The sequence below is a fragment of the Bufo bufo genome, chromosome 3 (assembly GCF_905171765.1).
Source record: "Bufo bufo chromosome 3, aBufBuf1.1, whole genome shotgun sequence".
In the NCBI taxonomy this organism is placed as follows: domain Eukaryota; kingdom Metazoa; phylum Chordata; class Amphibia; order Anura; family Bufonidae; genus Bufo; species Bufo bufo.
In genome coordinates this window covers 248,154,710-248,298,888 of record NC_053391.1, presented here as the reverse complement: position 1 = coordinate 248,298,888, position 144,179 = coordinate 248,154,710, and the positions used below count along the sequence as shown (strand labels likewise).

Below are 144,179 nucleotides of genomic sequence, written 5' to 3'. Positions count from 1 at the left end.
CACTAATTCTTCGCGGATTTTAGTTTACCCTGTAAAAAATATGATTATCAACAATATTAATATTAAATAAGATAATATTGAGCAACAAGATATTCATATGTAAGTTCTAGGGGACAGTCAGAAAAAGCACACCAACAAAAGTGTAAGAATATATATTATATACAGAGTCAATTGTGCAGCATTAAGATTGATAAGACAAACAAACCAATTGCCATAACATAAAAACACTGAAAAACACATAAAAACACTATAAGCAATAAAACATATTTAACAGACCATAACCCAGCCTATATATACAGGGAGTGCAGAATTATTAGGCAAGTTGTATTTTTGAGGATTAATTTTATTATTGAACAACAACCATGTTCTCAATGAACCCAAAAAACTCATTAATATCAAAGCTGAATATTTTTGGAAGTAGTTTTTAGTTTGTTTTTAGTTTTAGCTATTTTAGGGGGATATCTGTGTGTGCAGGTGACTATTACTGTGCATAATTATTAGGCAACTTAACAAAAAACAAATATATACCCATTTCAATTATTTATTTTTACCAGTGAAACCAATATAACATCTCAACATTCACAAATATACATTTCTGACATTCAAAAACAAAACAAAAACAAATCAGTGACCAATATAGCCACCTTTCTTTGCAAGGACACTCAAAAGCCTGCCATCCATGGATTATGTCAGTGTTTTGATCTGTTCACCATCAACATTGCGTGCAGCAGCAACCACAGCTTCCCAGACACTGTTCAGAGAGGTGTACTGTTTTCCCTCCTTGTAAATCTCACATTTGATGATGGACCACAGGTTCTCAATGGGGTTCAGATCAGGTGAACAAGGAGGCCATGTCATTAGATTTTCTTCTTTTATAGCCTTTCTTGCCAGCCACGCTGTGGAGTACTTGGACGCGTGTGATGGAGCATTGTCCTGCATGAAAATCATGTTTTTCTTGAAGGATGCAGACTTCTTCCTGTACCACTGCTTGAAGAAGGTGTCTTCCAGAAACTGGCAGTAGGACTGGGAGTTGAGCTTGACTCCATCCTCAACCCGAAAAGGCCCCACAAGCTCATCTTTGATGATACCAGCCCAAACCAGTACTCCACCTCCACCTTGCTGGCGTCTGAGTCGGACTGGAGCTCTCTGCCCTTTACCAATCCAGCCACGGGCCCATCCATCTGGCCCATCAAGACTCACTCTCATTTCATCAGTCCATAAAACCTTAGAAAAATCAGTCTTGAGATATTTCTTGGCCCAGTCTTGACGTTTCAGCTTGTGTGTCTTGTTCAGTGGTGGTCGTCTTTCAGCCTTTCTTACCTTGGCCATGTCTCTGAGTATTGCACACCTTGTGCTTTTGGGCACTCCAGTGATGTTGCAGCTCTGAAATATGGCCAAACTGGTGGCAAGTGGCATCTTGGCAGCTGCACGCTTGACTTTTCTCAGTTCATGGGCAGTTATTTTGCGCCTTGGTTTTTCCACACGCTTCTTGCGACCCTGTTGACTATTTTGAATGAAACGCTTGATTGTTCGATGATCACGCTTCAGAAGCTTTGCAATTTTAAGAGTGCTGCATCCCTCTGCAAGATATCTCACTATTTTTGACTTTTCTGAGCCTGTCAAGTCCTTCTTTTGACCCATTTTGCCAAAGGAAAGGAAGTTGCCTAATAATTATGCACACCTAATATAGGGTGTTGATGTCATTAGGCCACACCCCTTCTCATTACAGAGATGCACATCACCTAATATGCTTAATTGGTAGTAGGCTTTCGAGCCTATACAGCTTGGAGTAAGACAACATGCATAAAGAGGATGATGTGGTCAAAATACTCATTTGCCTAATAATTCTGCACGCAGTGTATATATATATATATATATATATATATATATATATATATGACAGAAACACCATTAAATCATTAACCAAACAGAACACTATATCACAGATTTCAGAATCCTGAACATAAATCACAACAACAAAACTAGTTAACAAAACAATATTAAACAACCTAATACAAATGCATAATAACCATTTAGTAATGCAGTATCATTCATATAACTACCAGAATCAGATTCCTTTTGGAACGAGTGCTCACAGGCCACCTCCTTCCCATGAGGACTCCCGGGACCTGTCCTCCTGTGCCAAATTCTGCCCAGGTTTGATACAAATTTTTGGATCTTGGAACTCACTCCCCACTCCCATCAGCAAATACTTCCTACTTCAAAGGCTAGTTTTGATCCTTGTGTGTTCCCTCCCAATATACGCCAGTGGAATAAGTGTTGCATTTTCTCACAACTTGCATATTATGCCAACTTCATTCTCCTGTCATTTGCACATTGTGATGAGATCAAATGGACTGGAGATGTCCCTACCAGTTGTTATCCAATCTAGTATTCATATTTGAATGGGAGAGTCCATCTGACCTGAGGATACCTTAGAAATGTAAGTTACTGTAAACACTTCTCTAGACATCCTGATTAGCAATACAGAAGATGTCTCCATGACTAACTGACCCCAAGAATATTAGTTAGAGACCTTCTCATTTTGCTATATCAATGACTCTACAAATCTGATATAGTTCACTCAATGCATTAAATTTTAACCCAGACATTTTAAATGACCATATCTTCATTTTATATGACCGTATCTTACAATCCGGTACAAGTGAGGGTACCTTTCATCTGCCCCTGGTTCTTGTGGCGCCCCATTGATTACCCCCACATTATTTAAGGCCCCTTTTAAAGTTTCATCTTGGAGTTGGGCCATCCCAAAGTTTCCCCAAGATACTTCTAAGTCAGGGACAGTCTCCTCAAGGGCTGACTCCTCCTCATTATCACCTACCATGGCCAAGAATGGAAATTCTGGGAACATCTCAGGGTCAGTGAGCACGGGGCTGTCCTTGCACACAGGGCGTTGTTGCGGTATTGCCCTGGCCCAAAGATCCCAGAATAAAGGACAATGATCATCTCGTGCATCAGTCACAGCATGACCCCCACCTGGTGACACACCGTACCCCCCTCTGTCTTTAAGGTGACCTGGGCTACTGGATAAAACTTGGTATCACCATAAATGCAAGTGACCTCCAAGGTTTTCCCAGGGACCAACCTATGAGGGACATGGGTCGTTAGGAGTGTGACCAGGCTCCCTGAATCCAGAAGTCTAGTTGTGAGGGTGTCATTCACGCTGATTAGACAGAGTGGAAGTCCCTCAGAGTTCAGAACAGTGCTGCATGCTGAATATGCAAACATAGAGCTCCGTCTCCCCATGGAACAATCCATTTAGTCTGAGCTGAGGGGGCACTGGGCCGCCATGTGTCCTGGGGCATGGCATCTCCAGCAGATGATCTCTCTTAGATATGCTCTTGGCTTTAGAACATCCTTCCCAAGGAGTCTTTAGTCCCTTCCTCTGGCCTTCAGAGTCACTCCAGTACGGGGAGGTCAGAGACCCTGGATCAGCCATGATGATCTCCACTGCATATCTCTCTACCAAGTCATCCGCAGTCTGCGGGTTTCCTTGCACAACCCAGCACTGTACTGGCTTGGGGAGAGCGTGCACAAATTGGTTCATTATGACCCGCTCCACTATTTTGACTGTCGAACAGACATCCGGCTGTAGCCATTTCTGGACGAGGTGCAGTAGGTTAAACCTTTAGGACCTCGGGGTATTGTCCCTCCTATAACCCCACTGACGCACCCTCTGAGACTGGACTGTGATGGTTACCCCCAGACCTGCCAAGATCTTAATTTTTAGTTTTAGGTATTCCCAAATATCCTGCATAGGCCTTCTGGGGTTCGCCTGAGATTTCAGCTCATTGCTCAAGCTAGTAGTCTCTCATGCTCGGCGACCCGCTCAAAGACTGTGAGGAAGGCTTCTACGTCATCCTCTGGGGTCATTTTTTGCATGGCTTCTCGTACCGTCCTCCATGCTCGGTGGCCTTCCTCATGACTGTGAGGAGCTGGGGTCTCCTTGACCTGGATGGCTTCTGACATTATTACCATTTGTTTGATGAGGAGCTGGTTGGTCTCCTGTTGCTCCAGTACAGACTCTGCATGAGCTTGCTGCTGTTGGGTGCTAGCCAACATGAGGTCCTCCATTATAACTGCCTGGTCTTTTACTCTAGTAGCAGCCTTAACCCAGGACATCCTGTCCGTCTCATAGCGGGTAGGTGCCCGCATTCTTCACCAATTGTGGGGATCTACCCCAATGGTAGCCTTCAGGTAAGAACACAGCAGCAGCCCTTTAGCGGTGAAAGTAAAGCAATGGTTGTCTTTTATTCTTTACAAAACAACAAGGCAATAAACGTCAGCGATCGGCTTTCTCAAGCCGGGCAAAAAAAACAACAAAGTCCCGTATCTATAGCACAAAATACGTATGGTATTGAACAGTATCGTAAATAAACAAAATGTGAACAACCTACCATCGCTGACACACCTGAAATACTGGCTCCTACTTCACCAAGGCCAGGTACCTCAGTGACACATACCTACCATCAATGATGGTCCCTTGTGCCTTCCTACAGTACTTACCCACCTTCTCTCCAAAGGTAAAGACTTTTGAGAATATAAAATAAATTACCTCTCTCAAAGATTTTTTGTCAGATCCCACTTCTGATGAGTAATAAAGGTTACACTCCACTGATATTTCTTTTTTTTTAATCAAATCGTTTTTTTATTAAACAATTATAATAAACATATCTAAAAGTACATCGTCTCTTCAGTAATCAGACTTGATACAGTAAAATGAACTGTCAGCATCATCCAATAACAGAGCGATCCATCAAAATACCAGTGTACAGTCGTGGCCAAAAGTTTTGAGAATGACAAAAATATTAGTTTTCACAAAGTTTGCTGCTAAACTGCTTTTAGATCTTTGTTTCAGTTGTTTCTGTGATGTAGTGAAATATAATTACACACACTTCATAAGTTTTTAAAGGCTTTTATCGACAATTACATGACATTTATGCAAAGAGTCAGTATTTGCAGTGTTGGCCCTTCTTTTTCAGGACCTCTGCAATTCGACTGGGCATGCTCTCAATCAACTTCTGGGCCAATTCGTGACTGATAGCAACCCATTCTTTCATAATCACTTCTTGGAGTTTGTCAGAATTAGTGGGTTTTTGTTTGTCCACTCGCCTCTTGAGGATTGACCACAAGTTCTTAATGGGATTAAGATCTGGGGAGTTTCCAGGCCATGGACCCAAAATGTCAACGTTTTGGTCCCCGAGCCACTTAGTTATCACTTTTGCCTTATGGCACGGTGCTCCATCGTGCTGGAAAATGCATTGTTCTTCACCAAACTGTTGTTGGATTGTTGGAAGAAGTTGCTGTTGGAGGGTGTTTTGGTACCATTCTTTATTCATGGCTGTGTTTTTGGGCAAAATTGTGAGTGAGCCCACTCCCTTGGATGAGAAGCAACCCCACACATGAATGGTGTCAGGATGCTTTACTGTTGGCATGACACAGGTGGTAGCGCTCACCTTTTCTTCTCGGGACAAGCCTTTTCCCAGATGCCCCAAACAATAGGAAAGAGGCTTCATCAGAGAATATGACTTTGCCCCAGTCCTCAGCAGTCCATTCACCAATATTTCTGCAGAAGATCACTCTGTCCCTGATTTTTTTTTGGAGAGAAGTGGCTTCTTTGCTGCCCTTCTTGACACCAGGCCATCTTCCAGCTGCCATTCCTGAGCAAGCTCTGCACTGGTGGCACTCCGATCCCGCAGCTGAATCCTCTTTAGGAGACGATCCTGGCGCTTGCTGGACTTTCTTGGACCCCCTGAAGCCTTCTTAACAAGAATTGAACCTCTTTCCTTGAAGTTCTTGATGATCCTATAAATTGTTGATTGAGGTGCAATCTTAGTAGCCACAATATCCTTGCCTGCGAAGCCATTTTTATGCAACGAGTTTCTTTGCAGGTCACCATGGTTAACAATGGAAGAACAATGATTTCAAGCATCACCCTCCTTTTAACATGTCAAGTCTGGCATTTTAACCCAATCAGCCTGACATAATGATCTCCAGCCTTGTGCTCGTCAACATTCTCACCTGAGTTAACAAGACGGTTACTGAAATGATCTCAGCAGGTCCTTTAATGACAGCAATGAAATGCAGTGGAAAGGTTTTTTTGGGATTAAGTTAATTTTCATGACAAAGAAGGACTATGCAATTCATCTGATCACTCTTCATAACATTCTGGAGTATATGCAAATTGCTATTATAAAAACTTAAGCAGCAACCTTTCCAATTTCCAATATTTATGTAATTCTCAAAACTTTTGGCCACGACTGTACACGAACAAGAGCAAACAATACATGGTGCAGACAGAAAACATAGGTCTAAACCCCCCCCACTATAATCAGACGCGCAAACACCTCAAAATTATCTTATATCACTATATGAGTATGCGACAACCATTCATTCCACAATGTCTCAAATTTCTGAGGACAGCCTATCTTCACAAACACACTTCTCTCCATAGTCAACATGTCATGCACTTTCCGCGCAAATTCGCCCCCTGTCGGCGGACTCCCCTGGATCCAACGCTGAGCCACCAACTTTCTGGCCACATATAGCAGTCTCCCCAAACGCCACCTTAATGAACTCATTCCCACCAAGTTCTGATACATAGCCCAACATGCATACCTTGGGGTCCTTGCGCAACCCAATCGCCAAATTGTTGTTAATCAGGTTCAGCACCTCATCCCAATATCTCCCTATCACTGGACAAGACCGTAGCATATGCAACAGGTCCGCTCCCTCCTCCGAACATTTCGGACACTTGTCGTCAGACCTAGCACCAACCATACGCAAAAATACAGGCGTTTTGTATACTCTGTGGATGATAAAGAGTTGTGACAATTTACCCTGCTCACTTAGGGACACTTTAGTAACCGCCTCTAATATATCCTCCCACTGATCTCTGGAAATGGTGCCTAAATCGCCTTCCCATTTCATCATCCGCGTCAGCGGGAACCCAGATAAAAACTTGTCTAGCAAAAGAGTATATACCTGAGATATCAATCCTTTCTTTCCCCCTTTCGGCAGAATGAGCTTATATATCACATCCATCTTTGCTATAACAGATCCTTTCCTCACCGTGACATCATAGGCGTGCCTTAGTTGAAGATATTGATAGAACCAAACCTTGGGAACATTGAATTCTTGCTGCAGCCCCTGAAACGATTTAAACACGTTGCCATCCAACAGTTGACCTATCCTCCGCACCCCAAGAGATTCCCAATTCCGAAGCCCTGACAAAGACATAAACTCCGGCAGTAAACTGTTGTTCCATATTGGGGAAAGCTCTCCAATTCCTCCCACACCTCTAAGCTGTTTAACTTTCGCCCATACCTTCTTCATAAGCTCAATAAGCAGGGCCTTCTCCCTCCCCACATGCATGCCCGCCCCCTCCAGTATACACATAGGGTCCTGACTGCCCAACCAGTGCTGCAGCATCTTACCCGTCATATCCGGGAGCTAACAATCCATCCAGCCCTTAAAGTGCTGGCACTGAGAGGCCAAAAAATAAATCCATGCATTGGGAACAGCCAAGCCTCCTTCCGTCTTCGGGTACTGCAACGTTTCCAACTTAATCCTCGCTCGACCACATTTCCAAATAAGGTCCCTGAACATAGAATGTATCCTCCTAAACCTATCCAAGGGTATCCATACTGGGGCGTTGTTGAGTACATAAAGTAGCTGAGGCATCATTACCATTTTCAGGAGATTCACTCTACCCACTACAGACAGAAAGAGCCTACACCAAGTCCTCACCTTAAAGGGAACCTGTCATGTGGATATTTGATTATAATCTAACTAATTATATACAATCATTAACTACTAAAAAGTGCCTTAGATGTATTCACTTACTGGTGTGACAGATGGTTATCTCATAATATACACACACAAAGATGCCACATGCCGCATGCTAATGAGCTGATTGGAGTCCGGCGTGATGTCATTGAGTCCAGCGTATATTTAATAATGAACTATAGCCACTCCCCTGCCCACCTGCTGCTGATTCCTATGGAAACAAACTGTCATTCAGCAGCAGGTGGGCGGGGAGAGTCAGGAGCTCATGAATATTGATGACTCATCTTTATCAGCTGGAGCTTTTCAATACAAGATGTTGGCAGATTGACTGGGTCAATTAAAGAAAGTGACCCAGCATTGTGCTAAGAGAATCAATCACTTATTTATGTTGCCCTTAGTTAGGACACCATAAAACTGGTGACAGGTTCCCTTTAAGTCTGAAGGTGGCGAGTAATGGAGTCAGATTAAACTCCTCAAAATTCGACAACCTAGGTGTTATATAAAGCCCCAAATATTAGAATTTATCCACCCAGGGTACAATACTGCCTACCGGCTCGTCCGACAGAGCCTGGCCATCCACCGGCATCAGAGCAGACTTTTGACAATTAATAGTAAGCCCAGAGTATCTCCCGAACCGATCAATTAGAGACATGGCCGCAGCCAGGGATGTCCCAGTATCACCCAGGAACAGCAAAGTGTTGTCGGCATACATAGCCACTTTGTTCCACACCATGCCGTATCTGAACCCCACAATATGAGGCGACAGGCGTACTAAAGCCGCTAATGGCTCAATAGCTAAGGCAAATAGCAAGGGCGACAGTGGGCATCCCTGCCTGCTGCCCCTTGCCAGAGTAAAACTATCCGACAGCCCCCCGTTAGCTCTAATGCGTGCCTTAGGGTTCGAGTATAACACCTGTATTGAATAAACCGTGGACCGAAGCCCATGGCCCTCAGAGTCCCCCACAGATAACTCCATTCTACACTATCAAACGCCTTAGCGGCGTCAAGCGTTAGCAAGGCCCTGTCTCCACAATTATCTGCTGGAAGATTCAAACTGGCGTACAATCTGCGGATTTTTATAGCAGTTGACTTCCCAGGCATGAAGCCTGTCTGATCCGGGTGCACAATGGTCAGAATCACACTAGACAACCTGCTCGCCAACACCTTTGCTAGGAGCTTTACATCCGCTGTTAAAAGCGAGATCGGTCTATATGAGTCTGGCAATGTTTTCCAGACTTTGGTATGACTACAATTATAGCCTTCTGCATAGAGTGCGGTAGCGAACCCGTCTCCAGTGAATGTTCAAACACCTTAAGCAATTCAGGAAGTAATACCTCCTGCAACTTTTTATATACTTCCACCGGCAGACCATCAGCCCCCGGAGCCTTACCATTTGCCATGTCCCTAAGCGCTGCCTCCAATTCCTCAAGTGAGATCGGCTCTTCCAACTTCTCCCTATCCGCATCTGACAACACCGACAGCTGCGCCTCCGCCAGAAAGGCAGTCAAAGCGTCCTCAGAGCTGGAGACAGTGGATGCGTACAAGGAAACATTAAAATCTATTAAAAAGTATATCTAATATTCCCTTTGTGTCCTGCCTAATAGTCCCAGTCCCATCTCTCAGTTCCTGTATACAGGAAGATCCCCGCTGAGCCTGAGAAACAACTGACAGTAGATGGCCTACCTTTTCACCCTCCTCAAAAGACCGTTGTTTATAGAAACTACGCTTTCGCTCTACGGCTTGCATCAGATGACACCTCAACTGGTCCTGAGCTACCGCCAGAGCTTCACTGTTAACTTCACTGTACGTGCGCTTTCACATCCGCCTCTCTAGACTTGGATTTACGCTTACTAATCTCTTTTATCAATAAGCCCCTTAAGAACGCTTTCATAGCATCCCAGATTCCATGTATTGAAGCCGTCCCCTCATTAATAGCAAAGTATTCCCTAACCGCCATTTAACCAATGCGGGTTACATTTCCATAGCCTCGGTCCCTGCCTGAGCGCCCCAATACTCAAGTCCACCTGTAACAAGGAATGGTCAGACAGCGACCGAGGGTGGTAGGTAACATCCTGAATCAATGGCAACATAACGTCATTGACAAGAGCCAGATCTATGCATGATAATGAATGGTGCGTAGCAGATCTGCACGAATATTCACGCCTATCAGGGTTGCGTATTCTCCACACATCAAGCATACCAGTTTCAGTCATAATATTCTTTAGAGCTACACTCCCCGGTGATCCACCCAACCCCACCACCCGGCATCTATCCAGGCAATCGTCTGGGTGTGCAATTAAAGTCTCCTACTAGTAGCCATGGTAATCCAGGGAAGTCCGCCACAAAGGTCATAATTGACCGCACCAAAGGTGAAGCAAACGGTGGAGGCACATACACCGTCACCAACACCACTTGAATCCCATCAATCTTGCACACAATACAGACAAATCTGCCCTCAGCATCCACACACTGCTGGACATGTTTGTACCTAATACTCTTATGCACTAACACACATACTCCCCTGGAATGTGAGGACAAGACAGCGTGTACCGCATGGCCCACCCAAGTTTTGCTTAGCCACTGTACAGTATCGCTGGTCAAATGTGTTTCCTGCAGGCAACAAATGGCAGGCTGAAAACGCCTCAAGTAGTGAAAAATACACTGTCGTTTCCGTGTATCAGCCATACCTCTCACATTCCAGCTCAGAACTTTAATCACCTGTGTCATGGTAAAACACTGTTACATAACCGCATCGCACACCCCATTCAAGCCACAGCCATCCAGAATTCGCGCCTACCAACCTGCACTCAAATATCACCCTGCAACCCCCCCCCTTCCCTAGCCAGATTACAAAAAAGGAAACACACAATCCCTACAAACCATACTGGGAACCCATAAACGGGGCAATCCCATAGCAACTTGCCCACCAATAAGCAGTAAACATCACTGAACATAGAAACACACTCCCTCCAAGAGAGATTTCTCTCCACTACAGGGAAACACATTGTAACCCCCGAACCACCCACTCCCACTTCAGAATCTACCATGTGGTAGCGTTATAAAATACACATCTTAACTGGTGTAACATGAAATGGCATTCAAGTGCAAACATAGATATAGACTAAACCAAATTGCAGATCTGCTGCCTTCAAGTGTCCAGGGCCCCATCTCTCAGTTGCCGTTCGTGGACGTCCAGCCACTGCGCCGCTTCATCTGGATCCTCAAAAAATCTGGTGGATCCCAATGCCACCACTCGCAACTTGGCAGGAAACAGCATGGCATATGGAACCTGTAGCCCTCTGAGCCTCCTCTTAACATCCATAAAACGTTGCACCTCGTTCGAGTAATCCGGAAAGATGGAAACTTTAACACCATTCAGGACCATCTCTTCATTATCTCTGGACTGATGGAGAATAGTGTCCCGATCTTTAAAGTGTAAAATCTTCGCAAGTATAGGGTGAGGAGGTCTGCCTGGTGGAAGCGGCCGCATGGGCACTCTGTGCGCCCGCTCCACCGCATATAAGGAAGACAGGCCTTTATCCTGAAATATCTGGTACAACCATTTCTCAATAAATTCTGTGGCATTTGCTCCCTCTGTCTTCTCAGGCACTCCTACAATGCGCAAATTATTTCTGCAGGATCTGTTTTCTAGATCATCCGTTTTGGCATACAGAGCAGCTATGTCCTTCGTAGTCGTCTTAGACGCCATTTGCAAAGGCTGCACTCCATCCTCCAGTGATGACACCCTCTTTTCAAGCTCAGAGGTGCGCTCCGATATTTTATGCAAATCATGCCTAATGATGGAAACATCAGATCGCAAACTGCCGATCTGTACTGTGAGTACCTTGAGGGTGCTGTTACAGCTCACCACAGCCGCCATATCTTTCAAAGTGGGCTCCTCTGTAGTCGCGGCCCGAAGGCCCTCCGTTCCCTTTCCAGGGCTTGCAGGAGCAGACATAGGCTGACTAGCCGTCACCAGGCCGTCACCATCTAAGGAACCATCCTCCTGGTCAGAGGAGGTAAGTATATCAGTCCCCTTGTCTTTAGACCAGTCGCCCACTCCACCTTCCACACGAGCGAACTTGCTGAGCCTGGCTGCCGCGCTCTGACTCACCACCTCCTGCTGCACCATCACCTCTCCACCATCAGCGCCATGTTGGCCAGCCTCCACTCTGTCTTGCCTCACAGCTTTACTCGCCTTCTTCGGCATTGTCGTGCACCCCAAATTGGCACAGCGGCTTCCAGACACTCTTGCCACACCAGGTAAGGTCGTATGGCGAACCAAGGTTGCGCTACCCAGAGGTTTTATCAGGATACCGGCAGGAGCAGTGAACGTCGCGTCTCACTCCATGCGATGGCAGGCCACGCCCCCCCCCCCCCCCCCCACTGATATTTCTAGATATTAAAAAAATATATACTTCCAGATATTTAGTCTCTTTAGAAAGGTTGGGAATGTGTTTATTCTATTTTCTGGACCTAACAAAGACCTAAAGGCCAACTGTAGGTAGATGAATTAATGAGGCCATGAAATTATCTTTTCAGTTCCAACACTTGGAACCTACTTCCTTTGTCAGAGTCCATTCTACCCGTGTATTTGCCACCTCTTGGGCAGAGAAAAGTTTGATTTCCTTGGATTAAATTTCTCGAGCAGACTCTACAAGCAATTCCTTTATCAACCATTATAGGTTGAATCTTTTGAATTCAGAAAGGACTGGCTTTTGTCGGCCAGTTTTGAGTTCTGCTATTCAAGAGATCCACCCCTATGGGGTTACTTCTTACTAAATCCTCATTGTGCTGCTGTAAGGATTTATATTTTAATTGATAACTACATACTTTCCTTATAGTGAAGGAAAGAATGTTAATTAATTACTCGTTAAATTTTAATCTCTCCTACCAGTTCACAGGGGCAGAATTACCACATTTTTGTGCTGCTGTTAGAAGAGAAACATATTAACATACAAAATCCAAACTTTTATATTTTGTTGCATCTACAACAGGAGAAAAATAATCCAAGCCTGTCACATTGCAGATACACAGGTGTAACGATCCCCAGACGCTGAAGGGGAATGTGTACACTGGAGCGAGGGAAAGAGCCAGACACATACCCTGCTGCTGAAGAAAATCTATCACTGCTCTGAACCCCGAAACGCGTTGAGCCTGTATCACCAATTAAGAGATTGAATCGAAGCCCTGAGTTATCTGCTGACTGCAATCTCTTATACCTACTAAGCGATCCTGGCCAGGGGGGTACTGTCGCAGGCGTCTTGAGCTTAACCTGTGGACAGCCCCCTAGGGAAGTGAGTGTTATGCTATTCATTATTAGTTGTTACTAAATGAAACACTTAATGGAAGAAATAAAACAAATACATTAATTAAGTTTTACCCTAACATTTTAATTATTTCCAGACTTGGTCGTCTTATACAACTGACGTGATTAACTTCTACTCTCTGACAGAAAATTTATTTTAACCTCGTATATAAACAAAAGAGTCACTTAATAGACAAGCGAGCATTTTTATATCCATGCACTTGCTATTCATTTTGGGGAGTGGCGCTGTGTGTTGATATAGGTAATTTGGAATCCAACAGCTACGTTGGTCCGAATTGAGATCACTGCTGGACTACATATATACACTGCTCAAAAAAACACTTAAACAACACAACGTAACTCCAAGTCAATCACACTTCTGTGAAATCAAACTGTCCACTTAGGAAGCAACACTGAGTGACAATCAATTTCACATGCTGTTGTGCAAATGGGATAGACAACAGGTGGAAATTATAGGCAATTAGCAAGACACCCCCAATAAAGGAGTGGTTCTGCAGGTGGTGACCACCGACCACTTCTCAGTTCCTATGCTTCCTGACTGATGTTTTGGTCACTTTGAATGCTTGCGGTGCTTTCACTCTAGTGGTAGCATGAGACGGAGTCTACAACCCACACAAGTGGCTCAGGTAGTGCAGCTTATCCAGGATGGCACATCAATGCGAGCTGTGGCAAGAAGGCTTGCTGTGTCTGTCAGCGTAGTGTCCAGTGCATGGAGGCGCTACCAGGAGACAGGCCAGTACATCAGGAGACGTGGAGGAGGGTGTAGGAGGGCAACAACCCAGCAGCAGGACCGCTACCTCCGCCTTTGTGCAAGGAGGAACAGGAGGAGCACTGCCAGAGCCCTGCAAAATGACCTCCAACAGGCCACAAATGTGAATGTGTCTGCTCAAACGGTCAGAAACAGACTCCATGAGGGTGATATGAGGGCCCGACGTCCACAGGTGGGGGTTGTGCTTGCAGCCCAACACCGTGCAGGACGTTTGGCATTTGCCAGAGAACACCAAGATTGGCAAATTCGCCACTGGCGCCCTGTGCTCTTCACAGATGAAAGCAGGTTCACACTGAGCACATGTGACAGACGTGACAGAGTCTGGAGACGCTGTGGAGAACGTTCTGCTGCCTGCAACATCCTCCAGCATGACCGGTTTGGCATTGGGTCAGTAATGGTGTGGGGTGGCATTTCTTTGGAGGGCCGCACAGCCCTCCATGTGCTCGCCAGAGGTAGCCTGACTGCCATTAGGTACCGAGATGAGACCCCTTGTGAGACCATATGCTGGTGGGGTTGGCCCTGGGTTCCTCCTAATGCAAGACAATGCTAGACCTCATGTGGCTGGAGTGTGTCAGCAGTTCCTGCAAGACGAAGGCATTGATGCTATGGACTGGCCCCAGACCTGAATCCAATTGAGCACATCTGGGACATCATGTCTCGCTCTATCCACCAACAGATGCACCACAGACTGTCCAGGAGTTGGCAGATTTATTTAGTCCAGGTCTGGGAAGAGATCCCTCAGGAGACCGTCCGCCACCTCATCAGGAGCATGCACAGGCGTTGTAGGGAGGTCATACAGGCACGTGGAGGCCACACACACTACTGAGCCTCATTTTGACTTGTTTTAAGGACATTACATCAAAGTTGGATCAGCCTGTAGTGTGTTTTTCCACTTTAATTTTGAGGGTGACTCCAAATTCAGACCTCCATGGGTTGAAAAATTTGATTTCCATTAATTTATTTTTTTGTGTGATTTTGTTGTCAGCACATTCAACTATGTAAAGAACAAAGTATTTCAGAAGAATATTTAATTAATTCAGATCTAGGATGTGTTATTTTTGTGTTCCCTTTATTTTTTTGAGCAGTGTATATATATATATTAGTACAGACCAAAAGTTTGGACACACCTCATTCAAAGAGTTTTCTTTATTTTCATGAATATGAAAATTGTAGATTCACACTGAAGGCATCAAAACTATGAATTAACACATGTGGAATTATATACATAACAAACAAGTGTGAAACAACTGAAAATATGTCATATTCTAGGTTCTTCAAAGTAGCCACCTTTTGCTTTGATTACTGCTTTGCACACTCTTGGCATTCTCTTGATGAGCTTCAAGAGGTAGTCCCCTGAAATGGTTTTCACTTCACAGGTGTGCCCTGTCAGGTTTAATAAGTGGGATTTCTTGCCTTATAAATGGGGTTGGGACCATCAGTTGCATTGAGGAGAAGTCAGGTGGATACACAGCTGATAGTCCTACTGAATAGACTGTTAGAATTTGTATTATGGCAAGAAAAAAGCAGCGAAGTAAAGAAAAACGAGTGGCCATCATTACTTTAAGAAATGAAGGTCAGTCAGTCAGCCGAAAAATTGGGAAAACTTTGAAAGTAAGGGCTATTTGACCATGAAGGAGAGTGATGGGGTGCTGCGCCAGATGACCTGGCCTCCACAGTCACCGGACCTGAACCCAATCGAGATGGTTTGGGGTGAGCTGGACCGCAGAGTGAAGGCAAAAGGGCCAACAAGTGCTAAGCATCTCTGGGAACTGCTTCAAGACTGTTGGAAGACCATTTCAGGTGACTACCTCTTGAAGCTCGCCAAGAGTAGGCAAAGCAGTAATCAAAGCAAAAGGTGGCTACTTTGAAGAACCTAGAATATGACATATTTTCAGTTGTTTCACACTTGTTTGTTATGTATATAATTCCACATGTGTTAATTCATAGTTTTGATGCCTTCATAGTCATGAAAATAAAGAAAACTCTTTGAATGAGAAGGTGTGTCCAAACTTTTGGTCTGTACTGTGTATATATATATATATATATATATATATATATATATATATATATACATACACACACCCACATGGGCACTGAAGTGCATATATAAATCCTCTAGATTCATATGAAATATACTGACAAATTATATGGTTCTTCCCCTTAACATTAAAGGGGTATGCCCACCTTGGACATTGGGAGCATATATATTTTCAGTAGGCCCATCAAAATGAACGGAATGTGGCTGTGCTGCGTTTTTTGTCCAGCCCCTCTCGGCATGTTTGCCATGCTGCAGCCGCATCTCCAGCTTGTCCCCAGTGATGCCTCCCCTGCAATGCCCAGCCCGCCTTAATTTGAAGCCCAAGAACGCCTCCTGATCCTGAAATAACCTCCCACAGCCCCGGCAAACGGTTCCGCCCCCTCGCCACATCATATTCTACCTTCAAGAAATGCCCCGTTCTTCTTCCTGTTGGCCACCAGAAATCTCGCGCAGGCGCAGTACCACTTGCGCGATCATCAAGCTCCTGAGGTAATAGCGCTCAGATTAGGTCATTGGGCTCGGCGCATGCGGTACAGGAGCTTGATGATCGCGCAGGCGCAGAGATTTCTGGTGGCCAACAAGAAGAAGAACGGGGCATTTCTTGAAGGTAGAATATGACGTGGCGAGGGGGCGGAACAGTTTCTTGGGGCTGTGGGAGGTTATATCAGGATCGGGAGGTGTTCTTGGGCTTCAAATTAAGGCGAGCTGGGCACTACAGGGGGGGGGCGTCACTGGGCTCCAGAGAGGGGGGGAAAAAAGCCCCTCTGGGCACCTTGGAGCTTCATTAGCATATCAGAAAAAGAGCTTTATCAAAATGACAAAACGAAATAAAGTAAGAAGACCACTGCAGGAAATATGGTACTTTATTGAACAGGACAATGTTGAAAGCTTAAAATGCTAAAAGCAGGTGACAGATTCCCTTTAATGTTTCCAGCAGCTTCCCAAGAATCCTCTTAGAGGCCATAGCCTTTCCAGTTCACTAGGTAGTACTTTTTGCCTCTGACATTCTTTATATCTGAGATGGATGCGGACCAGAACAACGGCCGTGTGCATGAGGCCTTAGACTGTTCAAAAAAAATAGCAGTGTTTGTATTCTTCTTTACAAACTCCAACATTCACTATATAAACTGAAAAAGGTTTGAAGATTTTGCTTTCCTTTGAATCACTTAACTAATATTTAGTTGTATAACCACTGTTTCTGAGAACTGCTGTACATCTGTGTTGCATGGAGTCAACCAACTCCTGGCACCTGTGAACAGGTATTCCAGCCCAGGATGATTGGACTACATTCCACAGTTCTTCTTTATTTCTTGGTTTTGCCTCAGAAACTGCATTTTTGATGTCACCCCACAAGTTTTCTATTGGATAAAGATCCGGGGATTGGGCTGGCCACTCAATAACGTCAATCTTGTTGGTCTGGAACCAAGATGTTGCACATTTACTGGTGTGTTTGGGGTCGTTGTCTTGTTGGAACACCCATTTCAAGGGCATTTCTCCTTCAGCATAAGGCAGCATGACCTCTTCTGATGTATTCAAACTGATCCAATGATCCCTGGTATGCGATAAATAGGCCCAACACCGTAGTATGAGAAACATCCCCATATCATGATGCTTGTGCCACCATGTTTTACCGTCTTCACAGTGTACTGTGGCTTGAATTCAGTGTTTGAGGATCTGACAAACTGTCTCGGGCCATTAGGCCCAAAAAGAACAATCTTACTTTCATCAGTCCACAAAATGTCTCTTTAGGCCAGTTAATGTGCTCTTTGGCAAATTGTAACCTCTTCAGCACATATCTTTTTTTTAACAGGGACTTTGCGGGGGCTTCGTGCAAATAACTTGGCTTCACATAGGTGTCTTCTAATTGTAACAATACTCACAGGTAACTTTAGACCTTCTTTGATCTTCTGGAGCTGATTGTTGAGTCCTTGCCATTTGGCTATTCTTCTATCCATTCGAATGGTCGTTTTTTTGCTTTCTACCACGTCTATCAGTTTTTGGTTGCCATTTTAAAGCATTTGCGATCATTTTAGCTGAGCAGCCTATCATTTTCTGCACTTCTTTATGTTTTCCCCTCTCCAATCAACTTTTTAATTAAGGTACGCTGTACTTCTGAACAATGTCTGGAACGACCCAATTTCCTCAGGATTTCAGAGACAAATGCACAGTAACCAACATGTACATTTGCTGCCTTCCTTCCTTAAATAAGAGCAATAATTGACACCTGTTTTTAAAAACTGCTATTATTTTGAACATGCCCCTTTCAATTAGTGATTGAATTACAGAGAATCAGCAGCATGCGTGTCATGACTGTTGGGTTTCTATTACTCTACTACACCTGCTAGTAAATTATTTGCCATGTAGAAATATCATTTCTACCAAAAACAGTGATTGATCAGGTTAGTGATGTCTGACTGCTATTATTTTGAACACAACTGTACACTTGTTAATTTCAGGATGATAGGAGAAATCCAAAACTACATCAAGGAACTTACAATGTATTTCCAGAATTTTGTGGTAAACTGTACCCCCGTTCAGATATAACTTGAGCAGGTGTTCCAAGAAAATATGGTCAATTTATTTGGGCAGCAGGGTACAAGCCAGAGAGAGGTATGAAGTGGGCCATTTTAAAAAACTGGTCTACCATGGGACAAATTACAGTGAACCCAGAGGACAGTGGCAGATCTGTGAGGAAGTCCATGGCACTGGTAAAGGAAGGAGTCGTCTAGAAGGCTTTAGTCTTGGTACCTTGTTTCGTGCACAGCTGGAGCATGCTGAAACAAAATTGTTGTCTTGCAGAAGCCGGGATGGTCAGCGAGTCTACAATGATGTGACCAGGAAAGGACCTGTCACCTCTTGGACACAATGTGCCTGACTAAGATTGAGTCTCTGGGCAGAGTGGTCTGGTTCTTCTGGTCGGTGTAAATGAGAACCTGGCTAACCTTAGGAGTGCTGCTATTTTTTTCTTATAGTCATTTTAAATAGACCACACTAGACTATGCAGGGTCTGATGGATCCATCCTTATTCCTAACAAAGAAAAAAAAAAAAAAAAAGCTCTTGCCGGTGAAGAGGACTTACACATAAAACCCCTCTCCAATTTATGAACACACTACATTGCTTAGGATCTCCTTCAAAGTGTAGGAGATGAGGGCTGGAACCTCCTGTTGGAGTACCTTGGGGAGGTGGCACTGGTGCTATGGCTGCAGACTGTGGTTGCAGTATTGCTTTGGCAGTTGTCAGAACGCTCAAATGGGTGGACATGTCATGCATAAAGTCCAATAGATGATTATGGCTGTGACGATGTAGAGCCAGCTTCTGAATCACTTCAAACCTATTTGGGGTGGGCCTGCAGAATCCATGGCCAGAGCTTACTGTTAAGGACAGTGACCATGGACCCACTGTGCCAACTAATCGGTCTGTCCTCTGGTCTTCACCCTTTAAGCCCTGTACAGTGATTTGGACTTAGCTACAGGGAATCAACCAGGCCACTGCATCCTGGAGGAGTCCCAGTGTAGTTAGCAGCTGAGCCACAGGGGTCAGAGACACCACTGCAAAGCACCAAGTATTAGGCAACACTCAATGTCAGGAAACAGGCCTAGGTTAGGTTAGGCAGAGTTAATGCATAACTGCAAAAGTAATCAGAGGCCAGGGCAGGGCAGCAGAGTATAATAGTTGTTAAACAAGCAGAAGTTCAGTACACAGCAGACAGAATAGCACACCTTTACTGGTTAACTAGGAAGTTAAGCTCTGGCAAGCAGTGAGAGGGCAGAGCAGCATTTAGGCTAGGGCTGCGCGACACATAGGGCACAACTGCACTGCAACATGTGTCGCACGACATTGATGTCACGACAATTTTTATAATGATAGTCTATGGTGTCGTACTACGACATGCGACAGTCGCAGAAAAATTCATCTTGGATGGATTTTTTGCTACTGTCGTGTCGCAGTATGTCGCAGTGCGACACCATAGACTATCATTACAAAAATTGTTGCGCGACACGTCGTCGTGTAGCCCTAGCTTTATAGCAGAAGCTAATTACAATTAGAAGCAGACGTGCAACTGCACACAGCAAGGAGAGGAGCGGTGGCAGCAGAAAGGTTTGCTTAAAATAATGGTTATGAGCAGTCAGGAGTTCAGAGATAAGGGATACACATCCAACTGTCATAACAGCAACAGGAAGGCTCAGTGTAAAACTGAAAGTAACTCTGCAGACAGGCTGAAAGTTAACCATGTAGGACAAACACAATTTTTAAAGGGCTTGTCCTACGAAAAATATTCTACAGTTTTCAAACCAGCACCTGGATTTGAATTCTTTTGTAATAGCATGTAATTAAAGTGTAACTGTCATATTTTTTTATTTGCCAGTTTATTACAGCTAGGAATATATACATGAGTTAGTCTGTCAATGATTGTCAAAAGATCTGTAATTACCTTATAATAACAGCTTTCATTAACCACCTCAACCCCCAGTGCTTAAACACCCTGAAAGACCAGGCCACTTTTTACACTTCTGACCTACACTACTTTCACCGTTTATTGCTCGGTCATGCAACTTCCCACCCAAATGAATTTTACCTCCTTTTCTTCTCACTAATAGAGCTTTCATTTGGTGGTACTTCATTGCTGCTGACATTTTTACTTTTTTTGTTATTAATTGAAATTTAACGATTTTTTTGCAAAAAAATGACATTTTTCACTTTTAGTTGTAAAATTTTGCAAAAAAAACGAGATCCATATATAAATTTTGCTCTAAATTTATTGTTCTACATGTCTTTGATAAAAAAAAAATGTTTGGGTAAAAAAAAAATGCTTTGGGTAAAAGTTATAGCGTTTACAAACTATGGTACAAAAATGTGAATTTCCGCTTTTTGAAGCAGCTCTGACTTTCTGAGCACCTGTCATGTTTCCTGAGGTTCTACAATGGCCAGACAGTACAAACACCCCACAAATGACCCCATTTCGGAAAGTACACACCCTAAGGTATTCGCTGATGGGCATAGTGAGTTCATAGAACTTTTTATTTTTTGTCACAAGTTAGCGGAAAATGATGATTTTTTTTTTTCTTACAAAGTCTCATATTCCACTAACTTGTGACAAAAAATAAAAATTTCTATGAACTCACTATGCCCATCACGAAATACCTTGGGGTCTCTTCTTTCCAAAATGGGGTCACTTGTGGGGTAGTTATACTGCCCTGGCATTCTAGGGGCCCAAATGTGTGGTAAGGAGTTTGAAATCAAATTCTGTAAAAAATGACCAGTGAAATCCGAAAGGTGCTCTTTGGAATATGGGCCCCTTTGCCCACCTAGGCTGCAAAAAAGTGTCACACATCTGGTATCTCTGTATTCAGGAGAAGTTGAGGAATGTGTTTTGGGGTGTCATTTTACATATACCGATGCTGGGTGAGATAAATATCTTGGTCAAATGCCAACTTTGTATAAAAAAATGGGAAAAGTTGTCTTTTGCCAAGATATTTCTCTCACCCAGCATGGGTATATGTAAAATGACACCCCAAAACACATTCCCCAACTTCTCCTGAGTACGGAGATACCAGATGTGTGACACTTTTTTGCAGCCTAGGTGGGCAAAGGGGCCCATATTCCAAAGAGCACCTTTCGGATTTCACTGGTCATTTTTTACAGAATTTGATTTCAAACTCCTTACCACACATTTGGGCCCCTAGAATGCCACGGCAGTATAACTACCCCACAAGTGACCCCATTTTGGAAAGAAGAGACCCCAAGGTATTCGCTGATGGGCATAGTGAGTTCATGGAAGTTTTTATTTTTTGTCACAAGTTAGTGGAATATGAGACTTTGTATGAAAAAAAAAAAAAATAAAAAAATCAGCATTTTCCACTAACTTGTGACAAAAAATAAAAATTTCTAGGAACTCGCCATGCCCCTCACGGAATACCTTGGGGTGTCTTCTTTCCAAAATGGGGTCACTTGTGGGGTAGTTATACTGCCCTGGCATTTTCCAGGGGCCCTAATGTGTGGTAAGTAGGTAAATGACCTGTGAAATCCTAAAGGTGCTCTTTGGAATATGGGCCCCTTTGCCCACCTAGGCTGCAAAAAAGTGTCACACATGTGGTATCGCCGTATTCAGGAGAAGTTGGGGAATGTGTTTTGGGGTGTCATTTTACATATACCCTTGCTGGGTGAGAGAAATATCTTGGCAAAAGACAACTTTTCCCATTTTTTTATACAAAGTTGGCATTTGACCAAGATATTTCTCTCACCCAGCATGGGTATATGTAAAATGACACCCCAAAACACATTCCCCAACTTCTCCTGAGTACAGCGATACCAGATGTGTGACACTTTTTTGCAGCCTAGATGCGCAAAGGTGCCCAAAGTCCTTTTAGGAGGGCATTTTTAGACATTTGGATACCAGACTTCTTCTCACGCTTTGGGGCCCCTAGAATGCCAGGGCAGTATAAATACCCCACATGTGACCCCATTTTGGAAAGAAGACACCCCAAGGTATTCAATGAGGGGCATGGCGAGTTCATAGAAATTGTTTTTTTTTGGCACAAGTTAGCGGAAATTGATATTTTTAATTTTTTTCTCACAAAGTCTCCTGTTCCGCTAACTTGGGACAAAAATTTCAATCTTTCATGGACTCAATATGCCCCTCACGGAATACCTGGGGGCGTCTTCTTTCCGAAATGGGGTCACATGTGGGGTATTTATACTGCCCTGGCATTCTAGGGGCCCTAAAGCGTGAGAAGAAGTCTGGAATATAAATGTCTAAAAAATTTTACGCATTTGGATTCCGTGAGGGGTATGGTGAGTTCATGTGAGATTTTATTTTTTGACACAAGTTAGTGGAATATGAGACTTTGTAAGAAAAAAAAAAATAATTCCGCTAACTTGGGCCAAAAAAATGTCTGAATGGAGCCTTACAGGGGGGTGATCAATGACAGGGGGGGTGATCAATGACAGGGGGGGTGATCAATGACAGGGGGGGGTGATCAATGACAGGGGTGGTGATCAATGACAGGGGGGTGATCAGGGAGTCTATATGGGGTGATCACCACAGTCATTGATCACCCCCCCTGGAAGGCTCCAGGGAGACGCCTGTATGTGTTTTGCAGATCCGATCCATCTATCAGTGGATCCGTAAAAATCATGCGGACATCTGAATGGAGCTTTACAGGGGGTTGATCAATGACAGGGGTGTAATCAATGACAGGGGGGTGATCAGGGAGTCTATATGGGGTGATAACCACAGTCATTGATCACGCCCCTGTAAGGCTTCATTCAGACGTCCGTATGGACATCTGAATGGAGCTTTACAGGGGGTTGATCAATGACAGGGGTGTAATCAATGACAGGGGGGTGATCAGGGAGTCTATGTGGGGTGATAACCACAGTCATTGATCACTCCCCTGTAAGGCTTCATTCAGACGTCCGTATGCGTTTTGCGGATCCGATCCATCTATCAGTGCATCCGTAAAAATCATGCGGACATCTGAATGGAGCTTTACAGGGGGGTAATCAATGACAGGGGGGTGATCAGGGAGTCTATATGGGGTGATAACCACAGTCATTGATCATGCCCCTGTAAGGCTTCATTCAGACGTCCGGATGCGTTTTGCGGATCCGATCCATCTATCAGTGCATCCGTAAAAATCATGCGGACATCTGAATGGAGCTTTACAGGGGGGTAATCAATGACAGGGGGGTGATCAGGGAGTCTATATGGGGTGATCACCACAGTCATTGATCACGCCCCTGTAAGGCTTCATTCAGACGTCCGGATGCGTTTTGCGGATCCGATCCATCTATCAGTGCATCCGAAAAATCATGCGGACATCTGAATGGAGCTTTACAGGGGGGTAATCAATGACAGGGGGGTGATCAGGGCGTCTATATGGGGTGATAACCACAGTCATTGATCATGCCCCTGTAAGGCTTCATTCAGACGTCCGGATGCGTTTTGCGGATCCGATCCATCTATCAGTGGATCCGTAAAAATCATGCGGACGTCTGAATGGAGCTTTACAGGGGGGTAATCAATGACAGGGGTGTAATCAATGACAGGGGGGTGATCAGGGAGTCTATATGGGGTGATAACCACAGTCATTGATCATGCCCCTGTAAGGTTTCATTCAGACGTCCGGATGCGTTTTGCGGATCCGATCCATCTATCAGTGCATCCGTAAAAATCATGCGGACATCTGAATGGAGCTTTACAGGGGGGTAATCAATGACAGGGGGGTGATCAGGGAGTCTATATGGGGTGATAACCACAGTCATTGATCATGCCCCTGTAAGGCTTCATTCAGACGTCCGGATGCGTTTTGCGGATCCGATCCATCTATCAGTGGATCCGTAAAAATCATGCGGACATCTGAATGGAGCTTTACAGGGGGTTGATCAATAACAGGGGTGTAATCAATGACAGGGGGGTGATCAGGGAGTCTATATGGGGTGATAACCACAGTCATTGATCATGCCCCTGTAAGGCTTCATTCAGACGTCCGGATGCGTTTTGCGGATCCGATCCATCTATCAGTGCATCCGTAAAAATCATGCGGACATCTGAATGGAGCTTTACAGGGGGGTAATCAATGACAGGGGGGTGATCAGGGAGTCTATATGGGGTGATAACCACAGTCATTGATCATGCCCCTGTAAGGCTTCATTCAGACGTCCGGATGCGTTTTGCGGATCCGATCCATCTATCAGTGGATCCGTAAAAATCATGCGGACGTCTGAATGGAGCTTTACAGGGGGTTGATCAATGACAGGGGGGTGATCAGGGAGTCTATATGGGGTGATCAGGGGCTAATAAGGGGTTAATAAGTGACGGGGGGGGTGTAGTGTAGTGTAGTGGTGCTTGGTGGGACTTTACTGAGCTACCTGTGTCCTCTGGTGGTCGATCCAAACAAAGGGGACCACCAGAGGACCAGGTAGCAGGTATATTAGACGCTGTTATCAAAACAGCGTCTAATATACCTGTTAGGGGTTAAAAAAAACACATCTCCAGCCTGCCAGCGAACGATCGCCGCTGGCAGGCTGGAACTCTCTTACCTTCCGTTCCTGTGAGCGCGCGTTCACAGGAAATCTCGCGTCTCGCGAGATGACGCATATATGCGTGACTGTGCGCAGGGCTGCCACCTCCGGAACGCGATCCTGCGTTAGGCGGTCCGGAGGTGGTTAACGTACCGTCCCTTTCCACTGCTCCCTTAAATGACAGTTGCTATGGCTTGTCTGTCTCCAGCTAAGAAGACAGGAAGACAGGGGGGGGTCCTTCACACTGCATGGATGCATTAGGCTTCAGAGTGAGGAGGCGTGTCTCTCAGTAATCTAATCTGATTGGCTGGCAGGTAGCTGCTGGCTATAGCAAGTGTGTATGTGAAGTGTGGGAAAGCAGTTTTGGCCTCAGAGAACTGGCAGAGGAGCCATCTTGAGAAGGTCCTCATATTGTAGAGGTTAAAACAGACGTAACTAAGGGAAAAACTCAAATAAAACAGTGGTATGTGAAGAAACAAAATATTGCTTTATGCATAATGCTGCTGCAGCAGCAGTAACATATGCTAAAATAGTTTTTTTTTTAATGAAAACATGGTGGTTACACTTAAAAAATTTAGCATAGCCACTAAATTATTCAATAATTTGCATTTGTATAGCACCACCTGCAGTTTGTTTTTTTATTATTTCCTGCTCACTGAAATGGCCACACATCAGGGGCGTAACTAGAACTGACTGGGCCCCACAGCAAATTTTTTACAGGGCCCCCCTCCCTTAGGGTCCATTCAGACGTCCGCAAGTGTTTTGCGGTCCACAAAATGTCCGCAAAACACGGATACCAGCTGCGTGCGTTTCGCATTTTGATAGTTCCCTATGATAGAAATGCCTATTCTTGTCCACAATTGCAGACAAGAATAGGCCATGTTCCATCTTATTTTGCAGGGGCCGCAGAATGGAACTACGGATGCGGACAGCACACGGTGTGCTGTCCGCATCTTTTGCGGCCCTATTGAAATGAATGGGTTTGCACCTGTTCCGCAAAATTGTGGGATGGATGCGGACCCAGAACAACGGACGTGTGAATGGACCCTTACTTAAAATAAAACCTTTCAAAAAACCTCTTTGTCTTTGTATCACCATTTTTTGACAGCTAAAACTTTTTTTAGATTTCTGCCTAAGGAGCTGAAGCTTTTTTTCAGGTGGATGAATTGTAGTTTTTATTGGTACCCTTTTTGAATTAAAATTATTTATATTTTTTAATAGTGAAGAAATTTTTGGACATGGCAATGCTTTTTTTTTTATGTTTATTTACCTATATTTAAAACACTGTGAAAAGGGGTGATTGGAACTTTCATCCCAACCTCTGCCCACTCCTTCCTCTGCCAGCCTCCTGTACTATAGCATGCGGTACGTGGCAGCCTCCCCTCTCTGCCTCCGCTGCTCTGCCATGTACTAGTGCTTATTATGGCACACATATGCATGCACCCAATGCCAGCCCAGAACCATCCTGGCATCACATTTGTGTATATGTAACTTAAGAGAGTGCCATAATAAGCACTAGTACATGGCAGAGCAGCGGAGGCAGAGAGGGGAGGCTGCCATGTCCCGCATGCTATAGTACAGGAGGCTGGCAGAGGAAGCATGGGCAGAGGTTGTGATCTGGCTACCTGGCAACTACATGCAGCTGCCAGGTGGCGATCCCAGCATCTACCAGCCTCCTGTACTATAACAGAAGCAGATGAATGCATTTTATTATATAGGAGGCTGGTGGGACTGGGATGGCAGCTACATGCTGCAGACTGCCATGGCTGCACACTCAGAACTTTGCCTGCTGCTGTTCCTGGTCTTACCTCCCCTCCTCTCCCAGTCTGTGAACTTGACAGACTGGGAGAGGAGGAAAGGGTTAACTACTTTGACTCTGCCCTGCCCTCCTCTTTCCTCATGCCCAGAGAGGCCCCAGAACCACTGTGCACTAGTGCAGGTGCAGATGCAGCAGGCAAGGGGGGGAGGGGGGGAACATGGGGGCCCAGGCACATACCTGAAAAAACGAGTGCTGTGCATGCCTGCTGTGCCTCCCTCCGCCCTCTGCTGTGCTTCTTCTCCCAGCCTCCCCGCCCCTTGAGGAGGACTTCATTTGGGGGCGGGCTGCCACTGTGCTGCCTGAAGAGATTCATTTGCATAGTGTGCTGCCGACTTGTTCTCTGGCAAGTGTCACGCTATGCAGGCAGAAGAGGCAGCGAGTCAGCAGATAATCATGGACGGAGTCGCCCGCCGAAGCAGGCCCTGTGTTAATGAATGGGGAAGTAGGATGGATGGGAGGGGGGCGGGCCCCGGCCCCTATGTGACCGCACCAAATGTAAAGGGGAGGGGATTTGGAGGTGTTGTTTTCGGGGGTGGGGCCGGCCTGAAAACGTAAAATTATGTACACACAGTAAGTGTGTGTGAGACACTGCTCCCGGGCCCCTTGTCAGCCCGGGCCCCGAAGCAGCCGCTTCCCCTGCTTCCCTGGTAGTTACGCCACTGCCACACATGCTTAGTTTCATCCCTCAACTGCCTCCTGAGTTGTGATAGGGAGAGCATGGCCCCTGAACTCCAGCAGAAAAGACACGCCCCTTAAGCTGTCAGCTAGATCTAAATCTAGCAGAGCAATTAATGGGGAGATATCTGGATCCATGTGAGGTACAGGGCTGGTTCTAGCTGTGTTAGAGACTGTCATGTACTACATGATCTCTGATTTTCATTTTTTATATTAGTCATGGTATAACCCCTTTAATAAAGACCCATTGAAAAAATAATTTTTAGCCCGAAATGAGAAAACTGTCATGAAAACATTGTCCCCAAAGGTGTTTTCCAAGCCTTTTAACTCCAGTGTTGGAATGTTGTTATAGGAAGCAGATGGACTAATTCTTGATCTTCAATAAGACCACATGAAACATTTGTTATTTATTTACACATTCATTAGGAACAAAAAAGTTGAAAACTGTGATCCAGGCACCATTTTATATTTAACAATTATTGACATAAAACAAGAAGTTAATTTATTCTGAATAGGTTCACAGGGCATAATGCAATCAGGGACAATAAATGGAATAAGAACATAGTTAGCCCTCCAAGATGAGAAATTAAATCTTTAAGCACCAAATTATTCGCTTTATAAGACACAATCAGGGAGAAGATTAGGGAGTTGTGAGTATAAGAAAAACGTGCCATCCATAGCAGGAGAGGTAAGTTAATTTATTTTAGGTCTCATGAGGATTGGGGGTCTGATCTGAGGTCTAAAAGATTGGGTATCTGAATGGGGGGTCCGATCTGAGGTCTGAAAGTTTGGGGGTCTGATACAGATTGGGGTTCTGTTCTGAGGTCTGATAAAGATTAGGGTTTTAATGAAGTTTTGGGTCTGATCTGAGGTCTGATGCAAAATATTTTTTATGATTTTTTAGGACTTTCCTCCTCTAAAACCTAGGTGAGTCTTATAATCAGTTGCATCTTATAAAGCAAAAAAATAGACAGATTTTGTCCAAGATAATTATTTGTTTGACCAAAATGCCGTTTTCCCATTAATAGGCGTTTTCTTACAGCGGGGTGTTTTCAAGTATGCAGCTATAGCGGGGAGAGCCTAAAAGAAAAATGCAAAAATGTATTTAAAGTAATAAAAAAACCTTAACTTACTCAAACCACTATTCTAAAATGGAATGTATCATCAGAAAATGCCATACTGTTTAAAAATATGGTTAACATAAAAACACAATTTAAAGAATTTTTGGCGGTTGTTTTTAATTTTCCATGTCAAGATCTATAATAAAGATGCCAAAAACGTAATTCTGCAGTAAGCCTAATAATAGGCGCCATTTCTTTAAAAACTGTTTTAAAATTGCAATCCAAAGTCAGCTTCGGTACTGGTGGGTACCGAGGCAGACTTTGGATTCTTATTTTTAAATGTTTTTAAAATACCAGATAGGAATACTGACGTCCTTTCCCGAAGTCTCGCGCAAAGTCAGCAGAGACAAAGTTTTCCTACACGTAGCACATACATTTTAATGCTGTACATGGAAACAGTATTACAAACTAATGGGGTTATTTATCAAACTGGTGTAATGGAGAACTGGCTTAGTCGCCCATAGCAACCAGATTCCACCTTTCATTCTTCATAGCTCCTTTGGAAAATGAAAGGTGGAATCTGATTGGTTGCTATGGGCAACTAAGCCAGTTCTCCATTACAACAGTTTGATAAATGACCCCATAAGTTTTTTAACAAATCGATTTCAGATATATGATCGCTCGATTCGCTCAACCGTAGTGGCTGCTGTACAGCATATCTCTAAATGCTGTTAAGAACAGCTCAGTAATGTTCAGGAAATAAAAAAAATCTGCAATCATAAAATAAAAACATCCCCTTCAGTATAAAGCCAGTTTTCACCTTACGGATTGAAGCTAATTTAGCAAATCTGACATGTCACTTTAAGTGGTAATGACTTAGAAAAGCTTTTTTACTTATCCAAGCAACTTCACGACACATCGTACTTCATGTTAATGGTAAATTTGGGTCAATAAGTGTTACTATTTCTGGAAAACTCAGCTAGGAAGTTTACGTTTCACAATCATTAAAGGAGTCACAGCTGGAAGAAACGTTGTGATTAAGCTAAAACTTACGATTTATTAGATATACACTAAAACTAGGGAGAAGTGTGAAGATCCCTAAATCTACAAACAAACAAAAAATATATTATTATATACTATATGTTGATGCTAGACGTATACGAGATGCATAATGATCCCACCAGTACATGTGGCTGCACTAGGAGGTGCGGAGCAACTACAGCATCAGCTAGTCATACAACATATGTATAGTTGCTGGATATAAGATGGTAACCTCATGCACTGACAACACCTGTGTAAGAACCACTGTGGCATGCTCAGATCACAGGTAGTCATATGCTATGACACAGGGTTACCCAGTTTAGGTGTATAGGTGACCCTCAAAAATGAACACCAGCTGACGGCTATCTGCCTTGATTAGCATGTGGATGCGCTCTGTCCATGCCCTAAACCTATGTTCAAGCTCAACGTTTCGCCTTGTAGAGGCTCATCAGGAGCTAGGTTAAAAAAGGTATACCAAAAGGGCAATATCGGAGGTTGCGCAGAAATTGCTCCAGGCTTACCGACTATCAGCAAGGGACCTTCATGGTCGTTTTGAAAAGAGAGGATACCCACGTCAGGTCCTGAAGAGTGCATATAAACACTCTTTGGCGGTTAATCGGGATGCAATACTGAAACCACGGGCCAGAGAGGATGAGTCAAATCAAATCCGTATCATTGGCACATTTGATGAAGCACACAAAAGTGTACGAGATGTTCTCACTCAGTTCTGGGGTATTTTAAAATCAGACCCAGATGTGGGACATCTGGTGGGGACCACTTCCACGATTACATTCCACCGTGGCCGTAATTTGAAGGATAGGCTGGTCCACAGTTTTTTGCAAACCCCACAGCCAGGAACGTGGCTCGACCGGCAGCCTAGGGGGACCTTTCGTTGTAGCGGCTGCATTGCCTGTGAGGCGATCCAACGGGGGAAAACTTTACCAGCACAGTGACACAGAGACAATTTACAATTCTATCCTTCATAAATTGCAGGACCAGCGGGGTCATCTATTTAGCCACATGCACGTGTGGTCTGCAATATGTGGGCAAGACGATACGGGAGTTCAGGCGGAGGATTAGTGAGCACCTCAATGATATCCGCAATGGCGCAGACACTCCCATCGCACGCCATGTCTCCACCGAACACGCCGGCAATGTGGGGGCTATTAAGTTCCAGGGTATTGAAGTGGTCAATAGATCTGTAAGAGGTGGGGACCATGATAGGAGACTGTTACAAAGGGAGGCAGAGTGGACGTTCAGGTTGCGCACTGTGCGTCCTGAGGGCCTCAACGAACATATTTCAAATATCCCCAGCATAATACCTTAGGGGTACACACATTATATATATATATATATATAAGAGATGAAAAACGGACAGCACTCCAGATAAAAGATAGTGGTGTTTATTCACCCATCCACATGGGTGAATAAACACCACTATCTTTTATCTGGAGTGCTGTCCGTTTTTCATCTCTTATTGACGGGGTAAGCTGCTACATCCCTGGACTTAGCACCCTCTTTGTGTTTTTTCCGGTGCCGCCACTATTTTCCTTTTCTATATATATATATATATATATATATATATATATATATATATATATATATATATACACACACACACACACACACACATATATATATATATATATACATATATATATACACACATATACATACACACACACATTGCTCAAAAAAATGAAAGGGAACACTTAAACAACACAATGTAACTCCAAGTCAATCCCACTTTTGTGAAATCAAACTGTCCACTTAGGAAGCAACACTGAGTGACAATCAATTTCACATGCTGTTGTGCAAATGGGATAGACAACAGGTGGAAATTATAGGCAATTAGCAAGACACCCCCAATAAAGGAGTGGTTCTGCAGGTGGTGACCACAGACCACTTCTCAGTTCCTATGCTTCCTGGCTGATGTTTTGGTCACTTTTGAATGCTGGCGGTGCTTTCACTCTAGTGGTAGCATGAGACGGAGTCTACAACCCACACAAGTGGTTCAGGTAGTGCAGCTTATCCAGGATGGCACATCAATGCGAGCTGTGGCAAGAAGGTTTGCTGTGTCTGTCAGCGTAGTGTCCAGAGCATGGAGGCGCTACCAGGAGACAGGCCAGTACATCAGGAGACGTGGAGGAGGCCGTAGGAGGGCAACAACCCAGCAGCAGGACCGCTACCTCTGCCTTTGTGCAAGGAGGAACAGGAGGAGCACTGCCAGAGCCCTGCAAAATGACCTCCAGCAGGCCACAAATGTGCATGTGTCTGCTCAAACGGTCAGAAACAGACTCCATGAGGGTGATATGAGGGCCCGACGTCCACAGGTGGGGGTTGTGCTTACAGCCCAATACCGTGCTGGACGTTTGGCATTTGCCACAGAACACCAAGATTGGCAAATTCGCCACTGGCGCCCTGTGCTCTTCACAGATGAAAGCAGGTTCACACTGAGCACATGTGATAGACGTGACAGAGTCTGGAGACGCCGTGGAGAACGTTCTGCTGCCTGCAACATCCTCCAGCATGACCGGTTTGGCATTGGGTCAGTAATGGTGTGGGGTGGCATTTCTTTGGAGGGCTGCACAGCCCTCCATGTGCTTGCCAGAGGTAGCCTGACTGCCATTAGGAACAGAGATGAGATCCTCAGACCCCTTGTGAGACCATATGCTGGTGCGGTTGGCCCTGGGTTCCTCCTAATGCAAGACAATGCTAGACCTCATGTGGCTGGATTGTGTCAGCAGTTCCTGCAAGACAAAGGCATTGATGCTATGGACTGGCCCGCCTGTTCCCCAGACCTGAATCCAATTGAGCACATCTGGGACATCATGTCTCGCTCTATCCACCAACGTCACGTTGCACCACAGACTGTCCAGGAGTTGGCAGATGCTTTAGTCCAGGTCTGGGAGGAGATCCCTCAGGAGACCGTCCGCCACCTCATCAGGAGCATGCACAGGCGTTGTAGGGAGGTCATACAGGCACATGGAGGCCACACACACTACTTAGCCTCATTTTGACTTGTTTTAAGGACATTACATCAAAGTTGGATCCGCCTGTAGTGTGTTTTTCCACTTTAATTTTGAGTGTGACTCCAAATACAGACCTCTATGGGTTGAAAAATTAGATTTCCATTTTTTTATTTTTGTGTGATTTTGTTGTCAGCACATTCAACTATGTAAAGAACAAAGTATTTCAGAAGAATATTTAATTAACTCAGATCTAGGATGTGTTATTTTTGTGTTCCCTTTATTTTTTTGAGCAGTATATATATATATATATATATATATATATATATATATATATAGTGTGTGTGTGTGTGTGTGTGTGTGTCTACATCATGGATCCATACACGTCGGATCCATGGATCCAATAAACTGTCCTTCCTATTGGTCCCTGTCCCAATGAAACTGTCCCAGTTGCAAGAAAAAGTATGTGAACCCTTTGGAATGATATGGATTTCTGCACAAATTGGTCATAACATGTGATCTGATCTTCATCTAAGTCGCATCAATAGACAATCACAGTCTGCTTAAACTAATAACACACAAAGAATTAAATGTTACCATGTTTTTATTGAACACACCATCTAAACATTCACAGTGCAGGTGGAAAAAGTATGTGAACCCCTAGACTAATGATATCTCCAGGAGCTAATTCGAGTGAGGTATCAGCCAACTGGACTCCAATCAATCAATGAGATTGGAGGTGTTGGTTACAGCTGCCCTGCCCTATAAAAAAAACACACACCAGTTCTGGGTTTTCTTTTCACAAGAAGCATTACAAGAAGCATTGCCTAATGTGAATGATGCGTCGCACAAAAGAGCTCTCAGAAGACCTACAATTAAGAATTGTTGACTTGCATAAAGCTGGAAAGGGTTATAAAAGTATCTCCAAAAGCCTTGCTGTTCATCAGTCCGAGGTAAGACAAATTTTCTATAAATGGAGAAAGTTCAGCACTGCTGCTACTCTCCCTAGGAGTGGCCGTCCTGTAAAGATGACTGCAAGAGCACAGCGCAGACTGCTCAATGAGGTGAAGAAAAATCCTAGAGTGTCAGCTAAAGACTTACAAAAGTCTCTGGCATATGCCAACATCCCTGTTAGCGAATCTACGATACGTAAAACACTAAACAAGAATGGATTTCCTGGAAGGATACCACAGAGGAAGCCACTGCTGTCCAAAAAAACATTGCTGCACGTTTACAGTTTGCACAATAGCACCTGGATGTTCCACAGCAGTATTGGCAAAATATTCTGTGGACAGATGAAACCAAAGTTGAGTTGTTTGGAAGAAACACACAACACTATGTGTGGAGAAAAAGAGGCACAGCACACCAACATCAAAACCTCATCCCAACTGTGAAGTATGGTGGTGGGGGCATCATGGTTTGGGGCTGCTTTGCTGCATCAGGGCCTGGACGGATTGCTATCATCGAAGGAAAAATGAATTCCCAAGTTTATCAGGACATTTTGCAGGAGAACTTAAGGCCATCTGTCCACCAGCTGAAGCTCAACAGAAGATGGGTGTTGCAACAGGACAACTACCCAAAGCATAGAAGTAAATCAACAACAGAATGGCTTAAACAGAAGAAAATACGCCTTCTGGAGTGGCCCAGTCAGAGTCCTGACCTCAACCCGATTAAGATGCTGTGGTATGACCTCAAGAAAGCGATTCACACCAGACATCCCAAGAATATTGCTGAACTGAAACAGTTCAGTAAAGAGGAATGGTCAAGAATTACTCCTGACCATTGTGCACGTCTGATCTGCAACTACAGGAAACGTTTGGTTGAAGTTATTGCTGCCAAAGGAGGTTCAACCAGTTATTAAATCCAAGGGTTCACATACTTTTTCCACCTGCACTGTGAATGTTTACATGGTGTGTTCAATAAAAACATGGTAACATTTAATTCTTTGTGTGTTATTAGTTTAAGCAGACTGTGATCGTCTATTGTTGTGACTTAGATGAAGATCAGATCCCATTTTATGACCAATTTGTGCAGAAATCCATATAATTCCAAAGGGTTCGCATACTTTTTCTTGCAACTGTATGAGCTCATGTGTATGTGTGTCTATGACCTCAGCACATATGGGGTTAATGTATCTGATAGTAAATCCAGGTACATGGATGACTGATCGCCGATATGACATACTGCTGCTTCCCTCAGCACTATTTCTATTCTGTCCCAATCTGTGTTCTTTCATGGGCATCATACTGAAATTAATCGCCGATTGTTCCCTGTTAAATATATATTTTTTGAGTGTGTTAACACTCAGTGCAGGATCGCGGCATGAAGAGAGGCGGGTCTCTCACACACCTACCTCATGTGACTCGCCAGCTGCCGCTGGATCGCCCCAGCCGTGGGAGGGGTTTTTCTCCCTATTTAAACTGCAGAGAGCGGCGGCCGTATTACGGCCATCATAGCGCCGGAGCTGTCGCCTTACCATCAGAGGCTGACGGCACCTACATGTTTGTTTGTTTGTCCTACAGTTAACCTAGCTCCTGATGAGCCTCTACAAGGCGAAACGTTGAGCTTGAACATAGGTTTAGGGCATGGACAGAGCGCATCCACATTCTAATTAAGGCAGATAGCCGTCAGCTGGATTAGTTAGGACTGAGTTTTTGCTGAATGGAGGGGTCTGTAGGGAGGATTTTCTCACCTGGTGTTCATTTTTGAGGGTCACCTATACAAAGGTGGTTACTCCCCCTAGCAACTTTTTTAGTCCTAAACTGGGTAACCCTGTGTCATAGCATATGACTACCTGTGATCTGAGCACACCACAGTGGTTCTTACACAGGTGTTGTCAGTGCATGAGGTTACCATCTTATATCCAGCAACTATACATATGTTGTATGACTAGCTGATGCTGTAGTTGCTCCGCACCTCCTAGTGCAGCCACATGTACTGGTGGGATCATTACGCATCTCGTATACGTCTAGCATCAACATATAGTATATAATAATATATTTTTAGTTTGTTTGTAGATTTAGGGATCTTCACACTTCTCCCTAGTTTTAGTGTATATCTAATAAATCGTAAGTTTTAGCTTAATCACGTTTCTTCCAGCTGTGACTCCTTCAATAAGTGTTACCTTTAGGGCTCATGCACACAAACTTATTTTCTTTCCGTGTCCATTCCGTTTTTTTTTTTGCGGACCGTATGTGGAACCATTCACTTCAATGGGTCCGCAAAAAAAAAACCTGAAGTTACTCTGTGTGAATTACGTTTCCGTATTTACGTTCCGCAAAAAAAATAGAACATGTCCTATTATTGTCTGCATTATGGACAAGGATAGTACTGTTCTATCAGGGGCCAGCTGTTCCGTTCCACAAAATACGGAATGCACACGGATGTCATCCGTATTCTTTGCGGAAAATACATACGTTAGTTTTCAGGAGTCCTTATTTATAAAGATAAAATAAATAATTTTCTACATTTTAATTTCTTTTTTTTTTACACAGAGAGATACCTCACAAAATCCAGTAGTTATTAATTAACATTCACCATATGCATGGAGTTTGTATATTCTCCCCGTGTTTGCGTGTGTTTTCTCCAGGTACTACCATTTCCTCCCCCACTCCAAAGACATACTGATAGGGAACTTAGATTGTGAGCCCCTCTGGGGACAGCATTATGCTAATGTCTGTAAAGTGCTGCGGAATATGTCAGTGCTATATAAGTGAGCTGTATGATACAGCCGTCACCCGCCATGCATGTAGCGGTCCCGCTTGAGAGGCTCCATCCATATATCCCCTGAGGCATTATTACGTAACTGTACGTCTTAATGCGCAAAAGGGATTAAAGGGGTTGTTCGAGTTACGTAATTTTTTTTTATAAAGCACTGTAAATCTGATGGTCAGCAATAAATACATAAGCTAAGCAAGTTTTCGTAAAAAAATAAAAATAAAATAATAATAATAATATATATTACACTCACCGGTAATCCGGTTTCCTGGAAGTCTCCATGACAGCACACTCGGAGATTGACTTCCTCCGAGAGGACAGGAAAAAACACAGGTTAAAAACCCCACTAATTCCCCTCATCGCCAGTGTATTTTAACGGAGACCAGGATATAGGGTAGAACCAAAAGAAATTATCGAAAATAAAAGGGCGGGAATATATGTGTTGTCATGAAGACTTCCAGGAAACTGGATTACCGGTGAGTGTAATACTCATTTCCCCAGTCATCTCCATAATAGCACACTCTGAGAACTAACAAAGTGAAACAACTCAGGGAGGGACTACAGCACCCAGGACCTTGCGTCCAAAGGGCATATCCTCATTGGCAAATACATCAAGCCTATAATGTTTGGTAAAAGTATGGGCCCTCTTCCAAGTGGCGCCCTGCAAATCTGCTCTAGGGAGGCAGAGGCCCTTTCGACCCAGGAGGTAGACACTGCTCTTACTGAAAGGGCTCTGAGAGAAGGAGGATGCTCTTTACCAGAGGCTGTATACGCTTCCGTAATAGCACTCCTTATCCACCGGGATATGGAGCTCTTAGCTGCTTTTCTACCTCTATTAGGGCCAAAAAACTGCACAAATAAATTTTTGTCTATCCTCTATTCTCTGGTAGCGTCACTTCCTGCTCATTCCTGGGATTGGCACAGAACAAGGGAATGACAATATTTTGGGACTTGTGAAAGGTGGATATTACCTTTGAGAGGAAATTGGGGTCCAGTTTAAATATTAACTTAACCCTAAGGAAGGTCTCCTAGATGGATAGGGCCTGAAGCTCGCAAACTCTCCTAGCAGAAGATATTGCTACCAGGAAAAACGTCCTAAGAGTAAGCCATTTGATAGACAGAGCATCTATAGGCTCAAACGAGGAATCTGACAAGCCTAAAAGAACTGTATTCAGGTTCCATGGGGCTACCAAATTCTTAATTCTAGGCTTTAGCCTATCCGTAGCTTTCAAAAACCTAGAAACCCAGGGGACGTCATAAAGACTAGTGTTGTAGAGGGCACCCTGGGCGGGCACCTGCACTCTTAGAATGTTTGGGGAGAGACCCATATCCAACACATCCTGGAGGAAATCCAAAATGAGAGGGATATTGGAAGTGGACTGGTTAAACCTGCCAGGCCCCCCCCCCCCCCCAAACATATCCAGACTTGGACTGCCCCACTGAACCTGGATCTTCCGAAAGGCTGTCTGAGAAAGAGACCATTCGCGTGGATGTAGTCTCTGCCAACTGAGAAAATCTGCCATTAGATTGAGGGAGCCCTTTAGGTGTACCGCTGTGAGGAATTTTAGATTCTTTTTTGCCCACGAGAATATCTGTCTCGAGAGACTCTTTAGATGACCGTGCCTTGTTTCCCAATGTCACGGATGGTGTACAGGAAACAAGATAATACAATACAAACAATGACTCACTGGACCCACAACTAAGGAACAAAAGGGAGACCCCTGCAATCGACCTGCCGCTCTCCCTTATTGCTCAGCCTATGCGACCACCCCAAAGGTGGATGGGCGCATATCCACGTACCTCGGCTATCTTAGACCTGAAGGCCCTACAATAGTGAGGGGACACGACCACCGGCTCCCTACACAGACACGGAGGGAGTCAGGGTCATCTGGATCCAGAAAACAGAAAATCATAAATACATAAACAGAACTTATCTTGCAAACGACTGTGGACAGGGAACTGGGACAGCATGCACACACACTCCAGGAAGTTGTATCAGCCACACACTACTGCCTTATGGGTAGGAATTTAAAAGGGAAGTAATCAGTCCAACTGCATGACAGCTGAGATAGACTAACGAGGTGAGGAACAGAAACCAAAACAAAGAAACTCAAGGAGGAGGATCTGGACGGCTCCTGTCAGAGCTTCTCAGCTGTCTGGTTGTGACAGTACCCCTCCCTCTAGGAGTGGACTCCGGACACTCAGGGCCCACCTTCTCAGGATGGGACCTATGGAAAGCCCTGATGAGACGAGAGGCCTTAATGTCCGTCACTGGGACCCACATCCTCTCCTCAGGACCATAACCCTCCCAATGAACGAGGTACTGGAGGGAACCGCGGACAAGATGAGAATCCACAATCCTAGAGACCTGAAATTCAAGATTTCCATCAACAATAATCGGAGGAGGAGGCAAAGGCGAGGGTACAATAGGTTGAACATAAGGTTTCAATAAGGACTTATGGAAAACATTATGGCTCTTCCAAGTCTGAGGAAGATCAAGACGGTAGGCAACAGGATTGATGACAGACAGGATCTTGTAAGGCCCAATAAACCTAGGACCCAACTTCCAGGAGGGAACCTTCAATTTGATATTCTTGGTAGACAGCCACACCAAATCACCAACATTCAGGTCCGGACCAGGCACACGTCTCCTATCCGCCACACGCTTATATCTCTCACTCATGCTCTTTAGATTATCCTGAATCTTTTGCCAAATAGATGACAAAGACGAGGAGAATCTGTCCTCATCAGGCAAACCAGAAGAGCCCTCTCCAGAGAAAGTCCCAAACTGCGGATGAAACCCATATGCACCAAAAAATGGTGACTTATCAGAGGACTCCTGACGACGGTTATTTAAAGCAAACTCAGCAAGGGACAAAAAAGAACACCAATCCACCTGATTCTCCGCCACAAAACAGCGCAGATATGTCTCCAGATTCTGATTGACACGCTCTGTCTGGCCATTCGACTGCGGATGGAAAGCAGAAGAGAATGACAAGCGAACCCCCAAGCGAGAACAGAAGGCCTTCCAGAATCTGGAAACAAACTGCGTGCCCCTATCAGAGACTATGTCTGAAGGAATCCCATGCAATTTGACAATGTGGTCAACAAATGCCTGCGCCAGTGTCTTAGCATTGGGCAAACCAGGAAAAGGGATAAAATGCACCATTTTGCTAAAACGGTCCACCACCACCAGAATCACAGACTTCCCCGAGGAACGAGGCAAGTCCGTTATGAAGTCCATGGACAGATGTGTCCAAGGACGGGAAGGAATGGGCAAAGGAAGGAGAGGACCTGATGGCCGTGAATGAGGGACCTTGGCACGAGCGCAAGTCTCGCAAGCTGCCACAAAACCCTCAACCGACTTACGAAGCGCAGGCCACCAGAATCTCCGGGCAATGAGATCCAGTGTGGCTCTTGTCCCTGGGTGCCCAGCAAGGACCGTATCGTGGTGTTCTTTAAAAATCTTGTGTCTCAAAGCGAGAGGCACAAACAACCTCCCAGGAGGACAAAGATCAGGAGCTTCTGACTGAGCTGCCTGCACCTCTGCCTCCAATTCAGGAAAAAGAGCAGAGACCACCACACCTTCAGCCAAAATGGGACCCGGGTCTTCAAAATTCCCACCTCCCGGGAAACAACGTGATAGGGCATCTGCCTTCACATTCTTAACCCCAGGGCGGAATGTAACAACAAAATTAAACCTTGAAAAGAACAAAGACCATCTGGCCTGTCTCGGGTTCAGACGCTTGGCTGACTCCAAGTAGGCCAGATTTTTATGGTCAGTAAACACGGTAATAGGGTGTCTGGCTCCCTCTAGCCAATGGCGCCATTCCTCAAAAGCCAACTTGATGGCCAACAATTCCCTATCTCCCACATCATAATTTCTCTCTGCGGAGGAGAGCTTCTTTGAGAAAAAGGCACACGGTTGCCATTTGGCAGGAGAGGAACCCTGAGACAAGACCACACCCACCCCTACCTCAGAAGCATCAACCTCAACTATGAAGGGTAACGAAACATCAGGTTGTACTAGGATGGGAGCGGAAGCAAAACTCTCCTTGATATTAGAAAAGGCCTTACGCGCCTCTACCGACCAGGAAGAAAAATCTACCCCCTTTCTGGTCATATCAGTGAGTGGTTTAACAACAGAGGAATAATTCAAAATAAATTTCCTGTAATAATTAGCAAAGCCCAAAAAACGCATCAGCGCCTTCTGATTCTCAGCAAGCTCCCACTCAAGCACAGCGCAAACCTTCTCGGGGTCCATGCGAAAACCAGAAGCGGAGACAAGAAACCCCAGAAATTGGATCTCTGGAACCGCAAACACACATTTTTCCAGTTTCGCGTATAATTTATTCTCCCGCAGGATGAGTAAGACCTGACATAAGTGTTCCTTATGAGTCTTGAAATCAGGAGAAAAAATCAAAATGTCATCCAAATACACTAATACAAATTTTCCCATTAAATGATAAAAAATGCTGTTGACGAAATGCTGAAAAACGGCTGGGGCATTCATCAAACCAAAAGGCATAACTAAATTCTCAAAATGGCCCTCAGGGGTATTGAAAGCCGTCTTCCATTCGTCTCCTTCTCTGACCCTAACCAGGTTGTATGCCCCTCTTAGGTCTAATTTGGAAAAGACTTTAGCCCCAACAACCTGGTTAAACAAGTCCGGGATCAGAGGAAGCGGATAAGGATCACGAATAGTGATACTGTTCAGCTCCCTGAAATCCAGACAAGGTCTTAAAGAACCATCTTTTTTCTTAACAAAGAAAAAACCAGCGGCAACAGGTGACTTCGAGGGTCGTATGTGTCCTTTTCTCAGACTCTCAGAGATATAAGCACGCATAGCGACCCTCTCAGGTTGGGAAAGATTGTATAAACGAGATTTAGGCAGCTTGGCGCCTGGGATGAGATCAATAGGGCAATCATACTCCCTGTGCGGAGGTAAACCCTGAACTCCACTCTCAGAGAAGACATCCAAAAATTCAGAGAGGAAAGGTGGAACAGTTTTAGTAGAAACCTCAGAAATAGATGTTATGAGGCAATTCTCTCTGCAAAAGTTACTCCAACCATGTATTTGCCTCGCTTGCCAATCAATGGTGGGGTTATGTTTAGTGAGCCAGGGTAGCCCCAACACTAGAGGAGTAGGCAAACCGCTAAGGACGAAACATGACACATCCTCAACATGAGCATCATTCACAATTAAACGGATATTGTGAACTATGCCCTTTAATGATTTCTGAGAAAGTGGAGCTGAATCAATAGCAAAAACAGGAATATCTCTTCCCAAAGTGCATACCTGGAAACCATGAGTTATTGCAAATTGATTATCAATGAGATTGACAGCTGCTCCACTATCCACAAAAATCTCACAAAAAATGCTCTTGCTCTCTAGCGCCACCCTAGCAGGCAGGACAAAACGGGAACTACAAGCAAAAGGAAAACCTTCAATTTCCGCCTCAACCCTGCCAATAGTAACAGACAGAACATTCTTAAAAGATTTCTTCCTTTTTGTCTCTTTATTACTCCCAGAAAACTGCCTGAATCTCCTAGAGGGACAAACATTTGCCAGATGATTTATACCTCCACAACAAAAGCAAACCCTCCCCTGCGGGCTGAATCTTCTATTGTCAGAGGCAATCAACCACAGCTGCATGGGCTCCTGCTCAGAAGGGGCTGACAGCGACTGAGACCCCTGTGCACAGAATGAGACCGCTGCACTGTCCCGGGACTGAGTATGACAGGAAGGAGAGATCTCTCCTCTCTCTCTAAGACGCCTGTCAATACGAACAGCCTGAGACATAGCAGAATTCAAGGAGGTAGGTCTTTCATGAAAGGCAAATGCATCTCTCAATCCCTCTGAAAGACCATAGCAAAATTGACTTCGGAGTGCAGCATCATTCCAACCCGTATCTGCTGCCCATCTCCGAAATTCTGAGCAGTAAATCTCTGCGGATTGTTTACCCTGGCATAACAGACGTAGTTTAGACTCAGCCAGAGCAATACGATCCGGATCATCATATATCTGACCCAGGGCTAAAAAGAATTCATCCACTGAACGGAGGGGCCGTGCCCCCTCCGGCAGCGAAAAGGCCCAGGACTGAGCGTTACCCCTGAGCAGCGATATAATGATACCCACTCTTCGTTCTTCATCACCAGAAGAATGGGGAAGAAGGCAAAAATGGAGTTTGCAAGCCTCTCTAAAACGTACAAAATTCTCACTACCCCCGGTAAACGTATCCGGGAGCGAAATCCTAGGCTCAGCACAAACTCCATGAACGCAAGCTGAACCGGTCACTTGAAACTGAGAAAAAGTCTTACGGAGATCAGCTACCTCCAAAGCAAGACCCTGAAAGCGTTCAGCCAAAAGTGTAACCGGATCCATGCTTGAGACGGTTTTGGCGGCTGATAATGTCACGGATGGTGTACAGGAAACAAGATAATACAATACAAACAATGACTCACTGGACCCACAACTAAGGAACAAAAGGGAGACCCCTGCAATCGACCTGTCGCTCTCCCTTATTGCTCAGCCTATGCGACCACCCCAAAGGTGGATGGGCGCATATCCACGTACCTCGGCTATCTTAGACCTGAAGGCCCTACAATAGTGAGGGGACACGACCACCGGCTCCCTACACAGACACGGAGGGAGTCAGGGTCATCTGGATCCAGAAAACAGAAAATCATAAATACATAAACAGAACTTATCTTGCAAACAACTGTGGACAGGGAACTGGGACAGCATGCACACACACTCCAGGAAGTTGTATCAGCCGCACACTACTGCCTTATGGGTAGGAATTTAAAGGGAAGTAATCAGTCCGACTGCATGACAGCTGAGATAGACTAACGAGGTGAGGAACAGAAACCAAAACAAAGAAACTCAAGGAGGAGGATCTGGACGGCTCCTGTCAGAGCTTCTCAGCTGTCTGGTTGTGACACCCCCTTGATGACAGATGAAAGCAACTGCTGTGGAGTTGGACCAATACATGCCGGTTTCTTGACTGGGTCTATGTTGCTTTTAGACCTTCCCATATTGCCCGAAGATCGTTGTAATTGGATGACATCTCCCTCAGAGATTCGGACCAAGTCCCCTGGAAGGAATTTCCAGCTGCAAGGTCGCCCCAGCCCCAGGAGCTTGCATCCGTTGTCAATGAGAAAACTTCCTCCTAATGCCAGCAGACCCCCGTCTGTAGATTCTTGTCTCTGAGCCACCACTGTAAAAAGATTTTTATGTCCCTGGGTAGATATATCTTCTGGTACAGAGTTAGCTGAGACATGTTCCATTTCCTGAGGATCAGATCTTGCAGGGTTATTGAGTATTGAGCCCAGACAACCGCAGGGATGCAGGACGAGAGACGACCCAGCATTTTCATGCCTTCTCTGATGGAGCAAACCGGACCCCTCAGGAATTGCTGGATTCTGACCTTCAGATCCTTGATCTTAGGGGAGGGTAGGAAAGATTTCTGGAGGATGGAATCTAGAAGGATGCCCAGAAAAACTCTCTGATTGGCTGGAAGAAGGCTGGGCTTCTTCCAATTGACTATCCAGCCAAGATCCTGAAGATGAGAAAGGACCACCTGAATATATGACTGAAGCAGATATGGAACTATTAGCATTCCCTTCCGGCTTAAGGAGGCCACTATTTCTGCCATGACTTTGGAGAAGATACGAGGGGCAGAAGATATTCCGAAAGGAAGGCAGTTGAACTGATAATGATGAACCCTTCCTTCCAGCTGTACCGCGAATCTGAGATACTTCCTGGATTGAGGATGGATCGGGATGTGGAAGTAAGCATCCTTGAGGTCTATCGTGGCCATCAGAGCCCCCTTCTTCATCAGTTTCACTGCAGAACTCACCGTTTCTATTTTGAATCTGCGATAAGTGATATGTTTGTTCAGTGGCTTCAAATTTATTACATTCCTGAACTTGCCGCTTGATTTTTGAACTAAAAATAAAAGGGAATACTTCCTACTTCCCAGCTGGGAACACATTCTACTGCGCCTAGGCATAATAACTCTCTTATGCCATCGGACAGAAAGGACATTTGAGGTAAGGGGAGCTGGTTTAAGGTGAATTTTTGAGGTAGAAGAGATTCTAGTTCTATCGCGTAACCTTCTCTTATAATGTTGACAATAAAAGGGTCTGCGATGACACGCTTCCAGGTGTCTATGAAGGAGCGAAGTCTTCCCCCCCCCCCACCCTGGTGGTGTCATTGCTTGGAGGAGGAAGAGGAAGAATCCCTTTTATTGGGATTGAAGAGGACATATGTTCCTTTCCCCCCTTTTGTATAGCTCCACCTCCCTGATTTTCCTCCATCTGTTTTGGTATCCTGAGGTTGTGTTTTGATATGAAAAAACGGCCTCCTGTTTTTAGATCTGTCTTCGGGAAAATTCTATCCAAGTCTGGACCAAATACATACTGGCCATAGAACAGAAGAGAGATCAACTTGTTCTTGGACATCATATCCCCCGAGCAGGCCTTCAGCCAAAGGACTCTTCTGATTGTATTAGACAGAATTGCTGTATGGCCAGATAGGCTTACGGACTCCGCTGAGGCATCTGCTAGGAAGCTAGTGGCCATCTTTAGTAGGGGAAGGCTGTGCAAGATCTGTTCCCTCAGAGTTTTATTAACGAAGTGTAACTCTAACTGCTCCAGCCATACCTTTACCCCCGGTTTTAAAAGGGCTGCCGTGGCTTCCCATGTCTTCTTAAGAAGGATCTTCGCCTTCCTGTCCATAGGGTCCTTCAGCTGTGCAGCATCCTCAAAAGGAAGGACCATGTGTTTCGCGACCTTGGCCACAGGAGCATCGACTCTAGGGATGGACTCCCAGTTTGAGCTATCTGCTTCGTCAAAGGGATACTGCCTCTTAATGCCCCGGGGAATGAAGGAACCCTTTTCAGGTTTATCCAATTCTGCTTTAATCAGCTTCTGTACGTTATCCGGCACCGAAAACACAAACTTCTGTCTTTCCCCCAGACCCCCGAATATCTCCTCCTGAACTGTTCTAGGAGTCTTGGGAATTTCCATCCTGATCGTGGCCCTTATAGCTCTTATTAACTCTTCGATATCTGCAGGGCTAAACAGAAACCTCCTGTATTTATCATCTTCATCGGACTCCTGGGTCATATCCAAAATCTCAGGATCCGAAAGATCAAGATTTACTGAATCGGAATCACTTCCCACACTAATAAGATCTCTAGAGATTCCCGGTCTAGGGGGAGCATCCCTACTTTGTGAGGCCAGGGCAGATTGAACCTCCTCCCTAACCATAGACTTGATGTCTTTCAACAGGCTAGAGGACTAAGATTTCACAACTGATGAAGTACACTCCTTGTACAGTGGTTTAGACCCAGAAGAGGGCAGACGCTTTAAACACAAGCCGCACTTCCTGGCCTTAACTTTAACAGAGGAGGAAGACTCCTTTTCTCCCTGAAAATATATAAAGGAGAGAAGGGTCAACCACTACAGAGTAAGATATCACATGAAGGGTGCCTGACACAGGCTACTCACTGGACCCTGGGTAGTGGGAGGGTCCGATCCTGAGCCAGGTGTGGTAGGGGCACTCATGCTGAACAGGTCCCGTTGTGACGTCACAACGCAAACCACGCCTACCAAGTGTCTGTTGTCATCACCTGGCGGCTGGAGGGAAGCGCGTCCTAGCGTCGATCCAGCTGCCATTACCACTCCGCATCTAGTCCACCTGGACCGCCGCAAGAGCGAACTTCGCCGGGGCCACCATCAATCACCAGGGTACAGACCCCACTGGAGAAGGGGGAGCCGAAACCGCCAGAACCAACCTCCAGTCTGTAAAGAATACATCCTGAAGAACGATACTGCCAGGAACCCCATAGAGCTCCCAGCACCTCTCTGGATCTTCCTTCCCTGTCAAGACAGGAAAAAACACTGGCGATGAGGGGAAGGGGTGGAGTTTTTAACCTCTCTGTGTTTTTTCCTGTCCTATCAGAGAAAGTCAATCTCTGAGTGTGCTGTCATGGAGATGACTGGGGAAATTGACTCATTTCCCTAGTTCTGTTCTGGCCTCTTTGCTAACATGCAGTTGTAGAGCTGTGGGGGCATTTAACAACAATCTCTGACGTTTTCTTCATGAATATTTGTGGGTGTCAAGAAAGAATAAACTTTCCTCTCCCCCTGCTTTGCAAAGGGCATAAATAAAATTGCTGCCCTGCCTGCAGGGATACTCATGTTGTATGTGTGGGACTACAACTCCCAGCTGTACACTGACATTGCTAATACACACAGGATCTGTCCCCTACCTGTACACTTGTGCAATGCTCTGCAGACACTTCCTCGCAGCCAACAGAAGAGTACAGAGGAGAGATCTCCTTCAGTCTGTCACCTGTGTTTGCAGGGTGAGGAGGGAGGAAGGATCCTGTAAACAGTGTTTGTCTACTCAGTGCCTGGAGAAGAGGAAACCCTGCAGCTGCTCAATACCTGGGGCAAACCAGGTGCATATGGAAACTTATTGGCAATGCTCTATAGTACAGAGACTTATTAATAAGACTCCATGGGAAACTAATATGCAAAGCGATATCTCCAAGCCAAACATCCATTCATGGATGGCTGTTTTGGGGTGCTTGCCTTACATCAGTTGGTTGAGTGTGATGCTTTGGATGCAGCTTTAGTCTCTCTCTTAACACCCTTGTTTATATAAAAACACATCCTTTCATTTCCTTTATCCATTTAGATAACCTGTGCATGTGGTAAGTTAGTTCCTGGTCACGTCTGGTGTAATTCTTGATGCCAGCCTGTCTGGTCTTCCGCCAAATGAAGCCAAGCCACAGCTCAGCTAAACCAGTGCACCAGACAAAAAAAAATAAACAGGAGCCATAGGCATCTAAACTGAAAAATTTAGGAGCCAAATTACATTTTTAGTTGCCAAATTGAAAATATATATAAAAGACTTGGAGAAGATGAGATGCAGGTCACAGTAATGAGCCATCACTACATATAGGAGAATACAGCACCACATACTTCTTACATTCAGTGACATCTCCATTCAAGTAGACCTGCTCTTTCTTCTTCTCCTCCATTTGACAGACCTCCATGACAAAGTTTTTCAGCCGCATCTAGTCTCTACAGAGTTTGTTACAGACACGTTATATCTTTCAATTTTTCCATCAACAACCCCCCCCCCCCCCCCATCCCGGTGTCCCAACTAGGGCTGCAGTAAACGATTATTTAACTAATCGAGTATTCTATTGATTTTTTACGATTAATCGAGTAATCTAATAAGAAAAACATTCTTAAAACATATTGCTTTATAAAAATGTCCCCCTTTCCCAATGGCCCCAAGCCATCCACCATGTCCCCCAATCCCCCAGTGTCATCAGATCAGCAGCCCCTCCATGCCATGTACCTCAGTGCCCCCATGATGGCACTGCCATCAGCCCCTCCATGCCAACCAGATTGCCATGATGTCCCCCTTCCCCAGTGCCTCCAATGCCATTCACCATGTACCCCAGTGCCATCAGATCAGCAGCCCCTCCATGCCATGTCCCCCAGTGCCCCCATGATGGCACTGCCATCAGCCCCTCCATGCCATCCAGATTGCCATGTCCTCTATCCCCAGTGCCTCCATGATGGCACTGCCATCAGCTCCTCCATGCCATGATGTCCTCCTTCCCCAGTGCCTCCTATGCCTTCCACCATGTCCCCCAGTGCCATCATATCAGCAGAGGCTCCTCCATGCCATGTCCCTCACTGTCCCCATGATGGCACTGCCATCAGCCCCACCATGCCATCCAGATTGCCATGATGTCCTCTTTCCCCAGTGCCTCCTATGCCATCCATGTCCCCTAGTGCCATCAGATCAGCAGCAGCCCCTCCATGCCATCCAGATTGCCATGATGTCCCCCTTTCCCAGTGCCTCCATTTCCCCCACTCCCCCAGATCAGCCCCTCCATGTGCCAAATCACAGGTGCCCCCATTAACTCCTCTCCCCCCCCAATTAACTTTATACATGCCAAATCACAGGTGCCCCCATTAACCCCTCTCCCCCGCCAATAACTTTATACATGCCAAATCACAGGTGCCCCCATTTCTCCATGCCATCAGCCCCTCCATGCCATCCAGATTGCCATGATGTCCCCCTTCCCCAGTGCCTCCTATGCCATCCACCATGTCCCCCAGTGCCATCAGATCAGCAGCAGCCCCTCCATGCCATGTCCCCCAGTGCCCCCATAGTGCCACCCTTATGTCTCCCAGTGCCCCCCTTCTGGAAAGTAATGTGCTCCCCTTCCAGCCAGTAATGTCCCCCAGTGCCCTTGTTATGGCCAGTAATGTCCCCCCAGTGTCCCCCTTACGGCCAGTAATGTCCCCCACTGCCCCCCCTTATGGCCAGTAATGTCCGCCACTGCCCCCCTTTTAGCTAGTAATGTCCCCCACTGCCCCCCCTTACAGCAAGTAATGTCCCCCTAGTGCCCCTCTTACGGCCAGTAATGCCCCCCAGTGCCCCCTTTATGGCTAGTAAAGTCCCCTCAGTTCCCCCCTTATGGCCAGTAATGTCCCCTCAGTGCCCCCCCTTACGGCCAGTAATGTTGGCACTTAAAAAAAAAATATATATATATATTATACTCACCTGTGTCTTTTCGCTGGCGCTCACTAGCTGCTGGTAAGGCCTAGGATGGTGCGACACAGACGCGCACACCTCACTGCTGTGCGTACTGGTACAGGCTGGCGTGATGATGTAATCATGCCTGCCTGAGCTGGGATTTCACTACCAAATAGGTCTATTTGGTAGTGAAATCCCAGCACAGGCAGGTGTGATGACATCATCACTCCCGCCTGTGCCGGGACGCACAGCAGTGAGGTGTGCGCGTCTGCGTCGCACCATCCCGGGCCGTACAAGCAGCAAGTGAGCGCCAGCGAAAAGACACAGGCGAGTATAATATATATTAGGTGATCGGCGGCGGGGCAAGGAATTATTGGCTCCCATGCCCCGCTGCAATATTCAGCTACAGCGCAGCAGCCTTGTCGCAAATGACGACAAGGCTAAAAAGTCTTGTCGCCATCTGCAAATGTTAAGGTGCATTGGCAACCATGTTGGTCGCCATCTGGAGCACTGTACCCCATAGTGTGTTTCAACCCTGCTTCATCACTGCACATCCACAGCTCAGCATTTTGCAACACTAGTATTGCTCAGCTACTTCAAGTCTCTCCTCTGTACTTGGTATTGATTCTTGGACTATGCTCATAGCTGCTACTTCAAGTGTCATCCACTGCACTATTCCTTTTTAGCTACTTCAAGTGTGTCTTGTCGGAACTTTAAATTCTTGGAGCATGTTATTACTTGCTTGTTGTTCGCTACCGTGTTCACTTAAAAGGCTTTTCTGAGATTTAAATACTGATAACCTATCCTCTAGGTCATCAGTTTCTGATCAGTGGGAGTCTAACACCCGGGAACCGCACCGATCAGCTGTTTAAGGCGGCACTGGCTCTCCTTTGAGCACCACAGTATTCTCAGTGCTCACCAAGCACAGCGCCATACATTGTATAGAGGCTGCGCTTGGTATCGCAGCTGAGCCCCATTCACTTCTATTGGACTGAGCTGCGTCTACACCATGTGACCGATGAATGTTTCTTCACTCGGTCTAGGGAAAGCAGCGAGAAGACCATGACGCTACTGCGAGCACTGCTGTCTTTCACGACAGATCACTATTTTTTTTATTTTCTATGCTGCATTGAAATACACAGTCTGGACTGCTGTGCTGTTCTAACATAATGAAGAAGAATCATGTTCGTATGCATGGCAGTCCTGACTGTATTTCAATGCAGCTTTGCAAGCTGACAGCGGGGGAAGAGGAAGCAATAGGAAAATAAAAAAAATAGTGATTTGGACTCCATATCTGCAGTACTACTTGTGTATTACTGTAGATAGTGGTCAAAAACGGAAGTGACAAATTCCCTTTAAGGATCCACATTCATATCTAATGTGTACCATCAGTTTGCAATGAAGCAACGTTGAACCAAAACATCTTTTGAGACACCCGTGACTATATCCATCAATTTGGCCCTACGTGTCTCCCTGCCGAGGCGTTATCAGAATTGGAAGATGACTTCTCTAAATCGGAACTCATATGTGTTGTGAATAATCTCATGAATGGGAAAAGCCCGGGCCCGGATGGTCTGACAGCCAGGTTCTACAAGCTTCTCCTTGAGGAATTATCCCCTGTCCTACTCCGGGCTTTTAATTCCATCACATCAGATGTTCCGTTCCCGCCCCAATCCCTACAGGCACACATAGCAGTAATACCTAAACCCGACAAAGATCTCTCCCATTGTACCAACTACAGACCAATATCCCTCCTAAATGTGGACTTAAAAATCTACGCTAAGTTAATAGCCTTGCGATTAAACCCCCACATTACGAAATGTATCCACCAAGAGCAGGTGGGTTTTGTCCCCGGCAGGGAGGCAAGAGATAGTACCCTGAAATCTATCGCCATTGTGACCAGAGCCAGGTCTACCGGATCTCCTCTGTGTCTACTTTCAGTGGACGCAGAGAAGGCCTTTGACTCTAGAACACATAGGTCTGGGCCCTAAAATGCTCGACCGCATTATGGCCTTATATTCCTCTCCCTCGGCCCAGGTCCGAGTCAATGGCCTTTTGTCGCAGCCCTTTGTCATAAAAAATGGAACACGCCAGGGGTGCCCTCTCTCCCCCTTCCTTTACATCCTAACCATGGAGTCCCTCGCTAATGCCCTGAGGAATAATCAGTCTATAAAAGGAGTCACTGTTGGGTCAGTAGAACATAAACTTTCCCTTTTTGCGGACGACCTGCTCCTTTATCTCTCCTCCCCGAGGATTGGACTTCCTTCGGTCCTTCGGGAATTCGAGATATTTGGGAAGTTAAGCAACTTCAAAGTAAACATTCAAAAATCCGAAACTTTGAACATATCGCTCACGCAGCGGGAAGTAGTCCACATTCGAGACTCGTTCTCGTTTAAGATTGCAAAAGATTAGATCCGACATTTAGGTATTGCTCTCCCTGCCAACCCTAGTCACCTTTTTAAACTTAATTATACACCGCTCCTTAGGTCTATTGAGTTGGACCTCCAGAAGTGGTCTCATCTCCACATATCCTGGTTCGGCAAGATAAACGCCCTAAAAATGGATACTTAACACAAAATACTTTATCTGTTCCAGACGGCCCCGTGCAATATTCCTAATAGATTTTTCTCTCAACTTCGATCCATAGCATCCCGTTTTATTTGGAACGGCCCCAGAGCCAGGATTAGCTATAAAATTCTCTCTAGGGCAAAACACCTGGGGGGGGGGGGGGTCTTTCCAATTTTCTGTCCTATTACAGGGCGTCTATAGCAAATTGTATACTAGACCTAATCCACAACCGGGCATCAAAGTTGTGGGTTGACATTGAGCATACCCTGACTCCACACCTTCTACCTAGGATCTTTTGGCTCCCTAGCGGCGCGAGTGGTACTGTCACACAGACCCTGCAATCACCATTACTCCAAACATTGGTGAATTCCTGGGGGAGATTTGCTTCTAAAACCGCCCTAGCCACGGTGCCAGGCCCTCTCACGGTTATTGCCATACATCCTGGACTACCTTCTTATATTGGGTCCTTACCGGCCTTCCAGGCTTCCTCCCCTTCACAGATCTTAATTAAAGACATGTTCAGGGATTCTGCCCTTTTACCCCTCGGTGATCTATCGCATATCTCTCCCGACTCCCCAGGCCGCTGGTTGGGATACCTCCAACTCCGCAATTTCATAAGCTCCCTGGCTCCTGGATCGCAACTATCCGCTCCTCTGACTGACTTTGAAAAACTCTGCACAGCAGCGGCAGGCCCTTGTCATGGCATATCCCTGATCTACGGTCTGATTGGTGCCGGGGAGGTAGGGGATGGCACATTAACCGAACAGCTAAGGAACGTGGGGTTTGGATCTGGTTGGGAAAGTGACTTGGCGGTTACCATTTCAGCTGAACAATGGAATCGCTCCCTTCTGTTCACTCATAAGTTGACGGTATCTTGCCGCCTACAAGAGTTGAACTATAAAATCCTTACACAGTGGTATAGGACTCCGGTCAAGCTACATCAGTTTTATCCCTCTGTTCCCAAAACATGCTGGCGATGCCACGCTGCAGTTGGCTCTATGCTCCACATCTGGTGGGACTGTCCTGGGGTTGCCCCCCTGTGGCAGGATGTTTTTGCTCTCTATAACGCTCTGTACCGGACTACTATACCACAATCTCCTCAGATAGCTCTGCTTTCTATCTATTCGGGTAGAATTCAGCATGTCAAGAAAGGAGCCCTTAGGCTATTTGTGCAGGCTGTGATACAGATCATACCGCGCCAGTGGAAATCAGCAGATAGCCTGCGGAGACTCACCTGGGTCCACGCACTGGACACCCTGGTCCGGATGGAAGAGCTGGGAGCTGAGGCCCACAATCAGACGCGTTCCTACCTGCAAACATGGGATCCTTGGCTGCAATTCAGGAGCTCAATCCGATTTCACACTTGACTAGACACTGGTAGTTGTACCTGGTAAAGTTCAGGTTTTTTTTTACATATCCCCCTCCCCCCCCCCCCCCCCCCCCCAGTTTTCCAGTCCCTTGTCTTGGTCTTATATGTTCAGACTCATTACACTTATTTACATGCATATAATAGCCATGTTTCCTTTATAACTGGGCACGTTATATTGTCCTTTTCTTCACTTGCTTTGTGATTATGTATCTCATTTTCATCTTTGCCTCAATAAAATATGATTGAACCACAAAACATCTTTTGACAGATTCTTTCTACATGTGAAGTTCCAATTTATAGCTAACTCATGATTCTAAACATTATAGTTCAACTCAGCAGAAGAAAAAATCCAGAAGATAAAAAAAAAAAAAAAGAAAAGTGCCTTCACTAAGGTCAGCTAGTTTAATTTGGGTATTTCTGGTGACAGAAACTCTTTAAACTGAAAAATGGAATGTCATTGTATTCCGTTGATCATATGTCCTGTAATATTTGTAAACCAGTGAATAACAATGAATTTGATGCGATTGGTTGATCACTATGATGTGATTGGTTGATCAATACACATTTGTGATAGGACAATACACGCTTAAACTATTCCCAACCAGCGCTGTATGATTTTCCGTTTTTGTTTTTCTTTTCCCACCTTTCAACAGCCATAACATTTTTTCCGTTCATATAGCCGTATGAGGGTTTGTTTTTTTGCATAACAATGCAGAGGAAGCTGAAAAAAATCCAAATGGGGTGGAATGGGAAAAAAACTATTCCACAATAGTTTTATGGGTTTTGTTTTTACGGCATTCATTATGCAGTAAAACGGACTTGTGCTCTTCATTCTCCAGGTCAGTATGATTACGGCAATACCACACTTATATATTTTTTTCTTGCGTTTTAATACTGAAAAAAATGAAACTTTTGAAAAAAAATAAAAATTTCTCGTCATTGCTGTATTCTGACGCTCATAACTTTTTATACTTATGTGTACGGAGATGTGTGAGGCATTTTTTTGTGGGACGATCTGTAGTTTTTGCTAATACCATTTTGGGGTGTGTATGACTTTTTGATAACTTTATTCATTTTTTAGGAAGTAAACTGATGAAAAAAAATTGCGAATCAACCATTTGCAATATGGGATCCGTTTTTTTAGATTTTAATAGTACAGCTGGCAATGACCATAATTTTAAATTTTTTTATTGTTTACTTATTTTTATTTTGGGAAAAAGGGGGTGATTTTAATTTTATATTTTTCTAAACTTTTTTTTATTTTTTTAGGTTATTTTTTTAGGTCTCCAAGTGAAGCCCAACTTGCAATCATCAGATTGTAATTTGTATAGAATAATGGAATTTGCTCCATTATCCTATACAGAAATTGCTATATTACAATTCAGTGCTGCTACAGGCTCAGACTCATTACATGCATTGAACACTTTCCCCGATCTCTGCCAGGGGAATGGCGTTCCTATCCCGGAAGCGAGTGCTTCCGGGTATTAGCCCTCTCAGACTCAGTGATCACGTCTGACTACGGCATCTGAGAGATTAAATGTCCGCTGTCGGGGGGCGTGGCCAACTGCCGTTATGGCTGGACGCATCTAAGAGCAGCTCCGGCTCCCATCAGCAATCCTGAGCCATCCTGATCTGTATACTAGCCGAATCTTGACCTGGAAGGTGTCCCTGGGTCTACAGAAGCGCCAGAACAGAATCATGAGCCCCAGCAAAGCGCAGATGGCGGCGCAGCGTCTTAAAGAATTTGCCAGACAGGACGCCCAACATGGCGCTGCAGCTCCCTCACAAACACGTGCGTCTGGCACCAGAAGCCAGGCGGCACAGCAGCCACACTCCGATGCAGTGCCTGAACCTGAGTTTACCCTGCAAACATCACACCAACAACTAATGGCGGCCATAACCGGGTTCCAGGTCTCCCTGACAGGGAAGATAGAAGAAGTCAGGGTGGACCTAAGCCTCCTGCGCCAGGACGTGCAACAACTGAGCGAAAGAGTCAGAATCACAGAGACGCGAGTATCTGACCTGGAGGATCTGACCAGCCCCTTACCGGCAAGGCTTGGCGCCGTGGAGGCGTCTGTGGAACTGTACCGTCAGAAATGCGACGATCTTGAAAACCGCGCACGGCACAACAATGTGCGCATCATCGGCATGCCAGAGCGGGCGGAGGGCCCAGATCCTGCATTTTTTTATACAAACTTGTCATTTTAGAGAGATATTTCTCTCACCCAGCATGGGTATATGTAAAAAGACACCCCAAAACACATTGCCCAACTTCTCCTGAGTACGGCGATACCACATGTGTGACACTTTTTTGCAGCCTAGGTGCGCAAAGGGGCCCAAATTCTAAAGAGCACCTTTAGGATTTCACAGGGCATTTTTTACGCATTTGGATTCCAAACGACTTCTCCCGCTTTAGGTCCCCTAAAATGGCAGGGCAGTATAAATACCCCACAAATGACTCCATTTTGGAAAGAAGACACCCCAAGGTATTCCGTGAGGGACATGGCGAGTTCCTCGAATTATTATTTTTTGGCACAAGTTAGCGGAAAATGATTTATTTTTATTTTTTTTCTTACAAAGTCTCATATTCCACTAACTTGTAAAATTTTACATGAACTCACCATACCCCTCACGGAATACCTTGGGGTGTCTTCTTTCCACAATGGGGTCACTTGTGGGGTATTTATACTGCCCTGGCATTTTAGGGGCCCTAAAGCGTGAGAAGAAGTCTGGAATATAAATGTCTAAAAAATTTTACGCATTTGGATTCCGTGAGGGGTATGGTGAGTTCATGTGAGATTTAATTTTTTGTCACAAGTTAGTGGAATATGAGACTTTGTAAGAAAAAAAATATATATATATTTCCTGCTAACTTGTGACAAAAATAAAAAAAAATCTTCTATGAACTCGTACTGAGTAAAGGTCTCTCCTTTGTACCGACCACTAATTTCTGCCTGTTTACGTGGACAAAGGACCTCAATTTGTTCACTAGACGCCTAAAGTGGCATAAGTTTTTTAAGGATAGCGATAGACAAACATGCGCCAGACTTGGTCTTAGTGAGGGTTATTTGACATCATTGCATTCCCTATGTGAGTTGGGAGAAGAGGGTAGCCGTCGTCCAGGACAGGGACTATTTACAGACCTCAAGCCAAATAGCAGGAAGATGCCCCCACCCATGAATTAGGAGTGTGTGGACATCTTCATGCAGATGGTGACCAATGATCTGGAAAAGCTGGAGGGGATATCTCCCCGTCACTTTAATCTATCTCAGGCAGAGATGTCAGCACTTATTGCCCTTGAAAAGGACAAATCGATTATTATTAAATCATCCGACAAGGGGGGGAAGCTGGTAATCCTCGATCATGCGGCTTATCAGGTCATGTGCTTAGATCTTTTGAAGGACAGGGAGAGTTACAGGGTGCTACCTATGAACCCCTCGGCTCCATATCACGAGGATCTAAAGATCATTCTGACTGATGCCCTTGCAGACAGGGTAATCTCGACGGCGGAGTACGATTTTCTCCTCCCGGCTCACTCTACCATAGCTACCTTCTCTGGACTGCCGAAAGTCCACAATGGCATTACACCTTTAAAAGGTCGCCCAATCGTCTCTGGGGTCAATTCCCTAACACAGAACTGCGGTATTTACATTGATCGCGTGCTGAGACAGTTCGTCGTGTCCCTACCTTCATATACGAGGGACACGATGGACTTTCTCAGCAAGATCGAGGCCATTAGTGTGGACCCGGGATGCATATTGGCTAGTATAGACGTTGAATCCCTTTACAGCTCAATTCCACATAGCAAGGGCCTCTTTGCCGCAGATTATTTTTTGAAGACAAGAGACATCCACTGTAGAACGCATAATACCTTCATCCTCAGACTTCTCGAGTTCACTCTGACCCACAATTTCTTCCTTTTCAACTCACGTTTCTACCATCAGCTCAGGGGGACGGCAATGGGGAGCCCTTGTGCCCCCACATATGCCAATCTCTTCCTGGGCTGGTGGGAGGATACATGCGTGTTTCCAGACGTTGTGACATGGTGGTCCGACAAGATCACCTTCTGGACACGCTATATTGATGACATCTTCGTGATTTGGAAGGGTGGGTCAGAGGAACTCCGAGAGTTTGTCGGGGCCCTTAACAGCAACTATATTGGTCTGCGGTTTACCTTCGAATTCGATCTACATACAATTCCCTTCCTTGATGTACGGATAACCAAGGAGGGAGTAAAACTTATCGCGGGTATGTATAGGAAGGAAACCGCAACCAATTCGCTGTTACATTGGGAAAGCCATCATCCGACACCCCTGAAGCGTGGCATACCCAGGGGCCAATATCTAAGGACCCGGAGAAACTGTTCTGAGGGTGGAGCGTTCTACAGTGAGGCTAAGAAGCTCCAGACGAGATTCAGGGAGAGGGGCTACCCCCAAACGGTTCTTGGGGGCGTTTTTCAGAACGCCCTGGATAGGGAACGTATTGAGCTCCTCGTTCCTAAACCTAAGGCACATAGTGGGCAACAACCAATACGCCTGATATCCATGTTTGACTCAGCAAACACGCAGGTAATGTCAATCTTGAAAAGGTACTGGCCTATCCTACACATGGACCCTGACCTTAGGGATGTACTTACTAAACAACCAAGTGTCACGTATAGGCGAGGGAGGAGTCTGAAAGACCGCCTGGTCCATAGCCACTATACCACACCAAGTGGAGTAGGGACGTGGCTGGACCGCAAGCCTTGCGGCATGTTCAAATGTGGCTCCTGTAAAGCATGTACCTTCATCTCCACTGCAAAGTCAATTACTTGCTCAGTTACTGGGCAAACCTATCAAATCAGGGACTTTTATAACTGTAGGAGTAAGGGCACGGTATATATCTGCCAATGCCCTTGCCCTATGGATTATATAGGTAAGACCATCAGAGAGGTCAGGCGGCAGATTTGTGAACATGTGAACGACGTGGCTAAGAAGAAGATCACACCTGTCGCGTCACATGTTAACGACATCCACGGTGGTGACCCTAACTGCTTGAAATTTTCGGTCCTAGAGACCATCCCATTATCACCAAGGGGTGGCGACTGGGACAGTAAAATTCTCCAGAAGGAGTGCGTCTGGATTCATCGCTTCAAATCCCAGGCACCTCTTGGGATTAATGAAAGACTCACGTTCTCGTGCTTTCTATGATCTGTGGGGGTGGCTATGTGCTTTCCTTTTATCTCTTTGATCCGGAATAGACTCACTCGGTAAATACATCTTAGCCAAGATAAAATAAAAGGATACGTTAAGTATCCAGATGTTGCGCACTAATTATCTTATGTGCGCTTGGTGTCGCCTACTATCTAGGGAGTGCACACAGGTGGAAAACTGTGTAATGGACTCTTGTTTATCATTTTTTCATACTCATCTTTATTTTTACCGCCCTTTGCTAGCCAATTGATTACTGCAATATCACACATACAGAATACTGCTTCTCTGGTCAACCCCCCCCCCCCCCCCTTCTTTTACCAACCATCGCATCAATGTGCTGCGCTAGTAAAATGTGAGATGCAATCTAATAATCACTGCCATGTTGCGTACATAACAGTAGGCGATCGGGATGTATTCACTAGGGTGGACAGGCAATATCATATACACCATAGGGTTCTGTGACTATGGTCTCAGAAATGTCAGCTGATCAGTCACACACTAATGCTTCTAATAACGCCCCCTTAGTATGACCATTGATATATGTTATATATGATAACAATATCTGGCAGATGCGCTGACCAGTATGGGTCTTAGCACCATTCACTCTTATCCCTAAATATTGCCTTCGTTCGCCTCTCAATACATATTAATGTGCGATGTGACCTGGACTGTGGGGCCGCCTCCTATGACAAGGTATCTGATAGATTGTATATGGGACGGCTCACAAACCGGATATGACGCTGCGGTGCGTTCCAAAGGACCGGATGTGGCCGCTCAATGCGTTCCACGATACGGAGGTGGCGCACTGCAGTGTCATCTGGAAGGGGACAGAGGACGGTGAGAACAGCCTGATGACACACTGGACGGAAGTGATGTGTGCCTTTACTACAGAGACCGGAGGTAGTTTACACTTGCGGTTCATGGACCGGTAATGACGCATATGGTGGCGTCTTACTACCGGAAGTGATCCGCTTGGCGTTATACTCAGCGCCAATTTTGAACAGCTGGTAACAGGATATAAAGGGAAACAATAGATGAAGTGTGAGTAGTAGGAGGAACAGGACGATACCGAGACGCAACCTAAACGTGAGTAAGGACCTTATAATGTGAACCGGCAAGTTAGCACCATGGCATCAATTGTGCCTTATATCATGTATATTTCTTACAGCCTATTGGGTAAGGCGTCGGCCCTTATCTGACTGGGCCCTTTAGCCTTCTGACTGCCTAGGACACTAAGTAAGTATTGAGATATAGGGGGCAGAACTATAATCTCATATTAAGCTCCCACTCTGATAGTGTCTCTAATTTTTATTCACAGGTGGGGTATATCTAATGGTCCCCTGGTCCTATGCAAGTTACCGTTTGCGTCTCTGGCCCTGTGTCCTCCACCGTATCATGAGTATATCTATATGTTTATCTATTTGAATATGACGGTTTACCCATGATTGTTAATACCCCCTGATGAACCTAGCAATAGGGGAAACGCGTAGTTTTTTTTTTATGAGAACCAACCTGGGAACGCACCATTTATGATGCCCCTGTGTTATTGGTTTCTCTCAAGACTGTAGGTGATACGTATCCTTGTCCACCTACTTATATACATCTTCACGTTTATCCAGTTCTGTGGGCTGTTGTCCGTGTGGGTATTTGGTTACCTGGGACACAGATTAATATCCGTCAGTTCATGGGGAGCCGTGACATTGACCTTTGAGAGGAGGGTAAACATAGGGCAGTCAGCCCAGGTACGAGGACAGGGAGTCTCCACCATTAGGAGACGTCCCTGGGCTGAGGAATTACTCAGGGTGAGTATAGGGACAGGCTAGTTACATCCCAATACTCCCCATAGCTGCCCTGTGTTCACTCACCTCCAAAAACTGTATCAACAGTTGGCCTCCCTGCAGGAACATATTTTATCCTTTTTTCATTTTTTTGTCTGTTTCACAATTTTCACTGGTGAACCACCACAGTGGTATTATTTTAGTTAGTACTAATAAGTAAAAGTTACGTTTTAAAGGGTCAATATTGCTGGACACCTATGAACTCGCCATGCCCCTCAAAAGTGATCTTTTTATAGCGCCGCAGCGATTTTACGGTGTTTTTGCAGTGATCAGAAAAAAAATTCTGTCACTGCGGTGGGGCGGACTGAACGCAAGTGTGCGCACAAGATCAGGCCTGATAGGGCGAACACTGCGTTTTTTGTAGAGCCTATAGAACATGTCCTATTCTTGTCCGCAATTGCGGACATGAAAAGGCATTTTCTATATAGTTCTGGCAATGTGCGGATCTGCAAAATGCGGAAAGCACATTGCAGGTGTCCGTGTCTTGCGGATCCGCGGTGTCCGTGTTTTGCGGATCCGTGGATCCGCAAAACACATACGGACGTCTGAATAATGCCTTACAGGGGGGTGATCAATGACAGGGGGGTGATCAGGGAGTCTATATGGGGTGATCATCCCCCTGTGAGGCTCCATTCAAACATCTGTATGTGTTTTGCGGATCCGCAAAACACATACGGACGTCTTAATGGAGCCTTACAGGAGGGTGATCACCTCCCTGTCATTGATCACCCCCCTGTAAGGCTCCATTCAGATGTCCGTATGTGTTTTGCGGATCGCAAAACACATACGGACGTCTGAATGGAGCCTTACAGGGGGGTGATAAATGACAGGGGGGTGATCAGGGAGTCTATATGGGGTGATCAGGGGTTAATAAGTGACAGGGGGGGTGTAGTGTAGTGGTGTTTGGTGCTACTTTACAGAGCTGCCTGTGTCCTCTGGTGGTCGATAGAAGCAAAAGGGACCACCAGAGGACCAGGTAGCAGGTATATTAGACGCTGTTATCAAAACAGCGTCTAATATACCTTTTTGGGGTTAAAAAAAATTGCATCTACAGCCTGCCAGCGAACGATCGCTGCTGGCAGGCTGTAGATGTACTCGCTTACCTCCTGTGTGCGCGCGTTCACAGGAAATCTCGCCTCTCGCGAGAGGACGCGCCGGCGCGTCCAGGAGGAATAACAGGGCCGCCGCCAGGACGCAATCCTGCGTACGGCGGTCCTGAGGTGGTTAAAATGGAAAATCTGCCAAAAAAGTGAAATTCTGAAATTTTATCTAGATTTTCCTTCAATTCTTGTGAGACATCTAAAGGGTTAACAAAGTTTGTAAAATCAGTTTTGAATACCTTGCGGGGTGTAGTTTCTAAAATTGAGCCATTTATGGGTGGTTTCTATTATGTAAGCTCCACAGTGACTTCATAACTGAACTGGTCCTTAACCACTTAAGGACCACAGGTTTATACCCCCCTAAAGACCAGGCCCTTTTTTACAAATCGGCACTACACTACTTTCACCGTTTATTGCTCGGTCATGCAACTTACCACCCAAATGAATTTTACCTCCTTTTCTTCTCACTAATAGAGCTTTCATTTGGTGGTATTTCATTGCTGCTGACATTTTTACTTTTTTTGTTATTAATCGAAATTTAACGATTTTTTTTGCAAAAAAATGACATTTTTCACTTTCAGTTGTAAAATTTTGCAAAAAAAACGAGATCCATATAGAAATTTTGCTCTAAATTTATAGTTCTACATGTCTTTGATAAAAAAAAAAATGTTTGGGTAAAAAAAAAAAATGGTTTGGGTAAAAGTTATAGCGTTTACAAACTATGGTACAAAAATGTGAATTTCCGCTTTTTGAAGCAGCTCTGACTTTCTGAGCATCTGTCATGTTTCCTGAGGTTCTACAATGGCCAGACAGTACAAACACCCCACAAATGACCCCATTTCGGAAAGTACACACCCTAAGGTATTCGCTGATGGGCATAGTGAGTTCATAGAACTTTTTATTTTTTGTCACAAGTTAGCGGAAAATGATGATTTTTTATTTTTTTTTTTTTTTTCTTACAAAGTCTCATATTCCACTAACTTGTGACAAAAAATAAAAACTTCTATGAACTCACTATGCCCATCACGAAATACCTTGGGGTCTCTTCTTTCCGAAATGGGGTCACTTGTGGGGTAGTTATACTGCCCTGGCATTCTAGGGGCCCAAATGTGTGGTAAGGAGTTTGAAATCAAATTCTGTAAAAAATGACCTGTGAAATCCGAAAGGTGCTCTTTGGAATATGGGCCCCTTTGCCCACCTAGGCTGCAAAAAAGTGTCACACATCTGGTATCTCTGTATTCAGGAGAAGTTGAGGAATGTGTTTTGGGGTGTCATTTTACATATACCCATGCTGGGTGAGATAAATATCTTGGTCAAATGCCAACTTTGTATAAAAAAATGGGAAAAGTTGTCTTTTGCCAAGATATTTCTCTCACCCAGCATGGGTATATGTAAAATGACACCCCAAAACACATTCCCCACCTTCTCCTGAGTACGGCAATACCAGATGTGTGACACTTTTTTGCAGCCTAGGTGGGCAAAGGGGCCCATATTCCAAAGAGCACCTTTCGGATTTCACAGGTCATTTTTTACAGAATTTGATTTCAAACTCCTTACCACACATTCGGGCCCCTAGAATGCCAGGGCAGTATAACTACCCCACAAGTGACCCCATTTTGGAAAGAAGAGACCCCAAGGTATTCGCTGATGGGCATAGTGAGTTCATGGAAGTTTTTATTTTTTGTCACAAGTTAGTGGAATATGAGACTTTGTATGAAAAAAAAAAAAAAAAAATCAGCATTTTCCACTAACTTGTGACAAAAAATAAAAAATTCTAGGAACTCGCCATGCCCCTCACGGAATACCTTGGGGTGTCTTCTTTCCAAAATGGGGTCACTTGTGGGGTAGTTATACTGCCCTGGCATTTTCCAGGGGCCCTAATGTGTGGTAAGTAGGTAAATGACCTGTGAAATCCTAAAGGTGCTCTTTGGAAAATGGGCCCCTTTGCCCACCTAGGCTGCAAAAAAGTGTCACACATGTGGTATCGCCGTATTCAGGAGAAGTTGGGGAATGTGTTTTGGGGTGTCATTTTACATATACCCTTGCTGGGTGAGAGAAATATCTTGGCAAAAGACAACTTTTCCCATTTTTTTATACAAAGTTGGCATTTGACCAAGATATTTCTCTCACCCAGCATGGGTATATGTAAAATGACACCCCAAAACACATTCCCCAACTTCTCCTGAGTACGGCGATACCAGATGTGTGACACTTTTTTGCAGCCTAGATGCGCAAAGGTGCCCAAATTCCTTTTAGGAGGGCATTTTTAGACATTTGGATACCAGACTTCTTCTCACGCTTTGGGGCCCCTAGAATGCCAGGGCAGTCTAAATACCCCACATGTGACCCCATTTTGGAAAGAAGACACCCCAAGGTATTCAATGAGGGGCATGGCGAGTTCATAGAAATTTTTTTTTTTTGGCACAAGTTAGCGGAAATTGATATTTTTAATTTTTTACTCACAAAGTCTCCCGTTCCGCTAACTTGGGACAAAAATTTCAATCTTTCATGGACTCAATATGCCCCTCACGGAATACCTGGGGGTGTCTTCTTTCCGAAATGGGGTCACATGTGGGGTATTTATACTGCCCTGGCATTCTAGGGGCCCTAAAGCGTGAGAAGAAGTCTGGAATATAAATGTCTAAAAAATTTTACGCATTTGGATTCCGTGAGGGGTATGGTGAGTTCATGTGAGATTTTATTTTTTGACACAAGTTAGTGGAATATGAGACTTTGTAAGAAAAAAATAATAATAATTCCGCTAACTTGGGCCAAAAAAATGTCTGAATGGAGCCTTACAGAGGGGTGATCAATGACAGGGGGGTGATCAATGACAGGGGGGTGATCAATGACAGGGGGGTGATCAGGGAGTCTATATGGGGTGATCACCACAGTCATTGATCACGCCCCTGTAAGGCTTCATTCAGACGTCCGGATGCGTTTTGCGGATCCGATCCATCTATTAGTGGATCCGTAAAAATCATGCGGACGTCTGAATGGAGCTTTACAGGGGGGTAATCAATGACAGGGGGGTAATCAATGACAGGGGGGTGATCAGGGAGTCTATATGGGGTGATCACCACAGTCATTGATCACGCCCCTGTAAGGCTTCATTCAGACGTCCGGATGCGTTTTGCGGATCCGATCCATCTATCAGTGCATCCGTAAAAATCATGCGGACATCTGAATGGAGCTTTACAGGGGGGTGATCAGGGAGTCTATATGGGGTGATCACCACAGTCATTGATCATGCCCCTGTAAGGCTTCATTCAGACGTCCGGATGCGTTTTGCGGATCCGATCCATCTATCAGTGCATCCGTAAAAATCATGCGGACGTCTGAATGGAGCTTTACAGGGGGGTAATCAATGACAGGGGGGTAATCAATGACAGGGGGGTGATCAGGGAGTCTATATGGGGTGATCACCACAGTCATTGATCACGCCCCTGTAAGGCTTCATTCAGACGTCCGGATGCGTTTTGCGGATCCGATCCATCTATCAGTGCATCCGTAAAAATCATGCGGACATCTGAATGGAGCTTTACAGGGGGGTGATCAGGGAGTCTATATGGGGTGATCACCACAGTCATTGATCACGCCCCTGTAAGGCTTCATTCAGACGTCCGGATGCGTTTTGCGGATCCGATCCATCTATTAGTGGATCCGTAAAAATCATGCGGACGTCTGAATGGAGCTTTACAGGGGGGTAATCAATGACAGGGGGGTAATCAATGACAGGGGGGTGATCAGGGAGTCTATATGGGGTGATCACCACAGTCATTGATCACGCCCCTGTAAGGCTTCATTCAGACGTCCGGATGCGTTTTGCGGATCCGATCCATCTATCAGTGCATCCGTAAAAATCATGCGGACATCTGAATGGAGCTTTACAGGGGGGTGATCAGGGAGTCTATATGGGGTGATCACCACAGTCATTGATCATGCCCCTGTAAGGCTTCATTCAGACGTCCGGATGCGTTTTGCGGATCCGATCCATCTATCAGTGCATCCGTAAAAATCATGCGGACGTCTGAATGGAGCTTTACAGGGGGGTAATCAATGACAGGGGGGTAATCAATGACAGGGGGGTGATCAGGGAGTCTATATGGGGTGATCACCACAGTCATTGATCACGCCCCTGTAAGGCTTCATTCAGACGTCCGGATGCGTTTTGCGGATCCGATCCATCTATCAGTGCATCCGTAAAAATCATGCGGACATCTGAATGGAGCTTTACAGGGGGGTGATCAGGGAGTCTATATGGGGTGATCACCACAGTCATTGATCATGCCCCTGTAAGGCTTCATTCAGACGTCCGGATGCGTTTTGCGGATCCGATCCATCTATCAGTGGATCCGTAAAAATCATGCGGACGTCTGAATGGAGCTTTACAGGGGGGTAATCAATGACAGGGGGGTAATCAATGACAGGGGGGTGATCAGGGAGTCTATATGGGGTGATCACCACAGTCATTGATCATGCCCCTGTAAGGCTTCATTCAGACGTCCGGATGCGTTTTGCGGATCCGATCCATCTATCAGTGGATCCGTAAAAATCATGCGGACGTCTGAATGGAGCTTTACAGGGGGGTGATCAATGACAGGGGGGTAATCAATGACAGGGGGGTGATCAGGGAGTCTATATGGGGTGATCAGGGGTGATCAGGGGCTAATAAGGGGTTAATAAGTGACGGGGGGGGGGGTGTAGTGTAGTGTAGTGGTGCTTGGTGCTACTTTACTGAGCTACCTGTGTCCTCTGGTGGTCGATCCAAACAAAGGGGACCACCAGAGGACCAGGTAGCAGGTATATTAGACGCTGTTATCAAAACAGCGTCTAATATACCTGTTAGGGGTTAAAAAAAAACATCTCCAGCCTGCCAGCGAACGATCGCCGCTGGCAGGCTGGAGATCAACTCTCTTACCTTCCGTTCCTGTGAGCGCGCGCGCCTGTGTGCGCGCGTTCACAGGAAATCTCGGCTCACGCGAGATGACGCCTATTGGCGTTAGCGTAGCCTGGGGGAGCCGCCGCAATGACGCCTTTCGGCGTTGCGGGAAGTGGTTAAAAAAGTGGGTTTTGGAAATTTTATGAAAAATTTCAAGATTTCCTTCTAAACTTCTAATGTCCCCAAAAAATAAAATGGCATTTACAAAATGATTCAAACATAAAAGTAGACATATGGGGAATGTAAAGTAATAACTATTATATGAGGTATCACTATCTGTTTTAAAAGCAGAGAAATAGAAATTTGGAAAGGTGCGAATTTTTCGAATTTTTGGGTAAATTTGGGATTTTTTTTTTTATAAATAAAAATGAAAAATATTAACTGAAATTTACCACTATCGTGAAGTACAATGTGTCACGAGAGAACAGTCTCAGAATGGTTTGGATAAGTAAAAGCGTGTCAAATTTCCAAAAAACTGCCTCCTTTGAGGACCATAAGATTACTGTCATCAATATAAAAATAATTATATTTTTTTCCGTTTGAGAATGTATATGAACAATAAATAAAGCTAGATCTATTTGTTGATATGAACTAATATTTTGACTCAAACAAAAAAAAAAAGTATTTTAAGTTCTTAATCAGATGATACAGGACAGGCAATTAAAAACATGGGACAAATACGTCCCTTGGTCGGTCCTCAAAGGGTTAAGGTGAAAAATCAAAGGGTCCTGAAAGGGTTAAGGATATTTTTTAAGACTACTACAAAATTGGTTTACTGTAATACTGGTGCTGGGCACACTACAGCATTTTTGTTTCTTAAAACTTCAAAACAGCAGTTGCATGAATGTCCATGAAAAAAGTTACCTTTCAGTAAAACAAAAAACAAAATGGCTGCACACCGTTATATATACAAACAATAGAGCTAAGAAATGGGGGTCATTCTAGATAAAAGTGGTACAATACCGACTATAAATGAGTAATGGAAGCTCTTAGCGCACATACGTGTCGGGCCCATCTACCAGGCGTCAAGGTGGCTTCCGCAGATGGGTCCCTATCACTAAATATACTGCCTCACTTTGGACTGACTTAGAGGACCTATCACTAGAATAGAAAATCTAAACTAAGTATACAGACATGGAGAGCGGCGCCCAGGGATCTCCCTGAACTTACTGTTATCCCTGGGCGCCGCTCCGTTCTCCCGGTATAGCCTCCGGTATCTTTATATGTTCGGCTCCACCCAGGGGAACCTGACGGCGTCTCTTTCTCCTATGCTGTAGCGCTGGCCAATCGCAGCGCTCAGCTCATAGCTTGAGAGTTTGTTTTTTTTTCTCCGGCTATGAGCTGAGCGCTGCGATTGGCCAGCGCTACAGCCTGGGAGAAAGAGACGCCGGCAGGTTCCACTGGGTGGAGCCGAACATATAAAGATACCGGAGGCTATACCAGGAGAACGGAGCGGCGCCCAGGGATAACAGTAAGTGCAGGGAGATCCCTGGGCGCCGCTCTACATGTCTGTATACTTAGTTTAGATTTTCTATTCTAGTGAAAGGTCCTCTTTAAGTAAGTCCAAAGTGAGGCAGTATATTTAGTGATAGGGACTAGAGTTGAGTGAACACCTGGATGTTCGGGTTCGAGAAGTTCGGCCGAACTTCCCGGAAATGTTCGGGTTCGGGATCCGAACCCGACCCGAACTTCGTCCCAAACCCGAACCCCATTGAAGTCAATGGGGACCCGAACTTTTGGGCACTAAAAAGGCTGTAAAACAGCCTAGGAAAGAGCTAGAGGGCTGCAAAAGGCAGCAACATGTAGGTAAATCCCCTGCAAACAAATGTGGATAGGGAAATGAATTTAAAAAAATTAAAAAATGACCCAATATCAATTGGACAGAGGTCCCATAGCAGAGAATCTGGCTTCACGTCAGCAGAGAATCAGTCTCTTCATGCCATAGCAAAGAATCTGGCTTCATGTCAGCACAGAATCAGTCTCTTCATGCCATAGCAGAGAATCTGGCTTCATGTCAGCACAGAATCAGTCTTCATGTCATAGCAGAGAATCAGGCTTCACGTCACCCACCACTGGAACAGGCCACTGTCACACATTTAGGCCCCGGTACCCAGACAGAGGAGAGCGGTCCCGTAACAGAGAATCTGGCTTCATGTCAGCACAGAATAAGTCTTCATGTCATAGCAGAGAATCAGGCATCACGTCACCCACCACTGGAACAGGCCACTGTCACACATTTAGGCCCAGGCACCCAGGCAGAGGAGAGAGGTCCCGTAACAGAGAATCTGGCCTTATGTCAGCGCAGAATCAGTCTTCATGTCATAGCAGAGAATCAGGCTTCACGTCACCCACCACTGGAACAGGCCACTGTCACACATTTAGGCCCCGGCACCCAGACAGAGGAGAGAGGTCCTGTAACAGATAATCTGGCCTTATGTCAGGACAGAATCTGTCTTCATGTCATAGCAGAGAATCGGGCATCACGTCACCCACCACTGGAACAGGCCACTGTCACATATTTAGGCCCAGGCACCAAGTCAGTGGTGTAGTACAGTCGATATGAACCACATGAAGTTTCACCAAATATCCAGTCTGCAGGTTTGCAATAGGGTCATACCAATATACAGGAGCTGCAGCAATGATCACTTGTTAAATATAGTTCCATATATTCATAAGCTGTTAGCAGAGAGTCAGGACATGCTAAATAAACCTCTTCAAATGTGCTATTAGATAACTGAGGAAAGTTTTAACAGAGTCTTTACAGTGGACTCTTCCAGAAAGCCCCCTGTGTATTCTGCTACTTGGTTTGGTCTCCTCAGTGCAGACATTTACTGTGAAGGAGGTAGGATCTCTGTCTAAGTTCTCTAAAGCTAAAGTTCATTTATCTATTGTAAAAAGTTATAATATATACCCATAATAGTTCTGTAGAATGTAAAGAGGTGACTGTATGTTTTTTAGCAGCCTTTAAACCCTGCAGCACATGCTAGGCTGAGTAGATGATGTACAGTTAGAGAGCCATGTGTTCTTCCTAAAATGGCTGCAAGACATGCTGTATTCCAGGTCACCCTGCTGCAATATCTTTGTAAATGATTTTCTCTTGTTCATTTTTCTGTATGCTTTGTTATATCCTGTAACATGTATGTGGGAATGTAAAATAATGACTGCCTGTTATGATATAGGTGGGCTGGTGACCTGGCTGTATACCACATAGTGGCAGTGTTTCCCTGTTGTATTACAGGCTCCAGCCAAGTGCACTCCACCTCAATAAAGCTTTAAACCACAGAAGACCTGAGTGTCGTCCCTTAGAGTCCACTTAGAGTTTATGCCTGGAGGAGCTGGTGACCGAGTGAGTGTGAAAGCTGGAGGTGTCGCAGATGGTGCAAGGAAAAGAGGGTTACATTTGGTGCCGTGACTCGGATGTCATCATTCTGCTCAAAGTGACCAGTGAAGATACCTAAAGTCACCAGTGTGCGAGTTCTGAGGTGATTGTGCCACGGTGGCGCTGCTAGGCGGCAGATTGACCTTATTAGCGGTTTATATCCTCTCAGGAATAGAAGATGAGTGGACGAGCCAGAGCCCGCGGAAGAGCACGTGCCAGGGGGCAGCCCAGCCAAGGACAGCCTGGACAGGAGCAAGAGGCTCAAGAACCTAGACGCATTGAAAGACCCCAGCAGCCACCAGCCGAGCCTTTGCTTGTGGGAAGAGGGCGGCAGAGAGGCCCGCCAGTAGTGGAGAGACCTCCGACTGATGTTCTGCAGCTTTCAGCTGGATTTCAGGACATATCCCTCGGAGAACGGGGTGGCCGCAGGCGTGACTTCCATGACCTTGGAGTGAACACCCGGCAGACCATTGAATAGAAATGTGAGACCTGTTTTTTTTTTGCACTGTGTGACAGGTTAAGGTTTAATCACAGAATCAGACTTCTATCTGCACGGTAGCGTGTGTCTTAGGTTTTTCTGAATGACACTATCAGTACCTTCAATGTAAGATATCCTTTTTGGGATAGATTTCAAGTAGGCCTCAAATACCAGAAACTAGTTATTTTGAGAATGGCAAATTTCGGAATAGTTTTTCAACCCAGAAAAAAAAAAGGGCTTTTACGGTGGCTACAAATAACTTGACCAGCTAAAACAGTACAGATTTGGTTGAATAGAAATGTCAGGTCTATTTTTTAGGCGCTGGGTGACAGGCTCAACTTGCCCCTGATGTAGTATATGGCCAAAAAATAACCACACTGTTGATGGTTAAATGCACTTGGGTGACACAGGCTCAGCCTGCACCAGATGTAGTATATGGCCAAAAAATAATCAGACTGTTGATGGTTAAATGCACTTGGGTGACACAGGCTCAGCCTGCAGCTGATGTAGGATATAGCACAAAATAACCACACTATTGATGGTTAAATACACTTGGTGATAGCTTGTGCTGGCGCACCACAAGTCACAAAATGGCCGCCGATCACCCCAGAAAAAAAGTGATCTAAAAACGCTCTGGGCAGCCTCAAAAAAGTGAGCAAGTCAATACTAGCACTTCAATGATCCACAGCTGCAGATCGATCACAGAATGAAGTCTTTTGGAGGAGTTAATCACTGCCTAATCTCGCCCTAACGTCGCAGCTGCAACCTCTCCCTATGCTTGAATCAGCAGAGTGACGTGCAGCGCAACGTGACCCAAGCTTATATAGAGGCTGGGTCACATGCTGCACTGGCCAATCACAGCCATGCCAATAGTAGGCAAGGCTGTGATGGCCTCTTGGGGCAAGTAGTATGACGCTTGTTGATTGGCTGCTTTGCAGCCTTTCAAAAAGCGCCAAGAAAGCGCCGAACACCGAACCCGAACACAGACTTTTACGAAAATGTTCGGGTTCGGGTCCGTGTCACGGACACCCCAAAATTCGGTACGAACCCGAACTATACAGTTTGGGTTCGCTCATCCCTAATAGGGACCCATCTGCGGAAGCCACCTTGATGCCTGGTAGATGGGCCCGACACATATGTGCGCTAAGAGCTTCCATTACTCATTTATAGTCGGTATTGTACCACTTTTATCTAGAATGACCCCCATTTCTTAGCTCTATTGTTTGTATATATAACGGTGTGCAGCCATTTTGTTTTTTGTAATTATGTTTGCTTCATGGATATGCACCTGTGATTCTGAAGGTTCTAGTCAAAACTTTCTTGCTTTCAGTAAAACATTTACCTCAAATCTTGCAAGGAAGTCCTGCAAGTTCTTGAAATTCTGCAAGCAGGTAGGATCCAAAATGTTGTGCTGATCCAGTGCATCATATATCAGAAAATCTGCAAGTGTAATCTTTGAAATAGAGGACAAACACAGTTTATTGAAATGTTGTTGTAAAAACTAAATAGAAATGCAAAAATATACATCATACAGACATGCTAGCATCCGTAGTATATAAACATGCCCTACTGCAATATATTTACCTTGTCCCCAACAAACCAATGTCTTTCTCCCAAAAACCGAGCGTATCTTGCCAATATATTCTGTAGCTTTTTAAGGTATGGTCCCTTCAGCTGTTCCTGAAAAATGTAATTTCAAGGCTGATTTTTTACATATTTTATGACGCAGTGAAATCAATAAAAAAAATACATCGGGGTCATATAAAATGTCCAAAAGAATTGGGACACCTACACATTACACCTAAAGGAGCTTTTAGGACATCTTATTCTAAATCCATAGGCATTAATAAGCAGTTGGTCCCCGCCCTTTGCAGCTAAAGCAGCTTCCACTTTTCTGGGAAAATTTTCTACAACTGCCACAAAAAATTATATTCTCTGACCTGCTAGAAAGATACATGATGTAATCTGTAGAGAATGTAATCCTCTCATCAGTGACTGTATTTGTGAGCTATCTCCTCGCTTCTAATGTTTAGCTGTGTAATGTGACCAGCACTCTGATCTCCAACTCCTGTCAGTTACTTCTCTAGTCCTTCCTATGAGACTGAGAGTGAGGCTGCCATAGGAATACATGGAGAAACTGACTTCCTGTCCACACATAAGAATCTGAGGGCTGATAGGGGTTGGCAGGTCTGATCTGAGGTCTGATGAAAAATATTTTAAATTTTTATTTTGGTCCTCTAAATTCTGTGCATCTCATAGTCCAAAAATACTGTAATTGTGCAATTTCTGGGGTGTGCCATTATTTATTTTTATCAGGTATTATTTTTTTGGGTTAGGGCACATTCACACTCCCACGTCATGTTTTGCTGTCTGCAAATTGTGGTTCCGCAAAACACGGATGCCACCCGTGTGCGTTCTGCAATTAGAGATTGCATTCTTCCATTAGAGAAATGCCTGTTTTTGTCCGCAAAACGGACCAGAATAGGACAACGGAGCAATGGATGTGGACCGCACACGGTGTGCTGTCCAAATATTTTTCAGGATTTTATACACATGTGGCAATAGGACTGAATTAACCCCTTAAGGACACATGACGTACCGATACGTCATGTGTTGTTCCGATCACTGCCGCCCGGCCGGCGGTGATCGGAACAAGGTGCCTGCTCAAATCATTGAGCAGGCACCTCGGCTAAATGCGCGGGGGGTCCCGTGACCCCCCCATGTTGGCGATCGCAACAAACCACAGGTCAATTCAGACCTGCGGTTTGCTGCGCTTTCTGCAGTTTCTGATCCCCGCGGTCCCTGACCGCGGGGATCAGAAACTTTAATATGCCTATATATATGTTTCACCCCCCCTGCACCCCTGAATGATTTTATGGCGGCGGGAGGTGCAGGGGGAGGTTGAAAGCTGTGCGGGCGGTGCGGGAGGTGGGGGGTGCGGGAGGCGGGATCGTGATTCCCCGCCCGCCTCCCCTTGAATAATCGTTGGTGGCCAGTGGGTATACCAGGGTGTCAGCACATTGCTGACACCCTGGTATAAACGGCTGACATCTGTGATGCGATGTCAGCCGTTTAACCCTTTCCATACCGCGGTCCATACGGACTACAGGATGGAAAGGCAGAGGTTAACAGTCGGGAGCTCCCTCCCTCTCCCATCGGGGGGCTGCTGTGCCCCTTTGGATCTTCAAGAATCAAGTGGGTCTGGGTCCAAAAAAAAGAAAAAAAAAGTGAAAAAAAAAGTAAAAATCAAAAAACACATTTATCATTGATTAAAAATGAAAACTACTTCAATTACTCTTACCGGTAATATGTTTTCCATGAGCCCATGACAGCACCTGTGAGAGATTCTCCCCCTTCCGGACAGGAAACAGGAACTTCCCAGATCTTTAAATTGGTCCCTTGCTTTTTATTAACCACCTCCGGACCGCCTAACGCAGGATCGCGTTCCGGAGGTGGCAGCGCTGCGCACAGTCACGCATATACGCGTCATCTCGCGAGACGCGAGATTTCCTGTGAACGCGCGCACACAGGCGCGCGCGCTCACAGGAACGGAAGGTAAGAGAGTTGATCTCCAGCCTGCCAGCGGCGATCGTTCGCTGGCAGGCTGGAGATGTGTTTTTTTTAACCCCTAACAGGTATATTAGACGCTGTTTTGATAACAGCGTCTAATATACCTGCTACCTGGTCCTCTGGTGGTCCCCTTTGTTTGGATCGACCACCAGAGGACACAGGTAGCTCAGTAAAGTAGCACCAAGCACCACTACACTACACTACACCCCCCCCCCCCCATCACTTATTAACCCCTTATTAGCCCCTGATCACCCCATATAGACTCCCTGATCACCCCCCTGTCATTGATTACCCCCCTGTCATTGATCAACCCCCTGTAAAGCTCCATTCAGACGTCCGCATGATTTTTACGGATCCACTGATAGATGGATCGGATCCGCAAAACGCATCCGGACGTCTGAATGAAGCCTTACAGGGGCATGATCAATGACTGTGGTGATCACCCCATATAGACTCCCTGATCACCCCCCTGTCATTGATTACCCCCCTGTCATTGATTACCCCCCTGTAAAGCTCCATTCAGATGTCCGCATGATTTTTACGGATGCACTGATACATGGATCGGATCCGCAAAACGCATCCGGTCGTCTGAATGAAGCCTTACAGGGGCATGATCAATGACTGTGGTGATCACCCCCCTGTCATTGATTACCCCCCTGTAAAGCTCCATTCAGATGTCCGCATGATTTTTACGGATGCACTGATAGATGGATCCGATCCGCAAAACGCATCCGGACGTCTGAATGAAGCCTTACAGGGGCATGATCAATGACTGTGGTGATCACCCCATATAGACTCCCTGATCACCCCCCTGTCATTGATCACCCCCCTGTCATTGATTACCCCCCTGTAAAGCTCCATTCAGATGTCCGCATGATTTTTACGGATGCACTGATAGATGGATCGGATCCGCAAAACGCATCCGGACGTCTGAATGAAGCCTTACACGGGCGTGATCAATGACTGTGGTTATCACCCCATATAGACTCCCTGATCACCCCCCTGTCATTGATCACCCCCCTGTCATTGATCACCCCCCTGTCATTGATCACCCCCCTGTCATTGATCACCCCCCTGTCATTGATCACCCCCCTGTCATTGATCACCCCCCTGTCATTTATCACCCCCCTGTCATTTAGCACCCCTCTGTAAGGCTCCATTCAGATATTTTTTTGGCCCAAGTTAGCAGAATTTTTTTTTTTTTTTCTTACAAAGTCTCATATTCCACTAACTTGTGTCAAAAAATAAAATCTCACATGAACTCACCATACCCCTCACGGAATCCAAATGCGTAAAATTTTTTAGACATTTATATTCCAGACTTCTTCTCACGCTTTAGGGCCCCTAGAATGCCAGGGCAGTATAAATACCCCACATGTGACCCCATTTCGGAAAGAAGACACCCCCAGGTATTCCGTGAGGGGCATATTGAGTCCATGAAAGATTGAAATTTTTGTCCCAAGTTAGCGGAACGGGAGACTTTGTGAGAAAAAAATTAAAAATATCAATTTCCGCTAACTTGTGCCAAAAAAAAAAAATTTCTATGAACTCGCCATGCCCCTCATTGAATACCTTGGGGTGTCTTCTTTCCAAAATGGGGTCACATGTGGGGTATTTATACTGCCCTGGCATTCTAGGGGCCCCAAAGCGTGAGAAGAAGTCTGGTATCCAAATGTCTAAAAATGCCCTCCTAAAAGGAATTTGGGCACCTTTGCGCATCTAGGCTGCAAAAAAGTGTCACACATCTGGTATCGCCGTACTCAGGAGAAGTTGGGGAATGTGTTTTGGGGTGTCATTTTACATATACCCATGCTGGGTGAGAGAAATATCTTGGTCAAATGCCAACTTTGTATAAAAAAATGGGAAAAGTTGTCTTTTGCCAAGATATTTCTCTCACCCAGCATGGGTATATGTAAAATGACACCCCAAAACACATTCCCCAACTTCTCCTGAATACGGCGATACCACATGTGTGACACTTTTTTGCAGCCTAGGTGGGCAAAGGGGCCCATATTCCAAAGAGCACCTTTAGGATTTCACAGGTCATTTACCTACTTACCACACATTAGGGCCCCTGGAAAATGCCAGGGCAGTATAACTACCCCACAAGTGACCCCATTTTGGAAAGAAGACACCCCAAGGTATTCCGTGAGGGGCATGGCGAGTTCCTAGAATTTTTTTTTTTTTGTCACAAGTTAGTGGAAAATGCTTATTTTTTTTTTTTTTTTTTTTTTCATACAAAGTCTCATATTCCACTAACTTGTGACAAAAAATAAAAACTTCCATGAACTCACTTTGCCCATCAGCGAATACCTTGGGGTCTCTTCTTTCCAAAATGGGGTCACTTGTGGGGTAGTTATACTGCCCTGGCATTCTAGGGGCCCAAATGTGTGGTAAGGAGTTTGAAATCAAATTCTGTAAAAAATGACCTGTGAAATCCGAAAGGTGCTCTTTTGAATATGGGCCCCTTTGCCCACCTCGGCTGCAAAAAAGTGTCACACATCTGGTATCTCCGTAATCGGGAGAAGTTGGGGAATGTGTTTTGGGGTGTCATTTTACATATACCCATGCTGGGTGAGAGAAATATCTTGGCAAAAGACAACTTTTCCCATTTTTTTATACAAAGTTGGCATTTGACCAAGATATTTATCTCACCCAGCATGGGTATATGTAAAAAGACACCCCAAAACACATTCCTCAACTTCTCCTGAATACAGAGATACCAGATGTGTGACACTTTTTTGCAGCCTAGGTGGGCAAAGGGGCCCACATTCCAAAGAGCACCTTTCGGATTTCACAGGTCATTTACCTACTTACCACACATTTGGGCCCCTAGAATGCCAGGGCAGTATAACTACCCCACAAGTGACCCCATTTTGGAAAGAAGAGACCCCAAGGTATTCGCTGATGGGCATAGTGAGTTCATGGAAGTTTTTATTTTTTGTCACAAGTTTGTGGAATATGAGACTTTGTATGAAAAAAAAAAAAATCATCATTTTCCACTAACTTGTGACAAAAAATAAAAAATTCTAGGAACTCGCCATGCCCCTCACGGAATACCTTGGGGTGTCTTCTTTCCAAAATGGGGTCACTTGTGGGGTAGTTATACTGCCCTGGTATTCTAGGGGCCCAAATGTGTGGTAAGGAGTTTGAAATCAAATTCAGGAAAAAATGAGGAGTGAAATCCGAAAGGTGCTCTTTGGAATATGGGCCCCTTTGCCCACCTAGGCTGCAAAAAAGTGTCACACATCTGGTATCCCCGTACTCAGGAGAAGTTGAGGAATGTGTTTTGGGGTGTCTTTTTACATATACCCATGCTGGGTGAGATAAATATCTTGGTCAAATGACAACTTTGTATAAAAAAATGGGAAAAGTTGTCTTTTGCCAAGATATTTCTCTCACCCAGCATGGGTATATATAAAATGACACCCCAAAACACATTCCCCACCTTCTCCTGAGTACGGAGATACCAGATGTGTGACACTTTTTTGCAGCCTAGGTGGGCAAAGGGGCCCATATTCCAAAGAGCACCTTTCGGATTTCACAGGTCATTTTTTACAGAATTTGATTTCAAACTCCTTACCACACATTTGGGCCCCTAGAATGCCAGGGCAGTATAACTACCCCACAAGTGACCCCATTTTGGAAAGAAGAGACCCCAAGGTATTCGCTGATGGGCATAGTGAGTTCATAGAAGTTTTTATTTTTTGTCACAAGTTAGTGGAATATGAGACTTTGTAAGGAAAAAAAAAAAAAAAAAAAAAAAAATCATCATTTTCCGCTAACTTGTGACAAAAAATAAAAAGTTCTATGAACTCACTATGCCCATCAGCGAATACCTTAGGGTGTGTACTTTCAGAAATGGGGTCATTTGTGGGGTGTTTGTACTGTCTGGGCATTGTAGAACCTCAGGAAACATGACAGGTGCTCAGAAAGTCAGAGCTGCTTCAAAAAGCGGAAATTCACATTTTTGTACCATAGTTTGTAAACGCTATAACTTTTACCCAAACCATTTTTTTTTTACCCAAACATTTTTTTTTTATCAAAGACATGTAGAACTATAAATTTAGAGCAAAATTTCTATATGGATGTCGTTTTTTTTGCAAAATTTTACAACTGAAAGTGAAAAATGTCATTTTTTTGCAAAAAAATCGTTAAATTTCGATTAATAACAAAAAAAGTAAAAATGTCAGCAGCAATGAAATACCACCAAATGAAAGCTCTATTAGTGAGAAGAAAAGGAGGTAAAATTCATTTGGGTGGTAAGTTGCATGACCGAGCAATAAACGGTGAAAGTAGTGTAGGTCAGAAGTGTAAAAAGTGGCCTGGTCTTTCAGGGTGTTTAAGCACTGGGGGCTGAGGTGGTTAATGTGGCAGCAGCCGGGCAGGAGTGGAGATGAGCGCTTCCATTGTGGAAGCGCTCATCTCCATATTCATCTGTATCGCCGTCCTCAGGACAGCGATACAGATGAATGGAGCAGGGGAGAGGCGTCTCCCTTGCCCATTCCTCTGATAGGCTACAGGCACTAGGCCTGTAGCCTATCAGAGGCCGGCGCAGGCGGAGCGATGACGTCATCGCGCGCGCTGCCCGAGCCGTACAGCACGGCACACAGGCCGGAAGAGGCCTGCATCGCATTGCTGACAGCAGCATGGAGGTAAGTATATGAGTTTATTGTTTTTATTATTAAATTTTATACTATACTGTGGCAAGAAGGGGGGTGGGGGCCCTATATACTGGCACAATATAGGGGGGGGGGGGGGGGTTGGCACTATGGAGAAGAGGGGAAGCACTATGGGACCCTATATACTGGCACAATATGGGGGGGGCACTATGCAGAAGAGGGGAAGCACTATGGGGCCCTATATACTGGCACAATATGGGGGGGGGGGTCGGCACTATGGAGAAGAGGGGAAGCACTATGGGGCCATATATACTGGCACAATATGGGGGGACCTATATACTGGCACAACATGGGGGGGCACTATGGAGAAGAGGGGAAGCACTATGGGGCCCTATATACTGGCACAACATGGGGGGGCACTATGGAGAAGATGGGAAGCACTATGGGGCCCTATATACTGGCACAATATGGGGGGGCACTATGGGGCCCTATATACTGGCACAATATGGGGGGGACACTATCCAGAAGAGGGGAAGCACTATGGGGTCCTATATACTGGCACAATATGGGGGGGTCGGCACTATGGAGAAGAGGGGAAGCACTATGGGGCCATATATACTGGCACAATATGGGGGGCCTATATACTGGCACAATACTGGGGCACTATGGAGAAGAGGGGAAGCACTATGGGGGCCCTATATACTGGCACATTATGGGGGGGCACTATGGAGAAAAGGGGAAGGAGCACTATGGGAGCATCTACTGGGGGCCCTATATACTGGCACGCATTATAGGTGGGCACTATGGAGAAGTGGGGGACAAGAGCACTATGAGGGCATTATATAGGGGCATTTAATACTGGTACCCATTTTGATGCCACTATGGGGAAGGGAGGAAAGGAGCATTATGGGGGTATCTATGTGGGGCAGTCTATAGGGGCATTTTATAGTGCCACATTATGGAGGGCACTATGGAGACGGGGAAGGAGCACTATGGGGGCATCTTCTGGGGGGACTATATAGGAGTATTTTATACTGGCACAAATTATAAGGTCACTATGGGCACCTAAGCTCAACACAGTACGGGTCATTGGAACACATGAGGGCACTCTGGGGACATTGGCTCTACTGGGGGCACTAAGAGGAGGTATTTCTTTTTTTACTGCCACACAACGGGGCATTTTTTGTACTGGTGCACATTATAAGGGGAGGGGGGTTCTACTGTCACATTATAAAGAGAATTATTACTATCGGGGCATTATGGTGGGCTTTATTACAACTGGGGGACTATGGGAGCATTATTACTTGTGGGACACAATTACTGTTGGGGGCACTGTAGGAGCAATATTACTACTAAACGCACTCTGGCAAAGAAATAATTACTATTGTTGGGACTTTGGGAGCACCATTACTTTTGGGGCACCCTGGCACAGCATCAGCTTAGCACAGTTCTTTTTGAGGTATAGTTTTGGGGAGCACAGCTTCTCAGTATTGGGGGTGCATGATGGGATGTTAATTGGAGGATGATGGAAAAGTAGGATACTAAGATGTCTGTCAAACTCTGCAGAGACGTGAGATGGCTGAAAGAAATTATCACGGTGGTCTGGTCTGAATGGAGAAGATGAAGAAAGAGAACATCTACATCAGAGGAGACGTCACTGGATATAAGAGGTATGGGGCGCTGTATTAGGCTACTTTCACATCTGCGTTAGTGATCCTGGCAGGCTGTTTCAGCTGAGAATTCACTGGATCCGGCACTGCTGGATGCAGACAGAATGCCCGCCAGCCCTATTAACTATAATCAGAGATCCGGCCACAATCTGGGAACAATGCAGAGAATCAGCGGGACATGAACCACTGCATGCTGTGCTTCATGTCCAGTCGATTCCTTGCATTTTCTGCCGGATTAGGTGGCCGGATCGTACTAACTCCCCTAATGTCACCTGGGGACCCCCAAAGAAGCTTGTGTGTTGGCTGAAGCCTTCCCATCTTACTGGTGGCTGGCCCTGCCTCTCAATTGTGCTTCCGGTTTTGGCTCCGCCCCTAGACTGCAAGGGGGTGGGGCCTGTTGGGGGTCATGTGATTGGGCTGCTCAGTCAAAAATGCCCGGGCCTATTTTTTGTCCCAGTCCGGCCCTGGTAGCGCACCCTTTTTCTGCCCAGGAAGAGGCTACTGCCCTGATGGAATGGGCTGAAAAATCTGAAGGGACCTGACAATCTGATAGTGAATATGCCAGACCTATCGCTCTCTTGATCCATTTGGCTAAGGTACGGCTTGTAACTTTTGAGCCCCTGTTCTGACCCTGAAACTGAACAAAGAGCTGCAGGGTTTTTCTAAAGCCCTTCGTAGACTCTAAATATGCACAGACACACCTTCTAACAGCTAAAGCATGAAAGGATCTTTCTCCTTCATTCTTTGGGTCCTGACAAAAGGAAGGGAGAACTATTTCCTGAGACTTATGGAATACCGACACTACTTTGGGCAGGAATGCAGGATCCGGTTTGAAAACAATTCTATCCTCCAGAATCTGAGAATATGGTGGGGAAGAGGACAAAGCGGATATCTCTCCTACTCGTCTGGCAGATGTAATGGCCACTAAAAATACGGTTTTATAGGACAGCATCTTTAAGGGGATGTCCCCCAGAGGCTCAAACGGAGCCTTGGTTAGATCAGAAAGAAGCAGGTTAAGGTCCCATGGGGCTGACTTAGATTTAACTATAGGACATAGTCTAGAGGATCCTTTAATGAACCTTTGAGTAGCCAAGCGAAAGTCAAACAGGACACTCAGTACCGAGACCTGTACCTTGAGAGTGCTGGGTTTAAGCTTTTTGTTAAGGCCTTCCTGTAAAAAGTTTAAAATTAACAGGATGTTGGGTGAGCTCAAGTCTAAGGCTGGACCTGCAAACCAAAGGAAGGTTTTCCATACCCTCAGATAGATTTCGGAGGTGACTTTTTTCCTACTAGCTAGGAGAGTCCCAATGACTTGTTCTGATAGGCCTCTAGACCTGAAGAATGACCTCTCAAAATCCAAGCTGTCAGGTGGAGGTTCTTGACTTCCGGATGATGTAGAGGGCCCTGATATAATAGGTCCTGTCTTTCTGGAAGCACCCAGGGATCGACTATTGATAATCTCCTCAACCAAGCAAACCAGACTCTTCTTGGCCAGAATGGTGCTATTAGTATCACTGTTGCCTGTTCCCCCCTGATCTTCTGGATCATTCTGGGCAATAGGCTAATGGGAGGGAAAGCATAGACTAGGCCCTTCCCCCATGTCTGTGAGAGCTCATCTGTGCCTATCGACTGATCCTCCCTGCTGAGAGAAAATAACTTTTCGCACTTTTTGTTTTCCACCGAGGCGAATAGATCTATTGTAGGGGATCCCCATAGGGCCTGTATTTGGTGAAACACTTCCTGATTCAGACACCAATTCGCCTGACTGAATCTGTGTCTGCTGAGAAAGTCTGCCTGGTGATTCTCTGAGCCTTTCAAATGAACCGCTGAGAGAGAAAGAGCCTTCCCCTGTATTAACAAGAAAATCCTGGATGCCAGCTGCATTAGTTGATAGGATCTTGTTCCCCCTTGTTTGTTTATATAAGCTACCACCGAGGCGTTGTCTGATAGGATCCGGACATGTTTTTGAGACAAAAATGGGAGACTTTCCTTTAGTGCGCACAGGACTGCTTTTAACTCCCTGGCATTTTGGGACTGAGCACTCTGGTTTCTTGACCAAGGACCTTGGAAAAACCCCAAAACTGAATGGGCCCCCCATCCCCAAGGACTTGCATCGGTGGTTATTATTAAGGGGTCGTGTCTCACCCACTCTACCCCCTGACTGAGGTTCGAAGTTTTTAGCCACCAAGCTAGGGACAGGGTTACTGACCCCGGGACCACAATCTTGTGATCCAGGGATAGCGACCTCCCGTCCCATTTGGACAAAATGAGCCATTGAAGTATTCTGGACCTGAATTGGGCCCACCTCACAGCCGGAATACAAGCCGTCATCAGACCCAGAATAGACATAGCTTTCCTTAGGGAGACTTCCTTGGTTTTGCTGAAAGACCTAATCTTCTGCTGAATACCCTCCTTCTTGTCTGCCGGAAGATAAGATTTCTGTGTCTGAGAATCTAATAGGATGCCTAGAAAAACGCATTTGGATGTTGGAACCAGGGATGATTTGTCCCAATTTATTAACCAGCCCAGGCTCATCAGGATCCCCAGGACCTTCTGTATCTGAGATTTCAACAGCTCTGGGGACTGCCCTACCAAGAGAAGGTCGTCCAGGTATGAGATTATAATGATGTCTGACCTTCTTACTTCTGCCATTACCTCCGCCATCAGCTTTGTGAAGAGCCTCGGCGCCTGTGATACCCCAAAAGGAAGTGCTCTGAACTGCAAATGGATGATTGATTCTCCCATCTTCACTGCTACCCTCAGGTATCTTTGGGACAAAGGATGAATGGGCACGTGATAGTAGGCATCTTTTATGTCTATTGAGGCCATCACGCAGTTGGGGAACAGATGGAGGACCGTGGAGGAGATGGATTCCATCCTGAATTTCTGGTAGGACAGATACTGGTTGAGACCCTTCAGATTTATTATCAGCCTGAACGTGCGGTTGGGCTTGGGGACCAGAAATAGGGTTGAATAAAAACCCTCTCCTTGTTCGTCCTTTGGGACTGGAACAAGGACTGCCTTTTCCAGGAGGTTGTTTATTTCCTCCGAAAGTGCCACCTGTTTTGGAGAATTTTGGTTTAATGAAGTAATTTTGAATGTCCTGGGTGGTAGTCTCTTGAAGTCTAGGCGATAGCCTACCTTTACAATATCCTTTACCCAGGCGCTTGCGGTAATATTTCGCCAGGCCGGAAAAAATAAAGAAAGACGACCGCCTACTTGGAGTCTGGCGTCATTGTTGAGTGGAACTTGATGTTTGAGGTCTGGATTAAGTAACATAGTACATAAGGCCGAAAAAAGACATTTGTCCATCCAGTTCGGCCTGTCATCCTACAAGTTGATCCAGAGGAAGGCAAAAAAAACCCTGTGAGGTAGAAGCCAATTTTCCTCACTTTAGGGGAATAAAAAATTCCTTCCCGACTCCAATCAGGCAATCAGAATAACTCCCTGGATCAACGACCCCTCTCTAGTAGCTATAGCCTGTAATATTATTACACTCCAGAAATACATCCAGGCCCCTCTTGAATTCCTTTATTGTACTCACCATCACCACCTCCTCAGGCAGAGAGTTCCATAGTCTCACTGCTCTTACCGTAAAGAACCCTTTTCTATGTTTGTGTACAAACCTTCTTTCCTCCAAACGCAGAGGATGTCCCCTCGTCACAGTCACAGTCCTGGGGATAAATAGATGATGGGATAGATCTCTGTACTGCCCCCTGATATATTTATACATAGTAATTAGATCTCCCCTCAGTCGTCTTTTTTCTAACGTGAATAACCCTAATTTTGATAATCTTTCAGGGTACTGTAGTTGCCCCATTCCAGTTATTACTTTAGTTGCCCTCCTCTGGACCCTCTCCAGCTCTGCTATGTCTGCCTTGTTTACAGGAGCCCAGAACTGTACACAGTACTCCATGTGTGGTCTGACCAGTGATTTGTAAAGTAGTAGGAATATGTTCTCATCACGGGCATCTATGCCCCTTTTGATGCAACCCATTATCTTATTGGCCTTGGCAGCCGCTGCCTGACACTGTTTTTTGCAGCTTAGTTTGCTGTTTATTAAAATTCCTAGATCCTTTTCCATGTCAGTGTTACCGAGTGTTTTACCATTTAGTATGTACGGGTGACTTGCATTATTCCTTCCCATGTGCATAACTTTACATTTCTCAGTGTTAAACCTCATCTGCCACTTATCTGCCCAAGCCTCCAATCTATCCAGATCCCTCTGTAGTAGTATACTGTCCTCTTCAGTGTTAATTACTTTACACAGTTTAGTGTCATCTGCGAAAATTGATATTTTACTATGCAAGCCTTCTACAAGATCATTAATAAATATATTGAAGAGAATAGGGCCCAATACTGACCCCTGAGGTACTCCACTAGTGACAGTGACCCAATCTGAGTATGTACCGTTAATAACCACCCTCTGTTTTCTATCATTGAGCCAGTTACTTACCCACTTACAGACGTTTTCTCCGAGTCCGAGCATTCTCATTTTATATACTAACCTTTTATGAGGTACAGTGTCAAATGCTTTGGAGAAGTCCAGATACACGACATCCATTGATTTGCCGCTGTCAAGTCTAGTACTTACCTCCTCATAGAAACTGATTAAATTAGTTTGACATGACCGATCCCTCACGAAGCCATGCTGATATGGCGTTATTTGCTTATTTCCCATAAGATGCTCTAACATAGCATCTCTCAGAAAACCTTCAAACAGTTTACCCACAACAGATGTTAAACTTACCGGCCTATAGTTTCCAGGCTCTGTTTTTGGACCCTTTTTGAATATTGGCACCACATTTGCCATGCGCCAATCCTGTGGGACATTCCCTGTCAGTATAGAGTCCGCAAATATCAGAAATAAGGGTCTGGCTATGACATTACTTAATTCCCTTAGGATACGGGGGTGTATGCCATCCGGTCCTGGCGATTTGTCTATTTTGATTTTTTTAAGTCGCTGTTGTACTTCTTCCTGGGTCAGACAGGACACTTTTAATGGCGAATTTATTTCAGCATTCAGCATTTCATCTGACAGTTTATTCAAACAACACACTTTTTGATTTATCAGATCTCCACTCCCTCCTTTTTTTTTGATCCCCAAAACCTTTCCTTCTTTCATTACTCCGAAACGGCTTCCCCTGTTTAGGAAAGGACGGTGCTGGAAATCCTTTTTTCTTATCAGATGCCTAATCTAAAATATAATCTAAGGCTGACCCAAACAGAAAATCTCCTTGGCAAGGGAGGGCACAAAGCTTAGATTTTGAAGCTACATCGCCCTTCCACCCCTTCAACCATAACGACCTTCTGGCTGAATTGGACAGTGCAGCCGAGCTAGCGGAAAGCCTCAATGCGTCAGCGGAGGCATCAGAGATAAAGTCCACCGCACTGGATATAGTTGTATAGCCTCCAGCAGCTGATCCCTATGAGTCTTGTTCTCTATATGAGACTCTAATTCCTCCAACCAGAGCTTTAATGACCTTGCCACCGAGGTAGTCGCTATATTTGGTTTAAAGGCAGAAGTAGAAGCTTCCCAATTCTTCCTTAAGTATGCATCAGCCCTTTTGTCCATGGGATCTTTAAGGGACCCTAAATCCTCAATCGGGAGAGCTGACTTCTTATTTATCTTCGTCCTTGATACAGTCCTGAATGGGGAACACCCTAGACTTTTTAGGCTTTAGGCTCTCAAACATTAGCTCTGGTCTAGACCTGGACTCCTTTTCTTCCTCAAGCTCCATCGTGGATCTAACCGCCTTCAATAATAGATCCGTATCTTCCGCTCTAAATAACGGCTTCCCTGTCAAATCCTCAGAGGAGGAATCTGAGTCTGCAATAGCGCCCTCCTCAGACCCAGAGTCCATGGTATCCTCCACTATCGCCTGGGCCCTCTTATGTCTGGATGAGCTAGGCAGGGATTTTTTAAGCTCCTCCACAGAAGAACGGACTTCATTTTTTACTAAATCTTGGATACTTTGCAACTAACCAGGCATTATCCAGACATGGTTGACAACATGTTTTGGGGTAAGACGGATCCAACTTCCGCTTGCAAATTCCACACTCCTTAGCTCTCGTTTTGTGGGAAGCTTTAGGGTTAACCCCTCTTACCCCCAGGAGTACCATGCTGACATACTTCCCCTTCTTCTTGCATGATAATGCTGCTTCAAGGGGGGCCAATAGAGGGCTGTAGGTGCCGCCTGGCATCCGGTCAGTATCTGCCTGCTGCTGCTCCCTCCACGCTGGCTGGCCGGCGTTCCCTTTTTCAAATGGGCCGCGCAGCGCCCGCCATGTTAAGGTCCTCCCCCTTCCAGCCGGTGGAACGCACGAGTCACTTCCGGTGTGACGCGCACGCCCAGCTCAGCCAGCCTCAATGAGAGGAGAAGACGTACCTCCCCCCTCACGCCGCAACTTCGCCGGCAGGCAGGGTCACAAGGCAGCTACAGGCATCTCCCCATGGCTACCGAAGAAGGGAAAAAAACAGCAGACACCGGGCTTCTCAGCGGCTCCTAGTGGAGACTTACGCCGACAGGTACCTCCACTAGGTTTCTCTTTAACCCTAGAGGTCCTGCAGCCGAAAAATAGACCTGGAAAGAAATCCTCCTGTCCCTGGACAGGAAACAGGAAAGAACTGAGCAGTGGAAGGCAAGGGACCAATTTAAAGATCTTGAAAGTTCCTGTTTCCTGTCCGGAAGGGGGAGGATCTCTCACAGGTACAGCACCTGTGAGAGATCCTCCCCCTTCCGGACAGGAAACAGGAACTTTCATGGGGCGTAATGGAAAAATAAAATTTCCTACACATGTTTGGTATCGCCGCGTCCATAACGACCTGATCTATAAAACGGTCATGTTACTTTACCCGAACGGTGAACGCCATAAAAATAAAAAATAAAAAACTATGATGAAATTGAAATTTTGCCCACCTTACTTCCCAAAAAAGGTAATAAAAGTGATCAAAAAAGTCGCATGTACGCCAAAATTGTAACAATCAAACAGTCATCTCATCCCGCAAAAATCTTGGTATCTACCCAAGATAATCGCCCAAAAACTGAAAAAACTATGGCTTAGACTATGGAAACACTAAAACATGATTTTTTTTTGTTTCAAAAATGAAATCATTGTGTAAAACTTACATAAATAAAAAAAGTATACATATTAGGTATCGACCGGCTCTATAAAAATATCACATGAGCTAACCCCTCAGATGACTACCGTAAAAAAATAAAAATAAAAACGGTGTAAAAAAAGCCATTTTTTGTCATCTTATGTCACAAAAAGTGTAATAGCAAGCGATCAAAAAGTCATATGCACCCCTGAATAGTGCCAAACAGTCATCTCATCCCGCAAAAAATTAGACCCTACTTAAGATAATCGGCCAAAAACTGAAAAAACTATGGCTCTTAGACTATGGAGACCCTAAAACTTTTTTTGGTTTTAAAAATGAAATCATTGTATACATATTAGGTATCGCCGCGTCCGTGACAACCTGCTCTATAAAATTACCACATGATCTAACCTGTCAGATGAATGTTGTAAATAAAAAATTAAAAAACGGTGCCAAAAAAGCTATTTCTTATTACCTTGCCGCACAAAAAGTGTAATATAGAGCAACCAAAAATCATATGTACTCTAAACTAGTACCAACAAAACTGCCACCCTATCCCGTAATTTCTAAAATGGGGTCACTTTTTTGGAGTTTCTACTCTAGGGGTGCATCAGGGGGGCTTCAAATGGCACATGGTGTCAAAAAAAACAGTCCAGCAAAATCTGCCTTCCAAAAACCGTATGGCATTCCTTTCCTTCTGCGCCCTGCCGTGTGCCAGTACAGCAGTTTACGACCACATATGGGGTGTTTCTGTAAACGGCAGAGTCAGGGCAATAAAGATACACAGTCTTGTTTGGCTGTTAACCCTTGCTTTGTTAGTGGAAAAAAATGGGTTAAAATGGAAAATTAGGCAAACAAATGAAATTCTAAAATTTCATCCCCATTTGCCAATAACTCTTGTGCAACACCTAAAAGGTTAACGAAGTTTGTAAAATCTGTTTTGAATACCTTAAGGGGTGTAGTTTATAGAATGGGGTCATTTTTGGGTGGTTTCTATTATGTAAGGCCTCTTTCACACTTGCGTTGTCCGGATCCGTCGTGCACTCCATTTGCGGAAGGTGCCCGCCGGATCCGTAACAACGCAAGTGAACTGAAAGCATTTGAAGACGGATCCGTCTTCAAAATGCGTTCAGTGTTACTATGGCACCCAGGACGCTATTAAAGTCCTGGCTGCCATAGTAGTAGTGGGGAGCGGGGGAGCAGTATACTTACCGTCCGTGCGGCTCCCGGGGCGCTCCAGAATGACGTCAGAGCGCCCCATGCGCATGGATGACGTGATCTATGTGAGCACGTCATCCATGCGCGTGGGGCGCCATAACGTCACTCTGAAGCGCCCCGGGAGCCGCACGGACGGTAAGTATACTGCTCCCCCGCTCCCCACTACACTTTACCATGGCAAACAGGACTTTAGCGTCCTGGAAGCCATGGTAACCATTCAGAAAAGCCGAAACGACGTTTAGCTTAACCCCTTAAGGACCGGGCTCATTTTCACCTTAAGGACCAGGCCATTTTTTGCAAATCTGACCAGTGTCACTTTAAGTGCTCATAACTTTAAAACACTTTGACTTACCCAGGCCGCTCTGAGATTGTTTTTTCGTCACATATTGTACTTCATGACACTGCTAAAATTGGGTCAAAAAAGTTAATTTTTTTGCATAAAAAAATACAATTCTTACCGTAAATTTTGAAAAATTAGCAAATTTCAAATTTTCAGTTTCTCTACCTCTGTAATACATAGTAATACCCCCAAAAATTGTGATGACTTTACATTCCCCATATGTCTACTTCATGCTTGAATTGTTTTGGGAATGATATTTTATTTTTTGGGGATGTTACAAGGCTTAGAAGTTTAGAAGCAAATTTTGAAATTTTCAGAAATCTTCAAAATCCCACTTTTTATGGACCAGTTCAGGTTTGAAGTCATATTGTGAGGCTTAGATAATAGAAACCTCCCAAAAATGACCCCATTCTAGAAACTACACCCCTCAAGGTATTCAAAACTGTTTTTTCAAACTTTGTTAACCCTTTAGGTGTTCCACAAGAGTTAATGGCAGATGGAGAAACAATTTTGAAATTTATATTTTTTGGAAAATTTTCCAATATAATCAATTTTTTCCAGGAGTAAAACAAGGGTTAACTGCCAAACAACACTCAAAATGGGTTGCCCTGATTCTGTAGTTTGCAAAAACACCCCATATGTGGTCGTAAACTACTGTTTGGCCGAACGGTAGCACATAGAAGGAGGGGAACACCATATGGGTTTTGGAAGGCAGATTTGGCAGGACTGGTTTTGTTTATACCATGTCCCATTTGAAGCCCCCTGTTGCACCCCTAGAATAGAAATTTCAAAAAAGTGACTCCATCTAAGAAAGTACACCCCTCAAGGTATTCAAAACTGGGTTTACAAACTTTGTTAACCCTTTAGGTGTTCCACAAGAGTTAATGGCAGATGGAGAAACAATTTTGAAATTTCTATTTTTTGGAAAATTTTCCAATATAATCAATTTTTTCCAGGAGTAAAACAAGGGTTAACTGCCAAACAACACTCAAAATGGGTTGCCCTGATTCTGTAGTTTGCAAAAACACCCCATATGTGGTCGTAAACTACTGTTTGGCCGAACGGTAGCACATAGAAGGAGGGGAACACCATATGGGTTTTGGAAGGCAGATTTGGCAGGACTGGTTTTGTTTATACCATGTCCCATTTGAAGCCCCCTGTTGCACCCCTAGAATAGAAATTTCAAAAAAGTGACTCCATCTAAGAAAGTACACCCCTCAAGGTATTCAAAACTGGGTTTACAAACTTTGTTAACCCTTTAGGTGTTCCACAAGAGTTAATGGCAGATGGAGAAACAATTTTGAAATTTATATTTTTTGGAAAATTTTCCAATATAATCAATTTTTTCCAGGAGTAAAACAAGGGTTAACTGCCAAACAACACTCAAAATGGGTTGCCCTGATTCTGTAGTTTGCAAAAACACCCCATATGTGGTCGTAAACTACTGTTTGGCCGAACGGTAGCACATAGAAGGAGGGGAACACCATATGGGTTTTGGAAGGCAGATTTGGTAGGACTGGTTTTGTTTATACCATGTCCCATTTGAAGCCCCCTGTTGCACCCCTAGAATAGAAATTTCAAAAAAGTGACTCCATCTAAGAAAGTACACCCCTCAAGGTATTCAAAACTGGGTTTACAAACTTTGTTAACCCTTTAGGTGTTCCACAAGAGTTAATGGCAGATGGAGAAACAATTTTGAAATTTATATTTTTTGGAAAATTTTCCAATATAATCAATTTTTTCCAGGAGTAAAACAAGGGTTAACTGCCAAACAACACTCAAAATGGGTTGCCCTGATTCTGTAGTTTGCAAAAACACCCCATATGTGGTCGTAAACTACTGTTTGGCCGAACGGTAGCACATAGAAGGAGGGGAACACCATATGGGTTTTGGAAGGCAGATTTGGCAGGACTGGTTTTGTTTATACCATGTCCCATTTGAAGCCCCCTGTTGCACCCCTAGAATAGAAATTTCAAAAAAGTGACTCCATCTAAGAAAGTACACCCCTCAAGGTATTCAAAACTGGGTTTACAAACTTTGTTAACCCTTTAGGTGTTCCACAAGAGTTAATGGCAGATGGAGAAACAATTTTGAAATTTATATTTTTTGGAAAATTTTCCAATATAATCAATTTTTTCCAGGAGTAAAACAAGGGTTAACTGCCAAACAACACTCAAAATGGGTTGCCCTGATTCTGTAGTTTGCAAAAACACCCCATATGTGGTCGTAAACTACTGTTTGGCCGAACGGTAGCACATAGAAGGAGGGGAACACCATATGGGTTTTGGAAGGCAGATTTGGTAGGACTGGTTTTGTTTATACCATGTCCCATTTGAAGCCCCCTGTTGCACCCCTAGAATAGAAATTTCAAAAAAGTGACTCCATCTAAGAAAGTACACCCCTCAAGGTATTCAAAACTGGGTTTACAAACTTTGTTAACCCTTTAGGTGTTCCACAAGAGTTAATGGCAGATGGAGAAACAATTTAGAAATTTATATTTTTTGGAAAATTTTCCAATATAATCAATTTTTTCCAGGAGTAAAACAAGGGTTAACTGCCAAACAACACTCAAAATGGGTTGCCCTGATTCTGTAGTTTTCATAAACACCCCATATGTGGTTGTAAACTACTGTTTGGCCGAACGGTAGCACATAGAAGGAGGGGAACACCATATGGGTTTTGGAAGGCAGATTTGGTAGGACTGGTTTTGTTTATACCATGTCCCATTTGAAGCCCCCTGTTGCACCCCTAGAATAGAAATTTCAAAAAAGTGACTCCATCTAAGAAAGTACACCCCTCAAGGTATTCAAAACTGGGTTTACAAACTTTGTTAACCCTTTAGGTGTTCCACAAGAGTTAATGGCAGATGGAGAAACAATTTTGAAATTTATATTTTTTGGAAAATTTTCCAATATAATCAATTTTTTCAAGGAGTAAAACAAGGGTTAACTGCCAAACAACACTCAAAATGGGTTGCCCTGATTCTGTAGTTTGCAAAAACACCCCATATGTGGTCGTAAACTACTATTTGGCTAAACGGCAGGACATAGAAGAAGGGGAACGTCATTTTTGGAAGGCAGATTTTGCTGGACTGGTTTATTGACACCATGTACCCTTTCAAGCCCCCTGATGCACCCCTAGAGTAGAAACTCCATAAAAGTGACCCCATCTAGGAAACTACGGGATAAGGTGGTTGTTGTTTTGGGACTATTTTTGGGGTAAAATTGATTTTTGGTTGCTCTATATTACTCTTTTTTGAGGCAATGTAACAAAAAAATGTAATTCTAAAATTGTTTCTACATTCACTATTTGGTTTTGTGGAACACCTAAAGGGTTAACATAGTTTGTAAAGTAACTTTTGAATACCTTGAGGGGTGTAGTTTCTTAGATGGGGTCACTTTTTTGGAGTTTCTAGTCTAGGCTACATCAGGGGGGGCTTCTAATGGGACATGGTGTCAAAAAAAAAACTGTCCATCAAAATCTGCCTTCCAGAAACCATATGGAGTTCCCTTCGTTCTATGCCCTGCCGTGCGGCTATATAACCATTTACGACCACATATGGGGTGTTTCTGCAAACTACAGAATCGGGGCAATAAATATTTAGTTTTGTTTGGCTGTTAACCCTTGCTTTATTACCGGCAAAATGGATTCAAATTGAAATTTTGCCCAAAAATTGGTGTTTTGGCACAGTTTTTATTTTATATTTTTAACACCGTTCATCCGAGGCGTTTGGTCAAAAGTTATTTTTATAGCGACGACTTTTACGCACGCGACGATGCCCAATATGTATGGCTCTCAGACTTTGGAGACACTAAGCAGGCATCCTAAAACTGCGGCCCTCCAGATATTGTAAAACTACAATTCCCACCATGCCCTGCTGATGGCTGTAGGTTGTCTGGGCATGCTGGGAGTTATAGTTTTACAACATCTGGAGGGCCGCAGTTTGAGGATGCCTGCTCTAAAACTAATATTTTTTGGGGAAAGAAAAATTGTTTCCGTGTCTCCAAAGTCTGAGAGCCATAGTGTTTTATGTTCTCTAGTGGACTGTTGAGGATTATAAAAATTTAGTACTCCATGGAAGTGTGATACTCCCTGAAGCAATTGATAATGCAGAGGCCCGGATGATCGGGGCAAGTGTCACATTGAGTAGTGGTGTCCTTCCGTATCCCCCTCCTGCGACACACTCTGCACTTTTTTTGGGTTCGTCCCTTCTTTCCAGTATGGGGGACCACACCTGGAAAGTGTTGGCCAGGGACGATCCGGGCGCCTCCAATTCCCGAGGTACTCCGGCCTGCTCTTTCCCGGTCCGAAAAGATCAGGTCTTTGAGGACTGCCTCATAGAACTGGAGGAATGTCCCTGTGCTGCCAGCGCTTCGGGATAGTACAAAAGAGTTGTACATGGCAACCTGTACCAAGTAGACCGCAACTTTTTTGTACCATGCCCGGGTTTTGCGCATGGCGTTATATGGCGTGAGGACTTGATCAGAGAGATCAACTCCTCCCATATACCGATTGTAGTCGACGATACAATCGGGCTTGAGGACCGTTGCCGCGGTACCTCGCACAGGGACAGGGGTGGTGCCGTTACCGTGGATTGTGGACAGCATAAGGACATCCCTCTTGTCCTTATACCTGACCAGCAACAGGTTTCCACTGGTAAGGGCACGGGTCTCACCCCTGGGGATAGGTACCTGGAGGGGGTAGGCAGGGAGGCCGCGTTGATTTTTCCGCACGGTCCCACAAGCGAACGTGGATCTGGCGGCAAGGGACCTGAACAAGGGAATGCTGGTATAAAAGTTATCCACGTACAAGTGGTAACCATTATCCAGCAGTGGGTACATAAGGTCCCACACGAGTTTCCCGCTAACACCCAGAGTGGGGGGACATTCTGGGGGTTGAATACGGGAATCTCGCCCCTCGTACACACGAAATTTGTAAGTGTACCCTGAGGCACTCTCACAAATTTTGTATAGCTTCACGCCATACCTCGCCCGCTTTGTGGGAATGTATTGGCGGAAACTGAGTCTCCCCTTGAACGCAACGAGAGACTCATCAACCGCGACCTCCCTTCCAGGTACGTAGGCCTCCATGAATTTGGCCCCAAAGTGATCGATGACCGGCCGTATCTTATACAGCCGGTCATAGGCAGGATCACCTCGGGGTGGACATGCTGCATTATCGGAATAATGCAGACATTTCCGGATGGCCTCAAACCGTGTACGTGTCATGACCATACTGTACAGTGGGGTCTGGTATAGGACGTCCCCACTCCAGTATTGCCTGACACTGGGTTTTTGGACTAGACCCATATGCAGCACGAGGCCCCAAAATGTCCTCATCTCGGCTGCACTGACCGGCGTCCAGCCACCGGGTCTAGCCAAAACTGAGCCTGGGTTTTGAGCGACGAACTGTTGGGCGTACAGATTCGTCTGCTCCACCATCAAATTCACCAGTGGGTTACTGAAAAAAAAACTAAAATAGTCTATTTCAGTAAACCCCACTGTGGGAATCTGGATTCCAGGATTGCCAGCAAAATCCGGAATCTCAGGCTCAAAGTCCACTGGGGGACACCAGCTAAGTTCATCGGCAGGGGGCTCCGGTGGACTTATTTGGTGGGCCGGGAAACCAGTACGAACCCCAGGGCGGCTCGTACTAGTGTGGGCCACAGGATCCCTAGCATGTGGGGCCCCTGGCTCCGCCTGGCGGCGTCTCCGCCGCCTTGGTGGCTCATCGTCATCCGATGATGATGAGGAGGATGCGGATGACAAAAGGAATGTGGGGTCATCCTCATCCTCACTGGGGCTCTCAGAGTCGGAGGCAATCTGGGCGTATGCCTCCTCGGCCGAGAACATCCGGCGGGCCATGGGTGTGTGTGCGTGTAGGTGTGCGTGTGTGGAAACCTTTATTCTATGTGCGTGTGTGTGGGGGCAACGGGTGTTCACGTACTAAAAAAGGCAAAAAAAAAAGGGCAAGTGTTAGGAAAAAAAAAAGTTAAAACTTGCTGATCAGTGGTACAACGCTGATCAGCGGTCGGTGGGGTGGTGGGGCGGGCGATGCGCTAACACTGGACGGACGCAAAAAAGTGCCGGCCAGTCAGCGCACGCAAAAAAAAAAAAAGTGGTGGTGAGGAAGGGGGGAGGCTGGTGTGGGGTGGGGGAGGGGGGCTGGTGGGGGGTGGGGGGGGACAAGTGGCAGGGGGGGGTCTGGGTTAGGGTTAGATGGATAGATGGAAGTTTGGAATAAAAGTTTTTTTTTTTTTTTTTTCCTAACTAACTTTTCCCTTCTTTCCCTGCCTAACGGTGCCTCTCCCTCACTGACCCTAACCTACCTGGGTGGCGATGGGTGCAGGAGGGTGATGGATGGCGATTAGGGGGACACAGGAGCTCGTTCTGGACGGTGCTGCACGGTCAGGGTGCTGGACAGGAAGAGGAGGGGAGAGAGGAGCGCAGGAAGTTTGAATCTCGCGCCTCTCTCCCCTGCACCAATCAGCACCCTGGACAGCGGCGTTCAGCACCAGGGCCAGCACCGCCTCTCCAAATCCTCGGACTGCGATAGGTGGTGTAAAATTACGCCACCGATCGCAGTCTTTTTCCGGTTCATCGGGTCACAGGACACCCGAATGGACCGGAAACGCAGAAAACCGCAGGTCTGAATTGACCTGCGGTTTTCTGCGATCGCCGATACGGGGGGGTCAAATGACCCCCCCCTGCGTTGTTACGGGATGCCGGCTGAATGATTTTAGCCGGCGTCCCGTTCCGATTAACCCCTGCGGCGCCGGAATTCCGAATTTAAGTCAGGACGTACCGGTACGCCCTTGGTCCTTAAGGACTCGGGAAATAGGGCGTACCGGTACGCCCTGCGTCCTTAAGGGGTTAAGGCCGGATCCGGATTAATGCCTTTCAATGGGCATTAATTCCGGATCCGGCCTTGCGGCAAGTGTTCAGGATTTTTGGCCGGAGCAAAAAGCGCAGCATGCTGCGGTATTTTCTCCGGCCAAAAAACGTTCCTTTCCGGATTTCTCTCCATTCAGAATGCATGGGGATAATCCTGATCAGGATTCTTCCGGCATAGAACTCTATGCCGGAACACAACAACGCAAGTGTGAAAGAGCCCTAAGCCTCGCAAAGTGACTTCAGAGCTGTAGTGGTCCCTAAAAATTGTGTTTTTGTAAATTTCTGAAAAATTTCAAGATTTGCTTCTAAACTTCTAAGCCTTGTAACAGCCCCAAAAAATAAAATAGCATTCCCAAAATGATTCAAACATGAAGTAGACATATGGGGAATGTACAGTCATCCCAATTTTTGGGGGTATTACTATGTATTACAGAAGTAGAGAAACTGAAACTTTGAAATTTGCTAATTTTTCCAAATTTTTGGTAAATTTGGTATTTTTTTTATGCAAAAAAAATTTTTTTTTTTTACTTCATTTTACCAGTGTCATGAAGTACAATATGTGACAAAAAAACAATCTCAGAATGGCCTGGATAAGTCAAAGCGTTTTAAAGTTATCACCACTTAAAGTGACACTGGTCAGATTTGCAATAAATGGCCTGGTCCTTAAGGTGAAATAAGGCTGTGTCCTTAAGGGGTTAAACACCTGAATTCAATGATTAAGATTGAGTCCAGACTCCCAGTACATTTGTCCCTATATTGTATTGAGGAAAGTTTATTAATCAAGATTCTGAAAATTACTGGTGCTCCATCACAAGCATTGTCTTAGATTTCCAGTGAAGAGAATCCCCAACAGTGAAATGTTGTTTAACAGAGCACCACAGCTGCTGTGCTTCTAAAATCAGACACTTATCATATGGATTCTGATGACAGTGTACATTACAACAATTACTTAATATTATTGAAATAAATCACGACAATTATGTCTATAAAACAAAACAACCTGTGCAATGTTTCTCTGCATAACACTAAAGCTAGGCTTTACTTACAAACTGAGGGTCATATGAAAGAAAAGCAATCTGCATGCGAAAATCCATGGTTTCATTTTCAAACAGTGATACAAAGGTTTTTTCATTTTCAGTGCTTCCACCTGTAAAAGACAGCAAAAGCACAAATAGTTTTCGAAGTTGCCTAACAGCCCACATTTCCATTTTGCAGGGAGCAAGCAGAGGCTTGCCCACACCTGTTAGCCTTCTTAGCAGGAGGAAAAAGATTGGTTAACCAAAATCTTGCCCCACAGGGTATGGCCAAACATGACAGGCCAAATGCAGATATTCCCCCCAAATTTTGTGTAGGATCTGGTTTATATCAGTCTCTACAAATCCAGAGACCCATAACATGGTCACCAATAAGAGCACAACTTTTTAAGGCTTGCCTGTTTTTGTGTAAATAAAGTTTAAAGGGCTTCTACCACCAGATTTGGTCCTATTTAGCTGACTGACACTAGAGATGTGCTAGTGTCAGCAGTCCATAACAGTGTTCTTACTTATCATCTGTCTGCTGCCGTTCACCTGAAAAACGTACTTTTATAGATATGCTAATGAGCCTCTAGGTGCTATGTGGGAATCATTAGCACCTAGAGGGCTCCGTCCACTCACCATCTCAGCCGCCCATCACGTCCCTCCAGCCCGCCCCGCTCCTGTTGATTGACGTGAAACTTCTCAGTATCTCTTACCAATTCCCGCGCCTGCGCCGTGCGCTTCTGTATTCTCCCGGCGCCGGCTTCCTCACTGCGCCTGCGCCAACAACGTTACAGTGAGGAAGCCGGCACCAGGAGCGCGGCATTCACTCACTGCGCCTGCGCCGAATACAGAAGCGCACGGCGCAGGCACGGGAATTGGTACGAGATACTGAGAAGTTTCACGTCAATCAACAGGAGCGGGGCGGGCTGGAGAGACGCGATGGGCGGCTGAGATGGTGAGTGGACGGAGCCCTCTAGGTGCTAATGATTCCCACATAGCACCTAGAGGCTCATTAGCATATCTATAAAAGTACGTTTTTAAGGTGAACGGCAGCAGACAGATGATAAGTAAGAACACTGTTATGGACTGCTGACACTAGCACATCTCTAGTGTCAGTCAGCTAAATAGGACCAAATCTGGTGGTAGAAGCCCTTTAATAGAAAACTTCATCAAGGAAAATAAAAAAAAAATAAGCAAATCGAACAAACACAGTAGGGGAAATTTATCATAGACCAGCATTTTATGCCGGACTATACCTCCACACGCTGCCGAAGGCTACGCCTCGTCATAAATTAGGCGCAGCTCTGGCATTTCGTGCACCTAGGCTGAAATATATGCCAGCCCCTAGTCGGCACAGATTATAATCTTCTTTTAAGACAGAAAACTTGGTGAAGAAATTTAGTGCACATAGGGAGGTGAACATTTAGTGCACATAGGCGCACTGGAGTCTAGGAGAAATTTACTAGTTTCCTATGGAGCCCTGCTACAGACAAGAGCTCCATAGGAAACACTATGCAGCAACCTCCTGTCATTCTCTAGGACAGGGGCTGCTGGATACAAGCTCCAGTTTCTCCGATTGCCACATGGGGGAGCCGGAGCATACCCAGAAGTGCATGCTTTCAGGTTCGCTCTCGCTCAGATGCTGAATGAAACAGACGCACCCATGGCTATTGCGCCCGCTCTGCTCAGGAGTGGGTGCCATCTTTAAAGACCCGGCCAGTGCCATACTAATACGGCATTGGTCGGGAAGGGATTAAAATTTTAATCATTCCCCTTTCCCAATTTTACATTAAAAATGTATAAACAATAAAATAAATAAACAGATCAGGTATCGCCATGTCCGAAAATGTCTGAACTAAATATTAACAAAAATTTCCTGTAACGGAAACAAAATTAAAAACATGATGATTTGTCCTATTTAGGGCTCTTTCACACTTGCGTTGTTGGGTTCCGGCATAGAGTTCCGTCGTCGGGGCTCTATGCTGGAAGAATCCTGATCAGGATTATCCTAATGCATTCTGAATGGAGAGAAATCCGTTCAGGATGTCTTCAGTTCCGGAACGGAACGTTTTTTGGCCGTAGAAAATACCGCAGCATGCTGCGCTTTTTGCTCCGGCCAAAAATCCGGAACACTTGCCGCAAGGCCGGATCCGGAATGAATGCCCATTAAAAGGCATTGATCCGGATCCGGCCTTAAGCTAAACGTTGTTTCGGCGCATTGCCGGATCCCACGTTTAGCTTTTTCTGAATGGTTACCATGGCTGCCAGGACGCTAAAGTCCTGGCAGCCATGGTAAAGTGTAGTGGGGAGCGGGGGAGCAGTATACTTACCGTCCGTGCGGCTCCCCGGGCGCTCCAGAGTGACGTCAGGGCGCCCCACGCTCATGGATGACGTGTCGCATGGATCACGTCATCCATGCGCATGGGGCGCTCTGACGTCATTCTGGAGCGCCCCGGGAGCCGCACGGACTGTAAGTATACTGCTCCCCCGCTCCCCACTACTACTATGGCAACCAGGACTATAATAGCGTCCTGGCTGCCATAGTAACACTGAACGCATTTTCAAGACGGATGCGTCTTCAAATGCTTTCAGTTCACTTGCGTTTTTCCGGATCCGACGTGTAATTCCGGCAAGTGGAGTACACGCCGGATCCGGACAACGCAAGTGTGAAAGAGGCCTTAGTCATCTTTGCCTGCCTCAAAAAACTGAATAACAATGATCAAAAAGTTGTATGTACCACAAAAATAGTACCAATAAAAACTACAGTTCGTCCTGCAAAAAAAGCTCTGTAGATGGAAATATTAAAAAGTTATGGCTGGCAGAAAATGGTGATGAAAGGAACATTTAGATATTTTTTCCAAGTTTTTTTTTTTTTTTAAATAAAAAAAATATACAAGTTTGGTATTGTCGTATTCACACTGAGCCGCAGAATAAGGACGTCAAGTCACTTTTAGGGCACAGTGAACGCCAGGAGGTCAAACACCTTGACGGAATTGTGTTTTGTTTTTTTTCAATTTAACCCCACAAATAATTTTTTTCCTCTTTTCCAAAAACTGATATGTTAAATTAAATGGTGCCCTTAAAAAATACAACTTATCCCGGAAAAAAATAAGCCCTCATATGGCTATATGAACGTAAAATTTAAAAAGCCATTGGAAACGTAGGGAGGAAAAAATGAAAATGCAAAACTAAAAAGGTATTTAAGTGGTTAAAGACCAGGTGATTTTTTTCCATCGCCACCTTCCAAGAGCTATAACATTTTTATTTTTCTGTCTATGTAGCCGTATGATGGCTTGTGTTTTGCGGAACAAGTAGTAGTTTTTAATCATGCCATTTAGGCATGATTAACTTTTATTAGCTCTTTCTGGGAGGTAAATGGGAAAAAACAGCAAATCTGCCACTGAGTTTTTACATTATAAATTTTGCAGCACAAATAACAGGATAACTTTACACTGAGTATGTTTACAGGGATACCAAATACATATAGTTTATTTTATTTTTTTACGTTTTACTACGTTTCTACAATAAAAGCCCTTTTTTTTCTAAAAGAAGAAAAACCCGTAACTTTTTAAATTTTTGCGTGAGGGCTTGATTTGTGCGGGATGACTTGTAGTTTTCAATGGTATCATTTTGGGGTACATAAAACTTTTTGCTGGCTTTTTATTAGTTTTTTTTGTAGTGAATAAGCAGAAAGCAGCAGTTCAGTTTTTTTGTTTTTTTTGCATTCACCATGCAGGATAAATTCCATTATAATTTCATAGTGCAGGTCATTACGGACATGGCAATACGAAATATGTGGATATTTGTATATTTTAAATTTTTCAAAGAAAAAAAAGGGTGTATTTTTTCGTACTTGGAATTATTTTAATACATTTTTAAAACCATTTCATAGTCTCACAAGGGCTCGATAGTAAGCGATCGCTTTAATCGCTTCTAAAATACATTGCATTATTCCTGTGGTCAGAGGTCGCACTACATTTTTTCCGGAAGAGTAAAAATACTCCTCTTACCATTTTTGAGAAGCATTTTTAGTCGGGGAAGAGAACAAAAGTTGCAGTAATTTATATATAATACGTAGAGCTACATAACCTTGCTATTTATGCAGGGAAACCATTACTAGTCTACCCTATAACTGTCTTCCATGCATAAATAGCAAATGTAGACAATTTTAAATTTATCTGCCATCATACACTAAACATAAGACCACTGCTGCCATAACAGTGCCGCCATACACAGGGCTTCCATAACAGTGCCGCCATACACAAGGCTTCCATAACAGTGCCGCCATACACAGGGCTTCCATAACAGTGCCGCCATACACAGGGCTTCCATAACAGTGCCGCCATACACAGGGCTTCCATAACAGTGCCGCCATACACAGGGCTTCCATAACAGTGCAGCCATAACAGAGCCATATACAGGGCTTCAATAACAACGTCATAAAAAAAAAAAAAAAGAGCCACACACGGGGCTTTCATAAAAACACAGACATAACAGAGCAATACACAGGGCTTCCATTACAGTGCCGGTGTTACAGGTGTTAATGCGATCTCTCCCTGTAGTGCAATGTATTATAATGTGCTATACTGACATTCACCACCAGCCTACTAAAAAAACACTGGAGGCAGGCTTGGGGCCTTCACTAGGCCCTGGCCTTCCAGTACTGACACGCCACAATCTCATTTGCAGGGTTCCCGATGGGAGACAGAGGGAGTCCATTCCCTCTGTAACCACTTACATGTGGGAGGTGCTATTGCATGCAGCAGGTAAGGGGTTAACAGGCCCGGAAAGGCACTTCTGCCGCTGTAACTCGCAAATTTCTAAATTACTTCATTTTAAGAATATGCCAGTATATTCATGGTCATGGCCACTAAGTTGCAGTTCACTGCCTGTTATCAGGCAAGATACATCCCTGGTAACAGACTCAGAAGACAGCTGAGAAGAAGCGGGGACGTATCAAAGCTAGTTGAGATTGTGAGTCTGATAAAAAGAACTGAGAAGCTCCTGTGTGCCTGTAAGGCCTCAGGCACACGACCGTTTTTTTTTGCGGTCCGCAAAAACGGGTTCCGTTTTTCCGTGATCCGTGACCGTTTTTTCATCAGTGGGTCTTCCTTGATTTTTGGAGGATCCACGGACATGAAAAAAAAAGTCGTTTTGGTGTCCACCTGGCCGTGCGGAGCCAAACGGATCCGTCCTGAATTACAATGCAAGTCAATGGGGACGGATCAGTTTGACGTTGACACAATATGGTGCAATTTCAAACGGATCCGTCCCCCATTGACTTTCAATGTAAAGTCAGGAGTTAATATATCATAGGATCGGAGTTTTCTCCAATCCGATGGTATATTTTAACTTGAAGCGTCCCCAGCACCATGGGAACGCCTCTATGTTAGAATATACCATCGGATTTGAGTTACATCGTGAAACTCAGATCCGACAGTATATTCTAACACAGAGGCGTTCCCATAGTGATGGGGACGCTTCTAGTTAGAATATACTACGAACTGTGTACATGACTGCCCCCTGCTGCCTGGCAGCACCCGATCTTTTACAGGGGGATGTGATCAGCACAATTAACCCTTCAGGTGCCGTACCTGAAGGGGTTAATTGTGCGTATCATAGCCCCCTGTAAGAGATCAGGGGCTGCCAGGCAGCAGACCCCCCTCCCCAGTTTGAATATCATTGGTGGCCAGTGTGCGCCCCCCCCCGACCCCCCCTCTATTGTAATATCATTGGTGGCCAGTGTGCGGCCTCCATCGGCCCCCCTCCCCCCCTCTATTGTAATATCATTGGTGGCCAGTGTGCGGCCTGCCCTCCCCCCCCCCCCCCCCCGCCCGATCATTGGTGGCAGCGGAGATTCCGATTTGAGTCCCAGTTTAATCGCTCTGGGGCTCCGATCGGTAACCATGGCAACCAGGACGCTACTGCAGGCCTGGTTGCCATGGTTACTTAGCAATATTACAATATTAGAAGCATCATACTTACCTCCTGCTGGCTGCTGCGCTGTCTGTGTCCGGCCGGGAGCTCCTCCTACTGGTAAGGGACAGATCATTAAGCAATGCGCCGCACAGACCTGTCACTTACCAGTAGGAGGAGCTCCCGGCCGGACACAGACAGCGCAGCAGGTAAGTATGATGCTTCTAATATTGTAATATTGCTAAGTAACCATGGCAACCAGGCCTGCAGTGGCGTCCTGGTTGCCATGGTTACCGATCGGAGTCCCAGAGCGATTAAACTGGGACTCCGATCGGAATCTCCGCTGCCACCAATGATCGGGGGGGGGGAGGCCGCACACTGGCCACCAATGATATTAATACAATAGAGGGGGGGCCGCACACTGGCCACCAATGATATTACAATAGGGGGGGGCGCACACTGGCCACCAATGATATTACAATAGAGGGGGGGCCGGGGGAGGCCGCACACTGGCCACCAATGATATTACAATAGGGGGGGGGGCGGGGGAGCCGCACACTGGCCACCAATGATATTCAAACTGGGGAGGGAGGGGGGTCTGCCCCCTGCTGCCTGGCAGCCCCTGATCTCTTATAAGGGGGTATGATATGCACAATTAACCCCTCAGGTGCAGCACCTGAGGGGTTAATTGTGCGGATCACAGCCCCCTGTAAGAGATCGGGTGCTGCCAGGCAGCAGTCATGTACACAGTTCGTAGTATATTCTAACTAGAAGCGTCCCCATCACTATGGGAACTCCTCTGTGTTAGAATATACTGTCGGATATGAGTTTTCACGAAGTGAAAACTCATCTCTGAAAAAGCTTTTATGCAGACGGATCTTCGGATCAGTCTGTATGAAAGTAACCTACAGCCACGGATCACGGACGCGGATGCCAATCTTGTGTGCATCCGTGTTCTTTCACGGACCCATTGACTTGAATGGGTCCGTGAACCGTTGTCCGTCAAAAAAATAGGACAGGTCATATTTTTTTGACAGACAGGAAACACGGATCACGGATGCGGCAGCAAAACGGTGCATTTTCCAATTTTTCCACGGACCCATTGAAAGTCAATGGGTCCGCGAAAAAAAACAAAAAACGGCACAACGGCCACGGATGCACACAACGGTCGTGTGCATGAGGCCTAAGTGTGATATCTCTATCAGCTTTCTGAGCATCCTAGAAGAAAACAAACATACTTGGAAGTAAGGGAAAGGGTGACACAGCAGTACAACGTACAGAAAGTAGACGCCCATGCTTTTGAATGAAATGAATATAGCTGTGCAGCTGGAACAGAGAATAATATGGCGGAAAAAAGCATAAGGCTGGGTTCACACTTGAGCGTTTTACAGCGCGTTCAAACGCACTGTAAAACGCTCAACACATGAAAACCAATGCTTCCCTATGGCCCTGGTTCTCACTTGAGCGTTTTACAGCGCGTTTGAACGCGCTGAAAAACGCCCTACGCTCAAACAAGTTCTTGAGCTTCTTTGGGGCGTTTTGACGCGCGTTTGTGGCCATAGGACACTGCAGTCAATCACACAAACGCGCGTCAAACGCGCGTTTACTATTGCAAAAAAACGCGCGACAAAAACGCGCGTTAAACGCGCATATCAGATACGCTCAGGTCTGAACCCAGCCTTAGGGAAGCCCAAACATAACTGTTACTTCATGGTTATGATGGTACAAATAAGTACAGCCCTTATGCAAACTTTTTTTTTAAAAACTTTAAGGGAAACTGTTTTATCCTGTATTATTTACTAGGCTAGATTTTCTCTTTGATAGAGGTTATCTCATATTAGGTTTTCATACTGCCCACCTACCCCAACCCTGTTCAGCAGTTGCCAAGGCTTAGAGGGAACAATGAACGGCCGCATGGGAGAAAGGAGTGAGAATAACATGATTTTTTTATTTTAGGCACTTGGAGGGCTTGTTCGAGAGTTTTATCTCAGACAATCCATTTAAGGCTACTTTCACACTGGCGTTTTTGGGTCCGCTTGTGAGATCCATTTCAGGGCGCTCACAAGCAGCCCAAAACGGATCAGTTCAGCCCCAATGCATTCTGAATGGATAAGGATCCGTTCAGAATGCATCAGTTTGGCTCCGTTCCGCCTCCATTCCGCTCTAGAGGCTGCTTTCAGTGTTTTGGTGTGGTTTGGTGCGCCTGACGATGTGGAGCCAAATGGGGGATCCGTTTTCACTGACACAATATGGTGCAATTGAAAACGGATCCGTTCCCCATTGACTTTCAATGTAAGTCAAGACGTTTTGACTTAGACTTTTTGTTGAAAGAATAATGCAAACGGATCCGTTCTGAATGTATACAAGCGTTGCAGATACAAGACGGATACGCACCAAACGCAGGTGTGAAAGTAGCCTAAAAAAAAAAAAAAAAAGGCACAACTATTAAAGTTCCCAAATTTGCATTAATGGGGTTGTCTCACTTCAGCAAGTGGCATTTATCATTTAGAGAAAGTTAATACAAGCCACTTTCTAATGTAATGTGATTATCCATATTTGCTTCCTTTGCTGGCTAAGGGCTCTTTCACACTTGCGTTGTTGTGTTCCGGCATAGAGTTCCGTCGTCGGGGCTCTATGCCGGAAGAATCCTGATCAGGATTATCGCCATGCATTCTGAATGGAGAGAAATCCGTTCAGGATGCATCAGGATGCCTTCAGTTCCGGAACGGAACGTTTTTTGGCCGGAGAAAAAAACACAGCATGCTGCGCTTTTTGCTCCGGCCAAAAATCCTGAACACTTGCCGCAAGGCCGGATCCAGAATTAATGCCCATTGAAAGGCATTAATCCGGATCCGGCCTTAAGCTAAACATTGTTTCGGCGCATTACCGGATCCGACGTTTAGCTGTTTCTGAATGGTTACCCTGGCTTCCAGGACGCTAAAGTCCTGGATGCCATGGTAAAGTGTAGTGGGGAGCGGGGGAGCAGTATACCTACCGTCCGTGCGGCTCCCGGGGCGCTTCAGAGTGACGTCAGGGCGCCCCACGCTCATAGATGACGTGTCGCATGGATCACGTCATCCATGCGCATGGGGCGCTCTGACGTCATTCTGGAGCACCCCGGGAGCCGCACGGACTGTAAGTATACTGCTCCCCCGCTCCCCACTACTACTATGGCAGCCAGGACTTTAATAGCGTCCTGGGTGCCATAGTAACACTGAACGCATTTTGAAGACGGATCCGTCTTCAAATGCTTTCAGTTCACTTGCGTTGTTACGGATCCGGCGGGCACCTCCGGACAACGCAAGTGTGAAAGAGCCCTTAATTCATTTTTTCAGCACATTATATAATGTGCAATCCAGATGCGGTGGTCGTGCTTGCACATTATAGGAAAAAACAGAGGCCTCTCTGGTGGCCGGGACCCTAGGATTGCACATAGGCTAGTGCTTTTTCCTAGAGTGTGCAAGCACGACCACCACTGCTGGATTGCAGGGTGGTCGTAACCATGGAAACGAGCAGTGTATAATGAAACCAGCCAGCAAAGGAAGCAATATGAACAATAACAATACATTAGTAAGTGCCTTGTATTAATTTCCTCCACATAATAAATGCTATTTGCTGAAGTGAGACAAACTATTTAAATAAACTTAAAGTTCATACTCACACAAGTCATGTTTGCTGGCAATGTAGCGCAGAATAGTGTTACTCTGCGTCAACTTAACATCTCCATCCAAAAGGTAGGGCAACTGTGTAACACAAAATCTGCATTATTACCAATTTGGCTCAATCCTTAAACAATTAACACGATTAAAATACATAAGCCCTTCTCCAGTATTCCCATGAAACATCAGCTAAAAATAGTACGTTTATTATATTTTAATATATGTACAGGAGTCTAAAGGATCAACAACGGCATTGTCGTTACAACTAGAGGCTCAGCTCTCTCTGCAACCTCCGTGTCCTCTCCATTTTGACAGGTCCAGGCATAATGACGTTTTCACTGCCTGGCCAATCAAAGTTGAGAGAGTGCGCCAGTTAGAGAGAGCAGAGCCTCTAGGAGTAACAGCAATGCCCCTATTTCTCCTAGCGGCTCATTCCCATTTATTAAAACATCATTTTTCTCAGGAATGCAGGCAGATATGAACATGGAACCAACACACATACCTTCAGCTGCCAAGGGCACATCCAACAGGTCAGCCAGTTTCAGAGGTACAAATCTACTGACAGATGACCTTTAACCTGTTCCGGACACATGACGGTACTTAAGAACACATGACGTACCGGTACGTCATGTATAGTTCCGATCACTGCCGCTCGGCGCCTGCACAAATCATTGAGCAGGCACCTTGGCTAAATGCGCCGGCGGGTCCTGTGATTCCCCCCATGTCAGCGATCGCTGCAAACCGCAGGTCAAACCCGAAACAGGATGGTGATCGGTCGTGTGACAATACACCACCAATCACCAATCTTAGATCCTGAGTGGTGATGGCAACATCACCTCTCACGATCGCTCTCATTGGTCGGCTGCAGGGGCGGGAGGTTCAAATTACCGCAGCCTGTCCGTGAGCCAAGGAGAGAGGAGCGCTGCACGTCGGATCGCTGCAAGGATCATCAGAGCCAGCACCCCAACAACTCCATCTGTGCCCCAGCACCCCCATCTGTGCCCCAGCACCCCCAGCACCCAGGTAATTAGGGAAAGGCTAGGGACAAGTTAGATTAGGCAGGGATATTTTAGGTAAAGTTAGTGAGAAGAAAAAAAATTAAAATAAAGTTACTGATTGCATCACCCTAAATCTGGGGGTCTGGGGTCCACAGCACAGCTGTGTGACCCTAGACCCCCCCAGGGGTGCTGCAGCTTGCCACCCTACAACTTTTTTTGTGGGCGCAAGCAGTTTTTTTTTTTTGTGCGTACGCTGACTGTGGCCAGCACTCTTAGCGTCCGGCCACTGTTAGCGTATCGCACACCCCACCGCTGATCAACTTCGGATGGTTGATAAGCAATTTTGAATTTAATTATTTTTTTTCGAAATTTTTGACCTTTTTTTAGTTGGTCGTTTTTTTTTGTTTTTTTTGTCTGTTAGGTTTAGGGTGAGTGTTCGCAAACACCCGTGCCCCCACACACACTCACACCAAATAAAGATTTACACTAGGGACCTGTGGCCCACCCTAGTACTAGCAGCTCTGGGGCTCGTACTAGTTTTCCGGCCCACCAGTTAAATCCACCGGAGCCCCCTGCCGGTGAACTTGTCTGGTATACCCCAGAGCGTTGAGCCCGCGCTTCCTGATTTTGTAGGCCAACCAGGAATCCATATTTCCACAGTGGGCTTCTCTGAATACGACTTTTTTAGTCTTTTTTTCAGTGACTACTTTGTAAAATCTGATGGTGGAGCAGACGAACCTGTACGCCCTACAGTTTGTTGTTCAAGGCTCCTTTTTGGCTAGGCCAGGTGGCAGGACCCCGGACAGTGCAGCCGAGATGAGGACGTTTTGGGGCCTCGTGCTGCACATGGGCCTAGTCAAGAAGCCTAGTGTCAGGCATTACTGGAGTGGGGACGTCCTCTACCAGACCCCTCTTTACAGTACGGCCATGACACGCTCCAGGTTTGAGGCCATCCGGAAAAGCCTGCATTATTCAGATAATGCAGCATGTCCCCTCCCAAGGTGATCCTGCCTATGACCGCCTGTACAAAATCAGGCCGGTCATCGATCACTTTGGGGCCAAATTTGTACAGGTCTATGTACCTGGAAGGGAGGTCGCAGTTGATGAGTCTCTCATTGCGTTCAAGGGGAGACTCCTTTTCCGCCAGTATGTTTCCTCTAAGGGGGCGAGGTATGGCGTGAAGCTATACAAATTTTGTGAGAGTACCTCAGGGTACACTTACAAGTTTCGTGTGTACGAGGGGCGAGATTCCCGTATTCAACCCCCAGAATGTTCCCCCACTCTGGGTGTTAGCGGGAAACTTGTGTGGGACCTTACTGCTAGATAAGGGTTACCAAGTGTACGTGGATAACTTTTATACTAGTATCTCCTTGTTCCAGTCCCTCGCTGCCAGATCCACGTCCGCTTGTGGAACCGTATAGAAAAAACAACGCGGCCTCCCTACCCACCCCCTCCAGGTACCTATCCCAAGGGGTGAGACCCGTGCCCTTACCAGTGGAAACCTGTTGCTGGTCAGATATAAGGACAAGAGGGATGTCCTTGTACTGTCCACAATTCATGGTAACGGCATCACCCCTGTCCCTGTGCGAGGTACCGCGGCAACGGTCCTCAAACCAGATTGTATCGTCGACTACAATCGGTATATGGGAGGAGTTGATCTCTCTGATCAAGTCCTCAAGCCATATAACGTCATGCGTAAAACCCGCGCATGGTACAAAAAAGTTGCGGTCTACTTGGTGAAGGTTGCCTTGTACAACTCTTTTGTGCTGTCCCGGAGCACTGGCAACACAGGGACATTCCTTCAGTTCTCAAGAACCTGATCTTTTCTGACCGGGAAAGAGCAGGCCGGAGTACCTCGGGAATTGGAGGTGCCCGGATCGTCCCTGGCCAAGAAGGGACGGACCCAAAAAAGGTGCAGAGTGTGTCACAGGAGGGGGATACAGAAGGAAACCACTACTCAGTGTGACTCGTGCCCCGATCATCCGGGCCTCTGCATTATTGGTTGCTTCAGTGAGTACCACACTTTTTATGGAGTACTAAATTTATATCCCAATTTAGCCACTGACAATCGGATAAAAAACTGGTTCTCAGACTTGAGACACTAAAACTAAAATAAATAAAAAAAAGTTGACATATTAGGTATCACCGCGTCCATAAGAATCTGCTCTATAAAAATACCCCCCCAACCGCTCAGATGAACACGGTAAAAAAATAAAATAAAAACGGTGCAAAAAAAAGGTTGTTTTTTTTGTCACCTTACATCACAAAAATTGTAATAGCAAGCGATCAAAAAGTCATATGCCCCCCAAAATAGTGCCAATAAAACAGTCCTCTCATCACGCAAAAAATGAGCTCCTACCTAAGATAATCAGCTAAAAAAAAAAAAAATGACTCAGACTATGGAGATACTAAAATGTTTTTTTTTGTTTTTTTTAAAAAAGATAGTATAGTGTAAAACATAAATAAAATTAAAAAAGTAGACATATTAGGTATGGCTACGTCCGTAAGAATCTGCTCTATAAAAATACCCCCTAACCCCTCAGATGAACAGTGTAAGGCTACTTTCACACTAGCGTTCGGAGCGGATCCGCCTGATGTTTCATCAGACGGATCCGCTCCGATAATGCAGACGTTTGCATCCGTTCAGAACGGATCCGTCTGCATTATTACTTAGAAAATTCTCTAAGTCTGAAAGTAGCCTGAGGGGATCCGTTCAGACTTTACATTGTAAGTCAATGGGGAACGGATCCGCTTGAAGATTGAGCCATATAGTGTCATCTTCAAGCGGATCCGTCCCCATTGACTTCCATTATAAGTCTGGACGGATCCGCTCGCCTCCGCACGGCCAGGCGGACACCCGAACGCTGCAAGCAGCGTTCAGGTGTCCGCTCACTGAGCGGAGCGGAGGCTGAGCGCTGGCAGGCGGATGCATTCTCAGCGGATCCGCCTCCACTGAGAATGCATTGGGGCCGGACGGCTGCGTTCAGGACCGCTCGTGAGCCACTTAAAACGGAGTTCACACCTGAACGCAGGTGTAAAAGTAGCCTAAAAAAAAAAAAAAAAAAAACGGTGCCAAAACAGCAATCTTTGGGCAAATTTTCCATTTTAGGCTACTTTCACACTAGCGTTCGGAGCGGGTCCGTCTGATGTTTCATCAGATGGATCCGCTCCTATAATGCAGACGTTTGCATCCGTTCAGAACGGATCCATCTGCATTATAACTTAGAAAAATTTCTAAGTGTGAAAGTTGTCTGAGCGGATCCGTTCAGACTTTACATTGAAAGTCAATGGGGGCGGATCCGTTTGAAGATTGAGACATATAGTGTCATCTTCAAACAGATCCATCCCCATTGACTTACATTGTAAGTCTGGACGGATCCGCTCGCCTCCGCACGGCCAGACGGACACCCGAACGCTGAGCGGAGCGGAGGCTGAACGCTGGCAGACTGATGCATTCTCAGCGGATCCGCCTCCACTGAGAATGCATTAGGGCCGGACGGCTGCGTTCAGGGCCGCTTGTGAGCCCCTTCAAACGGAGCTCACGAGCGGACACCTGAACGCAGGTGTGAAAGTAGCCTTAATCTGTTTTTTTCCAATAACAAAGCAAGGGTTAACAGCCAAACGAAACTTAATATTTATTACCCTCATACTGCAGTTTACAGAAACACCCCATATGTGGTCGTAAACTGCTGTATGACCAAACGGCAGGGCGCAGAATGATTGCTTGTTATAATTCCCTATGGGATTCTAATCATCCCCCTTTCCCAAAAAGTAAAAAAATAAAAAATAAATTAAATACACATCATGGGTATCGCCACGTGCAAAAACAGCCATTGTATAAAAATTATTTTCCCTATATGACAAACAGCGGAATGGAAAAAAACGTCAACATGGCCGATTAAAAGTTTTTGGTCGCTTCATTTCCCTGAACAAGAAAAATAATAAATCGATAGTGTACCCAAATTAAATAAAAAGAATTCACTACTTGTGTGGATACTAAAATAAATAAATAAATAAATCTTTAATTATTAAAACCTTCACATGGGCTGAACGCCCCTTGTATCCCAAGCACTAGCCTCTCACAAAATTGTGTCTCACAGTATTTCCCGGACAGACACTACTTATGTGTATAGTAACCCTGATTAGGGTGTTACTATATTTGGAGACATAGAAAATACTAGACAATCTCCGGTGATGTATATTGTATTGTAGGAGATGTCCACTTGTGAATCAATTTATCAACCACTTGATTTAATACCCACGGGATCAAAAATGAATCGGGCCCCACACCAGATATGATTATAGTATATAATGAATGCCTAAGGTTATCAGTACTATTGTGCCATAGGTCTTGTAGGGGTTATTGACCTAGTGCACCATTCCTATATGGACCCAAATGTTGCCGCGTCTGTCCTATCTGTTGTACTCATACTCAAAGTGTTTCCCAACTGTTTGTTGGATCATCAGGAGTCTAGATGTATTAAACGACCATTTACAACTGATGCAATGGTTGGTCAAATTCCATATCTATTTGTATCATGTTATTGTGGTTACTGTTAATATGAACAGCAACAAAGTATCAGCCACAACAAAATAACAGTGTCAGTGACCCAGCTGTAAATCTGTGTCAATTATGACACAGTTGATGTATTGTGGCTATCGATACAATATGTATCAAATTATTAGCCACCCAGCTGTCTGTGACACAAATCAATTGCGGCTCCGCTGATGGTGTGGAGTCGCACTTAAAGTTATGGCGAACAAGTGCAGCCCCTCTGATGATGGGAGGCTGCAAGTCCGTCTACGGTTATGAAGTCGCACTCAGATTGAAGAAATCATATGGCGAACAAACGCAACCCCCTCTGATACTGGGAGGCTGCGCGTTCGGCTAAACAAAGTCACACGTGTTAAAGCAGAAAGCAGCCCCCTCCAATGATGGGAGGCCGCATGTTCGGCTCTGGTATGGCCGTGGCGCGCGCACTTCTACGTGTGTTTTAAGAGGCTTTTACCCTGCCCATTGAAGATGACCGGACCAGTCAGGCTGCAGGGGCCGGTCAGGGGAGGCAGAGTTGGAATGTGTAGTCCGTTCCCCGACGGCCTGCAGCCATGTGGATAGGTCCTTATGAAACGAATGAGAAGGGGAAGATGTACATAAATATATAGGGACGAGGCATGGAAGTAGAGTGGAGATCATAATTATTATGAATCCCACATTTAGGATTATCATGTAGAACATCATATCTCCTGACTCGCATCTCATAAACCTCTAGTTACCCACCCATCGTTATTAGTAAATAAAAACATTACCTAAATGGGTATCTGGGTACTAGAACGATGGCATAATATATTGTCGACAATCCTGTGTTGGAAAGAAAGATAATTCCAGGGAATATACATATTTGCTAAACGGAATTAAATGAACCAGTGACAGGAAAAGGGAGAAAGAGGCCTGAGAAAATAGAAAGTTATTACCCCTTTCTTGTGACCTGTTTAAATACTGAGCATTACTACTATCCAATAGGGGAGCTCAAGCACATCTATTAACTCCAAAGAAAAAAGAAAAATGTTTTTTTTTTGGGAGTGGTGGAGGGGTGGCAAGTCCATACCTCTAAACCCCCTGATGCATTTGTAGGGATACTCCATACCTACCATTACCACCTCCAATTTGGTATTGAGATATATAAAATATCCATAAATACCGCCTCAATCAATGAAACAGGCGAATGATATCTAGTCATTCAAACCGGTAGGTTTGACTGTACCCAATCTAAACATCCAACCTGGCTCTTTTTTCAGAACTAATTTATCAAAATCGCCTCCTCGTGGTGAACGTTTGATCACTTCAATGCCCTGAAATTTTAGGGCTCTAGGGTTGATGTTTTGTAACAGGGGTATCATTGTCATTCCTCACATCACCCACATGCTCCCCAATACGTCTTCTAAACTCTCGGATGGTTTTGCCCACGTATTGGATTCCACAGCTGTAGGTGATAAGATAAATAAGTCCAGAGGTCTTACAGTTGATAAAAAAGATCGAATATCAAAAATCTTACCAGTTTGTGTGCATGTAAATTGTTTACCTTGTAAAACAAAATTACATGCTACACAAGAGCCACATTTATATGTCTCCATGGTGATATTTCTTAACCACGTCTCTGTTCTCTGTGCTTGAAAAAAGCTGTGGACTAGGCGATTCTCTAGATTGCGGCCACAACGGTATGTAATGGCGGGAGCATTGCCAATATATTGACCTATGTCAGGTAGGGTTGTTGCGGGTATTGAAATTTCGATACCCAATCGATACTTTTGTCCCGGTATCAATACGATTTTTTCGATACTGGGCTGCGCTGCTGCGCAGTCTAGTATCTCTGAACATGAGCGCGCTGCAGTCAGCGCGCTCATGTTCCCTCAGCAGCACAGGGGAGAGGGAAGCAGTCTCTCCCTCCCCCTGTGCTGCTGCCGCTGCCACCAATAAACAGAGAGGGGTGGGCGCACTGCGCCACCAATGATAGGACTTTTCCTGGGTCCAGACTTTAAGTAGCAGGCTACACAGAGCAGAGACCCAGAGATGTCCCAGCACTCACAGGGGTTTTTCTACCTCACAGGGTTTTTTTTTTTGCCTTCCTCTGGATCAACTTGCAGGATGACAGGCCAAACTGCATGGACAAATGACTTTTTTCGGCCTTATGTACTATGTTACTTACTATTATTCCTGGGCGCCGCTCCGTTCGCCCGCTGTGCACCATTACTGTTTCCTGCTCCATATTCTAATTACTGGGCACACAGGGTCCCCTCCCCTTCTCATTGGTGGCAGTGGCCACAGGGTCCCCTCACCTCTTCATTGGTGGCGGTGGCAGTGGCAGCTTCTGATCGGAGCCCCAGCTGTGTAATACTGGGGCTCCGATCAGTTACCATGGCTGCCAGAACGCTACTGAAGCCCTGGCTGCCATAGTCGGCTCCCTGCTGCTGTGTGCACAAAGCACACAAGGGACAAGGGGCAAAGTTAAAAAAAAATAAAAAAAATTAAAGTATAAATCACCCCCTTTCCCAATTTCACATATAAAATACATAAACAATAAATAAACATATCACATATCGCCACGTCAGAAAAGTCAAAACTATTAAAATATTTAAAAAAAAATCTATGCAGTAAACGCCGGAACAGAAAAAAATAAATAAAACAGTTTTAAAATGCGGAAGGCACGTGGCTTTTTTTGTTTATTTTTTTGCGTGGTATCGAATGGTATCGAGTATCGCAATACTTTTTTATGGTATTGAAATCGAATAAAAAAAATTTGGTATCGCAGCAACTCTAATGTCAGGGTCTGACCTGAGAATGCCCCAGTATGTAAGAAGAATCTGTAGTACTTCCGCATGTGCGGTATCAAAAGCCGCAATAATTTGGGGGACATTATCTGTCTAGGGTTCAGCAGGGTATCCCTGTTACTGCTCAAAGAGTGTTGATTAGCCTCATGCAGGATTTTTGCTGGATAACCTCTTCTTGAAAATCTACCCTGAAGGTCCTTTACAGCCACATGGTATTTATCAAGTGAACTGCAATTCCGCCATGCCCTAAGGTATTGGCCTTTTGGTATACCTCTTTTCAATGGATAAGGATGCCAACTGTCCCAGTGCAACAAAGAGTTTGTGGCAGTGGGTTTACAGAAGATGTTACTAACAATATTACTGTCCTGTACCCTAGCAATTTTCAAATCTAGAAATGTGATTTCATCTCTGTGGATCTCCGCCGTAAAAAATAGGCAGAGTTCATTGATGTTCAATGAATTGACAAAAGATTGGAATTGATGTTCACTTCCTTTCCACAAGATGAACACATCATCTATAAAACTGAGCCACAACAAAATGCATTGGGACCAATTTGAGGTACTCTCTCCAAACACCACATAATGTTCCCACCAGCCTAGATAGAGATTAGCAAAACTGGGGCACAAGGGCTCCCCATTGCCACCCCCCTGAGAGGGTGGTAAATCTTTCTGTAAAAGAGATAACAAAAATGTATTGTGTGGATACAGATGTTCTCCCCTTTCTTGCAAAATTTGTGCCACTTTTTCACAGCCTTTTGTTTGAGGTATACTGCTATATAGTGCCTCAACATCGAGGCTTGCAAGAAGAGTATTTGAATCAGTCTGGATGCCGTCCAGGTTTTTGAGTACATCCATTAAATCTCTTGTATAAGATGGTAAAGCAAATACAAAGGGTCTAAGGATGGTGTCGAGTCGATATACACCCCCAAATGATGCAGGAGACTACCTGTACCCGATACAATTGGCCTTCCCTTTAAGGGGGATAGGCCTTTATAAACCTTTGGTAAACAGTAGAAGCAGGCCATTTACGGGTGTGTGGGTAGAAGAAAACTATATTCAGTGCTGCTTAAGAGTTCATGTTGAAGAGCCCCATCCAGCAGTATTTTCATTTCTCTTCATGTTAGGGTTGTTATCCAAAATGTCAGAACACTGTCATCTAGTATCCTGTGACACATCTCATTGTACTTGTTTGTATCCATTAGGACAATGTTGCCCCCTTTGTCTGAGGGTTTGATGACAATCAAAACATCTGATTCGAAAGACAACAGACCTTTTTATTTCCTCAGCTGTTAGATTATTCTTGCCACTCATATTGGAAGTTAATTTACATAATTGGTCGGATACAACTTTCAGAAAGGTGTCGATGGGAGTATTGGCACTCATGGGTGGGTATTTATTGGAAGACAGATGTAGGTTTGTAAAACCTGCTCCCAATCTTTTGTCACCTTCTTCATGGAGGCCTGCCAGTAAACGAACGTCTCACATTCTTCGACCTCTACGCCCAATGTTGTAGCTTCCTGTTTGTTAGGAGTGTCAAATAATTTTTTCCACTTTAATTTTCTGCAAAACACATGTATATCTTTGACCCACTCAAAAAGATTAAATTTATGAGTAGGGAAAAAGGATAATCCTTTACTCAGTAGAGTGTATTCTGCTGCAGAAAGTTTATGGGATAGATTCAAGACCTGTAAGTTGTCAGAGGGGTTGTCACTTGTAGTCAGGGCTGATTCCTGTTCTCTCGATTGCATAGTGGATAATCTGTAGTCGGTGGGGGATTCCCTAAAAAAAAATCCCTCTTGTTCTACCTCAAGAGCGACCCCTCTAATTCGGTTGTCTACCCCTTGTCGGGAAGTGTCTATAGGGGGCACCACTAGATGTCGATGGTCCTTCACCCTTCCCTTCAGAGGTTAACAGTTCTGTCTCAATTTCAAGGGCCTTGGAGGTTTGAGTTCCAAAGTCCAAAATTCGTCCTTCTCTGAAGTCGTTGATATCTCTTATAAATTGGGAGTGTTTTCACTCTTAATTCGCGTTTTGAGTGTAGGACCACGCTGCTTCACTCTCCATCAAGGGGTATCCTCTCACAATGGGATTCTTCCGCACTTTCTAAATGCAGTGACATACGACTCTTCACAACCGCTTTTACCCTTCTGGTAGATGGTATAACCTTTAAAAAGGGATGTGCGTAATAGTGAAGTACCGCCACAAGAGGTTAACCCCTTCACGACTGCAATAAGTTTATATACGTGATATTTGCACATGCCCCGTGCAGCTACCACGTGTATAAACGTCAAGCCAGCTCTTTAATCCAAGCGCTGCAAAACGCTTGGATTAAAGCTTCTGCCCCAGGCACTGCTGCTGTCACGGACAGCATACAGTGCAGTAATGCCGGCAAGGGACCAATCAGAGTGGTCCCTTGCCGGCAATTGATCAGATTGGTTAGTCTGCACAGACTAACCAATCGGATCGCGGCAGTGAAAAAATGCCTGTTCCAGGCTCTGATCTACGCTCTGCAGATCAGAGCCTGAAATCAGGTAGTGTCCTCATGCCCCCCGATCTGTGCACCTCCAACCCCCCCCCCCCCTGTCCGCGCCTGCCCCTGATGCAGTTCCCCCGCCCCCATCCATATTCATGCAGCCTGCCCCTAATGCGGTCCGCCCCCTCCCCGCCCCATACATTCATCCTGCCCCATTTGTGCCGGCCCAATGCTGGCCGTACCTTCCCCCTCCTCCTTTCCATCGCTGCCCCCTGCCCCCGATGCAGTGCGGTCCCCCTGCTGTGTTTGATGGCAGCGGCTCCATTCCTGAGCCGCCGCTATCAGCAGCGAGTGTCAGCTCTATGCCAACACTCTGCTGTAACCCCTTAGATGCCGCGGTATCTATGGGGTTAATAGAGGGAGGGGGCTCCCTCTCTCAACCATCGGGGCTGCCGCGCTGTGATGGCAGCGCCTGATTGTGTAACCTACAGGACATCTGATAGTATTATACTTTGCAATGCAAGAGTACAGCCATCAGTCCCACTGGATCTTCAAGATCCAAGAGGGACTTGATAAAAAAAAAAGAAAGTGAAAATAATAAAAAGTAAAAATAAAAAAATAAATTGCCTTTTCCTATAAAAAATGAAAATGAAAAATACACATATTAGGTGTCACCGCGTCCGTCTCTATAAATATCACGATAGACCCCGTCCGATAAACACCATAAAAAAAAAATATATATAAAAAAAGCCATTTTTGTCACCTCACATCACAAAAAGTGCAACACCAAGCAATCAAAAAGGTGTATAACAAAATGGTACCAATAAAACAGTCACCTCATCCCGCAAAAAATGAGACCCTACGCAAGAAAATCGCTAAAAAAAAATAAAAATAAAATATAGTACTCAGAACATTGAGACACTAAAACATAATTTTTTTATTTCAAATATGCCATTGTGTTAAAGTGAAATATATATAAAAAAATGTATACCTATTAGGTATCGCCGCATCCATAATAACCTGCTCGATAAAAATATCACATGACCTAACCCCTCAGGTGAACACCGTAAAAAATAAAATAAAATAAAAAAACAGTGCCAAAAAAGCTATTTTTGTCACCTTACATCACAAAAAGTGCAACAAACGATCAAAAAGGCTTATGATCCCCAAAATAGTACCAATCAAACCGTCACCTCATCCCGCAAAAAATTATACCCTATTTAAGACAATCGCACAAAAAATAAAAAAGCTATGGCTCTCAGACTATGGAGACACTAAAACAGCATTTCTGAAACCAAAAAAATGATATTGTGTAAAACTTAAATAAATAAGAAAAAGTATACATATTAGGTATAGCCACGTCCATAACGATCTGCTCTATAAAACCGTCACATGACCTAACTCCTCAGATGAACGCTGTAAAAATAAATAAATGAAAACTGTTCCAAAACAGCCAATTTTTTGGTCACCTTGCCCCATAAAGTGTAATAATGAATGAGCAAAAAATCCTATGTACACAAAAATGGTACCAATAAAAACCAACTCTTTCTGCAAAAAACGAGCCCCTGCACAAGACGATCGGCAGAAAAATAAAAAACATATGGCGTTCGGAAAGTGGACACACAAAAACAAATGCTTTATTATGTAAAACTGAAACAAACAAAGTAGACATATTTGATATCATTACGTCCGGAACAACCTGCTCTATAAAAATAGTACATGATCTACCCTGTCAGATAAATCTTGTAAAAAAATGAAACAGAACGGTGCCAAAACAGCCATTTTTACCTTGCCTCACAAAAAACGTAATATATAGCAAATAAAAATCATATGTACCCCAAAATAGTACCAATAAAACTGGCACCTTATCCCCTAGTTTCCAAAATAGGGTCACTTTTGGGGAGTTTCTACTGTATGGGTGCATCAGGGGGGCTTTAAATGGGACAGTCCAGCAAAATCTGCCTTCTAAAAACCGTATGGCATTCCTTTTTTTTTGCGCCCTGTCGTGCGCCCTTACATCTGTTTACGACCACATGTGGGGTGTTTCTGTAAACCGCAGAATTAGGGTAATAAATATTGAGTATTGTTTGGCTGTTAACCCTCAATGTGTTAAAGAAAAAAAATGTAATAAAATGGAAAATCTGCCAAAAAAGTGAAATTTAGAAATTTCATCTCCATTTTCCTTTAATTCTTGTGGAACACCTAAAGGGTTAACAATGTTTGTAAAATCTGTTTTGAGTAACATGAGGGGTGTAGTTTCTACAATGGGGTCATTTATGGGGGTATCAACTATGTAGGCCCCACAAAGTGACTTCAGACCTGAACTGGTCCTTAAAAAGTGGGTTTTGGAAATTTTCTTAAAAATTTTAAGAATTGCTTCTAAACTTCGTAAAGTAATAAATATTTTATTAGGTATCACTTTCCGTTTTAGAAGCAGAAAAATTGAAATTTGGAAAATTGAGAATTTTTCTAAATTTTGGGTAAATTTTGGATTTTTTCATAAATAAAAGGTGAAATATATTCACTCAAATGTATGACTATCATGAAGTACAATGTGTCACGAGAAAACAAACAATCTCAGAATGGCTTGGATAAGTAAAAGTGTTCCAAAGTTATTACCACATAAAGTGACGCATGTCAGATTTGTAAATTTTGACCTGGACACCGGGGCATCAATGACCCTTGGTCATGAAAGGGTTAAAGATGTACAATTTATTATACTCACAAGAGAAATAGTATAAAAAGCCTTAAAACATTGCTGTATAGCCTTATGTTCATACCCGACCCGGGGTTCGCCCCAGACGAAGCGTCAAGCGAAACCCGGGTCGGGTATGAACATAAGGCTATACAGCGATGTTATAAGGCTTTTTATACTATTTCTCTTGTGTGTATAATAAATTGTACATCTTTAACTTCTTGTGGCGGTACTTCACTATTACGCACATCCCTTTAAAGGTTATACCATCTGCCAGGAGCTACCAAAAGCGGTTGTGAAGAGTCGTATGTCACTGCATTTAGAATGTGCGGAAGAATCCTATTGTGAGAGGATACCCCTTGATGGAGAGTGAAGCAGCGCGGTCCTACACTCAAAACGCTATATAATGGGAACTGGCCCATATCACTACAGGACCTGCAGCACATCGAAGGAAGGCAACGTATTTTGAGACATTGTCTTTCTATTTCTGCTCTTTTAATTCAGCTGTGTATCTCTCAACTACCTGGTGTAATAGGGTTTCTCTTTTTACTGTAGTCAGGATTCACACTAAATTGTTTTGTGGCTTTAATACACTCTTCAAGTTCACTCTTACTTTTCGCAAAAATAATTTTTTCCTCCTCTAACAATAAAGACATTAATCGTAGAGAAGCATCCACAGATTATTTTTCCCACTTTCTATTAAATTCAGTGGCTCTGACTCTGATAGCTGGTAAGAGTGGGACGCGAAGACCTCTAGGAACTATCCTATGTTTTAGGTAGTGCTCAAGGGTCTGTAATTCCCACCAGCTTCTGATGTGATTTTTATACAGTTTGGTCAAGACTTTAAAGGAACTTGTGATATTCAGAGTTCTGAGTGATGATGGTAGCTCTAATTCAGAAAACACCTCCTTGGCCTCTATGTCCCAATTTGACAAATTAATATTCCCCGATAGGAAACCCGCCATACTTGTCTGATCGGTCCTTAAGAAGTTCTTATTAATAAATACCACTGAACAAGAAAATTAATAATCGATAGTGTACCCAAACTAAATAAAAATAATTAACTGCTTGTGTGGATATTAAAATAAATAAATACATTTTTATTAGTCAATTATTAAAAACCTTCACATGGGCTGAACGCCCCTTGTATCCCAAGCACTAGCCTCAAATTGTGTCTCTCAGTATTTCCCGGAGAGACACTACTTATGTGTATAGTAACCCTGATTAGGGTGTTACTATATTTGGTGGCATAGAAAATACTGTCCTAAGGTTGAAGACAATCTCTGGTGATGTATATTGTATTGTCGGAGATGTCCACTTGTGACTCAATTTATCAACCACTCAAGGGTCTGTAATTCCCACCAGCTTCTGATGTGATTTTTATACAGTTTGGTCAAGACTTTAAAGGAACTTGTGATATTCAGAGTTCTGAGTGATCACAAGCAGTGAATTCTTTTGCTTCATTTCCCACAAAAAATTGAATGCAAAAAGTAATCAAAAAGTTGTACACAGCCCAGAATAGTATCAATGAAAAGTACAGATTTCCCCACAAACTATTAACGCTCACACATTTCAGTACACATAACAAAAAAAAAGTTATAAGGGTCAGAATATGTAAACGAAAAAATAAAAACAGATTTTTCCAAGATTTTTTTTATTTTATTAGTATCAAAACGCAAGAAAAAGTATACATTTAAAAAGGTATGACTGGATTCGTACTGACCTGTAGAATGAAAGTAACTGGTCATCGAAAGTCATAAATAAAAAAAACTGTAAAACTGTGGCGGAATTACTTTTTTCCAATTACACCCCATTTGGATTTTTTTTCCTGCTTCTAACTACATAATTTGCAATATTAAATGGAGGCATTGAAAAGTACAACTTATCCGGCAAAAAACAAGCCCTCATACGCATTTCTTGCTCCGATGCTCCCCCTTGCCCTGCATAGCGCAGGACAAGGGCTGTTTGTTTACTGCCATTGACGTACCCGGCTTTTTTTTTGTATTCTAGGCGGAGGCTTCTGTCTAGCAATGATCTTTGGTGACGTCACTGGCACTAAAAAACAGCCTAAAGCGGCACTTAGGTCCACACATTTGTGCCAGTGACGTCACTGGGCTCCAGCTAGGTGGAAGTCTCTGCCTAGCATACCCATAAGAAGCCTAATACGTCACCAGTAGAGAAGTAGAAGTCCTTGTCCTGCGCTAGGAAGGGGCTGCATCTGAGCAAGAAATGCTCCATACATGGCAAATGAGTGAGCTTATGTCCGGGTTCAGCTCGAACCCAGACAACCCCTAGAATAATGCCTATTAATGAATGATGTAGAAACACATATATGTGAAATTCTGTTCTTTATAGAATGGCAGAAAACCAAAAAACGTGGGACTCACACAAGCTGGAGATAAAAACCAGGAGCATGTTCATATCAATACATCTCAGACTGGCTTACAGATGCCTTTCAGCTAAAAACAGTGCATAAGTGGTACTGTAAATCGTACTGCTTTTACACAATTTATACCAACAATTAAAGATTATGAAAGCCCTTTGCATTAATAAGTTCTCAATTTTCACGTACATTTGGAAAGTCCAATCCCAGCTTCTCCTTCTCATCCAACCACTGACTCCTGTCATTTTCTGGGCCTGCATGGAAATACAGAATTATTAGTGGCACAGAAAGGTGATTTATGATTTCTGGATCTCAGTAATTGCTTAAAGGAGTTGTGTCATCTGGGACTTTGATGGTATATCGCTTCTCTCCAAAACAGGTTTGTGAAGGAGATCGCTCAGCGGATGTGGGGCATGGTATCTATTGATTTCTAAGGAAGTCCAATATGCCACCAATATCTCAGATGAGAAAACCACTTTAATATCAACACCATTAAACTGCAGATTTGAATATATTTTTCCTAGGTCACATTTTATGGTTTGATTTATAAACGTTTGTTCATCTTTAAAAAAAAAAAAAAAATTCATAGAAAATTTTAAAGGGAAAAAACAAAGGAGCTCTGAAAAATGAAAGGTGGAACCCAATTGGTTGTTATGGGTAACTAAGCCAGTTCTACTTTACATCAGTTTGATAAATCTCCCCCAGTGTTATCAAAGGCAAAGCCTTTATTATTAATGTTCTAGCTGTAGAGTAAGTCATTTCATATCCATTCACAGAAAACCTGCAAGCAAAGAAAGGGGGAATGTAGGAAAAAAGGTGAAGAAGATGCCACACAAATAAGGCTTTCCTGGGGTTTTCTGGGAATACTGAACCGATGTTCACAGCCTCACCTCTCTTGTGGAAAGAAACAAACTCACCTGCTTCCTGCCGATCTGGTCCTGCACGCCAGCTCCCGCGTGTCCATCATCCGGTCTGTGGCTTGTTTACTTCCTCCCCAGCATGGGCATGGTCTTCTGCATCCAACCATTGGCTTCAGTCAGGTGTTCCCAGAAGTCAGACGCCCACTGGTCAGTTAGTTATACCCTATCCTGTAGATAGGGTATAACTTTATCCCCTAAAGTACTAGGTTTGTGTTAAGGCCACAGAAATGTTTTCGTTTTTTCACATTCAGACAGCCGTAAAATGCAGTTTTGCATTTGACATAGCCGTATAAGAACTAGTTTTTGGCAGGATGAATTGTATTTTTAAAGTTATCAGTTGGGATACTGAAAAAGGAAAATATTATTCATATTTTGGATTCATATTAATAAATAGGCATAGTCATCTATTGCTGACTTTGACTATTTCCTTTATTCTACCCGATACTCTAACTTTTCCTGAACTGAGTGTGCCGAATTACAGCGGCAACAAAACACTATATACAGTATTTTAATAAAATTTCTATTAAAACAATAACACGTCTACAGTCAATTTTTTCTACTATATGTATATATATTTATATCAATGGTTATATAAATATATATACTTATATACGGTAATACACTAAGACCAATAATAAACCTAATTACACTAAACACTATACAATCCCAACTTTAATTCCACCCCAAAAATCTAGCTAGACATACACTCACACACGTAACCGCAGCAGCACCCTCCCACCTAACGCTAGACTGTCCCTACAAGGGGTTACACAACACACGGGTTACAGGGTCCAATGCAGGGGTTAAATGCAGTGATAAGGATACTGCAGGGGTAAATCCAGGAACAGGGTAAGGCCTCTTTCACACGGGCATTTGCAGATCCGCAATACACGGGTGCCATTCTGTGGGCATTCTGCATCACGGATGCGGACCATTCACTTTAATGGGTCCGCAAATCCAGAGATGCGGAATGGTGCGGAACGGAACCCTACAGAAGCACTACGGAGTGGGTCCGCGATCCGCTACGGCTGCCCCACGGCCTGAGCTCATGCATTGCGGCCCGCATTTTGTGGGCTGCAGCACGACCAGGAGGCACACACCCATGTGAAAGAGGCCTAATGCAGAGGTTAAAGGGATATGGTGTTATAGGGTACTGCAGGGGTTTGGGAATAAAAGGGTTAATGCAATGGGACAATAATATTGGTCGCAGTGGGATACGAAAGGGTTAATGCAGTGGGTGATATTGTAGGGGTGATTTTGTAGGCATAATGTAGTGGTTAATGCTCGTTGGTCTAGGGGGTAAGGAAAGAGTTACTCAGCCATCCAAGGGTTCTCCAGGGGTTAATGCTCGTTCCTAGGGGAAGATCCTCGCTTGTATGCTCGTTTTCCAGGGGTTAATTCTTGCTTGGGTTGCTGGGCTCCACTCAGGAGCACTCTGCAGCCGGACTATTTAAATCTGGCGGCGCTCGCTCCCGAGAACGCCTGCAGGCATATGCACATGGGCTGGCGCAGTGATATGACATCACCGCACCAGCCCGCGCATCCTGGCGGAGGATCGCTTTGATCCTCCTGCCTTTGAAGAGACCTCGTACCTCTGGCGCTGTAATTACAGCATCGGAGGTACGCAGCATTCAAGGGCAGGGGAGCTCTTTGTTCCCCTGTCACTGTTACGTGTGCATGCGCCTGCAAAAGGATTCAATAGCTGGGGGGGGGGAGGGGCACCCGCGACTGCGGGTCATTACGGGTGAGAGATATATATATATATATATATATATATATATATATATATATATATATATATATATATATATATAAAAAATATACACATATATATAATATACACACACACACAGTATTACCGGGGCATATATACATATCTCTATATCACTGATTTCATGTATTAAATTTTGTGTAGCATAACTAATGAGCTACTTTCACTCTACAGATCACAACAATTGCAACTAGGGATGAGCGAATCGTCTTCGGATGAAACATCCTAAGCTGATTCGCATAAAACTTCGCTAAAATACTGTATGGAGCTGGCGCCAAAGTTAGTTATTTCTTTATTTATATAGATATTTTCAAGTGGTATCGAACCCGAGTTCGGGAAAAGGTTTTTAACAGTAGAAATTAATTTTTGAAGTTCTTACCCAAAGTCTTGCGAGACTTCGCAAAGTAATAACTTTGGCTCATCGGAGCCAATACATTCTAATACTGTACGGAGTGCTTACTCCGTACAGTATTCTAACAAAGTTTTATGCAAATCAACTTCGGAAGTCGATTCGCTCATCCCTAACGATACCAAAAAACTATAGTTGTTTTTACATTTTACACCAGGGTGGATTTGATTTAAATCATAGTTTTCTACATAAAGACTAATTCTTGCTGGTATAACTTATAATATGCAAGTAGATGAAGATTTTTTAGAATAACTTTTCATATTAGTTTGATTAGGTTGATTCTGCATTCATAGGTTTGTAGAAGTTAGGATTAAGGTATTTTTCTCAACTCTGTTCATGTTATAACATTTTTGCTGTGAAGAAGAGGCATGTGATCTCTGCTGAGTCAAATTCAGTTTTGAGAACTGCAAAAGTAAACCAAGCATCTGTGATAATATCTTGTAGGCAGAGAAACTGCACAATAATCTTAAAAAAACCTCTGGAAGAGCATGACATTGTGAATGGATTAATGGAATTTATTTACCAAAAAAATTGCACATATAGAAACATAGAATGTGTCGGCAGATAAGAACCATTCGGCCCATCTAGTCTGCCCAATATACTGAATACTATGGCCCTATTATATATGACGGATGGCCTTATGTCTATCCCATGCATGCTTAAACTCCTTCACTGTATTTGCAGCTACCACTTCTGCAGGAAGGCTATTCCATGCATCCACTACTCTCTCAGTAAAGTAATACTTCCTGATATTACTTTTAAACCTTTGCCCCTCTAATTTAAAACTATGTCCTCTTGTAGCAGTTTTTCTTCTTTTAAATATGCTCTCCTCTTTTACCTTGTTGATTCCCTTTATGTATTTAAAAGTTTCTATCATATCCCCTCTGTCTCGTCTTTCTTCCAAGCTATACATGTTAAGGTCCTTTAATCTTTCCTGGTAAGTTTTATCCTGCAATCCATGTACTAGTTTAGTAGCTCTTCTCTGAACTCTCTCCAAAGTATCAATATCCTTCTGGAGATATGGTCTCCAGTACTGAGCACCATACTCCAAATGAGGTCTCACTAGTGCTCTGTAGAGCGGCATGAGCACCTCCCTCTTTCTACTGGTAATGCCTCTCCCTATACACCCAAGCATTCTGCTAGCATTTCGTGCTGCTCTATGACATTATCTGCCTACCTTTAAGTCTTCTGAAATAATGACCCCTAAATCCCTTTCCTCAGATACTGAGGTTAGGACTGTATCACTGATTTTATATTCTGCTCTTGGGTTTTTACGCCCCAGGTGCATTATCTTGCACTTATCAACATAAAATTTTAGTTGCCAGATTTTTGACCATTCCTCTAGTTTTCCTAAGTCCTTTTCCATTTGGTGTATCCCTCCAGGAACATCAACCCTGTTACAAATCCTTGTGTCATCAGCAAAAAGACACACCTTACCATCGAGGCCTTCTGCAATTTCGCTGATAAAGATATTAAACAATATGGGTCCCAGAACAGATCCCTGAGGTACCCCACTGGTAACAAGACCTTGGTCTGAATATACTCTATTGACTACAACCCTCTGTTGTCTGTCCCTCAGCCACTGCCTAATCCATTCAACAATATGGGAGTCCACGTACAGCCTTATTCTACATAATTAAAAAACTAATCTTTATTTCATGATGGAATAACCTTTGGATGGTAATATTTTTATTATTATTTTTTTTTTTTTTAAATCATTGATTTTTATCCACCCTGTTTTATACAACAATAGCATGTCCTGCCACAGCATTTCAAAAAACATCATTGAATTTTTTAATTTTTCTGTCATTGCAGCCATATGACAGCTTGTTTTTTTGCATGACACCATTTTGAAGTACATTTACGGTAACTTATTGATGCCCTGAGGCTGGAAACTGTAGGCCAGTGTAGGGAAGCACTAGGTATCGAAGATTCAATACTTTTTTCGGTACAATACTGGGATTAAGGCCTCTTTCACACGAGCGTGACTGATTAGGTCCGGATGCGTTCAGGGTGCGTTCAGTGAAACTCGCACTATTTTGCAAGCAAGTTCAGTCAGTTTTGTCTGCGATTGCGTGCAGTTGTTCAGTTTTTTCCGCGCTGGTGCAATGCGTTTTGATGCATTTTTCACGCGCGTGATAAAAAACTGAAGGTTTACAAACAACATCTCTTAGCAACCATCAGTGAAAAACGCATTGCACCCGCACTTGCTTGCGGATGCAATGCGTTTTTCACGCAGCCCCAATCACTTCTATGGGACCAGGGCTGCGTGAAAAAACGCAGAATATAGGACATGCTGCGATTTTCACGCAACGCAGAACTGATGCGTGAAAAACAACGCTCATGTACACAGACCCATTGAAATGAATGGGTCAGGATTCAGTGCGGGTGCTATGCGTTCACGTCACGCATTGCACCCGCGCAGAAAACTTGCTCGTGTGAAAGGGGCCTTAGGGCGAGTATTCCGCGCGGATGCGATGCGTGAGGTGAACACATTGCACCCGCACTGAATCCTGACCCATTCATTTCTATGGGGCTGTGCACACGAGCGGTGATTTTCACGCATCACTTGTGCATTGCGTGAAAATCGCAGCATGCTCCTCTTTGTGCGTTTTTCACGTAACGCAGGCCCCATAGAAATGAATGGGGTTGCGTGAAAATCGCAGGCATCCGGACACTGATGGGGGGGCTCTGTGGATGACACTGATGGGGGGCTCTGTGGATGACACTGATGGGGGGCTCTGTGGATGACACTCATGGGGGGCTCTGTGGATGACACTCATGGGGGGCTCTGTGGATGACACTGATGGGGGGCTCTGTGGATGACACTGATGGGGGGCTCTGTGGATGACACTGATGGGGGGCTCTGTGGATGACACTGATGGGGGGCTCTGTGGATGACACTTATGTCATCCACAGATTCCCATAAGTGTCATCTACAGATCCCCCATCAGATGCATCAGTGTGGAGGGAGGAGGCGGGGACACTCATGGTGGGGCCCGGTGCAGTGACTCTACTCTAATACACCGGGCCCCGCAACTGTTAAACATTCAATCTGATCTATATCTAATTGTATACGCGCTGTACGGTACTTACTGTAGTAACGGAAGTATAACATTAAGACGACGCAGACCGGCATCTCCCTCGGTCATGCGCCGCCTGCTCCAGCTCCCTCCTCATGCGCCGCCTGCCTGCTTATCTCACTTTATGAATGAACAGGCAAGCGGCGCATGACAGAGGAAGCTGGGGCAGGCGCTGCGCCGTCTTAATGCAATACTTCCGGTACTACAGTAAGTACCGTACAGCGCGTATACAATTATATAGATCAGATTGAATGTTTATTAACAGTTGCGGGGCCCGGTGTATTAGAGTAGAGTCACTGCACCGGGCCCCGCCATGAGTGTCCCCGCCTCCTCCCTTCACACTGATACTTCGCTGGCCGCGCTGTGCAGCATAGCGGCCAGCGAAGTATTCACTTTATAAGACGCACAGACATTTTCCCCCCACTTAAATGCATGCTGCAGTTTTTGTCCAGCCGCCTCTCGGCATGTTTGCCATGCTGCGGCCGGGGGGCCAGAGCAGACTTCCGGCGGCACACATGGGCTAATGTGAAAGTATAAAATGACATGTCAGATTTCCTCAAATAGGCTCTGTCAGGAAGGTGAAAACTGGCTCAGTCTTGAAGGGGTTAATACTGCTTTGTCAGACACAGTTCTGTGGGGTGACTACAGTGTGAAGAACACAACAGTATTTTGGAGGAATGGCTTCCTCCTGAGGGCTGTTCCAGGCAGGTTTTCTTGCATACAGTGTAATGGAGATTTTATATTATGTTGTGTAGGACTTCCACCAACTTATGTAGCAGGCCACACCCAATTCCCGCAACATGTCCTCCTCACAGGCAGAGAACTCCTTCAGGAGCTGGACTCTGCTGGCCCTGAAGTGAACTCACCGTCCCCTTCCACATAGCGCTTCTCTTCAAAGGGAGTCCCGGTGTATTCCAGCAGCAGGCGGATTGCATGGCCGAGCTGCAGATGTAAAGACAACACATATTATGATGGCGCCGGACGGCCTTTATTACCTCATACAGTATAAGTATACAGCGCTCACCCCGCGTATGTCCCAGTAGCCGAGAATCATCATGTTGACCAGTAACGTCCTAACCCCAGCGCCGCTCACTGCTCACTGCTCACTGCACTCTGCACTCTGCTCACTGGCTCCTCACGTGACTCGTGGCTGGCTCCCAGCCAATCACATTCCACTTTCTCAGCTCCCTAGAACTGAGGAGAAGGAAGACCCGGAAAATGCGCTATTTAGCGGGAGACATACTGAAAGTGAGCAGAATGCTTGGTGCTGCTTAATGGCAGGCTATCAAATATGTTCTCTTTTTTGACCCCTCTTGCAAATCTATTAAAATGCTTCATAAGGCTACTTTCACACTAGCGTTTTTGCTGGATCCTTCAGGGTTCAGCAAAAACGCTTCCATTACTGATAATACAACCGTCTGCATCAGTTATGAACGGATCCGGTTGTATTATCTTTAACATTGCCAAGACGGATCCGTCATGAACTCCATTGAAAGTCAATGGAGGACGGATCCGTTTTATATTGTGTCAGAGAAAACGGATCTGTCTCCACTGACTTGCATTCTGGGTCATGACGGATCCGTCTTGCTCCACATCCCAGGACAGAAAGCAAACTACAGCATGCTGCGGTTTTCTCTACGGTATGAGAACAGAACGGAATGCATTTTGGAGCTTTCCGTTCTGTTCAGTTACGTTTTGTCCCCATTGAGAATGAATAGGGAAAAAACTGAAACTTTTTTTCTGGTATTGAGACCCTATGACGGATCTCAATACCGTAAAATATTAACGCTAGTGTGAAAGTAGCCTTAGATGTGAAGAGAAGTACAGTAGTGTACTCATGCCTCACAAGTGTCCCTCTTTTGGAGGGACAGTCCCTCTTTTTGGCCCACTTCCCGCTGTCCCTCTTTAATCCTTAACCAGCTCCCGACCGCCTAACGCAGGAATGCGTCCTGCGGGCGGCCGGGTTATTCCTCCTGGACGCATCGGCGAGACGCGAGATTTCCTGTGAACGCGCTCACACAGGAGCGCGCGTTCACAGGATCGGAAGGTAAACGAGTTCATCTACAGCAGTGGGTCTCAACCTTTCTAAAGCAGTGACCCCTTAATACAGTTCCTCATGTTGTGGTGACCCCCAACCATTACATTTTTTTCCTTGCTACGTCATAACTAATTTTGCTACTGTTATGATGACCCACCAAAAACACGCACAGACACCAATACACCAAATGTTAATTCAAATACACAAGTATTCATTCATAACCACAGAACTTTTGCATAAATACAAAATATTTGTAAACCAAATAAATAACTTTAAAATAAATAATAAACAACAAATACCCCCTAAAAAATAAATCTGTGGTGCGCACAGTACCCCTCAAATAAATAACTCAGTGGTGCTCACAGTACCCCCCCCCCCCCCAAAAAATTAAAATAAATCAGTGGTGCTCAGGGTACCCCTCAAATAAATAACTCAGTGGTGCTTCAAGTCCCCCCCAAATAAATAAATCAGAAGTGCTCAGGGTCCCCCAAATAAATAAATCAGCGGGGCTTCAGGTCTCCCCCAAATAAATAAATCAGCGGTGCATCAGGTTTCCCCCAAATAAATAAATCTGTGGTGCTCAGTGAAAGGAATCCATGTTCTTTATTATGTCAAAATCAATTCTGCTTTTACTGAAGTTTCATTTCTATGTTAGGTACTAACTCTGATTGCTGTGAAACTAATATATTGTAAGGTTTCTATTCTCTGTAACCCTGAATCTTATCTCTTTGGCACTACTCCCGGACAATATTCCTAATATGGAAGTTCCGTTTTTGTTTCTATTTCTCTGACTGCAGAATGAAACGTGTTAATATGATAGGTTAAATACATAACATACGATGATGCTAATAAAGAGGGTAAAGCCCCCTCTATATAACCTGTGTGCATTAAAAATAAACCTTAGAGTGTTCATTCAGTACATCACTGTTGTGTCTTTTATTACCTACTGAGTGAAGCGCTCTCCTGACGTCAGAAAGGACTCAAACCAAGCCGATACTAGAAGTTTGGTGCCAGGGGTACCAAGTGGGACTCAGAGATTCCTATCAGTTGGGGGCTCGCGTCCGGGATCGGGAAGGTTTTCCTCGTGTTCGGTAAGGAAGGCATCTGTTATTGTCCTCTGGCCGATCCGAGGACCACGTCCCGATCTAGTAAGTAGAACCTACAACTTCTAGTATAATTACTGTATCAGGGATACAGGGTACAGACTCCGGGAGTCTGGGGGAGTGACCCGGGGACTCCGGGAGTCCGCCGTGAGGATCACTCAGAGAAAATATAGTGCGCACTAGATAATATTGTCTCAGGGAGACAAAGACGGAGCTTGGTTTGACTCTTTACCTTTTAAAGCTGTTTTAAAGTATAAGATTATTAGAGTTGATATAAGGATACTGATGTCCGGGTGGTAAGTGTACGGACTGAAGTTCACTATTTGCATAGAGTTTTAAGGACATTGCATTGTTGTTTTACTGTGTTGCGGAGGTCTGCAATACGCCCCACCCCCGGCTGGGAGCAATCCATTAAAGGCTTTCTATCACTTCATATGACATAATTAGCTGGCAGACACTAGCGATCTGCTAGTGTCTGCTCTGGCCAACCATCCTACTATAATCACTTGTGGGGCAGCGGTTTTGCTAAAAAACTAACTTTTATAAATATGCTAATGAGCCTCTAGGTGCTATGTGGGCGTCATTAGCACCTAGAGGCTCCGTCTACCTTCATACACAGCGGCCGCCCAGCACGTCCCTCCAGCCCGCCCATGTCCTCCTCCGTGTGACGCAGCGGCCGAATTCTCGCGCATGCGCCGTCCGCGGCTGTATTCGGCGCATTAGAGATGTCTGAGCTCGGAGCGGTCAGACATTCAATGCGCATGCGCCGAATACAGCCGCGCATGCGCATTGAATGTCTGACCGCTCCGAGCTCAGACATCTCTAATGCGCCGAATACAGCCGCGCACGGCGCATGCGCGAGAATTCGGCCGCTGCGTCACACGGAGGAGGACATGGGCGGGCTGGAGGGACGTGCTGGGCGGCCGCTGTGTATGAAGGTAGACGGAGCCTCTAGGTGCTAATGACGCCCACATAGCACCTAGAGGCTCATTAGCATATTTATAAAAGTAAGTTTTTTAGCTAAACCGCTGCCCCACAAGTGATTATAGTAGGATGGTTGGCCAGAGCAGACACTAGCAGATCGCTAGTGTCTGCCAGCTAATTATGTCATATGAAGTGATAGAAACCCTTTAACCAGCAGATAGGTGAACACAAGCAGCAGACCAAAGCAACAAATTATATGTTTGATGAAACTCTCTGATATATTGTGATCAGACCTGAGTCCTTTGCCTAGTTGACAGGATTAATTTCTCTGAGCCTTAAAGGTTCAGTGCAGCCAGTCCTAGGAAAGTAGCATCATTAAAATATCAGACGGAATGGGATCACAAGAGTCTAAAACCAATTATCTCAAACCTGAGACGGGAGAAACATGCAAAGTTTATGTTGCACGGTGTAGTCCCACAAATTACTTCCTAGTTAACCCATGGGTGGATAACTTAGCTGGATGGACTGAGTTCATGCAAGCTGCTAGCCCCTTTCCCAGGGACGGCGATAATAGCCCGTACCACATGGACATGATAAAGGGTCTTTGTCTGGAAGACAAAGAAGCATGGCCACATTTTGACCATGATCCGTCCTGGAATATGGATTACATGATACAAGGGGGTGAACAATGGTTGGAGATAGCCCCACATTGGTACAATGTACCATCAAATAAGAAGAAAGGGAAAACTAATAAGATTCCAAAAGATGACAGTCAGTTACATAAAATGGAGAAAAGAACAGAATTAAAAGACGTGTCTGAAAAGCCAAACCCACCACCTTACACTGTCCCGTCCGCCCCTGCACCCCATCTCACACTAAACCCTGTACACATATGTCCAAGCATGCAGGAGATACAGGACGAAGATATAGGTGCTACATTTATGCAGGTCCATGACGACCTAGAGAAAACAAAATACAGTCAAAAACAACAGAAAGCTGCAGAACAATATAAGTACCACACACGCAGCAAGGGAATAGAAGCTAAAGAAGAACAGGTAGAACTCAGTGCACCCTTCATAACAATAGGAGAACACTTAATGAAGAAACCCATGGACATCGAGGACCTTAATAAAATTATCAAACACTGCCCCAAACCCACAGTGGCTCCTTTGGGAACCATCACCTATCTTAACCACTTAAGGACCACAGGTTTATACCCCCCTAAAGACCAGGCCCTTTTTTACAAATCGGCACTACACTACTTTCACCGTTTATTGCTCGGTCATGCAACTTACCACCCAAATGAATTTTACCTCCTTTTCTTCTCACTAATAGAGCTTTCATTTGGTGGTATTTCATTGCTGCTGACATTTTTACTTTTTTTGTTATTAATCGAAATTTAACGATTTTTTTGCAAAAAAAAGACATTTTTCACTTTCAGTTGTAAAATTTTGCAAAAAAAACGAGATCCATATAGAAATTTTGCTCTAAATTTATAGTTCTACATGTCTTTGATAAAAAAAAAATGTTTGGGTAAAAAAAAAATGGTTTGGGTAAAAGTTATAGCGTTTACAAACTATGGTACAAAAATGTGAATTTCCGCTTTTTGAAGCAGCTCTGACTTTCTGAGCACCTGTCATGTTTCCTGAGGTTCTACAATGCCCAGACAGTACAAACACCCCACAAATGACCCCATTTCGGAAAGTACACACCCTAAGGTATTCGCTGATGGGCATAGTGAGTTCATAGAACTTTTTATTTTTTGTCACAAGTTAGCGGAAAATGATGATTTTTTTTTATTTATTTTTTTTTCCTACAAAGTCTCATATTCCACTAACTTGTGACAAAAAATAAAAACTTCTATGAACTCACTATGCCCATCACGAAATACCTTGGGGTCTCTTCTTTCCAAAATGGGGTCACTTGTGGGGTAGTTATACTGCCCTGGCATTCTAGGGGCCCAAATGTGTGGTAAGGAGTTTGAAATCAAATTCTGTAAAAAATGACCAGTGAAATCCGAAAGGTGCTTTTGGAATGCGGGCCCCTTTGCCCACCTAGGCTGCAAAAAAGTGTCACACATCTGGTATCTACGTACTCAGGAGAAGTTGAGGAATGTGTTTTGGGGTGTCATTTTACATATACCCATGCTGGGTGAGATAAATATCTTGGTCAAATGCCAACTTTGTATAAAAAAATGGGAAAAGTTGTCTTTTGCCAAGATATTTCTCTCACCCAGCATGGGTATATGTAAAATGACACCCCAAAACACATTCCCCACCTTCTCCTGAGTACGGCAATACCAGATGTGTGACACTTTTTTGCAGCCTAGGTGGGCAAAGGGGCCCATATTCCAAAGAGCACCTTTCGGATTTCACAGGTCATTTTTTACAGAATTTGATTTCAAACTCCTTACCACACATTCGGGCCCCTAGAATGCCAGGGCAGTATAACTACCCCACAAGTGACCCCATTTTGGAAAGAAGACACCCCAAGGTATTCCGTGAGGGGCATGGCAAGTTCCTAGAATTTTTTATTTTTTGTCACAAGTTAGTGGAAAATGATGATTTTATTTTTTTTTATTTTTTTTCATACAAAGTCTCATATTCCACTAACTTGTGACAAAAAATAAAAACTTCCATGAACTCACTATGCCCATCAGCGAATACCTTGGGGTCTCTTCTTTCCAAAATGGGGTCACTTGTGGGGTAGTTATACTGCCCTGGCATTCTAGGGGCCCGAATGTGTGGTAAGGAGTTTGAAATCAAATTCTGTAAAAAATGACCTGTGAAATCCGAAAGGTGCTCTTTGGAATATGGGCCCCTTTGCCCACCTAGGCTGCAAAAAAGTGTCACACATCTGGTATCTCTGTATTCAGGAGAAGTTGAGGAATGTGTTTTGGGGTGTCTTTTTACATATACCCATGCTGGGTGAGATAAATATCTTGGTCAAATGCCAACTTTGTATAAAAAAATGGGAAAAGTTGTCTTTTGCCAAGATATTTCTCTCACCCAGCAGGGGTATATGTAAAATGACACCCCAAAACACATTCCCCACCTTCTCCTGAGTACGGGGATACCAGATGTGTGACACTTTTTTGCAGCCTAGGTGGGCAAAGGGGCCCATATTCCAAAGAGCACCTTTCGGATTTCACAGGTCATTTTTTACAGAATTTGATTTCAAACTCCTTACCACACATTTGGGCCCCTAGAATGCCAGGGCAGTATAACTACCCCACAAGTGACCCCATTTTGGAAAGAAGAGACCCCAAGGTATTCGCTGATGGGCATAGTGAGTTCATGGAAGTTTTTATTTTTTGTCACAAGTTAGTGGAATATGAGACTTTGTATGAAAAAATAAATAAAAAATCAGCATTTTCCACTAACTTGTGACAAAAAATAAAAAATTCTAGGAACTTGCCATGCCCCTCACGGAATACCTTGGGGTGTCTTCTTTCCAAAATGGGGTCACTTGTGGGGTAGTTATACTGCCCTGGCATTTTCCAGGGGCCCTAATGTGTGGTAAGTAGGTAAATGACCTGTGAAATCCTAAAGGTGCTCTTTGGAATATGGGCCCCTTTGCCCACCTAGGCTGCAAAAAAGTGTCACACATGTGGTATCGCCGTATTCAGGAGAAGTTGGGGAATGTGTTTTGGGGTGTCATTTTACATATACCCTTGCTGGGTGAGAGAAATATCTTGGCAAAAGACAACTTTTACCATTTTTTTATACAAAGTTGGCATTTGACCAAGATATTTCTCTCACCCAGCATGGGTATATGTAAAATGACACCCCAAAACACATTCCCCAACTTCTCCTGAGTACGGCGATACCAGATGTGTGACACTTTATTGCAGCCTAGATGCGCAAAGGTGCCCAAATTCCTTTTAGGAGGGCATTTTTAGACATTTGGATACCAGACTTCTTCTCACGCTTTGGGGCCCCTAGAATGCCAGGGCAGTATAGATACCCCACATGTGACCCCATTTTGGAAAGAAGACACCTCAAGGTATTCAATGAGGGGCATGGCGAGTTCATAGAAATTTTTTTTTTTTGGCACAAGTTAGCGGAAATTGATATTTTTAATTTTTTTCTCACAAAGTCTCCCGTTCCGCTAACTTGGGACAAAAATTTCAATCTTTCATGGACTCAATATGCCCCTCACGGAATACCTGGGGGTGTCTTCTTTCCGAAATGGGGTCACATGTGGGGTATTTATACTGCCCTGGCATTCTAGGGGCCCTAAAGCGTGAGAAGAAGTCTGGAATATAAATGTCTAAAAAATTTTACGCATTTGGTTTCCGTGAGGGGTATGGTGAGTTCATGTGAGATTTTATTTTTTGACACAAGTTAGTGGAATATGAGACTTTGTAAGAAAAAAAAAATAATAATTCCGCTAACTTGGGCCAAAAAAATGTCTGAATGGAGCCTGACAGAGGGGTGATCAATGACAGGGGGGGTGATCAATGACAGGGGGGGTGATCAATGACAGGGGGGTGATCAGGGAGTCTATATGGGGTGATCACCACAGTCATTGATCATGCCCCTGTAAGGCTTCATTCAGACGTCCGGATGCGTTTTGCGGATCCGATCCATCTATCAGTGGATCCGTAAAAATCATGCGGACGTCTGAATGGAGCTTTACAGGGGGGTAATCAATGACAGGGGGGTAATCAATGACAGGGGGGTGATCAGGGAGTCTATATGGGGTGATCACCACAGTCATTGATCATGCCCCTGTAAGGCTTCATTCAGACGTCCGGATGCGTTTTGCGGATCCGATCCATCTATCAGTGGATCCGTAAAAATCATGCGGACATCTGAATGGAGCTTTACAGGGGGGTGATCAATGACAGGGGTGTAATCAATGACAGGGGGGTGATCAGGGAGTCTATATGGGGTGATAACCACAGTCATTGATCACGCCCCTGTAAGGCTTCATTCAGACGTCCGGATGCGTTTTGCGGATCCGATCCATCTATCAGTGCATCCGTAAAAATCATGCGGACATCTGAATGGAGCTTTACAGGGGGGTAATCAATGACAGGGGGGTGATCACCACAGTCATTGATCATGCCCCTGTAAGGCTTCATTCAGACGTCCGGATGCGTTTTGCGGATCCGATCCATCTATCAGTGCATCCGTAAAAATCATGCGGACATCTGAATGGAGCTTTACAGGGGGGTAATCAATGACAGGGGGGTGATCACCACAGTCATTGATCATGCCCCTGTAAGGCTTCATTCAGACGTCCGTATGCGTTTTGCGGATCCGATCCATCTATCAGTGCATCTGTAAAAATCATGCGGACATCTGAATGGAGCTTTACAGGGGGGTGATCAATGACAGGGGGGTGATCAGGGAGTCTATATGGGGTGATCACCACAATCATTGATCATGCCCCTGTAAGGCTTCATTCAGACGTCCGGATGCGTTTTGCGGATCCGATCCATCTATCAGTGCATCCGTAAAAATCATGCGGACATCTGAATGGAGCTTTACAGGGGGGTGATCAGGGAGTCTATATGGGGTGATCACCACAGTCATTGATCATGCCCCTGTAAGGCTTCATTCAGACGTCCGGATGCGTTTTGCGGATCCGATCCATCTATCAGTGGATCCGTAAAAATCATGCGGACGTCTGAATGGAGCTTTACAGGGGGGTGATCAATGACAGGGGGGTAATCAATGACAGGGGGGTGATCAGGGAGTCTATATGGGGTGATCACCACAGTCATTGATCACGCCCCTGTAAGGCTTCATTCAGACGTCCGGATGCGTTTTGCGGATCCGATCCATCTATCAGTGGATCCGTAAAAATCATGCGGACGTCTGAATGGAGCTTTACAGGGGGGTGATCAATGACAGGGGGGTGATCAATGACAGGGGGGTGATCAGGGAGTCTATATGGGGTGATCAGGGGCTAATAAGGGGTTAATAAGTGACGGGGGGGGGTGTAGTGTAGTGTAGTGGTGCTTGGTGCTACTTTACTGAGCTACCTGTGTCCTCTGGTGGTCGATCCAAACAAAGGGGACCACCAGAGGACCAGGTAGCAGGTATATTAGACGCTGTTATCAAAACAGCATCTAATATACCTGTTAGGGGTTAAAAAAAACACATCTCCAGCCTGCCAGCGAACGATCGCCGCTGGCAGGCTGGAGATCAACTCTCTTACCTTCCGTTCCTGTGAGCGCGCGCGCCTGTGTGCGCGCGTTCACAGGAAATCTCGGCTCACGCGAGATGACGCCTATTGGCGTTAGCGTAGCCTGGGGGAGCCGCCGCAATGACGCCTTTCGGCGTTACAGTTGCGGGAAGTGGTTAAAAAGGCTTGTAAAGGCAGAAATTGTACACAAGAAGATTTAAGGCTCATAATAGATGGCATCATAGGGACACATACTGCTTGGGATTGGGATGAAGTCCCATCCATTTCTACACTAGTAGATGGAACTGTTGATGCCAGCCGGTACATATGCAATACAGAAGAAGGAATGAAGAAGATTTGGACCCAAGTTGAGGATCATATGAATAAGGTATTCAAACAAAAATCATCTCTGCCTATTGCTGTAGCTTGTAAACAAAAGCCCACAGAGTCTGTTACTGAGTTTTGGAAGAGATTCATGGACTGTTGGAGACTGGAGGCGGGACTCCCTACCCTCCAGAACGACAGCCTGATCATCTCCACATTCATTAACAATCTGTCGGACAAATTAACCCTTCCAGTGAAACAAGGTGTATCCTCATGGACCTCAGATGACACTGTCACTTTTGAAAAACACCTTTATGAAAAGGAATCAGCAGGATGTTTCGAAATCAGAAAAATCACACCCACACATGCCTATGCCAACAACAGGGGAGGGGGCAGAGGAAGGAGGAGAGGAGGACATACTAGTTACAACCAGAACACACAGTGGCAGCAAGGACACCCACAAGATCAGATACAAAATAACTGTTGTTATAACTGTGGGAAAGAAGGACATTGGGCAAGACAGTGTACACAGCCCAGGAGGCACCGGGGTAGACAGGGCCAAAGTCAGGTACCAGACACGAATACACAGTCTTTTAACCTTCCTCAACAAAGACCCCAACAAACAGGCCAACAACCAAGATTCCCCATTGATTGGAATCAGCAACAACAATCATACTGATGCTGCCCGGAGGGAGGTACCCCGATTTTCACACAGGTCACCACACACTGGAAAGACACACCTGTTATTCTACTGAGAGTGGGAGGAAGAAGAGTAGGATTCATGGTAGATAGCGGTGCAACTTCAAGTGTGTTAAGTAAAGATTTATACAAGGGACCATTGAGAAAATCTGAGCCCTCTATGGGAATTAATGGGGTTTTAACAAAAACTTTCAAAACTGACTCACTACCACTTGAGACCATGGACAAGGAGCAGGGACGTGCACAGACATTTTGAAGGGCAGGGGCTTAAAAAAAAAAAAAAGGGCACTTGACAAAAATCGAAAAAGTGTTTGTACCACAAAGCTTAGTTGCTTTCTAAAAGTCTTTCCTTGTTCTCCATAAATGTATAGATACAGTAATAATGCATATTCCTTTATTTTTTGTCAATTCTTTTTATTTATTTTTTTGTATATGCAAAAAGAAAAAGGTACATACAGATATGAAATCACAATGTGCAGTCCAATACAATTGAGGCGACTCAGAGTATGCAAATATCACGGTCCAAGCAAAGTAACAATATTATCAGGATCTGCTGATCTAACTTATCACGCCAAGAGAATCTTGTGTCCCAAATCTTGGCCAGGTTCTCTGGGTGTCGGATAACCCCCTCGGGGGGCCATATCCCTGTATATGTTGACAACTTCACTGTGGTTTATGGGAATGTCTTTCTCAATAGCCAGGAGTAGGAGGTCAGAAAGCCTCTCCTCTGAACAAAGGTTTCTCAGTGTATCTTTTACCAGCTTGAGCTTGGAGAAGGACCTCTCCACTGTTGCTGTTGACACAGGAATTGTTGCATAGGTTGTTATCATTTTCACCAGTGTTGGAAAGATATCCTGACCATTGTTGTCTCTAAGAGTTTTTAAGATATCCTTCACAGTGGATGTGTCCTGGAAAGAGGCATAAAAGACCCTGAGCTCTGTTTTTAACTTTTGCTCTTCACCTCCATAGAATTCACATAGTGTGTGAATGGCCTCAAGAGAGTCAGGCCCTATTATATCTTTGCCTATCCATTTGTTGGGCTTAGTCAAACTGTGAAGTGCACTTAATATTTTATTAGACTGTGTCTCGCCATCTCCCCTAAATCTTCTCTCTAGCTCCTGAGAAAGAACATCAATGAATGTATAGTATACCTTCACTCTATAGTAGTCTTCTAGGGACTGGAAGGAGTGGCTCTCTATGGCTGTGTGGGTACTATGGGAATATTTTGCAGGCACCCTCCTCTGTCTTTGCTGTCCTGGGGGAGCAATGGGAATACTGATCCCAGCGGCTTCTGCCTTTTCACAGGCACTCTTAAACAATTTTCCAAACTGCTGTTCTGTCCTGAGGTTGGAAAAGGTGTCCTTGACTCCATTGACAACAGCATATGCTGTGGACAGATCTATATCAGAATTCTGTAGAGCATCAGAGGCAAGTGCAGTGACTTCAAAGACTGGACTGGCTATTTCAAGGCAAAGCAAAAACTCAAAGTCTATGGCTTTAAGGTACATTCTGGCATCTCCAGCAGCAGTATCAGGAGGCTCCTGCTGTGTAATATCAGTCAGGACTTTGACCACAGAACTTATAACTTTAAGGAGGGCTTTTAGGGCTTTTTCTCTACATGCCCAACGCGTGTCTGAGAGCTTTTGTATTTGAAATACACGCTCTCCAGGGTGCAAGGCTTCTTGACATTTCACAAATGCAGTGTGCCGTTTTGTAGAGCTGGTGAGAAACACATAAAGCTTCTGTACCAGGTTGAAAAAGGTAATGAAGTGGATGCTTGATTTGGCAGCTTCAACTAGGACCAAATTTAGGCAGTGGGCTTGGCAGTGAACATATAGAGCCTTGTTGTTGTGTTGCAATATTCTAGACTGCAGACCTTTGTATTGACCACTCATATTGGCAGCACCGTCATAGCCTTGACCACGCATGTTTTCTATCTGTAGATTGTTGTTCTTTAGCAAGTCAAGAACAGTTTTCTCCATCTCCTCACCTGTAGTTTTTGCCACATTACAGACCTGGAGGAAGCGCTCTTTGATTTCCATTTGGTACACATAACGCACCACAATAGACACCTGCTCACAGTGAGATACGTCAGTAGTTTCATCTATAAGAACTGAATATATAGTGGCCTCCTCTATTTCTTTCCTAATCTCTCGTTTTGTGAATGTGGCCAGTGCTTTGATAAGATCATTTTGTGTCCTATTTGAGAGGAGTGAAACCTGACACCTATTTTTACCTATTTTCTGGCATTTTAAATTTTCCAAATGGAGCTTAAGTACGCTATCGTACTGGCTAAACATTTTTACAAGTTCAAGGAAGTTGCCCTGGTTTCTACTTGTGTCAGACTCGTCATCACCCCTAAAAGCCTTCCCCTGCCGTGCAAGATATAGGGTTATATCAATTAATCGGGTCAAGAGTTCTCTGTTTTGTTGCTTCTCTCTCTCCCTTTTTGCCTTGCCTAAAGCATCAGATACGTCAAAAGCTGATTGTAAAGCACTCTTTTTGTATGTGTTCCATCGCACCATGCTTGTTAAGTGGGCCTCTGACTCTGCATGTTCTTTTATTTTCTCACGTGCCTTTTTCCAATTGCTTACCCCAGCCACTCTCCATGAACTCTTGCTATACTTCTGCTCATTTAGAAAAAGCCGACAGCTGAAGCAGTACATACTGTCTTTGTTAGGTGAATACTCTAACCACAGGTTATTTTCATACCACACTTTCTGAAATGACCTTCCTTCATCATTTTTGGGAAATCTGAGTACAGGTTGACATGGTCCTCTACCAACACACATTTTTACATAACTGGCATTACATGTCAGATGAAAATCTTGATTATGGGCTGGATCGGTTGGATATTTTAAGGATGAAATTTTTGACAAGGCATCTTCTACACTACTCACATCTTCCTCTGCTACATCCTCTTCCATTAATTCATCTGGCCCACCATTAGCCACTGTTTGCCCTATTGTAGCCTTTTCAACACTAACATCGACTTCATTATCATCTTTGTCAGGTGTAGCCTCCAAAGACCTCTCCTGTAATTCATTTGTAGCTTGAAGGATCTCTAACGTGCTCTCTGTTGGGACACTCTCAACATCTTGTAGATGTGTTGTATCTTGTGGTTTGGTACCTGGTTTTTTAAACCATGCATTCAATGATCTACTAATAGGGGCTGCTTTCTGGCGTTCTCTCTCCTTCATTTTCCGTATTCTCTCTGTTTTCGGCATTGTGCTGCAGGCATGATTAAAATTAATGGTTGTATCACAACCTACCTGAGAACCTTCTGCATTACACAGTCACAAACATATTTCAGATGAAAACTTACAATTCCTTGGCTGGGCTGTTGGGAAGATCTCAGGCGGTCGGCAGACACTTTTCCGGCGGGGTGACGTGCTCAATGGACTGGAGAAGCAAGCTGATGTGTTTTGTCCTAATAAGAGAGAGATTTCATAATGATCATTTGCAGGAGGGGCAGAGGGATAGCAGAGCAGGGAGAGACTGGTGCTGCTTCTAAAGGGATCAGACCATGATGGAGCAGGCATGAAGCCCAGGAGCCCACCCTAATCCGCCCACCTCACCCCCGTAGTAAAAATTCACATTATATTATTGGACAATAAAAACAATACCCCTTTGTAATGCCCCCAGTTGAGCTAATGTCCTTATAGTGCCCCCATAATGTACCAGTATAAAATACCCCTATACGGCAACCCCAGTAAATGCCCCACAGTGCTCCTCTTCCCCCTTCCTCCTAGTGCCCCCATAATGTACCGGTATAAAAATGCCCCTACATAGTGCCCCAGAAGATGCCCTCAATGTCCCCTATAAGTTTCAAACTAGGGATAGACCGATTATCGGCCGATATTCCTGATTTTGTAAAGTATGGATATCGGCATATAAACTGCCGATACCACTGATATTGCGTCCACCACACCCGCGCACCTGTCCGAAATGTCAGAGTCACCGCTGTGCCTTTGCGCTGCCAGTGCCAAGTATTGCGGGAGTACAGTAGAGAGGGTATGTGTGTGGGCCTGCCTGAAACACCCCTAAACGGGACTACGTACATAGGCTACGCTGTTACTGCTCCGGCTGGTGGAGGGAAAGTGCGTCATAAACTCATATTCCACAAGTGCACATCCTATTGTATAATCATACATATACAGCTGTGCCATCTGCCATGTACCTACCTACTACATCAGACATACACACATTAATATGTAATTTAAATGTGTGTATGATGTAGTTGTGTTGTAGTATGAGGGTATATAACACACTATATATGTATAAGAGTAAGTATGAGCCCCTTAGCGGTATAATGCAAGTAATGTGTATTGGTATATAAACTAGATTTGTGTTGAAATTTTTTTTTAAAATAAATTAAAATGCACAGAATATCGGCAGAAAAGAACAGCCTGAAAGTTCACAGAATATCGGTATCGGCAATAAAAAAAATCAATAGCGGTCGATCCCTATTGCAAACATCAAATACACATTCTTAGTGCCCCCGGTAGATGACCCCCATTACTGCTCTCCCCCTTTCCCATAGTACCAAGCAATGCAAGCATAGCGTGTCCCAGTATAAAATGCCATTGTACAGAACCCCCCATATAACATATACCCCTATTTTGTGGCCTCAGTAGATGCCCCTATATAGTGCCCACTGGCCACTGCCCACCAATAATGTGCCACTGTACCAGCAAGAAGTGGCCCCACAGACTGCAGGGGTGATTCATGGGCCTGGGACCTGGGTTTGCACTGTAGGCAGCCTGGCAGCACATATCATACCCCCCCCCCCCCCCGGTACATTTTTCCCGCCACTACCAGCCTCCATGATGGCAGTGGCAGGCAGCACAAGTAGCCAAAAAGCAGGGGTGCTGGCCTGCTGGGCCATAAAGGCATGATTGTAAACTGAAGCATGGGTGTGCTGGGCAGTGGGTGGGTTTTGCAGGCAGGTAGAGCATCTCCTCTCCTATACACCCTCCCCCCTCCCTGTTTTTTCCCGCCAGCCGCCACTAATGGCCTACCTCCATGACAGTGAGTGTGAGGCTCAGTCAGCAGGCCAGGCAGCAGCACAGTAGCCAGAGCACAGAGCGGGGGGCGATCACAGACAGACACATCACACTCACACACTCACACAGACAGTGACTCAGACCGACAGACAAGACAAACACAAGACAACAACCCAGTCACTCAGC

General features: G+C 44.8%; 1 protein-coding gene across 1 annotated transcript; it reads right to left on the bottom strand.

The window, feature by feature from the left end:
* Positions 1 to 28,368: 28,368 nt before the first annotated feature.
* Positions 28,369 to 128,905, bottom strand: LOC120995090 (glutathione S-transferase Mu 4-like). The gene is made up of 8 exons (XM_040424083.1): positions 128,786 to 128,905; positions 128,628 to 128,703; positions 121,768 to 121,832; positions 105,707 to 105,788; positions 96,157 to 96,257; positions 71,280 to 71,375; positions 71,038 to 71,148; positions 28,369 to 28,544 (listed from the first exon to the last, which is right to left on the bottom strand). The coding sequence occupies exons 1-8, from the start codon at positions 128,816 to 128,818 to the stop codon at positions 28,455 to 28,457; spliced, it is 654 nt and encodes a 217-aa protein (XP_040280017.1). The 5' UTR covers positions 128,819 to 128,905; the 3' UTR covers positions 28,369 to 28,454.
* Positions 128,906 to 144,179: the final 15,274 nt, after the last annotated feature.

What these genes read in the sequence shown, in the direction of transcription:
- LOC120995090 (XM_040424083.1), bottom strand. Translation starts at nt 128,818, where the DNA reads ATGATGATTCTCGGCTACTGGGACATACGCGGG. An exon ending in TTTCATATGACCCTCAGTTT is followed by an intron (nt 71,376 to 96,156) that starts GTAAGTAAAGCC and finishes TACATTTTTCAG; the next exon opens with GAACAGCTGAAGGGACCATA. An exon ending in ACTTCCTTGCAAGATTTGAG is followed by an intron (nt 28,545 to 71,037) that starts GTAAATGTTTTA and finishes TTTTTCTTTTAG; the next exon opens with GCTCTCCCCGCTATAGCTGC.